We start from the raw sequence: 144179 nt of genomic DNA, 5'->3' as shown, positions 1-144179 counted from the left end.
ATCAAAAAAGATGGGGGGTATATTGATTTTGTCATTCCGTTTGTAACACATCGAAATATTGGTCATAGACCCATAAAAGTATATATATTTCGGCTCCTTATTAAATTCTAAGACGATCTAGCCATGTCCGTCCGTCTGTCTGTTGAAATCACGATAGAGACCACACGAAAGAAGCTAGACGGTTGAAATTTTGCATAAATATTCTTTATTGTTAAGGTTTGTTTGGTATTGAAAATGGGCAATATCGGTCCACTTTTTCGTATTGCCCCCATACAAAAAACAGCTTTAACGGGCATAACTGCTTTAGAAGTACAAGTATAGCGATGAAATTCTACACAAATAAGTTTCATATGAGCCAAAATCTTTCTATCAAATTTTTTGAGGATCGGCCCATAAATGGCCCTACCCCCCATATAAGGTCCCTTTCTGAAAATTACTTTAACACTCATTACTGGTCCCAAAATGCAAGTATAGCGATGAAATTCGGTATAAGTATGTTTCTTACGAACCAAAATCTCTCTACAAATGACCCTACCCCCCATGTAAGGTCCCCTTTAGAAAATGACTTTGACACTCATTACTAGCCCAAAAATTCGAGTATAGCTATGAAATTCAGTATAAGTAAGTTTCTTACGAACCAACACCTTTTAACCAATTTTTTTAGGATCGGCCCATAAATGACCCTACCCCCCATATAAGGTCCACTCCTGAAATTGACTTTAACACTTACTACTGGCCCGAAAATGCAAGTATAGCGATGAAATTTTACATAAATAAGTTTCATGTAAGCCAAAATCTTTCTACCAAATTTTTTGAGGATCGGTCCATAATTGACCCTACCCCCCGTATAAGGTCCCCTTTAGAAAATTACTTTAACACTCATTACTGGTCCAAAAATGTGAGTATAGCGATGAAATTCGGTATAAGTAAGTTTCTTACGAACCAAAATCGCTCTACGAATTTTTTTTAAGATCGGCCCATAAATGACCCTATCCCCCCTATAAGGTCCCCTTCTGAAAATGACTTTAACGCTCATTACTGGCTAAAAAATACGAATATAGCAATACAATTTTATACAATTAAGCAGGGATTCAAAAAACTGCTAATTGCAGTCGCAAATTATTAAATATTTGACTAAATTTAGTACCATGCTTAAAAAATAGTAACTCGTTAAAATTTCCCCTTACAAGCTAACTGAAGTCAGTCAACTGTGTCAACACATTGCTGCAATAACTTGCAAGTGGTTTTGTTTTTCTTCAGCAACCACACACACAAGCAGCGGCCATGTTAAGTTTTTCAACTCAGCCGAACTGAACACAACGACTGAACAGTAAAAACAGTTTTGCGTGTGCTGCTTACGTATTGCTTTGTTCTTGGTTTCGTTTTCTTACTAAGGGACGTAAAAAAACTGATAGTTTGACTGGTTAGTACAAATCAAGCCGACTGAACAATAAAACTTGATGGGTTGTTTGTTCATTAAGACTTTGTTATTGTATGCAATTTGTTTTAGTATATTGTATGTTTTTGTGTTTAAATTTGACAAAAGTAAACAAAATAATTTATAATGATTGCTAATAGAAATTGTTAATTAATTTAAAATTTATAAAATTATAAATTATGTGCTATACTTATAAATTTAGATATTTTCTTTAAATAAAAATTGATTTAAATTTAAGCATTTTGATGATTTTTTAGTGAGATTTTGTTATTGTATGTATGTATATTAGGGTGGGTCGAAAATAGGCTTTTCGCTCGGATCAACATCTAATAGTGAAATTATGTTGTATTTTAACGTCAAATGGAAGACTGTAAAATATTATTCAATTATTTTGAGGGTAAGAGCCCGCGCATCGCCGCCAAAGTTTGTAAATTACGAATTTTTGTTCAAATTGGATAACGCTTACTCGGTTTAGTCTGTGGTCAAAAAAGGGCCATTATTTTAACAGCATCTCCAAAACTCCATTTTCAAACTTTAAAAAATTTTGTTAAATGGATTATGAAAAATTAAAGTTTTCTATGCTGCATATTATAAAGGATATATATAAGAATTAAACACAGAAAGAATGAGCTTAATACCTCTCATAGTTTTACCGTACCTGCGATGTGAATTTGAAGGATTTCGGGAAAAAGGCAATTTTTGCCAATAATTAAGTAAAAATTATATTATTACCAATTGTTGCTTAATTTTGATCAATTAAATTGCGATTATTATTTCCGAGTCCATGAAAAGTTATTTCTGATAAAATTTCCGAAATTAAAAATCATTAACCCTCTAAAAACCGGGGTCAAAATCAAGTTTTTGTATATTTAATATTCTTCATTAAAAATAGCAAAATATTGTGTATTTAATTATGAATTCATTTTGACAAACTACACGAAAATATATCCAGAAATCTAGGAATTAAACTTCTTCAAAAATTAACCCTCTGTCATACTTGGGGTCAATTCAAGACCGATTTTTTAAACACTACAAAAAGCACTTTTAAAAAGGAATTTTCTAAAATTAATTTTCTTAAAGATTTAATGGATATATATCCAGTATTTGGTTTATCGTATTATTTGAATGTAGTAAAGATAACTTCTAAGAAGTTTCATCAATATCCATCAACAAATTAACAACATCATGCTCTTATTTCTTCAAGAACATAAAATTCAAAAATTTGATTTTGACCCCGGTGTTTAGAGGGTTAATGATTTTTAGTTTCGAAAATTTGATTAGAACTAACTTTCCATGGACTCGGAAATAATAATCGCAATTTCCTTGATCAAAATTAAGCAACAATTGGTAATAACCCAGCAAAAATTTATCAAAATTTTGTAATATGTATTAGTTATTTCCTAGGTTACAATGTAATTAGTGTTACTTATTAATCTCATTATTTCAAATATAATAATAATTAGTTCCTAGTAATGATATAAATATGTATTTATATATATCATTACCTGCAAGAATTATGTAATTATTTGCCTGTAATGAAATTAATAACCAAAACATCAAATTTTTATGCTGAGTGTTTTCTTTTGCGTTTCAATATTATAAAAAATTCAAAATGTACAGTTGAACGATAAAACTGACCAAAGATTTTCATTTCATCAGGATCCTGAATGCCAAATTTTATTTTTCTAGGTTCAATATTTCAGAAAATTTAGAAAGGAACAGTTAAAGACGAAAAATACCAGAATGACCCCTTTTATAGATTTTCATTCAATCAGTATGCTTTGTGTTTCTATGTTTATAATATAATAAATTCAGGAAGTTCCAGTTGAAGAACAAAAAGTTCACTCTTATTGATTTTCATTAGATCAGAATCCTATATGTCTGATTGTTGAAAACGAAAAAGTACCAAATGTACAATGATAAGTATCATAGTTTTTTTTTTTTTTTGTTTAGTCTAGGAAATATGATTGGATTTTAGATTATTATTCAAACATATTGTATTCTTGTCAAACTGTTTTTATGGTCTAATTGCAATTAAAAGAAAATTTAAAAAAATACTTAGCAAGCACAAGAATTCTAAAATATGTTTGCCAAGCCTATTTGGCTTTTTAAGCTACCGTAATCAATAATATGTATACATAAATCAAACTTTTGTTTATATTTAAAAATAAGTTTATTTTAAAAATTACTTTACTTTTAGGACAAGCTTTAAGTATTATATAATTTATTAACTGTTTCAGTTTTTGTTTAGTTTTAGCACAAACCAAGAAAATTCAAAAAAAAATTGATTTTTTCAAAATTTGCTTTGATTTTTCCAAACCACAAGGTCTACACATTTTTAAAATATTTTTTTTTCGATATAACTTGAAATTTTTAAAATTCGAACATTACACTATATTGTTATCAGATGTCTACATCCATATACATATTTCAAATTTCAGATATTTGAGCTACAGGAAGTATTTAAAAAAATCAATTAAAATTTGCAACAAAATACTAACATAACTCCGAATTTTTACTATTTAATTTCGATTTTTCGAACATAACATTGCAATGCCATCAGGTGTCTTTATGTGTGCCAAATTTCAACCAAATCGGGCCAATTCCTTGCATAACTTACAAGGAAGATTTACCACAGCTATTGAAGTCAGTCAATAACATCATTACGAAGGCTACATATTGTCCCTGAGCAAATCGGAGCCGAAGATATTATGGGCAAATTGGCATTTGAAGACAAAAAGTCGGTAAAGATACGTAGCTCAACCGATGTGTGGGCCCTTTTTAAACTTGTAAACCACAACTTAATCCCTGTGGCCAGTTGCCATTGTTTCTAAGAAAAAATATTATTTTAGTTAAAAGTAAAATAAATAATTGTTGAATATACATATGTACTTAGCGTGGAGGATTGGCTTGTTTTATATAATTTGCAGCCTTTTAAATCAATTGGATATTTGCTATTAAACATTATATTTATTATAAATATTTATTGTATTAAGTTAAATAGCAAAGTAAATGTTTTTATTTTTGTGTGAAAGCAGCTGATAAAAAAGTGATGCTAAAACAAATAATAAAATAAAATCGCTGTAATTAGAGCACAATAAAATATAAGAATAATATACATTTCTTCAGAAGAAACATCGATGTAAAAAGCAAAAATAACATATGTGATCTACACATATATTTTTTCTATGTATATCATCATAAAAATACATTTATTATATTAAGATCACTATTATTATATTTTTGAAGTTTTCGTAAGATTAAGCGAAGTTGCGCGGCTTAAATAGTACGAAAAGTAAACAACACTAATTTGATATGAATACTTATAAGGTACATTTGTGGTAAATAAATCCGTTTACTGTCAATTTTTTTTATACGGAGTTTGTCAGTAAACTGATACCGCCCTACATCTGATTATTTCTATAAACACTGTTACCGGTGTGCTTGCGTATAGCTTGTTAGTGTTTCTCAAATAAAACTTTGTGCTGTTATTACTACGTACATTTACCGATTACTTTTACAATACACTAGCTTTACCCTGTGTGCTTCGCTACTCTCAACGTAATTATAAAAAATAAACATATATCCTGTAGTCTGTAGGTTCTTTGTATATAGTTAGCTTAGTACGCAAACGTTAACAAATAATCACTAATAACAAATATTCAGTTTTCTTTTTTGATTTGTCGTTTTTCAATACCAGTTATGAACGAATTTTAAGATAGTACCGTTGGAGACTTATGACTTTTTTCTTCATCTACTGTAGAATTTATTGAATAGGACTGAAGCTAACGATATATTCGAATAAACAGTTCTTAGTAGGTTCTATAAATCGACTTTAAAATAATCGAAGAGTCTACTTTTTGTCCTAAAAAGTCGACTACTTTTTTTCCTAAAAAGTCGAAAAGTTGACTATCTTGTAAGAAAAATGTCAAACAATCAATTTTGAAATAAATGTCGAAAAAAATCGGAAAAAGTCGAAAAAAGTGGATAAAGTCGAAAAAATAGTGAAAATGTCGAAAAGTAAAAAAAATCAAAAAATCTAGTTGTAACTAAATGGAAAATCTAGTTGTAACGACATTTATACTTCACAATATACTGCTAAAACGCAAAATGTCGAAAAATCGACTTTTTATAAATCGCAAAAAGTCGAAAAATCTACTTTTTAAAAATACAATAAGTCGAAAATGTACCGAAAATGTTCCCTTTCATAGATTCCCATTTACTCTTAATATTATGTCTCTAGGTTCAATATTATAGGAAGTTTAAAAGTACCATTTAAAGAACGAAATAGGTTCAATATTATAGAAAATTCAAAAAGTATCTTTTGTAGAACGAAAAAGTACCAAAAGTCCCCTTTTATATGTTTTCAATTTATTCCGGCCTCTACATGCTTAATTTCATGTTTCAATATTATACAAAACACAAAAAGTACCACTTAAATAAAGAAAAAGTACCAAAAAGTTTTAAAGGTTTTCATTTACTCCGGGGTCTACATAGTTTCATATATCTAGGTTAAATATTATGGAAAACATAAAAAGTACCACTTAAATACAGAAAAAGTACCAAAAGCCCCCTTTTATAGGTTTTCATTTACTCCGGTCTCTACTTGCTTAATTTCATGTTTCTAGGTTCAATATTATACAAAAATCAGAAAGTTCCTTTTGAAGAACAAAAAAGTACCACAAATTCCCTTTTATAGATTCTCATTAAATCCGGGCTCTTCATGCTTAATTACGTATTTTTAGGATCAATATTATAAAAAATTCAAAAAGTACCAGCTTTTTATTACAAAAGCGCTCTTAATGCGAACTAATTGAAAAAAATCAGAATACTGAATAGTCAATAATCAACATAACCCCTATTGGGTACTCATAAGTATTCATCTCTAGTGACGCTTTAAATAATTAAACGAAATCAAAGAGTGAATTTTGGTGCAATAAAGTGCAAGAATATTAAAATTAAAAAATTAAAATTGTGGTTTTTAAAATAAAGAAGCAAAAGTTATTTGAACATCAAAAATAAAACGTAAGTAAATACATATATAAGTTAAAATGCCTTCTCAGAAAATGAAATATAAACAAAAACTTAAAATAAAAAAACAAAAAATGCATGATTTGTTAAGTGGTGTTATCACAGAAAATGTTTGTAATTTACCTAATCAGCCCCCACATGGATCAAGTTTTTCCGAAACAATCTCTATCCCGGATATGTCTTCCGAGATAGAGAATGTTTCGAGTAGCCTAAAAACAAAGCTTAAAAAATGGTTTATTAAATATGGGCCAAGTATTAAATGTACAAATAGTTTATTAGAGATTTTAAAGTCAGAAAACTTAGACGTTCCGAAATCAGTGGGAGGATTGATTGGAAAAAATATTAAATGCGAAGAACGTACTGTTTCTCCAGGGAAATATGTACATGTTGGATTACAACGACAGTTGGAAAAATGTTCAAAAATTATAAAGAACTCAGATCTAAAAGAAATAGTAATTGATATAGGAATCGACGGACTTCCACTTTATAAAAGTTCGTCTATGTCCTTGTGGCCAATTCTAGGACGTGCAGTCAATATAAAAAATACAGATGTATTTATTATTGGCTGTTACGTAGGAAATAAAAAACCATTAAATATAGATTCTTATTTACATGATTTTGTGAAAGAATTTTCGGATCTTTCACAAACTGGTTTTATTGTTGACAACAACCAAATAGTTGTTAAAATAAGGGCCTTTGTTTGTGATGCACCAGCAAAAGCCTTTGTTTGTGGCATAAAAGGGCACATGGCCTTAAATGGTTGTTCTAAATGTCAACAACAAGGTAAAAAAATTGACAATGTTCTTACGTACTCAATTACTGAGGGGGAAAAAAGAACAGATCTTGACTTTAAGTTAAGAAATTATAAAAATTTTCATCAACCAATTCATGAGGATATGCAAATGGAGTTAGAAAAAGTTGGAATTGGAATGATATCACAATTTCCAATAGATTGCATGCATTTGCTCGATTTAGGAATTACAAAAAAAATTCTTATGTATATTGTTGAAAAGAAAACTATAAATCCTGTTCCTTTTTCTTCTGTCGTTTTAATTTCCGAACAACTTCTTCAATTTATTCCGCACATTCCTCATGAATTTGCTCGAAAGCCGAGAACTTTAACGGATGTAACCAGATGGAAAGCATCTGAGTTTAGGCAGTTTGCCCTTTACACAGGTTTAATTGCTCTAAAAGATTGTGTTCCAGAAGAGCTTTATGACCATTTCGTTCTCCTAAATTGCTTCTACAGAATCATGTTATCTTCTCCTTCAACAGAAGATCTAGAAAAGGCACATGAATTCGTCAAAACTTTTGTTGAAACTTTTCCAGTTCTGTATGGAAGATCAAGTGTGTCCTACAATGTTCACAACCTTCTCCATATTGCGGATTGTATTAAACAATTTGGAAATTTAAATGATTTTTCGGCATATAATTTTGAAAATTTTATGCAAAAACTTAAAAAGAAAATAAAAATGCCAAAACATATAAACCAGCAAATTGTCAACAATTTCTTAGATTTACCAATTTTACTTCCCAATAAGTTTCTGGGTTTAAAGTATAAAAAAGATAATATAAAATCAATTTCTCTTTCTCAAGGTTATTTTACCACAAAATCGCCAAATAATATTTGTTTAATGAAAGACAAATCATACCTGGAAATAACAGAAATTATTGATGAAAATATATTTTTAGGAAAAGTTTTTAAAAACCCTAAAAATTTTTTCACCTATCCTATAAATTCAATGGAAATAAATATAGCTTACTTTGAAGATATTTCTAATGAGAGCAACAGTTATAATTTTGAAAACATTTTTGCCAAAATAGTTAAACTTCCTTTTAAACATGGTTTTGTTCTTATTCCAGAATTACATTCTTCTTTTTAAAATGTCTAACAAAAAGCAAAACCGTCCAGACGTATCAAACCAAATTTTAAAAAAACTTGAAGCCATCGAAAATGAAATTAGCGGTATTAAAGGTAAGTGTATAACTGAAAAATTTATTTCAATTATGACTAAAACATGTTTCTTTTTTTCAGCAAAACTTTGCAATGTCCAGGACGCTACTGAAATTGGAACAAAAGCAGTAATAAGTAAGTAATAAAATTATTATTCCTTAGTGTGTAAAAAATGTTCTTCTGCTTGATAATTCCAAAATTAAAACCCATTAAAAGTGATTAAAATCCAGATACAGATATGTACATAAAAATCCGAATACATAAATAGACTATACTTGTATCCGGATTGTCATTTTAATGCTTGTATGAACATAAATCTCTTTGTCAATTTTATAAAGATGAGACTAATCCTAAGGCCCCTACAGAAGGACTTTAAAAAATACAAGTTAATGATGTCATACAGTAGGACATATCCAATTACATTTCTTACTTTATTTGCTTGCAATTAATTTGTTTTTAAAATATTAATTTTTACAGATGCTCTCGTTGAACAAAACAAAATTGTTTGCAACACGATCCTTCATCAAAATAAAATCATTTGCAATGATATGACGGAACAAAATATGGGCATACAAACGATTTTGGAGTTGTTTTGGAAAAAGCCGAAGTTCATTGAACTTTTTCCAATTTCTTCAAATGATGATTTAATTTCTTGGGAAGAGAACATAACTAAGGATAACAAGGACGAGATGGTAGGTACATAATGAATTTTCTATACATGTGATGAATGTATCAAAATAATAATAATTTTTTAATATTTTTAGGTTAAAACTGTTAAAACAATATTGGGGGAAAAAGGAATTGTCAAAGGCTTAACTTCTATAATAGCAGAAGACCTGTTATGCGAATACAATATGATCGGAATGCATAACAAAAAAAGATTCAGAAATTTCCCAAAAATTCTTGATATACTTTTAAGTAAGTATAATACCATTATTTTTAAAAATATATAAAATTATACTTATTATTTTTATCTAACATTTACATAGCGTACCACATGTCCTTATCTCTGGTTAACAACAGCCCAAAATCATTCGACAAAACTATTAGAACAGCGTTCAAAAACTTAAAAAATCGACATTTCAAAAACATATCCGTTAAAAAACGAAAACTTGAAACGGAAATTGAACAATTGGTTAACATGTAAGATTTTAAATTAATAGTTTATATTGAACTTAAGTACAAAATACCTCAAATAAGTACAAAATATATCAAATATTTATAAGTTATTAGTTTTTATACTTTTTATAGAAGTTTTATATTAAAACTATACAAGCTTTTTTAATATAATGTTTATTCTTTTGTTTGTTATGTATAGCAGGCATGGATAATTCAGTACTTTTTTAGACTATAATCTAGTCTATAGACTATTCTATAGTCTAGTCTATAGTGTAGTCTGTAGTATAATCAATAGTTTAGTCTATAGTCTAGATTATAGACTAGACTATAGTCTAGACTAGACTACAGACAACCCTATAGACTAGCCCATAGACTAGACTATAGACTAAAATATACTATAGACTAGACTACAGACTATACTACAGACTATAGACTAGACTACAGACTATACTACAGACTATAGACTAGACTACAGACTATACTACAGACTATAGACTAGACTACAGACTATACTACAGACTATACTATAGACTATACTATAGACTATACTATGGACTAGACTATAGTATAGTCTATAGACTATACTATATACCAGACAATAGTATAGTGTATAGTCTAGACCATAGGCTATACTAAAGACTATAGTCTATAGACTATACTATAGTATAGTCTAGTCTATAGTATAGTCTAGTCTATAGTATAGTCTGTAGTCTAGTCTATAGTCTGTAGTATAGTCTGTAGTCTAGTCTATAGTATAATCTAGTCTATAGTCTAGTCAATAGTCTAGCCTATAGTCTAGTCTATAGTCTAGTCTATAGTCTAGTTTATAGTCTGGTCTATAGTGTAGTCTGTAGTCTAGTCTATAGTATAGTCTAGTCTATAATAAAGTCTATAGTGTAGTCTGTAGTCTAGTCAGTAGTTTAGTCTATAGTCTAGATTATAGACTAGACTATAGACTAGACTATAATCTAGACTAGACTAGACTATAGACTATCTAGTACAACTGAAAATTAGTTTAGTACTTTATTTTATATTTTCCATGCCTGATACGTACTATACATATATGCGTTTTCTCGATGAAAATTACATATTAAATTAATTGTTATTGTTTTTTATTATATATTTGTATTTTCCTTATGAAAATTACATGTTCTATGAATTATTATTGTTTTTTTAATAAAATAAATGTTATTTTCTTTATTAAAATTAAAAAAAAAACTTTTTTTCTTCATTGGAATTACCTATTTATATACAAGTAAGTAACCACTTATTTTTGTAATTCTGATCAGAATATGGGTAGGTACTTATTTCTTAACAGTTAAAATGTAGGTCGATAACTAGTTATTTATTTTCAATTTTTAACAAAGTAAATAACCTATTATTCGCAAAGATTTTGTAATCAAATTAGTAACCATTTATTAATTTGTTTAAGGTAGGTACATATTATTTGAACCTCGTCGAACAAAAATAATTAGTTATTCACCCCAAAAGTAATTAGTTTCCACGTGATTGCAATATTACTTTCTAGATTACTAGGTAATGAAAATTTTTGCTGGGAATATAATGTTTACTTAATTATTGGCAAAAATTGCCTTTTTCCCGAAATCCTTCAAATTCACATCGCAGGTACGGTAAAACTATGAGAGGTATTAAGCTCATTCTTTCTGTGTTTAATTCTTATATATAGCCTTTATAATATCCAGCATAGAAAACTTTAATTTTTAATAATCCATTTAACAAAATTTTTTAAAGTTTGAAAATGGAGTTTTGGAGATGCTGTTAAAATAATGGCCCTTTTTTGACCACAGACTAAACCGAGTAAGCGTTATCCAATTTGAACAAAAATTCGTACTAGCACATTTATGAACCTTATAAAGATAAACATAATATTTTTTTGTAAAATTTTTCAAAACTAACAAAAATTTTCTTATATTTACTTTTATATGTCTTCAGAATCACAAAATTCTCGGGGGAAATTTTAATAACTCAAAACTTTTTTAACCAATTTTGAGTTTTTCCATCTTTTTGGAAAGACAATTTTGTAGACATTACGATTTTGCCATAAAATGGTGCAATAATTAATACTTAAAGCATCATTTCGTGAAAAAACTCCAAAAAGTGTCATTTTTCCCATATAAACGCATTTACAAACTTTGGCGGCGATGCGCGGACTCTTACCCTCAAAATAATTGAATAATATTTTACAGTCTTCCATTTGACGTTAAAATACAACACAATTTCACTATTAGATGTTGATCCGAGCGAAAAGCCTATTTTCGACCCACCCTAATATACATACATACATACATACATACATACAATAACAAAATCTCACTAAAAAATCATCAAAATGCTTAAATTTAAATCAATCAAAATATAGTAATTTCTAATTTTATAAATTTTAAATTAATTAACAATTTCTATTAGCAATAATTATCAATTACTTCATTTACTTTTGTCAACTTTAAACACAAAAACATACAATATACTAAAACAAATTGCATACAATAACAAAGTCTTACTGAACAAACAACCCATCAAGTTTTATTGTTCAGTCGGCTTGATTTGTACTAACCAGTCAAACTATCAGTTTTTTTTACGTCCCTTAGTAAGAAAACGAAACCAAGAACAAAGCAATACGTAAGCAGCACACGCAAAACTGTTTTTACTGTTCAGTCGTTGTGTTCAGTTCGGCTGAGTTGAAAAACTTAACATGGCCGCTGCTTGTGTGTTTGGTTGCTGAAGAAAAACAAAACCACTTGCAAGTTATTGCAGCAGTGCGTTGACACAGTTGACTGACTTCAGTTAGCTTGTGAGCTAAAAATAAATATTTGAACTTTCTTCAGTTCAGTCGACATTTAAAAAAATAAAACTAAAAACTAAATATTAAACCCTGCAATTAAGTTCCTCGCGAGCCAAAATCTTTTTAATAACTTTTATGTGAATAGGTCCATAATTGGCCCTACTCCCCCTATTGGGTCCACTTCAGGAAATAACTTAAACGCTTACTACTGTCTTAAAAATACGAGTAAACCGATGAAATGCTACACACGTAAGTTTCTTACGAGCCAAAACGTCTGTACCAATTTTTTTGGATCGGCCCATAAATGATCCTTCCCCCATATAAGGTCCCCCTCTACAAATAACTACAATGCTCATTACTGGCTTAAAAATATGAATGTGACGAAAATTGACGCACATAAGTTTAATCTCTCCACCAAATTTAGGGAGGATCGGTATATAATTTACCCTACCGCCCATATAAGGTCCCCTTCAGAAAATTACTTAAACGATCATTACTGGCTTAAAAATATGAGTTATGAAATACGGTTATGAAATACGCTCCGAATTTCATGCGGAATGTGTCGGTAATACACAAAAGGTTCCCTTCAGGAAAGAGTTTTGGCTAATAAACTACGAGTGTTCCTTATTTAAAATACGAGTATAGCCCTGAATGTACAAAATTGTATGAGTATCGGTTCATAATTTTTTGATACCCACCATCAAAAAAGATGGGGGGTATATTAATTTTGTCATTCCGTTTGTAACACATCGAAATATTGGTCATAGACCCACAAAAGTATATATATTGTGGGTCTTCATTAAATTCTAAGACGATCTAGCCATGTCTGTCCGTCCGTCTGTCTGTCTGTTGAAAGCACGAAAGAGTCCCAATGGAAAGAGCTAGAGGGTTGAAATTTCACATAAATATTTCTTATAGGTAAGGTTTGTTTGGTATTGAAAATGGGCAATATCGGTCTACGTTTTCGGATAGCCCCCATACAAGTTGCCCCTCGAAAAAGCTTTAACAGCCATAACTTGTTTAAAAATACGAATATAGCGATGAAATTCGACATAAGTAAGATTCTTATGATCAAAAATCACTATGCAAAATTTTATGAGGATCGGTCCATGATTGACCCTACCCCCCATATAAGGTCCCCTTCAGAAAGTGACTGCAACGCTCATTAATAGCTTAAAAATACGAGTGTAGCGATGAAATTCGACACAAATAAATTTAATACGAACCAAATTCTGTCTACCAAATTTTATGAGGATCGACCCATAATTAACCCTACCCCACTATATAAGGTCCCCTTCAGAAAATTACTTTAACGCTTATAACTGGCCTAAAAAATACGAGTATATAGATGAAATTCGACATAAGTAAGTTTCATTCGAGTCAAACGAGGATTGATGGTGGGTATATAAGATTCGGCATAGCCGAATATAACACTCTTACTTGTTCATTTTGAATTTTTTCTTTTCTCCTAACGATACATAAATCAGTTTCAAAAATATTTAACGGTGTTGGTAATTGATTTCGGGAATCTCTTTTTATTATATTTGCTGTTTAGAAAGTAGGCTGCAAAATTGAGTTTTTAAATTTTATTGTAAATATATTATTTTGGTTTTTTTGAAGAAGTTTTATTTTAGTAAATGGGAGAACCGAGAAATGTAATTGGTAAGATATTTTAGAAAAATTCTTAAAATCTAAAGATTGCATTTCTACAATCTTAAGTTTAATCTTATTTGTTTTAAAATTTTTCAAATAATTAACGAGTGACAAAATACTATGAATTTCTAAACGTTTCAGATATTTGTCTAAAGCGCTGTCAACGCAATCGACTTCTTGGATTTGTGAATGACCAGGCTCAGAAAATTTTTGAATAATACTTTTGACCAGTAAATGGTCTGACAAAAATTGCTTTTATTATCAGAACAGTATTGGCTATAAGGTAGTGCTGTGGTATTTTGCCGTCTAAAAAAGTAATAACCCTAATGTACATACAGCTAGTTAGAGTACTATATTCGGCTGAGCCGAATCTGTACTTCTTTTATATTAATGCTTTTTTAGTTGATCAAATATTTGTAGAAATAAGTTTTCTCATGTCTTAAATAGAAAAACCGCAAGATTTAAACAGCTTCAATCTGTTACAATTCCAAAATTTATTGAACATTACAAACCGCATTTTCTTTTATATTTTTATAGCGCCCTAAGATATGCTTTAACGATATTTAATAATGTGCATATATGCATGTGTGTGTAAGATTTAAGGATTTTCAAAATACATATATATAATTTTGTTCTACACAAATTGATAATGCAACTAGTTAAATACTGTTAAATTGGTTTTAGGGGCAGGACCTAGTATGGGAGATATGACCAATTATAGACCGATCGTAAAAAATTCTTTAAGCAAAATTTCTGTACATAAAAGCTATATTTCAGTCAAATTTTGTATCTATATCGTAATTTACTAATAACCCAGCAAAAACTCGGTAATGGGTTGTACTTCCATAACCACTTACTTTTCAGTGACTACTACTTACCGTCTGCATTACATAGAAGTACTCTAGTAATGACTTTCTTATAATCTGATATAGAAGTACTTTATTTTCGGCTTTGTCATTTTGTTTGCACATTTTATTTAATTGCGTTTTAAGAATTGTGTTTTAAAAAAATAAAACAAAGTTAGTTTTGTTTGAGAAAACCATTATTTGACGCGCAATAAAATAGCTAAGCAGTGGTGCAGTGTGTAGAACATTTGACTAACAAACCGAAGCCCCTGGTTCGTATTCTAGCTGGCTCTTTTTATTATTAAAAAACAAAACAACTTACTCAACAACTGTTTTGTAAGGGAAATTGCAAGTACTTCTTTAAGTCCCTATTTGTAAGCGTGCGTAGAAGTACTTGCCTCCAATGACATCACCGTGTTAAAATAATGACTTAAAATGCTAATGAAGAAGTAGTGAAAAGAGGTTTTATTAGCTATTTAACTCATTACTTTTCAATGTAAGTTTTTCCTGGGAAGTAATGTGTGTACATAAAAAATTTCTGTACATAAAAGCTATATTTCAGTCAAATTTTGTATCTATATCGTAATTTACTAATAAGTAATGTGTGTTCAAGTGATTTTCTGAAGGGACGCTTGCATTGGACCGACCGCACCCATGTTATGGACCGATCGTGAGAAAAATTTGAAATAGAATTTTGTATACCAAACCAATATTTGTGCCAAATTTTGTATCAATAGCTTTATTTGGTAATGAGTAACGTGCGTTTAAGAGATTTTCGTAAAAGGACCTTGTATGACCAATTATGTATATAAAGACAAAATTTCAAAATTCTCTATCTATATCATTATTTGGTAATGAATATTGTGCATTTAAATGATTTTCTGGAGGGGACCTAGTATGAGTGCTATGACCGAATATGGACCGATCGTAAAATAATTTTATAGTGTAATTTATGTATATAAGAGCAATATTTGTGCTAAATGTATGGATATCAATATTTTGTAATGAGTTATGTGCGTTTAAGTGATTTTCGGGAGGAAACCTTGTGTGGGAGCTATGACCAATTATGGACCGATCCGAAAAAGTCTTCCATAATAATATTTCTGTATATGTGAGCAATACTTGTACCAAATTTTATATGGATATCTTAATTTAGTAATGAGTTATGTGCGTTTAAGTGATTTTCGGAAGGGGATCTTGTATGGGAGCTATGACCAATTATGGACCGATCGGAAAAGAACTTTCATAGTAATATTTCTGTGTAAGTGAGCAATACTTGTACCAAACTTTATATGAATATCTTAATTTAGTACTAAGTTATGTGCGTTTAAGTGATTTTCGGGAGTGGACCTTGTATGGGAGCTATGACCAATTATGGACCGATCGGAAAAAAATTTCACAGTAATATTTCTGTGCATATGGCCAATACTTGAACCAAATTTTATATGGATATCTTAATTTAGTAGTGAGTTATGAGTTATCACTTAATTTCGGGAGGGGACCTTGTATAGGAGCTATGTCCAATTATGGACCGATCCAGAAAATTTTTTCTCTCAATGAATTCCATTGACATAAGATTTTAATTTGTAAAATTTTGTGAAGATATCAACATTCTGACAGAAGTTATTAACAAAAAACTCATTTTCCGGGAATATGTACTTTTGTATGGGAGGTATATGAAATTATGGACCGATTCTGGCAATTTTCAGCAGGAATCAAGATCTTGTGTAAAAACGAATGTATGATGACTTTTATGAAACTGCCTTGCATAGTTTTCGAGAAAATTACATCAGAATGTGTAAAAAATGCTAATTTTTTCGGAGTTTTTTTTTTAATTTTAATTCATAACTTTGCCCGATGTGAACCGATTTTGCTCATTTTCAATACCAAACTGTACCGGATAATAATGAATATTTTATGTGAATTCGGTTAAATTACATTGCTTCGTTTTAACGTGAGCGTGTTTTACACAGACAGACAGACAGAGACGGACATAGCTAAATCAACTCAGAATTTCATAAGGACCCAGAATATATATACTTTGTTGGGTCTCAGATGAATATTTCTTGGAGTTACACACGGAATGACCAACGTATATATACCCTCTATCACCACTGATGGTGGTGGAGGGTATAAAAATATTTCTGGAATGCATCTAAATTAAAGTAAATAAGAACATTATTCTTTACTTTAAATTTCAACTTAGATGAGAAACAGATTGAAATTTTAATTTTACTCATTAAAATTCATTAAATATTCAAAGCAATTTTTCTTAAGACGACTTTTTTCGATTATGCTGATTTTGTAGTATATGAGCGATATGTGTTTATTTAGTTTTATTTGTAAAATACAACAGTATTCTATACATAAAGAAGAACTCCAAATAATTACTTATAACAGAAGAATATATTGAAAAATATTAGTATTAAACAATTTTAACTCTATATTAAGCAACATTTTCAGCACAAATCAATTTCAAGATTTTGTATTGAAATTTTGCTCTATATGTCATTAATTGGCGTATAGAGCAAAACGACACAAAAAAGTTCTGTTTTGATGGATATAGAGAAAAACAGACACGATATATCTCAGCAACCAGACGAGATAGCCGAAAGCGGATTGCAGATTTGAAAAATTTGGGGTCGAAAACGTATAGTGGCGTCCTTAACTCAAAATTGTCAAAATGGCGTATAGAGCATTTAAACACCCGGGCGACGATATGAACATGTATGAAAATGTATGAACATATGTATATGGTTTCATATAGGAAAATTTATGGGTTCATATAGAGTCAAAATTTTTAGCGCTCCAAAGTTGGACACCTCGAGCATTTTTGTGAAAATTTAAGAATGTTTGCGACTGAATAAATTTGTGAACCAGTCATCCGATCTTAACAATATCGTTCGATAGGTATCGTTCGATAGGAATTCAATTACACATTATTAACATTTTATAAAAATACAAGGATCTTGAAAATGGGGATAAGATCCTTATCCTTGAATATCATGAGAAGTGGTACTTTAATTTTCTTTTTTTAACAACAAATAGATAAAATACATCAACGCGATGTCAAAATTTGATATTGGGATCTCAATGGGTTCGGAAGTTATGGCAGTTTTTATATAGCTATATTCACAATTGGTTGTGGACATGCATGTAATGTATGTTATGTATGTATTATGTAGTATGTATGTATGTCATTTATGTCTGTTAGTATGTCTCTGTATGTCTGTAGGTATGTATGTATGTATGTTTGTATGTATGTATGTATGTATGTATGTATGTATGTTGTATGTATGTATGATGTATGTATGTATGTATGTATGTATGTATGTATGTATGTATGTATGTATGTATGTAGTATGTATGTATGTATGTATGTATGTATGTATGTAGTATGTATGTATGTAGTATGTATGTAGTATGTAATGTATGTATGTATGTATGATGATTATGTATGTATGTATGTATGTATGTATGTATGTATGTATGTATGTATGTATGTATGTATGTATCTGTATGTATGTATGTATGTATGTAGTATGTAGGTATGTATGTATGTATGTATGTATGTATGTATGTATGTATTGTATGTATGTATGATGTATGTATGTAGGTATGTATGTATGTATGTATGTATGTATGTGTATGTATGTATGTATGTATGTATGTATGTATGATGTATGTATGTATGTCTGTATGTATGTATGTATGTATGTATATGTATGTATGTGTATGTATGTAGTATGTATGTATGTATGTATGTATGTATGTATGTATTAGGTATGTATGTATGTATGTATGTATGTATGTATGTATGTATGTATGGATGTATGATGTATGATGTATGTATGTATGTATGATGTATGTATGTATGTATGTATGTATGATGTATGATGTATGTATGTATGTATGTTGTATTAGTATGTATGTATGTATGTATGTATGTATGTATGTATGTATGTATGTATGTATGTAGTATGTATGTATGTGTATGTAGTATGTATGTATGTATGTATGTATGTATGTATGTATGTATGTAGTATGTATGTATGTATGTATGTATGTATGTATGTAGGTATGTATGTATGTATGTATGTATGATGTAGTTGTATGTATGTATGTAGTATGTATGTATGTAGTATGTATGTATGTATGTATGTATGTAGGTATGTATGTATGTATGTATGTATGTATGTATGTATGTATGTATGTATGTATGTATGTATGTATGTATGTAGTATGTATGTATGTATGTATGTTGTGTGTGTGTATGCATATGTATGTAGAAATATTTTAAAAAGACCCTTATATAAAAACAACTATATTAGAATGAAAAGATTTCTTAAAATGTATAAAAAAAATAAAAATCCCCAAAAATTATAAAAAAAATCCCAAATTTTACGAAAATCCCCAAATCCCTCCCTACGAAAACCTGTCCATAAATAAAAGTTGAAATCCCCAACCAGGGCACTTATGAGCATTTCTACGAAAAGAGAACACTAAAATAACGGAATTGAGATTGTCGTAATCTTGTTTATTTCATTCATGGTTTAGACCGTTGGTGGCCAAACACTACCCCGGGGTAGTTATGTTATTCTCACTAATACATACGCAATACGAATACTGTGAGTAAAAACACAAAGTAAACACAAAACAAAAACAAGTTTATTCAGTTGCTTGTCTGCATTCAACGAAGAAGGTCTATGTCGCTTGATGTTATGATACACGGCGAATATTTTTCAGTAGCCGTTACAAATAAATGTTTATTTCAGGTTTTACTATATTATAAAAAACTAAATATGTGGAATATTGAGTGGGAGAAGGATTTTTTATTCTGTTTAATACATACATATGTATGTATGTATGTATGTATGTATGTATGTATGTATGTATGTATGTATGTATGTATGTATGTATGTTATGTATGTATGTATGTATGTATGTATGTATGTATGTATGGTATGTATGTATGTATGTATGTATGTATGTATGTATGTATGTATGTATGTATGTATGTATGTATGTATGTATGTATGTATGTATGTATGTATGTATGTATGTATGTATGTATGTATGTATGTATGTATGTATGTATGTATGTATGTATGTATGTATGTATGTATGTATGTATGTATGTATGTATGTATGTATGTATGTATGTATGTATGTATGTATGTATGTATGTATGTATGTATGTATGTATGTATGTATGTATGTATGGTGTGGTGTGTGTATGCATATGTATGTAGAAATATTTTTAAAAAGACCCTTATATAAAAACAACTATATTAGAATGAAAAGATTTCTTAAAATGTATAAAAAAAATAAAAATCCCCAAAAATTATAAAAAAAATCCCAAATTTTACGAAAATCCCCAAATCCCTCCCTACGAAAACCTGTCCATAAATAAAGTTGAAATCCCCAACCAGGGTACTTATGAGCATTTCTACGAAAAAGAGAACACTAAAATAACGGAATTGAGATTGTCGTAATCTTGTTTATTTCATTCATGGTTTAGACCGTTGGTGGCCAAACACTACCCCGGGGTAGTTATGTTATTCTCACTAATACATACGCAATACGAATACTGTGAGTAAAAACACAAAGTAAACACAAAACAAAAACAAGTTTATTCAGTTGCTTGTCTGCATTCAACGAAGAAGGTCTATGTCGCTTGATGTTATGATACACGGCGAATATTTTTCAGTAGCCGTTACAAATAAATGTTTATTTCAGGTTTTACTATATTATAAAAAACTAAATATGTGGAATATTGAGTGGGAGAAGGATTTTTTATTCTGTTTAAATATATTTAAGGAAGCTCAATACATACATCGGTACATATTTACATCAACCATACATTAGTACAAACTTACATCAACACATACTTCAATACACACAACTTCATCACAATATCGGGTACATATTAACATCAACACATCAAGACATACGGACAGCAATCCAGACAGCAAGGCAGACATACATCAATACAGACTGACAGCAAGCCAGACAGCAGGCGGACAGACAGAAAGCCAGACAGACAACAGAGAGACCGACAGAGACAGACAGACAGACAGACAGACAGACGACAGACAGAAGACATACAGACAGACAGACAGACAGACAGACAGAAGACAGACAGAGACAGACAGACAGACAGACAGACAGACAGACAGACAGACAGACAGACAGACAGACAGACAGACAGACAGACAGACAGACAGACAGACAGAAGACAGACAGACAGACAGACAGACAGACAGACAGACAGACAGACAGACAGACAGACAGACAGACAGACAGACAGACAGACAGACAGACAGACAGACAGACAGACAGACAGAAGACAGACCACAGACAGACAGACAGACAGACAGACAGACAGACATACAGACAGACGACAGACAGACAGACATACAGAAGACAGACATACATACGACATACATACATACATACATACATACATACATACTACATACATCATACATACTACATACATACATACATACATACTACATACATACATACATACATACATACATACATACGCATGCATCAAGACATTCAATAATACTTAAATCATCGCATAAATACATACCTTCCGTTATTCATTAAAAGACAAATTTGTTATATGAATAACACAAAATAAATACAAACAAATAATTTGTTTCAGTGCAAATCACACGTATTTTCATTTGTGTACTCTTTTATTTTTTCACTACAACATATGCGATTTAAGCACTCTCTCGCTGGCCACCACTGGTTTAGACTATCCCACCATATTTGAAGAAATAAGTTCTCTCATGTCTTAAATAGAAAAACCCCAAGATTTAAACAGCTTAAATCTGTTACAATTGCAAGATTTATTGAACATTACAAACGCCATTTTTCTTTATATTTTTAAAGCGCCCTATGATATGCTTTAGCGATATTTAATAATTTGTGCGAAAGATTTAAGGAAATTCAACTAATATTTGTGCAAAATTTTGTATCAATAGTTTTATTTGGTAATGAATAATGAGCGTTTATGAGATTTTCGTAAGAGGACCTTGTATGGGAGCTATGACCAATTATGTAACATTAATGTATATATAGACAAACTTTTCATTATCAATATTTGGTAATGAATATTGAGCATTAAGTGATTTTCTTGTATGGGAGCTATGGCCAAATATGGACCGATCGTGAAAAAATTTGATTTATGTATATGATTTATGTATATAAGAGCAATATTTGTGCTAAATGTATGTATATCAATATTTGGTAATGAGTTATGTGCGTTTAACTGATTTTCGGGAGGGAACCTTGTATGGCAGCTATGACCAAATATGAACCGGTCGTGAAAAAAATTTTGAAATAATATTTCTGTGTACAAAAATAGTATTTATGATATATGGGATCTATGAAATTCTCTATATGAATTCTATTGACATGGAATTTTAATTTGTAAAATTTTGTTAAGATATCAACATTCTGAGGGAAGTTATTAACAATAAACTCATTTTTCGGGAATATGTACTTTCGTATGGGTGGTATAAGAAATTGTTGACCGATTCGGGCAATTTTCAACAGGAATAAAGCTCTTGTGTAAAAACAAATGTATGATGATTTTGCATAGTTTTAGTGAAAATTACATCAGAATGTGTAAAAAATGCTAATTTTTTTCGAAGTGGTTTTAAATTTTGATTCATAACTTTTCCCGATGTAAACCGATTTTGTTCTTTTTCATTACCAAACTGCCTGGGACAATAGGGAATGTTCTGGCAAATTTCAATAATTTATTTCACTTCGTTTTTACGTGAGCGTATTTTACACAGACAGACAGACAGACGTTCGGACGGTCATAGATAAATCGACTCAAAATTTCATAAGGACCAAGAATATATATGTATACTTTGTTGTCATTCCGTGTGTAACATACGGAATGACAAAGTTATATATACCCTCTCTCACCACTGATGGTGGTGGAGAGTATAAAAAATTAATATTTAAAGTTGTATGCCTACAAAACATATATTACAGCAAACATAATTGCTTTTTATACCCTTCACCTTCGTGAGAAGGGTATAATTTCTACAATATAATTTTTCAACCCTATAAAGTATATGCATATGTATATTCTGGATCCTTATAGATAGCGGATTCGATTAAGCTATGTCTGTTTGGGACCTCAGTCTTTAATAATTCTATCTGACATGCTTTCAAGAAGTTTCCTATTTAAACTCAGCGAAATCGGTTCATAAATATCGGAGATATGAGCAAAAAACTGAGACAACCTCTAAAAATTTCGTCAAAAAAAGTTTTTTATGCATGAAAACATCGTATTTGCTTGTTTAAATAAACCGCTGGAAACAACAACGTTTAGTATTTCTGTTTGTTGTTTTGAATTTATTTCTTTGTCACAGATATCGGAAAGCATTTATGAACGAAATGCGATTTTGTTGGAAAAATTAAAGAAAACAAGTTAGAGTGCTATATTCAGCTGAGCCGAATCTTAAATACCCTCCACCAGCTACTTTTATATTAATACTTTTCTAATTGATCAAATATTTGTAGAAATAAGTTTTCTCATATCTTAAATAGAAAAATCCCTAGATTCAAACAGCTCAAATCTATTACAATTCCAAGATTTATTGAACATTACCAACGCTTGGCGATTTTTATTAATTTGCATGTATGCATGTGTGTGAAAGATTAAAGGATTTTCAAAATAGATATATATATTTTTTTTTTTCTACACAAATTGATAATGCAACTAGTTAAATACGGTTTTAGGGGCAGGACCTAGTATGGGAGATATGACCAATTATAGACCGATCGTAAAAAATTCTTTAAGCAAAACTTCTGGACATGAAAGCTATATTTCAGTAAAATTTTGTATCTATATCGTAATTTAGTAATAAGTAATGTGTGTTATGAACCGATCGTGCAAAAATCTTGAAATAGAATTTTTGTATCAATAGCTTTATTTGGTAATGAGTAATGTGCATTTAAGAGATTTTCGAAAGAGGACCTTGTATGGGAGCTATGACCAATTATGGATCGATCGGAAAAAAATTTCACAGTAATATTTCTGTATGTGAGAGCAATACTTGTACCGAACTATATATGGATATTTTAATTTAGTAATGAGTGACGTGCGTTTGAGTGATTTTCGGGAGGGGACCTTGTATGGAAGCTATGACCAATTATGGACCGATAGGAAAAAAAATTCCACAGTAATATTTCTGTATATGTGAGCAATACCTGTACCAAATTTTATGTGGATATCTTAATTTAGTAATGAGTTATGTGCGTTTAAGTGATTTTCGGGAGGGGACCTTGAGTGGGAATTATGACCAATTATGAACCGATCGGAAAAAAATTTTACAGTAATATTTTTGTGCATATGAACAATACTTGTACCAAATTTTATATAGATATCTTAATTTGTTAATGAGTTATGTGCGTTTAAGTGATTTTCGGGAGGGGACCGTGTATGGGAGCTATGACCAATTATGGACCGATCAGAAAAGAAATTCTCAGTAAAATTTCTGTATGTGAGAGTAATACATGTACCAAATTTTATATGGGTATCTTAATTTTGTAATGAGTTATGCGCGTTTAAGTGATTTGTATGGGAGCTATGACCAATAATGGACCGATCGGAAAAAAATTTCACAATAATATTCCTATGCAGATGAGTAATACTTGTACCAAATTTTATATGGATATCTTATGTAAGTAATGAGTTATGCGCGTTTAATTGATTTTCGGGAGGAGACCTTGTATGGGAGCTATGACCAATTATGGACCGATGGAAAAAAAATTTCACAGTAATACTTCTGTATGTGAGGGCAATACTTATACCAAATTTTATATAGATAACTTGATTTAGAAATGAATTATTTGCGTTTAAGTTATTTTCGGGAGGGGACCTTGTATGGGAGCTATGTCCAATTATGGACCGATCAAGAAAATTTTTTCTCTGAATGAATTCTATTGATATAAGATTTTTATTTGTAAAATTTTGTAAAGATTTCGACATTGTGACGGAAGTTATTAACAAAAAACCCATTTTCCGGGAATATGTACTTTTGTATGGGAGGAGTCAAGCTCTTGTGTAGAAACGAATGTATGCTGATGTTTATGGAATTATCTTTCATAGTTTTCGAGAAAATTACACCAGAATGTGTAAAAAATGCTTATTTTTTTCGAGGTTGTTTCAAATTTTGATTCATAACTTTTCCCGGTGAGAACCGATTTTGCTCATTTTCAATACCAAACTGCCTAGGACAATAATAAATATTTTGGGTGAATTTCGTTAATTTTTGTTGCTTCGTGTTAACGAGAGAATGTTTTATACAGACAGACAGACAGACGGACGGACGGACGGACATAGCTAAATCGACTCAGAATTTCATAAGGTCCAAGAATATATATACTTTGTTGGGTCTCAGATGAATATTTCTTGGTGTTACACACGGAATGACAAAGTTATATATACCCTCTATCACCACTGATGGTGGTGGAGGGTATAAAAATCTTAAATTTAACACCATGGTGAGAGGAATATAAGATTCGGCACAGCCGAATGTAGCAATCTTACTTGTTTTATCTCTTTTTGCCTCTTCAGGGCCATCGAACCTTTTATACAACACACACACACAATGTTTCCATACAAATTCATGTGCAATATTTATTATTACATCATGTTTTGAGAAAAAAAGTTTTAATACATTTTAATGAGGTTTACGATATATCAATTTCAGTTAATAATATATGGGCAATTCCATGAAAAGGTAAACCACGAAAGATAAATCATCAAAATTTCGTGGATGATCTTTTGTTCGGCCAAATGCCATGGCTGTTAAACATTGTTTAAATCGAGAAATTGTAAAATGTTTAATATTCTTGAACTAGTTCAAAATTTTAAAACAAACCATTAAAAAGTGCCTCCCAAGGACCTTTTATATGAAGTAAAAATTTCATAACATCCCTTTGAGTGGAATGTGGAAAAAGAATGGAAAACCCTTAAAAATGGCCTTTTTATCGCAGTATAAAAATTTTACAAAACGGTATTTTTAGAATGATCAATAACTTATACACGGACCACCCTAATATTATTACTTATGTATGTACATATATTCGTACCTGCATTGTGAATGTCTTCCCACAGCCAGTTTGTCCATATGCAAAAATTGTACCATTGTAGCCTTCAAGAACATTATCAACAAGTGAATAACAGGCTTCATTGTATAGTAATTCCGTACGTTCCAATTCACCATACACGCTGTCAAATGTAAAATTTTTGGCTGGAGCTGTGCAATCTGATGGGTTTGTTACCGACACTGAACATTTGTCCACAGATACTATATTCTTAAAAAAAAAAAAAATTAAATAAGGAATATTTGTTATTTATTTATTTATATATATATATATATATATATATATATATATATATATATATATATATATATATATATATATCTATATATATATATATATATATATATATATATATATATATATATATATATATATATATATATATATATTCTGACTGATGCATCATCGCTGCCATGGAATTTTGACAGTAGATGTCTTTTTTTTTTTTTGCAAAATTTTTCGTTTTGGTGTAAAAACGGAAAAACAAGTAAAACTGGTTTTCTTATTTATCTTACACATTTTTTTTGATGCAAGAAAAATTTTTGGGAAATTCGAACTTTTAAGTGGTGAAAATGTGTAACAAAGGTGAATTTGGTACCTTTTTTGCCCTTTATAACTTTTTAACTAATAAACATAATACAATTTTTGTAAATATTTTTAATGTATCATCCAAAATTATGAGAACATATTTCGTACTTTTTTAAATTCAGTCCTTTTTGGTTGTATAAGGGAGAAAACTGTATGGGTACTTCTTTAGCATTTTAAGAATATTTTTCGACTTATTGCAGTATAACTATTAAATTACGTATTAACTCGGGTAAATTGTTTGGTACTTTTTGAAAGCACAATTTTTGGGGAACAAATGAATTTGAATCGTTTGAGCTTTGTAATATACAAATCAAAGCTCTATGTGAAAATTTTGTAAAACTCATAAACACACGAGAAAAAACTCCAATCACAATTAACTTGTAAAAACAAATTGTACTGTATTGGGAGTGGGCTATTTAGTAGAGAGAATACTGCGGGAGCCTTTAAATGTTTAATTACACTAGTTATTATAGACTCCCTATTTTGTGAGTGATAAAAAGGTGTCAGGACCAGGCTAACTAGACTAATGAATACAATCGAATTTTGCCCCAAATCTAGTCATTTTGAAAGTAAGAAAAATGTGCTGATGTTAACCGATAGACTCTTAAATATGTATCTCTAGATGATGGTGTTTGAGATACGGCCTCAAAACCCTCTCCTTCCATAATATCCTAGGCAAATTAAAGAAATTTAAACTTTCAATTATACATTAAACTATTCGTTCCATTTGAAAAAAAACACCCGAAAATTTTAAATTAGAATTCCATTTTACAAAAATTATTTATTCAACCCATTAGGCCTGTTTATAAATTATAAAATAGATTAAATTTAAATAAAATGTTCTATTTGAAACGATTTAAATTAGCTTTCAATAGAATTATAATGCAAATGAACTATTTGTTTCACATTCAGCAAAGACAAAATCTTAACATAGGGTTCACAAAAGTTTAAATCACAAATATCTTTCTTATTTTAAAGAGTAATAATTTTGGCAAAACAAAAGGAAACTAAGAAACAAAATTCAACAATTAAATGTTTGTTATCACTAAGAGATTTAATTCAAGAATCAACATAATTTGCAAAAGAGATCCGTTTAATTAAGCAATAACATTATAGTGTGTGTGTGGTTGTTTTGATTAGACAAAACAAGTCAGAATGCTATATTTGGCTCTGCCGAATCTTGCAAATCCTGCAAACTACATTTTATGAAAACCCAATATAAATATGTTATAAATGGTTAAAGTTATAGGGCCAAATTTATATTTTATACCAAAGAAATCAATTTTACTTAAGTATTAAAATACATACTAAGTACGAAAGTACTTTATTTTCCTTATGGAGAACTGTAAAACCCGGCACATGTTTTGTTTCCGTAATTAAGATACTATTTATCATTTTATAACTTCTTTATGCATGTATATGTGTAACTAATTTTGATTAGGCCCAGAAACATTTGTATTAAGTGATTTTCAGATACCGACCGATTATCTTTCGACCTATTATGTGCCGATCGTGCCGATAATTTATATGGGAACTATGACCAATAATGGACCAATTCGAAAAAATAATCAAAATGATTTATCTATACACAGAACATACTCATGTCGAGTTTAATAATAAATTATGGGGCATTAAGTGGTTTTCAGAAGTGAACCTTATATGGGAGCTAGTTATGGACCGATGCTGAAAAAATTCCTTATATGGAATGTAATCAATTATGGACCGATGTGGAAAATGTTCACGAATGATATATATATATATATATATATATATATATATATATATATATATATATATATATATATATATATATATATATATATATATATATATATATATATATATATATATATATATATATATATATATATATATATATATATATATATATATATATTAGGGTGATCGATTATTCGACATTTAAAAAAAACCGGTTGATATTTTTCAAATTCAGAAAAAACCGGTTTTTCATTATAATTAAAAAAAATATATTTTAATTTGAAAATCTTAATGTCTATGTTTAAATTTGATTAATAAAATAATAACTTTAGATCTAGTCGTCTGATTTACATTATTTCTTTAATATAAAAAAATTAGGAAAAAAGTGGGACACTTCTGTTAAACATAAGGTACTATGTAATCCTAGCTTATTTTAAAAGCCCTGTTTAGGAAATTTGCATAGGCATTCCAACTCTTCCATAAAATTTCAGCCGTAAATTAATTATTGTAATTGGAATATAATCTTAAGATTGCTAAATTTTATCAAACAGTTATCAATTTTACAAATAAATTTTTTAATTAATTAGGAAAATCAAAAAAGTTTAACCAAAAGAGCTGTAGAAAATGTACTCTAGTTCCTCGACTCGAATATTTTTAAAATTTAGACGGGCTGTATTATTATTTACTTAAAAATTTCATTTAAATAATCTTTGAATACAAAGCAAATACAAAGTATTCGAAACCGGGTTTTAAAAAGTGAAAAAACCGGGTTATTCGATATTCGAAAAATCAACATTAAGAAAAAACCGACACTGGTAAAGCAGAAAAAACCGGTTTTAAAACCGGTTGAAAAATCGAGTCGATCACCCTAATATATATATATATATATATATATATATATATAATATATATATATATATATATATATATATATATATTAGGGTATTCAAACGATTAATCGTCGATCGGTTAATCAATGAATTTTTGTCGATTAATCGTTCGAATAAATTAAAAATGCCAAATTGCGAATAATGAATAAACCGAATAATTTCCATCAAATAACCGATTAATAATAACTCACTTTTTAAAAGTAAAACAGATATATATTTCATACAAAATTCAATATCTTTATAATAAATTTTCTTCCTTTAATTTAATTATTTTTCAATAATGAAGAAAATTTATTTTATGATTTTTATATAAATTCTTCAGAAACATTTTTGATTTACCTACTTTTAGCATGGGTTCATGCAGAATCCCTTCAGATTCTTGAACAGCAATCTTAAAAATAATGAATATTGCTGTGTTTCTTAAGTATTTCTAATAAGTTCTTCGTAGTGCAGTAACATTCTACTAGTATTGATTACTCAATACTACTCAATACATATTTAATACTACTCGATACTTTAAACGGCTTTAATTTAAAAACGAGGAATTTATCTGCTATTTCAGTAAAGTAAGACCAGGCAACTCATTTTTGAGTTAAATTCTTAACTATGTAAATTACCAAATTTTTCATACCCTACACCACTATAATGGGAATGGTATTATGCGTTTATGCTGATGTTTGTAACACATTAAAATATTAGTATCACTTTCTGAGTCGATTTGACGATTTAACGAATTTACTTTTGTTTTGAGCCAATGACGAAGGCTATTGAAAATGGTTAAAATTGGTACATTAATTAACCTAGCCCTCATACAACTGAACCATCCGAAATGGCTTTTGAGATCATAAATATAGATGTATCTCGATGAAAGTTCGCACAACTAAGTTTTATACAAGCCTTGATTAATTACCTTGCCGAATTTCGAAATTTCAACTTCATTTGAACCTAGCCCCCATACAAAGCCCCCTTCAGAAAGGTAATATCCAGAGGATTTTAAGGAGAATAAATAATTTCTAATATTTGAAAAATAATAATTCAAAAAATGACATAAAATTGAACTCAAAATAATTGAATATTATCATTTTCTGGATTAAAAGAATAAAATTAATAAAAAACATCAATTTTACTTTTATTCGATTAACCGAATAATTTTGAATTATCGGATTATTAACCGGCTAACATAAAACCTCAAATAATTATTTGTCGAATAAACCGAATAATCCAAACACACGAATAATTAAATACCCTAATATATATATATATACACGTCGAGTTTTACCCTGTTAGCCTTATTTATCAATGAATTATGCGCATTTAAGTGATTTTCTGATGTGGACCTTATATGGGAGCTATGACCAATTATGGACCGATCCAAAAAAAAATCGTAAAGTAATTAATATTTATACACAAAATTAATATTATACACATCATGCAGAATTTTATCCCGATAGCTTTATTTATCAATGAATTAAGCTTTTTAAGTGATTTTAGGATGTGGACCTTATATGGGAGCTAGTTCCAATTGTGGACTGATCCGGAAAAAATTTCACTGAATGATTTATATCTATATACAAAACATATTCACCTCGAGTTTCGGATGTGGATCTTTTATGGGAGCTATGACCGATTATAGACCGATCCGGAACAAATTTCGTAGAGTAATTCATATACACACAAAACATTCATGTCGAATTTTATCCAGATAGCTTTATTTATCTATGAATTATGTTCGTTTAAGTGATTTTCTGATGTAAACCTTATATGGGAGCTATGACCAATTATGGACCGATCCGGAAAAAAATTCCGTAGAATGATTTATGTATATACAAAAAATATTCATGTCGAATTTTATCCCGATAGCTTTATTTATGAATAAAATATGTTCATTTAAGTGATTTTCGAAAGTCGACCTTATATGGAAACTATGACCAATTGTGGACCGATACAGATCTAAGTCCATAGTTTTGATTCCTGTTCATATAATGTCAATATGTACAAAATTTTGTATTGATACCGATATATTTGAGGAAGTTATTAACGATAACTTAATTTCCGGGAATATGTACCTTTGTATGGGGGCTATGGGAAATTTGGGATCGATTGTTACAATTTTAAACATAATTAATCTATAGATGGAAAAAATAATCAGTGACAAAATTTGTCGAATTATCTTCGGTAGTTTCTGAGAAAACTACTCAAGAATTAGGGAAAAAAAACTAATTTTTTTTAAGTAGTCTGAAATTTTTACTCATAACTTTTTACGTTGTGAACCGATTTTGCTGATTTTCAATACCAAACTGCTAAGGAAAACAATAAATATTCTCAGTGAACTTGGTTGCTGTCGTTTGCTTAGTTTTAACGTGAGCGTGTTTTATCCAGACAGACAGACGGACATAGATAAATCGACTCAGAATTTCATAAGGACCCAGAATATATATAATTTGTTGGGTCTTAGATGAATATTGTTACACACGGAATGACAAACTTATATATCCCATCTATCACCGCTGATGGTGGTGGAGGGTATAACAAGTTAGAATGCTATATTTGGCTCTGCCGAATTTTAAATACCCTCCACCTGCAAAATTCTTTTTATTAAAACCCAATATAAATATGTTATAATTGGTTAAAGTTATAGGGCCGAATTTATAAAGGGTGTGAAGTTAAATTCGTCGGCGAGATACGTCCCACACCACATATGTCAAATACGTTCCACATACTATAAATTCCGTTTTCAAATGAATTAAAATTTATTTTTTAATAAAACGAACACCAAATAAAATGTTTTTTAAGAAATAAAGTAAAATTATATTAAAATATATTCAAAAAATTAATATATAAAATAAAAATTAGTTAAAATAATTTTATAGTCGTCAAATATGGTAGTAAAATATAGAATTTTCAAATGCAAAAAACAGACACTTGGAGAAGACGTGAATCGGGGCACCGGCAGAGTGGAAGTAGCCCAGGACTAGTTCTTTCCAAAAACATATAGTTTGTATGCAATTCCAGCTCTGGATAATTTTGACGAATTTTTGAAAAATCATCAAATTTTGCCAAAAATAGTGGAATTTCCAAGTGGCTCCAAAGAGCATTTGGAGAAGACATGAATCGGGGTACCGAAAAACTGGAAGTAGCGCAGGACTAGTTCTTTCCAAAAATGTATAGTTTATATGCAATTCCAGCTCTGGATAATTTTGACGATTTTTTGAAAAATCATCAAATTTTGCCAAAAATAGTGGAATTTTCAAGTGGATCCAACGGGCATTTGGAGAAGACATGAATCGGGGTACCGAAAAACTGGAAGTAGCCCAGGACCAGTTCTTTCCAAAAAAATATAGTTTATATGCAATTCCAGCTCTGGATAATTTTGACGATTTTTTGAAAAATCATCAAATTTTGCTAAAAATAGTGGAATTTTCAAGTGGCTCCAAAGAGCATTTGGAGAAGACATGAATCGGGGTACCGAAAAACTGGAAGTAGCCCAGGACTAGTTCTTTCAAAAAAGGTATAGTTTATATGCAATTCCAGCTCTGGATAATTTTGACGATTTTTTAAAAATCATCAAATTTTGTCAAAAATAGTGGAATTTTCAAGTGGCTCCAAAGAGCATTTGGAGAAGACATGAATCGGGGTACCGAAAAACTGGAAGTAGCCCAGGACTAGTTCTTTCCAAAAATGTATAGTTTATATGCAATTCCAGCTCTGGATAATTTTGACGATTTTTTGAAAAAGCATAAAATTTTGCCAAAAATGTAGGTAGTTTTAGGTGGATACTATTATTCTTATTATGAAAAACATTTCAAAAATCAACTTCTGTTGTTCAATATTTGATATTTGATTTGAATTTTCGTTAACAGTTTTTACGTGTAAATAAAATGCTTTCAATAAAACATAAACATTTCTTGCATATTGTTTTTCATTTTTGTTAATATTAAATACCACTCAATGAACTCAAGAATTATCTTGACGGTAGTTCATAATTTTTTTTGTGAATAAATAATGAGAGTGATGTAGGTAGCAAAATATTGTTGTAAGTTTTCCATGAAAATTATAAATTATATATGATTTCTGTAATTTGTTTATGACAGCACAATTTTTTTCTTGTGTTTTATATTCTCAGGTAATAATAATGTAAAAATAGAGTCCCTTCGACTCTACTTGACCGTTCGTGCGTAGTGAACTACCACGATAACCACTCTCAGGTAATATTTTTCGTATTTGTTGTGAAAATTGAAAAAACTCTACAATAAGTCTTTCTTTGTCTTTCCTTTTGTGAAATCTTTGATTTTTAAGACATATTTCTAATTTTTTCAATGACTTTATCTTGAAAGTCAAATGAATAGTGAAATTCAGTTGAATTTCCAGAAATTAAAAATTTTTAAAGATTTCATAAAAACACTAGTAAAGGAGAAATATTTTGTAATTCTTTGCGAATATTGGGAAATGTCTTAAAAAATTAAAGATTTCACAAAAACTCTAAAACAAGTCGAAAAAAGTTAAGCTCTTTGTTGAGAAAATTCTCAAAATTCCCTACACAGTTGCTATGGTGTCAGAAGTTTTGACCTTATTTAGGGATCGATTCTTTTATTGATCGTTTATAACAACACAAGTGTTGAGGATTGAAAGGTAATTTTTGTACGTACATATGTATGAATGTATTTTATGATTTTGTGTAACATATGCTTTTTATGTTTTTTAAAAAAATCGTCAAAATTATCCTGAGCTGGAATTGCATATAAACTATATATTTTTGGAAAGAACTGGTCCTGGTCTACTTCCAGTTTTTCGGTACCCCGATTCATGTCTTCTCCAAATGCCCATTGGATCCACTTGAAAATTCCACTATTTTTGGAAAAATTTGATGTTTTTTCAAAAAATCGTCAAAATTATCCTGAGCTGGAATTGCATATAAACTATATATTTTTGGAAAGAACTGGTCCTGCTCTACTTCCAGTTTTTCGGTACCCCGATTCATGTCTTCTCCAAATGCTCTTTGGAGCCACTTGAAAATTCCACTATTTTTGGCAAAATTTGATGATTTTTCAAAAAATCGTCAAAATTATCCAGAGCTGGAATTGCATATAAACTATACATTTTTGGAAAGAACTAGTCTAGGGCTACTTCCAGTTTTTCGGTACCCCGATTCATGTCTTCTCCAAATGCTCTTTGGAGCCACTTGAAAATTCCACTATTTTTGGCAAAATTTGATGATTTTTAAAAAAATCGTCAAAATTATCCAGAGCTGGAATTGCATATAAACTATACCTTTTTGGAAAGAACTAGTCCTGGGCTACTTCCAGTTTTTCGGTACCCCGATTCATGTCTTCTCCAATGCCCATTGGATCCACTTGAAAATTCCACTATTTTTGGAAAAATTTGATGTTTTTTCAAAAAATCGTCAGGGCTACTTCCACTCTGCCGGTGCCCCGATTCATGTCTTCTCCAAATGCTCTTTGGAGCCACTTGAAAATTCCACTATTTTTGGCAAAATTTGATGATTTTTAAAAAAATCGTCAAAATTATCCAGAGCTGGAATTGCATATAAACTATACCTTTTTGGAAAGAACTAGTCCTGGGCTACTTCCAGTTTTTCGGTACCCCGATTCATGTCTTCTCCAAATGCTCTTTGGAGCCACTTGAAAATTCCACTATTTTTGGCAAAATTTGATGATTTTTCAAAAAATCGTCAAAATTATCCAGAGCTGGAATTGCATATAAACTATACCTTTTTTGAAAGAACTAGTCCTGGGCTACTTCCAGTTTTTCGGTACCCCGATTCATGTCTTCTCCAAATGCTCTTTGGAGCCACTTGAAAATTCCACTATTTTTAGCAAAATTTGATGATTTTTCAAAAAATCGTCAAAATTATCCAGAGCTGGAATTGCATATAAACTATACATTTTTGGAAAGAACTAGTCCTGGGCTACTTCCAGTTTTTCGGTACCCCGATTCATGTCTTCTCCAAATGCTCTTTGGAGCCACTTGAAAATTCCACTATTTTTAGCAAAATTTGATGATTTTTCAAAAAATCGTCAATATTATCCAGAGCTGGAATTGCATAGAAACTATATTTTTTGGAAAGAACTGGTCCTGGGCTACTTCCAGTTTTTCGGTACCCCGATTCATGTCTTCTCCAAATGCCCGTTGGATCCACTTGAAAATTCCACTATTTTTGGCAAAATTTGATGATTTTTCAAAAAATCGTCAAAATTATCCAGAGCTGGAATTGCATATAAACTATACATTTTTGGAAAGAACTAGTCCTGGGCTACTTCCAGTTTTTCGGTACCCCGATTCATGTCTTCTCCAAATGCTCTTTGGAGCCACTTGGAAATTCCACTATTTTTGGCAAAATTTGATGATTTTTCAAAAATTCGTCAAAATTATCCCGATTCATGTCTTCTCCAAGTGTCTGTTTTTTGCATTTGAAAATTCTATATTTTACTACCATATTTGACGAGTATAAAATTATTTTAACTAATTTTTATTTTATATATTAATTTTTTGAATATATTTTAATATAATTTTACTTTATTTCTTAAAAAACATTTTATTTGCTGCTCGTTTTATTAAAAATAAATTTTAATTCATTTGAAAACGAATTTTATAGCATGTGGAACGTATTTGATATATGTGGAGTGGGACGTATCTGGCCGACGAATTTAACTTCACACCCTTCACTTTTTATTGAAACCCATTTAACTATCTAATATTTAGATAATTTGACAAAATTGTTGTTTCCGTAGTGAGGGTGCTAATATTTATGCATATGTGGAACTAATTTTGATTATTTTCATAAAAGTTTATATTAATAGGCCAGTTGCAAACATTTTAATATAATGATTTATCTATACACAAACATACTCATGTCGAATTTTATCTGGATATAATCATTTAATAATGAATTATGTGGTATTAAGTGATTTTCAGAAGTAAAATTCCGTATAACGATTTATATATACAAAATACACATTTATGTCGAATTTTATCCCGATGACTTTGATTGTCAATGTACGTTTAAGTAATTTTCGGAAATGATCCTTATATGGCAGTTGTGACCAATTATGGATCGATCAAGAAAAAATTTCGTATAATGATTTATATGCAAAAAAAGAAATTCAAGTCGAATATTACTCCAATAGATTTATTAATTTTTAAAATATGTGCGTTTAAGTGATTTTCGGAAGTGGACTTTATATAGGAGCCATGACTAATTAGGGGCTTCTCCAAAAAATTTCGCAGAGTGATTCACATATATGTACACAAAACATATTTGTGTCGAATTTTATCAATATAGCTTTATTTGACTATGAAATATGTGAGTTTAAAAGATTTTCGGAAGAGGTCCTTATATGGGAGCTATGACCAATAATGGACCGATCCAGGGAAAATCCGGCACAAATATTGCTTTTATCTACAGAAATCCTACTGTACATTTATTCACGATCGGCCCACAATTGGTCATAGCTCCCATACAAGGTCCCCTTCTCAAAATCACTTAAACACATATTTCTCATTACTAAATAAAGGTATCCATACAAAATTTAGCACAAATATTGCTTTTATATACAGAAATGATACTGTAAAATTTGTTTACGATCGGTCCGTAATTGGTCGTAGCTCCCATACAAGGTCTCCTTTCGATAATCACTTAAACGCATAAAACTCTTTACGAAATAAAGATATCCATAGAAAATTGGCACAAATATTGCTTTTATCTACAGAAATCTTATTATATTATTTTTTACGGTCGATCCATAATTGGTCATAGCTCCCATTTAAGGCCCCCTTTCCAGAATAACATAAACGCATATTACTAATTACCAAATAATGATATCCATAAAAAATTTGGCACAAATATTTATTTTTGAATTTTGTCATACATATAGTTTGGGAATTCACTGAGTTGAAAATCGAAATCAGTCCACAATTTCTTGTACCACCCATAGGGATTAAAAATTGATTATTTTTCGCAAAAAAATAAATAAAAACTGTCCAAAACGAACAGGATTCGAACTTAAAATCTCCCAGTTGCTAGTTTTACGCCATTCCCACTACACTATTAACTAGCTTCGTAATTGTTTGCAACACATAGAAATTCTTTGTCCTGTTTGTGTAAAAAAATGTTGTTAACCCAAGATTGTGAAGTCAACAAATATATCAATTAGTTGAAAATTTACTTTCTTGTTTTTTATATTTTTTTTATCACTATTTCATTGGAAAAATAATTTTGAAAAGTGAAGGAAATTTTATTTTTTTTTTCCAAATTTCGTTTGAATATTGTACATTCAATATCATTTAATTGTGTTTGAAAATTGTTTTAATAAGATTGCACCACATTCATTGGTAAAATTTAGGGATAAAATATTAATCTATGGATTAGATTTGATAATATATATATTCTCAAAATATTCAATTCAACGAGGACAAAGACCTGTATAAGGAGAAAAGATTGTATAAATCTACAGTTATTCCCTGATTCCACAGGAACATGGAATTGTTTAATTTGTATTGGCGAACAGCAAATTTCTGGATATTATTTTTATTGAAAGAGAAAATAGCTACGGAATCAGTTCCAAATTTAAATTTTATGAGTTTTGGGTTCACACATATGGATAGTGTGATTCCCTAATATTTTTGGCTAAAATTAAATCAATTGATTTCATTCATATGTTCTTCCAAGTTGAATTAAAATCATTGATAATCTAGATTTATCTCAAATGGAAATCTGTCCTGAAAGGCTTGTTTTAATCTTCAACTAATCCTTAAAATAGAGTGAGAAAGAAACCTTAACTTTATAAATTATGATAGCTATTATTAAATTTTAACTTCAACATAATTTTCTTGATTAAATTTTTTCCACCATCAGTGGTGATAGAGGGTATATATAAGTTTGTCATTCCGTGTGTAACACCAAAAAATATTCATCTTAGACCCAACAAAGTATATATATTCTGGATCCTTATGAAATTCTGAGTTTAGCTATGTCCGTCTGTCTGTCTGTCTGGTTAAAACACGCTCACGCTAAAACTAAGCAAATAAAATCAACCAAATTCACTGAGAGTATTCATTGTTTTCCTAAGCAGTTTGGTATTGAAAATCAGCAAAATCGGTTCACAACGTAAAAAGTTATGAGTAAAAATTTCAGACTACCTAAAAAAAATTAAGTTTTTTTCCCCAATTCTTGAGTAGTTTTCTCAGAAACTACCAAAGATAATTCGACAAATTTTGTCACAGATTATTTTGTCCATCTATAGATTACTTATGTTTAAAATTGTAACAATCGATCCCAAATTTCCCATAGCCCCCATACAAAGGTACATATTCCCGGAAATTAATTTATCGTTAATAACTTCCTCAAATATATCGGAATCAACACAAAATTTTGTACATATTGACTTTATATGAACAGGAATTAAAACTACCGACTTAGATCTGTATCGATCCACAATTGGTCATAGCTCCCATATAAGGTCCACTTTCGAAAATCACTTAAATGAACATATTTTATTGAAAAATAAAGCTATCGGGATAAAATTCGACATGAATATGTTTTGTATATACATAAATCATTCTACGGAAGTTTTTTCCGGATCGGTCCATAATTGGTCATAGCTCCCATATAAGGTTCACATCCGAAAATCACTTAAACGAGCATAATTCATAGATAAATAAAGCTATCTGGATAAAATTCGACATGAATGTGTTTTGTGTGTATATGAATTACTCTACGAAATTTGTTCCGGATCGGTCCATAATCGGTCATAGCTCCCATATAAGGTCCACATCCGAAAATCACTCAAATGCGTATAATTCATTGATTAATAAAGCTATCAGGGTAGAACCCGAGGTGAATATGTTCTGTATATAGATATAAATCATTCAGTGAAATTTTTTCCGGATCAGTTCACAATTGGTACTAGCTCCCATATAAGGTCCACATCCTAAAATCGCTTAAACAAGCTTAATTCATTGATAAATAAAGCTATCGGGATAAAATTCGATATGAATATGTTTTGTGTGTAAATATTAATTATTTTACGAATTTTTTTTTTTCGGATCGGTCCATAATTGGTCATAGCTCACATATAAGGTCCACATCCGAAAATCACTTAAATGCGTATAATTCATTGATAAATGAAGCTATCAGGATAAAACTCGACGTGAATTTGTTTTGTATATGTAAATCATTCGTGAAAAATTTCCACATCGGTCCATAATTGGTTACATTCCCATATAAGGAATTTTTTCAGCATCGGTCTATAACTAGCTCCCATATAAGGTTCACTTCTGAAAACCACATAATATCACATAATTTATTATTAAACTCGACATGAGTATGTTCTGTGTATTGATAAATCATTTTGAATTTTTTTTCGAATTGGTACATTATTGGTCATAGTTCCCATATAAGTTATTGGCAGGATCGGAACATAATAGGTCGAAGAATAATCGGTCGATATCTGAAAATCACTTAATACAAATATTTCTTGTCCTAATCAAAATTAGTTACATACATACATGCATAAATAAGTTACAAAATGATAAATAGTATCTTAATTACGGAAACAAAACATGTGCCGGGTTTTACAGTTCTCCATAAGGAAAATAAAGTACTTAAGTACTTAGTAGGGTGATCGACTCGATTTTTCAACCGGTTTTAAAACCGGTTTTTTCTGCTTTACCAGTGTCGGTTTTTTCTTAATGTTGATTTTTCGAATATCGAATAACCCGGTTTTTTCACTATTTAAAAACCGGTTTCGAATACTTTTATTTGCTTTGTATTCAAAGATTATTTAAATGAAATTTTTAAGTAAATAATAATACAGCCCGCCTAAATTTTAAAAATATTCGAGTCGAGGAGCTAGCGTATATTTTTCTAAAGCTCCTTTAGTTAAACTTTTTTGATTTTCCTAATTAATTAAAAAAAATTTATTTGTAAAATTGATAACTATTTGATAAAATTTTATCAATCTTAAGATTATATTCCAATTACAATAATTAATTTACGGCTGAAATTTTATGGAAGTGTTGGAATGCCTATGCAAATTTCCTAAACAGGGCTTTTAAAATAAGCTATGATTACCTTATGTTTAACAGAAGTGTCCCACTTTTTTCCTAACTTTTTTATATTAAAGAAATAATGTAAATCAGACGACTAGATCTAAAGTTATAATCTTTTAAACTGTTAAAAATCATTTCGGGCCATGTTTTATTAATCAAATTTAAACATAAACATTAAGTTTTTCAAATTAAAATATGTTTTTTTATTTATAATGAAAAACCGGTTAACCGGTTTTTTCTGAATTTGAAAAATATCAACCGGTTTTTTTTAAATGTCAACTATTCGAACTATTCGAAAACCGGTTTTTGAAAATGTCGAATAATCGATCACCCTAGTACTTAGTATGTACTTTAATACTTAAGTAGAATTTATTTCTTTAGTATAAACTATAAATTCGGCCCTATAACATATTTATTTTGGGTTTTAATAAAAAGTAGTTTGCAGGTGGAGGGTATTTAAGATTCGGCAGTGCCGAATATAGCAATCTAACTTGTTTTTCAATTTAAATTTTTATTTGTTAAAGTCGTTTTTATACCCACCATCAAAAAAGATGGGGGGTATATTGATTTTGTCATTCCGTTTGTAACACATCGAAATATTGGTTTTATATTAAAGTATATAAATTCTAAGACGATCTAGCCATGTCCGTCCGTCTGTCCGTCCGTCCGTCTGTCTGTTGAAATCACGATAGAGACCACAAGAGTTAAGGTTTGTTTGGTATTGAAAATGGGCAATATCGGTCCACTTTTTCGGATTGCCCCCATACAAGTGGACCTCCAAAAAAACAGCTTTAACGGGCATAACTGCTTTAGAAGTACAAGTATAGCGATGAAATTCGACATAAATAAGTTTCATATGAGCCAAAATCTTTCTATCAAATTTTTTGAGGATCGGCCCATAAATGACTCTACCCCTCATATAAGGTCCCTTTCTGAAAATTACTTTAACACTCATTACTGGTCCCAAAATGCAAGTATAGCGATGAAATTCGGTGTAAGTATGTTTCTTACGAAAAAAAAATGTCTCTACAATTTTTTTTTAGGATCGGCCCATAAATGACCCTACCCCCATGCAAGGTCCCCTTTAGAAAATTTAGTATAGCGATGAAATTCAGTATAAGTAAGTTTCTTACGAACCAAAACCTTTTAACGAATTTTTTTAGGATCGGCCCATAAATGACCATACCAAAATCTTTTTAATAACTTTTATGTGAATAGGTCCATAGGCCCTACTCCCCTATTGGGGCCACTTCAGGAAATAGCTTAAACGCTTACTACTGTCTTAAAATACGAGTAAAGCGATGAAATGCTACACACGTAAGTTTGTTACGAGCCAAAACCTCTGTACCAAATTTTTGGATCGGCCCATAAATGACCCTTCCCCCATATAAGGTCCCCCTCTGCAAATAACTACAATGCTCATTACTGGCTTAAAAATATGAATGTGACGAAAATTGATGACCCTTCCCCCATATAAGGTCCCCCTCTGCAAATAACTACAATGCTCATTACTGGCTTAAAAATATGAATGTGACGAAAATTGACGCACATAAGTTTAATCTCTCCACCAAATTTAGGGAGGATCGGTATATAATTTACCCTACCGCCCATATAAGGTCCCCTTCAGAAAATTACTTAAACGATCATTACTGGCTTAAAAATATGAGTTATGAAATACTCTCCGAATTTCATGCGGAATGTGTCGGTAATACACAAAAGGTTCCCTTCAGGAAAGAGTTTTGGCTAATAAACTACGAGCGTTCCTTATTTAAAATACGAGTATAGCCCTGAATGTACAAAATTTTATGAGTATCGGTTCATAATTGAGGCTCACGGTTTAAGAATTTAAATAAAATATATATTTTTTTTATACCCACCATCAAAAAAGATGGGGGGTATATTAATTTTGTCATTCCGTTTGTAACACACCGAAATATTGGTCATAGACCCACAAAAGTATATATATTCTGGGTCTTCATTAAATTCTAAGACGATCTAGCCATGTCCGTCCGTCTGTCTGTCTGTCTGTTGAAAGCACGATAGAGTCCCAATGGAAAGAGCTAGCTTGGTATTGAAAATGGGCAATATCGGTCCACGTTTTCGGATAGCCCCCATACAAGTGGCTCCTCGAAAAGCAGCTTTAACAGCCATAACTTGTTTAAAAATACGAATATAGCGATGAAATTCGACATAAGTAAGTTTTTTATGATCAAAAATCACTATGCAAAATTTTATGAGGATCGGTCCATGATTGACCCTACCCCCCATATAAGGTCCCCTTCTCATTAATAGCTTACAAATACGAGTGTAGCGATGAAATTCGACACAAATAAATTTAATACGAACCAAATTCTGTGTACCAAATTTTATGAGGATCGACCCATAATTAACCCTACCCCACTATATAAGGTCCCCTTCAGAAAATTACTTTAACGCTTATAACTGGCCTAAAAAATAGGAGTATATAGATGATTCGACATAAGTAAGTTTCATATATATATATATATATATATATATATATATATATATATATATATATATATATATATATATATATATATATATATATATATATATATATATATATATATATATACATAAATAATTTTGTGATACTTTTAACTTACACTATACAAAATATTTTCCTTTTCTTAGTTTTTTTATTTAGTGATAGTATTTTCATTAATTTAAAAAAAAATGTCGATTATTAACGTTAATTTTATAAAATAAATTTTGTTATGTTTTAAAATGAACAAGTAGATCTATGTTTCAATGCCTCGAAAAGTCTAGGATGATCAGTTAGGTTTGAATAGGGCTACTTTTAAATTTTTGCTAAAAAGGTAGTATGGTGGGAGGGATAGATAGCAGAGAGGGCAACAGACATCATAGTCTTCTCTATTGGAAACTTTGCCAACCGGATATTATTTTCATTTCATTTCATTTTTTATACCCACCATCAAAAAAGATGGGGGGTATATTGATTTTGTCATTCCGTTTGTAACACATCGAGATATTGATCATAGACCCACAAAAGTATATATATTCTGGGTCCTCATTAAATTCTAAGACGATCTAGCCATGTCTGTCCGTCTGTCTGTCTGTTGAAAGCACGATAGAGTCCGAATGGAAGGAGCTAGAGGGTTGAAATTTCACATAAATATTTCTTATAGGTAAGGTTTGTTTGGTATTGAAAATGGGCAATATCGGTCCACGTTTTCGGATAGCCCCCATACAAGTGGCCCCTCGAAAAGCAGCTTTAACAGCCATAACTTGTTTAAAAATACGAATATAGCGATGAAATTCGACATAAGTAAGTTTCTTATGATCAAAAATCACTATGCAAAATTTTATGAGGATCGGTTCATGATTGACCCTACGCCCCATATAAGGTCCCCTTCAGAAAGTGACTGCAACGCTCATTAATAGCTTAAAAATACGAGTGTAGCGATGAAATTCGACACAAATAAATTTAATACGAACCAAATTCTGTCTACCAAATTTTATGAGGATCGACCCATAATTAACCCTACCCCACTATATAAGATCCCCTTCAGAAAATTACTTTAACGCTTATAACTGGCCTAAATATACGAGTATATAGATGAAATTTGACATAAGTAAGTTTCGTTCGAGTCAAACGAGGTTTGATGGTGGGTATATAAGATTCGGCATAGCCGAATATAACACTCTTACTTGTTTTTTTTTTTTTTTTTGTTTTTCTTTTTTTGTTTGTATATTTATTTAGGTTTGTCGACAGTTATTAGCTACCTAAACTTTTAAAATTTTATGTAGCGAACCGAGGATAAGAACGAATATCCATGAGCACGGCCGGACTCCTAGGTAACAATGTCTCCAGAATGGCAAGGCCCTTAGTGGTGGTTCGTCACAAGATCAAATAAAATGTGCACATTGAGAAAGTGTAACTGTTAATTTCTTATGCTATTCAGCAACATCAGTGTTGATAAAAGTTATCCAGCAGCAATGTTTTGTACAAACAGAAAATAACATTGGCATTTCTATATTAAAACAAGTCAGAGTGCTATATTCGGCTGAGCCGAATCTTAAGTACCCTCCACCAGCTACTTATACATATATTAATACTTTTCTAATTGATCAAATATTTGTAGAAATAAGTTTTCTCATGTCTTGAATAGAAAAAATACAAAGATTTAAACAGCTTAAATCTATTACAATTCCATGATTTTTTGAACATTACAAACACCATTTTCTTTTTATTTTTATAGCGCTTAGCGATATTTAGTAATTTGCATGTATGCATGTGTGTAAAAGATTTAAGGATTTTCAAAATAAATATATATAATTTTGTTCTACACAAATTGATAATGCAACGAGTTAACTACGGTTAAAGCGCTTTTAGGGGCAGGAGTATGGGAGATATGACCAATTATAGACCGATCGTAAACAATTTTTTAAGCAAAATTTCTGTTCATAAAAGCTATATTTCAGTCAAATTTTGTATCTATATCGTAATTTAGTAATAAGTAATGTGTGTTTAAGTGATTTTCTGAAGGGAACCTTGTATGAGACCGACCGCACCTATGTTATGAACCGATCGTGAAAAAATCTTGAAATAGAATTTTTGTATACAAAATTAATATTTGGGCCAAATTTTTTATCAATAGCTTTATTTGGTAATGAGTAATGTGCGTTTAAGAGATTTTCGTAAAAGGACCTTGTATGGGAGCTATGACCAATTATGTATATAAAGACAAAATTTAAAAATTCTGTATCTATATCATTATTTGGTAATGAATATTGTGCATTTAAGTGATTTTCTGGAGGGGAGCTAGTATAAGAGCTATGACCAAATATGGACCGATCGTAAAACAATTTTATAGTTTAATTTATGTATATAAGAGCAATATTTTTGCTAAATGTATGGATGTCAATATTTTGTAATGAGTTATGTGCATTTAAGTGATTTTCGGGAGGGAACCTTGTATGGGAGCTATGACCAAAGTTGGACCGATCATGAAAAAATGCTCAAATAACATTTCTGTGTACAAAAGTAGTATTTATGCCAAATGTTTTATGGGTATCACTATTTGATAATGAGTTATGTGCCTTTAAGTGTTTTTCTGAAAGGGACTTTGGGAGCTATGATCAATTATGGACCGATAGGAAAACAAATTCACAGTAATATTTGTCTGTATATGAGCAATGCTTGTGCTAAACTTTATATAAATATCTTAATTTAGTAATTAGTTATGTGCGTTTAAGTGATTTTCGGATGGGGACCTTGTATGGGAGCTATAACCAATTATGGACCGATCGGAAAAAACTTTCACAGTAATATTTTCGTTCATATGTGGATATCTTAATTTTGTAATGAGTTATGTGCGTTTAAGTGATTTTCGGGAGGGGACCTTGTATGGGAGCTATGACCAATTATGGACCGCTCGGAGAAAAATTTCACAGTAATATTTTCGTGCATATGAGCAATACTTGTACCAAATTTTATGTGGATATCTTAATTTTGTAATGAGTTATATGCGTTTAAGTGATTTTTGGGAGGGGATCTTATATGGGAGCTATGACCAATTATGGACCGCTCGGAGAAAAATTTCACAGTAATATTTCTGTGCATATGAGTAATACTAGTACCAAATTTTATATGGATATCTTAATTTAGTAGTGAGTTATGCGCGTTTAAGTGATTTTCGGGAGGGGACCTTGTATGGGAGCTATGACCAATTATGGACCGATCAGAAAAATCTTTCACAGTAAAATTTCCTTGCGTATGAGAAATACTTATAACAAATTTTATATGGATATCTTAATTTAGTAATGAGTTATGCGCGTTTAAGTGATTTTCGGGAGGGGACCTTGTATGGGAGCTATGACCAATTATGGATCGATGGAACAAAAATTTTACAGTAATATTTCTGTATGTGAGAGCAATACTTGTACCAAATTTTATATGGATGTCTTAATTTAGTAATGAATTATTTGCGTTCAAGTTATTTTCGGGAGGGGACCTTGTATGGGAGCTATGTCCAATTTTGGACCGATCCAGAAAATTTTTTCTCTGAATGAATTCTATTCACATAAGATTTTAATTTGTAAAATTTTGTAAAGATTTCGAAATTGTGACGGAAGTTATTAACAAAAAATCCATTTTCCGGGAATATGTACTTTTGTATGGGAGGTATATGAAATTATTGACCGATTCTGGCAATTTTCAGCAGTAATCAAGCTCTTGTGTAGAAATGAATGTGTGGTGATTTTCATGGAATTATCTTGCATAGTTTTCGAGAAAATTACATCAGAATGTGTAAAAAATGCTTATTTTTTTCGAGGTTGTTTCAAATTTTGATTCATAACATTTCCGGATGTGAACCGATTTTGCTTATTTTCAATACCAAACTGCCTAGGATAATAATAAATATTTTGGGTGAATTTCGATAATTTTTGTTGCTTCGTGTTAACGTGAGAATGTTTTATACAGACAGACAGACAGACAGACAGACGGACGGACGGACGGACAGACGGACATAGCTAAATCGACTCAGAATTTCATAAGGTCCAAGAATATATATACTTTGTTGGGTCTCAGATGAATATTTCTTGGTGTTACACACGGAATGACAAAGTTATATATACCCTCTATCACCACTGATGGTGGTGGAGGGTATAATAATGTAACAAAAGTATTTTTGTATCATATACACACATTAATATTCCAAAAAATTACAAAATATTGAAAAAAACAACATGGCGAAGAACTGTCAAAACGAATTACGAATTTGTCGTAAAAACGAGTTAATTGTCTATTGTCATTCAGAGGCCGAATTAAGTAATTCAACTACTCGTGTGAACCAAAAACTTAATTTTTGCACATTTAACAACACTTTTTGTCAATATGCCATCTCAAAGTTAAATTTTTATTGAAGAAAACTATCTAAACCCAGTGTGCTTTGCTACCCTAAAATCAATGTATATAAAAAAACACTTTACGATTTTGAAGATTCTAAATGTAATAGTTTTCCAGATATACATTTTTTACATTTTGGGGATGTCACGCAAATTATTGCAAGTTCGCCAATTTTTCCAAACTTTAATTTAGATTTTATTGTAACCTACGAAAAAATTAAATAATATAATAGTTTCCCACATGTACGAAATTTTGTATTTAATTCATATGGGAGATCCCATTGATAATCCGCCCATTTTTCTCTAAATGTTCACATAAATGTCGAAGTTTTTCATGTAAAATTTTCTAGTTCATATATTTTTTCAGATATATGAATTTTTTATTTAATTCATATGGGAGGTTCCAATTTGCAAGTCCGCCAATATATTACCCAAATGTTCACATTGACTTCAAAGGATTTTTGCTCTAATAGTTCCCCAGACATACGATTTTTTCTCTTATTTCATATAGCAGGTTCCAACCCCCCTAATGATAATCTGCACATTTTCCCCAAAATGTTCAAAAAAATGTTAAATTTCATCGTGCAAAATTTTAAGATTTTAGGTCTATTAGACAAACGATAACGCCCATTTATTAACATGGCTGTTAAAGTTGTTCTTGCAAAATTTGAGGATTTTAGCTCTAATAGTTTTTCAAATATACGAAATTTTCTATTTGCTTCATATGGAGGGTTCCAAGTCCCCCTGATAAAAGTCCGCCCTTTTTCCCCAAAATGTTCAGATGACTATTAAAGTTCTTCTTGCAAAATTTTAAAAAGCTAGCTCTATTAGTATCCCAGATAAACGAATCCTATATATATATATATATATATATATATATATATAAAACAGACTGTTTGTTTGTTTGTGTGTTTGTTTGTTACGCTTTCACAGCAAAACTTCTGAACTGATTTACATGAAATTTGGACCGCTAATAGGTCTAGCCCCAAAAGGAACAATAGGCTATATAAGATCTTGATCGGATGCCACGCCCCTTTCACGGACAAACTACTGAACCGATTTAATGAAATTTAGAACACTAATAGTTCTAATCTAAAGTGGAACAATATGCTATATAAAATCATGATTTGACGTCACGATTCTTCTTATTCTCACTTTTTTCCATATAATTGTCATACAAAATTTCCATTCGAGACTTACAGAAACTATTTTCAAGAAATTTGGCAACATACAGTGTATTTTTGGAATCAACTTTTTGATCTGGATTTTATGCTTCATGAAATTTAGCATGAGGAAGAGAATTAGTTTGAGGAAGAGAATATTTAATACATCAAATCCAAAAAAATACACCTATACCACTAAATTCAGGAATGTTCTTATATTATATGAGAATTATTATTTAGTTAAATTTTTAATCAAAAATTTATTTTTATTTGAAACCTCTATAATGTTTAACTAACTTTACGATTACGTAAAATAAAATCTGTAATCAATTTAATTTATTATTAATTATGGACCGCTCGGAGAAAAATTTCAGAGTAATATTTTCGTGCATATGAGCAATACTTGTACCAAATTTTATGTGGATATCTTAATTTTGTAATGAGTTATATGCGTTTAAGTGATTTTTGGGAGGGGACCTTATATGGGAGCTATGACCAATTATGGACCGCTCGGAGAAAAATTTCACAGTAATATTTCTGTGCATATGAGTAATACTAGTACCAAATTTTATATGGATATCTTAATTTAGTAGTGAGTTATGCGCGTTTAAGTGATTTTCGGGAGGGGACCTTGTATGGGAGCTATGACCAATTATGGACCGATCAGAATAATCTTTTACAGTAAAATTTCCTTGCGTATGAGAAATACTTATAACAAATTTTATATGGATATCTTAATTTAGTAATGAGTTATGCGCGTTTAAGTGATTTTCGGGAGGGGACCTTGTATGGGAGCTATGACCAATTATGGATCGATGGAACAAAAATTTTACAGTAATATTTCTGTATGTGAGAGCAATACTTGTACCAAATTTTATATGGATGTCTTAATTTAGTAATGAATTATTTGCGTTTAAGTTATTTTCGGGAGGGGACCTTGTATGGGAGCTATGTCCAATTATGGACCGATCCAGAAAATTTTTTCTCTGAATGAATTCTATTCACATAAGATTTTAATTTGTAAAATTTTGTAAAGATTTCGAAATTGTGACGGAAGTTATTAACAAAAAATCCATCTTGCATAGTTTTCGAGAAAATTACATCAGAATGTGTAAAAAATGCTTATTTTTTTCGAGGTTGTTTCAAATTTTGATTCATAACATTTCCGGATGTGAACCGATTTTGCTTATTTTCAATACCAAACTGCCTAGGATAATAATAAATATTTTGGGTGAATTTCGATAATTTTTGTTGCTTCGTTTTAACGTGAGCATGTTTTATACAGACAGACAGACAGACGGACGGACGGACGGACGGACGGACAGACGGACATAGCTAAATCGACTCAGAATTTCATAAGGTCCAAGAATATATATACTTTGTTGGGTCTCAGATGAATATTTCTTGGTGTTACACACGGAATGACAAAATTATATATACCCTCTATCACCACTGATGGTGGTGGAGGGTATAAATATTAGTTAACGAAGGACAAAATAATGAAGTAGTGCAGTGGATGGAAGGGAGAATTAACAAACTGAGCATTGCAGGTTCGATTCATGGTCGATTTATCTTTTTTTGTTATATAAAATAAATTTTTTTTAATCAAATTAAGTGTCGAAATTCGGTTCAACAATAAAAATTTAAAATCAATTTTTTTTCATAGGATTAACAACGTTGAAAATCTATTGTACCGCCCGTACAAAAAAGTTTTATAACTATAACTATTATCATACATTTCTCTCACACATAAAAATTAATTTAAATACAGAACATAGGTTAAATTCAGTATTCTCTGTAACAGTCTGTTACATATTGTGAGTTGAAAGTAAGTCTAAAATATTAAGGTAAATCTGAATCAATCCATAAAATTTGATAATTTATGAAACCACAACTTGTTTTCATATACAATATATTGCGCAGAAACTCGCTGACATATTTACTATACCTACAGTGAATCAACTAAGTTTTTTGCCTTCCATTTTTTAAGAGATTTTTTTCATAAATACAATTCGAAAAAACAGGCCAAAGAAATAAATTTTACTTAAGTATTAAAATACATACTTGTTTCAGTAATTGAGATATTTATATATATATATATATATATATATATATATATATATATAACCTGAAATTATATATATAACCTGAAAATTATTTGCTGACAGTTAATAAAATATTTATAAAAAATTGTTTACAAATTAATTCGCTGAACATTAAAAATATAATATCAATTTACAAATAACAATGTTGCAATTCAGTATTATGTTTTTATTAATTAATTGCTGATTGTGCTTCTTATTAGGTATAAATATGACACTTAGAATTAAGAAAGGAGAGTTAATTGTAAGACGCGGTGTAATTCATAGTGTTAAGTTAATAATGTGAAAGTGAAAATAAAAATATATTTTTTTTTTAAATATAAACTAAACATTTTAATTGGGGGCTCAACCGGGATCGTTCTTTAAAAAAGGGTCCAACAACAAATAAGTATCCTTTAAAAAGGAGAAAAAATTCAACAAATAAGTATCCTTTAAAAAGGAGAAAAAATCAACAAATAAGTATCCTTTAGAAAGGAGAAAAAATTCAACAAATAAGTATCCTTTAAAAAGGAGAAAAAATTCAACAAATAAGTATCCTTTAAAAAGGAGAAAAAAATCAACAAATAAGTATCCTTATAAAAGGAGGAAAAATTCTACAAACAAGTAATTCTACGTATAAAATATATTCCTAGAAAGAAAAAAAAGGAGGAGAACAAGTTCTACACAACATTTTACAACTGCGAAGAAATCCGGAGTAATCCAGAGAATTTAAATGTAAGATTATTATACCCTCCACCACCATCAGTGGTGATAGAGGGTATATATAACTTTGTCATTCCGTGTGTAACACCAAGACATATTCATCTGAGACCCAACAAAGTATATATATTCTTGGACCTTATGAAATTCTGAGTCGATTTAGCTATGTCCGTCTGTCCGTCCGTCCGTCTGTCTGTCTGTCTGTCGGTATAAAACATCCTCACGTTAACACGAAGCAACAAAAATTAACGAAATTCACCCAAAATATTTATTATTGTCCTAGGCAGTTTGGTATTGAAAATGAGCAAAATCGGTTCTCACCGGGAAAAGTTATGAATCAAAATTTGAAACAACCTCGAAAAAAATAAGCATTTTTTACACATTCTGGTGCAATTTTCTCGAAAACTATGAAAGATAATTCCATAAAAATCAGCATACATTCGTTTCTACACAAGAGCTTGACTCCTGCTTAAAATTGCCAGAATCGGTCCACAATTTCATATACCTCCCATACAAAAGTACATATTCCCGGAAAATGGATTTTTTGTTAATAACTTCCGTCACAATGTCGAAATCTTTACAAAATTTTACAAATAAAAATCTTATATCAATAGAATTCATTCAGAGAAAAAATTTTCTTGATCGGTCCATAATTGGACATAGCTCCCATACAAGGTCCCCTCCCGAAAATAACTTAAACGCAAATAATTCATTTCTAAATCAAGTTATCTATATAAAATTTGGTATAAGTATTGCCCTCACATACAGAAGTATTACTGTGAAATTTTTTTTCCATCGGTCCATAATTGGTCATAGCTCCCATACAAGGTCTCCTCCCGAAAATCAATTAAACGCGCATAACTCATTACTTACATAAGACATCCATATAAAATTTGGTACAAGTATTACTCATCTGCACAGAAATATTATTGTGAAATTTTTTTTCCGATCGGTCCATTATTGGTCATAGCTCCCATACAAGGTCCCATCCCTAAAATCACTTAAACGCGCATAACTCATTACAAAATTAAGATACCCATATAAAATTTGGTACATGTATTACTCTCACATACAGAAATTTTACTGAGAATTTCTTTTCTGATCGGTCCATAATTGGTCATAGCTCCCATACACGGTCCCCTCCCGAAAATCACTTAAACGCACATAACTCATTAACAAATTAAGATATCTATATAAAATTTGGTACAAGTATTGTTCATATGCACAAAAATATTACTGTAAAATTTTTTTTCGATCGGTTCATAATTGGTCATAGCTCCCACTCAAGGTCCCCTCCCGAAAATCACTTAAACGCACATAACTCATTACTAAATTAAGATATCCACATAAAATTTGGTACAGGTATTGCTCACATATACAGAAATATTACTGTGGAATTTTTTTTCCTATTGGTCCATAATTGGTCATAGCTTCCATACAAGGTCCCCTCCCGAAAATCACTTAAACGCACGTCACTCATTACTAAATTAAAATATCCATATATAGTTCGGTACAAGTATTGCTCTCACATACAGAAATATTACTGTGAAATTTTTTTCCGATCGATCCATAATTGGTCATAGCTCCCATACAAGGTCCTCTTTCGAAAATCTCTTAAATGCACATTACTCATTACCAAATAAAGCTATTGATACAAAAATTCTATTTCAAGATTTTTGCACGATCGGTTCATAACACACATTACTTATTACTAAATTACGATATAGATACAAAATTTTACTGAAATATAGCTTTCATGTCCAGAAGTTTTGCTTAAAGAATTTTTTACGATCGGTCTATAATTGGTCATATCTCCCATACTAGGTCCTGCCCCTAAAACCGTATTTAACTAGTTGCATTATCAATTTGTGTAGAAAAAAAATATATATATATGTATTTTGAAAATCCTTAAATCTTTCACACACATGCATACATGCAAATTAATAAAAATCGCCAAGCGTTGGTAATGTTCAATAAATCTTGGAATTGTAATAGATTTGAGCTGTTTGAATCTAGGGATTTTTCTATTTAAGATATGAGAAAACTTATTTCTACAAATATTTGATCAATTAGAAAAGTATTAATATAAAAGTAGCTGGTGGAGGGTATTTAAGATTCGGCTCAGCCGTATATAGCACTCTAACTTGTTTTTATATTTATTTTTTAAGGAATATATTTAACTTCAAAACTAATTAATTATCTTATAAAACAATATCCTTTGAATCATATAATTTTTGTATTTGTTGTATTGATTGTGAGGCTTAAAACTGGCTTATTCAATAGAAAGTGTAGTGGACAACTTAACGGACGAAGAATTGAAATATTTAACTAATTACAGGACACTAGATATAGTTGACGAAGAATTAGAAGAACTAGAAAGAAAATATAGTATAGACGACTCAGTTGACGAAATTACTGGACTATTTAGGAGTATGACAACAAACATGGACACAGAACAGGTTTTACGACTAGTTACACAATCTACGGCACCACTCCTAAGAGAGTTGGAATTGCTGATTCCGACAAAAGGCCAATTCATATTATTGAACAGGAATTAAGTATTATGAGACAGGCTTCCTTGACTATTTTAGATTATTATAACGAAGTGAATAAGAAACTGATCTTATTAATAAATAAGACAATAATGACTCACGGTTCAAATTCTTCTTTGACAAATGAATTGAATAATAAAAATCGTCAATATGCCCTCACGGTTTTTATTACTGGATTAAATCCGCCATTGGCACATATTCTATTTTCAATATCACCTTCTGATTTACCTAATGCCTTAGCCAAGGCTCAGGAACTAGAAGCTAATCATGTTAGAGCTAATTTTGCAATTCAATTTAACAGAAATCAATTCAATAGCCAAATCCAAGAAATAACCAGAATGTTTTACGATTTCCTCCCAGAAATTACAATACCAATTTTCAGTACCAAAATAATCGACACATACGTCAGGCAAAGCCTGAACCGATGGAAATCGGCAGTTCAGCAAATCTTGCTGTCAACACAAATAAAATTCCTCAAAATGGACAAACTCAAAATTACATTCGAGGCCACAATTCGGTCAATGGCAACAACGACCACAAAACCCCCATCAATTTTTTCAAAGGCCTCAATTTAATCATGGCTTAAAAAGACAACAACCAAGTGGACAGTTTAGTTCTCAACCAAATAATAAGGCACAAAGAATAAATAATTTAAATGAAACTGCTTTTTTAGACATGACCCCGGATTGCCCTATATCATCAGAACGGGAAGAACTTACAGAATTTTAATTGACAGTGGGGCAACCAGTTGTTATTGCAGCCCAAATGGGCCCAAACAGGAAAGACTTAGTTCTTAACAAGTAAGAGTGTTATATTCGGCTATGCCGAATCTTATATACCCATCAATCCTCGTTTGACTCGAATGAAACTTACTTATGTCGAATCATCTATATACTAGAATTTTTTAGGCCAGTTATAAGCGTTAAAGTAATTTTCTGAAGGGGACCTTATATAGTGGGGTAGGGTTAATTATGGGTCGATCCTCATAAAATTTGGTAGACAGAATTTGGTTCGTATTAAATTTATTTGTGTCGAATTTCATCGCTACACTCGTATTTTTAAGCTATTAATGAGCGTTGCAGTCACTTTCTGAAGGGGACCTTATATGGGGGGTAGGGTCAATCATGAACCGATCCTCATAAAATTTTGCATAGTGATTTTTGATCATAAGAAACTTACGTATGTTTCATCGCTATATTCGTATTTTTAAACAAGTTATGGCTGTTAAAGCTGCTTTTCGAGGGGCCACTTGTATGGGGGCTATCCGAAAACGTGGACCGATATTGCCCATTTTCAATACCAAACAAACCTTACCTATAAGAAATATTTATGTGAAATTTCAACCCTCTAGCTCTTTCCATTGGGACTCTATCGTGCTTTCAACAGACAGACAGACGGACGGACGGACAGACATGGCTAGATCGTCTTAGAATTTAATGAAAACCCAGAATATATATACTTTTGTGGGTCTATGACCAATATTTCGATGTGTTACAAACGGAATGACAAAATTAATATACCCCCCATCTTTTGATGGTGGGTATCAAAAAAAAATATTTTATTTCAATTCTTAAACCGGGAGCCTCAATTATGAACCGATACTCATAAAATTTTGTACATTCAGGGCTATACTCGTATTTTAAATAAGGAACACTCGTAGTTTATTAGCCAAAACTCTTTCCTGAAGGGAACCTTTTGTGTATTACCGACACATTCCGCATGAAATTCGGAGCAAATTTCATAACCGTATTTCATAACTAATATTTTTAAGCCAGTAATGATCGTTTAAGTAATTTTCTGAAGGGGACCTTATATGGGCGGTAGGGTAAATTATATACCGATCCTCCCTAAATTTGGTGGAGAGATTAAACTTATGTGCGTCAATTTTCGTCACATTCATATTTTTAAGCCAGTAATGAGCATTGTAGTTATTTGTAGAGGGGGACCTTATATGGGGGAAAGGTCATTTATGGGCCGATCCAAAAAAAATTGGTACAGAGGTTTTGGCTCGTAAGAAACTTACGTGTGTAGCATTTCATCGCTTTACTCGTATTTTTAAGACAGTAGTAAGCGTTTAAGCTATTTCCTGAAGTGGCCCCAATAGGGGGAGTAGGGCCAATTATGGACCTATTCACATAAAAGTTATTAAAAAGATTTTGGCTCGGGAGGAACTTAACTGTGTAAAATTTTATTGGAATATTCGAATTTTTTAGCCAGTAATGAGCGTTAAAGTCATTTTCATAAGGGGACCTTATATGGGGCATAGGGTCATTTATTGGCCGATCTTAAAAAAAAATCGTAGAGCGATTTTGGTTCGTAAGAAACTTACTTATACCGAATTGCATCGCTATACTCGCATTTTTGGACCAGTAATGAGTGTTAAAGTAATTTTCTAAAGGGGACCTTATATGGGGGGTAGGGTCAATTATGGACCGATCCTCAAAAAATTTTGTAGAAAGATTTGGGCTTACATGAAACTTATTTATGTCGAATTTCATCGCTATACTTGCATTTTGGGGCCAGTAATGAGTGTTAAAGTCATTTTCAGGAGTGGACCTTATATGGGGGGTAGGGTCATTTATGGGCCGATCCTAAAAAAATTGGTTAAAAGGTTTTGGTTCGTAAGAAACTTACTTATACTGAATTTCATCGCTATACTCGAATTTTTGGGCTAGTAATGAGTGTTAAAGTCATTTTCTAAAGGGGACCTTACATGGGGGGTGGGGTCATTTATGGGCCGATCCTAAAAAAAATTTTTAGAGAGATTTTGGTTCGTAAGAAACATACTTATACCGAATTTCATCGCTATACTTGCATTTTGGGGCCAGTAATTAGTGTTAAAGTCATTTTCAGGAGTGGACCTTATATGGGGGGTAGGGTCATTTATGGGCTGATCCTAAAAAAATTGGTTAAAAGGTTTTGGTTCGTAAGAAACTTACTTATACTGAATTTCATCGCTATACTCGAATTTTTGGGCTAGTAATGAGTGTTAAAGTCATTTTCTAAAGGGGAGCTTACATGGGCGGTAGGGTCATTCATGAGCCGATCCTAAAAAAAATTTGTAGAGAGATTTTGGTTCGTAAGAAACATACTTATACCGAATTTTATCGCTATACTTGCATTTTGGGACCAGTAATGAGTGTTAAAGAAATTTTCAGAAAGGGACCTTATATGGGGGGTAGGGTCATTTATGGGCCGATCCTCAAAAAATTTGATAGAAAGATTTTGGCTCATATGAAACTTATTTATGTCGAATTTCATCGCTATACTTGTACTTCTAAAGCAGTTATGCCCGTTAAAGCTGTTTTTTGGAGGTCCACTTGTATGGGGGCAATCCGAAAAAGTGGACCGATATTGCCCATTTTCAATACCAAACAAACCTTAACAATAGAGAATATTTATGCAAAATTTCAACCGTCTAGCTCCTCTCGTGTGGTCTCTATCATGATTTCAACAGACAGACGGACGGACATGGCTAGATCGTCTTAGAATTTAATAAGGAGCCGAAATATATATACTTTTATGGGTCTATGACCAATATTTCGATGTGTTACAAACGGAATGACAAAATCAATATACCCCCCATCTTTTTTGATGGTGGGTATAAAAACACATTCATCATAAAATGACCTGTAACAGTACTTCACTTTATCCTTTTACGCTCATTCCTTAACGCAATCGTCATAAAAATGACCTGTAGCAGTAGTTCTCTTTCTTACTTTATCCTTTAAAGCAGTTCATCCGATCAAACGGTAAGTTTTTTGATTGTGTTAGTAAAAACAAGTTAGAGTGCTATATTCGGCTGAGCCGAATCTTAAATACCCTCCACCAGCTACTTTTATATTAATACTTTTCTAATTGATCAAATATTTGTAGAAATAAGTTTTCTCATATCTTAAATAGAAAAATCCCTAGATTCAAACAGCTCAAATCTATTACAATTCCAAGATTTATTGAACATTACCAACGCTTGGCGATTTTTATTAATTTGCATGTATGCATGTGTGTGAAAGATTTAAGGATTTTCAAAATACATATATATATTTTTTTTCTACACAAATTGATAATGCAACTAGTTAAATACGGTTTTAGGGGCAGGACCTAGTATGGGAGATATGACCAATTATAGACCGATCGTAAAAAATTCTTTAAGCAAAACTTCTGGACATGAAAGCTATATTTCAGTAAAATTTTGTATCTATATCGTAATTTAGTAATAAGTAATGTGTGTTATGAACCGATCGTGCAAAAATCTTGAAATATAATTTTTGTATCAATAGCTTTATTTGGTAATGAGTAATGTGCATTTAAGAGATTTTCGAAAGAGGACCTTGTATGGGAGCTATGACCAATTATGGATCGATCGGAAAAAAATTTCACAGTAATATTTCTGTATGTGAGAGCAATACTTGTACCGATATTTTAAGTTAGTAATGAGTGACGTGCGTTTAAGTGATTTTCGGGAGGGGATCTTGTATGGAAGCTATGACCAATTATGGACCGATAGGAAAAAAAATTCCACAGTAATATTTCTGTATATGTGAGCAATACCTGTACCAAATTTTATGTGGATATCTTAATTTAGTAATGAGTTATGTGCGTTTAAGTGATTTTCGGGAGGGGACCTTGAGTGGGAGCTATGACCATTTATGAACCGATCGGAAAAAAATTTTACAGTAATATTTTTGTGCATATGAACAATACTTGTACCAAATTTTACATAGATATCTTAATTTGTTAATGAGTTATGTGCGTTTAAGTGATTTTCGGGAGGGGACCGTGTATGGGAGCTATGACCAATTATGGACCGATCAGAAAAGAAATTCTCAGTAAAATTTCTGTATGTGAGAGTAATACATGTACCAAATTTTATATGGGTATCTTAATTTTGTAATGAGTTATGCGCGTTTAAGTGATTTTAGGGATGGGACCTTGTATGGGAGCTATGACCAATAATGGACCGATCGGAAAAAAATTTCACAATAATATTTCTGTGCAGATGAGTAATACTTGTACCAAATTTTATATGGATGTCTTATGTAAGTAATGAGTTATGAGCGTTTAATTGATTTTCGGGAGGAGACCTTGTATGGGAGCTATGACCAATTATGGACCGATGGAAAAAAAATTTCACAGTAATACTTCTGTATGTGAGGGCAATACTTATACCAAATTTTATATAGATAACTTGATGTAGAAATGAATTATTTGCGTTTAAGTTATTTTCGGGAGGGGACCTTGTATGGGAGCTATGTCCAATTATGGACCGATCAAGAAAATTTTTTCTCTGAATGAATTCTATTGATATAAGATTTTTATTTGTAAAATTTTGTAAAGATTTCGACATTGTGACGGAAGTTATTAACAAAAAACCCATTTTCCGGGAATATGTACTTTTGTATGGGAGGTATATGAAATTGTGGACCGATTCTGGCAATTTTAAGCAGGAGTCAAGCTCTTGTGTAGAAACGAATGTATGCTGATGTTTATGGAATTATCTTTCATAGTTTTCGAGAAAATTACACCAGAATGTTTAAAAAATGCTTATTTTTTTGAGGTTGTTTCAAATTTTGATTCATAACTTTTCCCGGTGAGAACCGATTTTGCTCATTTTCAATACCAAACTGCCTAGGACAATAATAAATATTTTGGGTGAATTTCGTTAATTTTTGTTGCTTCGTGTTAACGTGAGAATGTTTTATACAGACAGACAGACGGACGGACGGACGGACAGACGGACATAGCTAAATCGACTCAGAATTTCATAAGGTCCAAGAATATATATACTTTCTTGGGTCTCAGATGAATATTTCTTGGTGTTACACACGGAATGACAAAGTTATATATACCCTCTATCACCACTGATGGTGGTGGAGGGTATAAAAACTCAAATGTATATATGCGGTGTGAGTTTTTTACTAACACAATAAAAAACTTGCTGTTTGAGTCAAAACTTTTAATGTGTCGCCAAGGCGCTTTACGCACATTCCTTAACGCTGGTTTACATAAAATTTACATTATTTATGGAAATAATACGATTTTTTGTTTAAAATGAACATTATTTATGGAAATGTTACAATTTCTATACAAAATTTCTATTATTTACGGAAATACTACAATTTCTGTATAAAATTTCAATTATTTACGGAAATACTATAATTTGTATATAATATTGACATTATTTATGGAAATAATGCGATTTTCTATATAAAATTTCAATTATTTACGGAAATACTACAATTTGTACACATAATTTACATTATTTATGTAAATAATACGATTTTTTATATAAAATGGACATTATTTATGGAAATGCTATAATTTCTATATAAAATTTTTATTATTTACGGAAATACTACAATTTCTCTATAAAATTTCAATTATTTACGGAAATACCATAATTTGTATATAAAATTGACATTATTTATGGAAATAATGCTATTTTCTATATAAAATTTCCATTAGTTATGGAAATAATACAATTTTCTATACATTATTTCCATCATTTATAGAAATAAACAATAAAATAATATAAATTAGAAATATTATAACTATTCCGAAATATTCCGTAGTAAATTCTATTATGATTTCTATGGATATTTAAAAATATTGCAATTTTCTATACAAAAGTTCCATTATTTGTGGAAACATATTAATTATTTCATACAGTGATTAAAATTACTAATATATTAGTAACCAAAATGCATATTTTCTCCTATGCATACGTATGTAATATTCAAATATAAATATATTTTATGAATATAATATATTTAATTGCTCCCATTCGAAATATTTCTAGTATTTTTGCTAAAAATATTTACCCATACAAACTATTGCATATTACAGCTTACAGACAAATATAAAATGTTTTCACATACAATATATTACGCAGCAACTCGCTAACATATTTATAATACCCACATATATTTCATATGGCTTGCCTATAATATTAAAATATTTTCCTACACAAATTATTCGAAGTCAACAATATTGAAGCCATGCAAGCTGTAATATACGAACATGAAATGTACGCAAGCAGAGCATATACATATGTGCCGACGAAAACACGAAACAAAACGATAGTCGCGACTATCAAGTTACAATATTTTTACTATCAAACTTAAATATTATTTACTATAGGAAATGACTTATGGTCTAAAATTTAACATTTCATGTTGAATTTGAATAATTATAAAATGTGAAAAATGTATGCAAGATATAACCAAATTTTATTTAGAAAATAATTGAAAACGTTTATATCTATGTATGTTTTATGTATATTATGGGAAAAATGTATGCATAAAATAACCAAATTTTAATTAGAAAATTTTTGAATTGAATTATTGAATGTAAATATGTATTTATTAAATTTATGTTTAATTTTTATGTGGAGTATTAAAATGTATGTATTTGTATTGATTGTAATATAATTAGAAGAAAATTATATAAATACTTAGAGGATCATATGAATGTAAAAATATATTCAAATATGCAACACCATTTATATCTGGTTTTGTATATACATATGTATGTATGTAAGTATGTGTGAAACAATAACAAAAAACACATTCGTCATAAAAATGACCTGTAACAGCACTTTTCTTTTCTACTTTTCACGCACATTCCATAACGGTGGATTACGATAGGTCATTTTTTGCTTTACCTTTGAATTGGTGGAGGGAAGAAGATATGTACGTGTGATGCAAAAATACATTCGTCATAAAAATGACCTGTAGTAGAACTTCTCTTTCCTACTTTATCATTTTACGCACATTCCTTAACGATGGTTTACGCAAGATCCTTTTTTTTGCTTTACTTGAATTTGTGGTGGAGAGAAGAGGAAAGAAATATCATTATTATTTAGTCTCTCTCATGCAAATTCAAAAGGTTGGCACTGGCATATGCAAATTTATTAACACCTATATATTTTTTTCTTCGCGCCTGTTCATTCATTATTGTAAGATAATTGAGAGTATGTAATAATAATTTATAGAAATGTGACATATGTATATGTACATGCATATGAAAAACATACATGTATATGTATGTAATACACTCATACATTTTTGTTGTTTTAACCTTTCACAATGTAAAATTACAAAAACAACTTTTTATGTTTTTATGTCCCCTCTTAATTTTTTGCCATCCTGTTACAAATTTCTAAAATACCTATAATTTCCTTCATTATTGATCATTTCATAGACACTACTAATGCATTACTACCTGTTTACAAACTTATTGTTAGTGTTTCTTCTTTATATTCATATCATCCTGTTACAAACAATATGTTTAAATATAGCCTGTAAAAACAATTTTTTACATACATACATATATACATATTTGAATATATTTTTACATTCATATGATCCTCTAAGTATTTATATAATTTTTTTCTAATTATATTACAATCAATACAAATACATACATTTTAATACTCCACATAAAAATTAAACATAAATTTAATAAATACATACATTCAATAATTCAATTCAAAAATTTTCTAATTAAAATTTGGTTATTTCATGCATACATTTTTCCCATAATATACATAAAACATACATAGATATAAACGTTTTCAATTATTTTCTAAATAAAATTTGGTTATATCTTGCATACATTTTTCACATTTTATAATTTTTCAAGTTCAACATGAAATGTTAAATTTTAGACCATAAATCATTTCCTATAGTAAATAATATTTAAGTTTGATAGTAAAAATATTGTAACCTGATAGTCGCGACTATCGTTTTGTTTCATGTTTTCGTCGGCACATATGTATATGCTCTGCTTGCGTACATTTCATGTTCGTATATTACTGCTTGCATGGCTTCAATATTGTTGACTTCGAATAATTTGTGTAGGAAAATATTTTAATATTATAGGCAAGCCATATGAAATACATGTGGGTATTATAAATATGTTAGCGAGTTGCTGCGTAATATATTGTATGTGAAAACATTTTATATTTGTCTGTAAGCTGTAATATGCAATAGTTTGTATGGGTAAATATTTTTAGCAAAAATACTAGAAATATTTTGAACAGAACCATTTTTTAAATATGAGGTAAATGCATATTTATTGCAAAGTCAAAAATAAAACTATAAAAGCATCTACTAATATTTAAACTCTGATCTTATTAGTAAATATTTAATTAATATATTTTTCGAATTTAAATATCTTTTATTTGAAAAATTAAGTTTTTTTTTTTAATTTTTATATTTTTTATACCAAAATTTACAACTTCGTTTTTTGAATTTTAATTTCAACACACAAAAATTAATTGTCAAAAAAATTAAAAAAATATTTTTCTCGTTTGTTAAAAATAAAAAGATTTCAGTTTGTTAAATACGGTAAAAGTGTGTAAAAACAAGTTAAAGTGCTATATTCGGCAGAGCCGAATCTTAAATACCCTCCACCAGCTACTTTTATATTAATACTGTTTTAATTGATCAAATATTTGTAGAAATAAGTTTTCTCATGTCTTAAAAAAAAAAAACACCAAGAGTTAGACAGCTAAAACCTGTTACAATTGCAAGATTTATTGAACATTACAAACGCCTTTTCTTTTATATTTTTATAGCGCCCTAAGATATGCTTTAGCGATATTTAATAATTTGCATGTATGCATGTGTGTAAAAGATTTAAGGAAATTCACAAACATTTAAGGAAATTCACAATTTGATAAGTGCCGGTTCACACAGGGAAACTTTTTTTGGGAAACTTTTGATTTTGTGTGTGAGAGAAAGAGATGATTGATATTTCTTTATCTCTCATACACACAAATCAAAAGTTTCCCACACTAATGCAACTGGTTAATACGGTTAAAGTGATTTTCGGGGCAGAACCTAATATGGGAGATATGACCAATTATAGACCGATCGGAAAAAATTTCACATTAACATTTCTGTATACAAGAGCGATACTTGTACCAAATTTTTAATGGATTTAGGATTTTGGAAATAAGTAACATTTCGGTATATAAGAGCAATACTTGTACCAAATTTTATATGAATATCCTGGTTTAGTAATGAGCATTTAAATGATTTTCGGGAGGGGACCTTGTATGGGAGCTATGACCAATTATGGACCGATCGCAAAAAAATTTACAGTAATATTTCTGTATATAAGAGCAATACTTGTACCAAATTTTATATGAATATCTTAATTTAGTAATGAGCGTTTAAATGATTTTCGGGAGGGAACTTTGTATGACCTATTGGAAACAAATTTTTCAGTAATATTTCAGTATATAAGAGCAATACTTGTGCGAAATTTTATAAGGATATCTTAATTTAGTAATGTGTTATGTGCGCTTAAGTGATTTTCGGGAGGAACCCTTGTATGGGAGCTATGACCAATTATGGACCGATCGCAAAAAAATTTACAGTAATATTTCTGTATATAAGAGCAATACTTGTACTAAATTTTATAGGATATCTTAACTTAGTAAAGAGTTATGTATTTTTATGTGTTTTTCGGGAGGGGACCTTGTATGGGAGCTATGACCAATTATGGTCCGATCCTGAAAATTTTATAGTAATATTTCTGTATATAAGAGCAATACTTGTACAAAATTTTATATGGATATCTTAATTTAGTAATGAGTTATGTGCGTTTAAGTGATTTTCGGAAGGGGACCTTGTATGGGAGCTATGACCAACTATGGACCGATCCTGAAAATTTTTTCTCTGAATGAATTCCATTCACATAAGATTTTACTTGTAAAATTTTGTGAAGCTATCAACATTCTGACGGAAGTTATTAACAATAAACTCATTTTCCGGGAATGTGTACTTTTGAATGGGAGGTGGACCGATTCCACCAATTTTCAGCAGTAGCCAAGCTCTTGTGTACAAACGTATGTATGATGATTTTCATGCAATTATATTGTATGGTTTTCGTTAAAATTACGGAGTTGTTTTAAATTTTGATTCATAACTTTTCCCGATGTGAACCGATTTTCAATACCAAACTGCCTAGGACAATAGTAAATATTTTGAGTGAATTTCGTTAGTTTTTGTTGCTTCGTGTTAACGCATTTGAGTGATTTTCGGATGTGGACCTTATATGCGAGCTATGACCGATTATGGACCGATCCGGAAAAAATTTCGTAGAGTAATTCATATACACACAAAACACATTCATGTCGAATTTTATCCAGATAGCTTTATTTATCTATGAATTATGCTCGTTTAAGTGATTTTCTGATGTGAACCTTATATGGGAGCTATGACCAATTATGGACCGATCCGGAAAAAATTTCCGTAGAATCATTTATGTATATACAAAACATATTCATATCGAATTTTATCCCGATAGCTTTATTTATCAATAAAATATATTCATTTAAATGATTTTCGAAAGTGGACCTTATATGGGAACTATGACCAATTGTGGGCCGATACAGATCTAAGTCCGTAGTTTTGATTCCTGTTCATATAGTGTCAATATGTACAAAATTTTGTGTTGATACCGATATATTTGAGGAAGTTATTAACGATAAATTAATTTCCGGGAATAAGTACTTTTGTATGGGGGCTATGGGAAATTTTGGATCGATTTACAATTTTAAACATAATTAATCTATAGATGGAAAAAATAATCTGTGACAAAATTTGTCGAATTATCTTTGGTAGTTTCTGAGAAAACTACTCCAGAATTAGGGAAAAAACTTAATTTTTTTTAGGTAGTCTGAAATTTTTACTCATAACTTTTTAAGTTGTGAACCGCTTTTGCTGATTTTCAATACCAAACTGCTTAAGAAAACAATGAATATTCTCAGTGAATTTGGTTGATGTCATTTGCTTAGTTTTAACGTGAGCGTGTTTTAACCAGACAGACAGACGGACATAGCTAAATCGACTCAGAATTTCATAAGGACCCAGAATATATATACTTTGTTGGGTCTCAGATGAATATTTTTTGGTGTTACACACGGAATGTCAAAAAAGTCCTATTATCCTGATGTTTTCGCGAAAAAAGTTTTGAAGTATTGTGAGAAAGGTACGTTCTCACAAGTGTGTTGAATTTACACAGAACTCGTCTGTGAAGAGAAGGAAATGTTATTGTTGTAAAACAATGTCATAATCCAACTTCTTATTATTCTTTGGTTAAGGACCTAAAAACATTTTAGAGTTTTCATGTAAAAATTAATTTTTGATTAAAAATTTAACTAAATAATAATTTTCATATACTATGAGAATTATATATCATGTTCTTTAGCATTATAAATGTAACAACAAGAAAGAAATTATAGTCGGGCGAGGCCGACCATATATACCCTACACCTTTGACAAAAATATAATGTGATTTAGTTGCCATAATAAAGCATTTAAGTTGAATTGCACCTTGCCTTAGATATATGTACATACTTAAGCCGTTTATTGTTGAATAAAATTGTGGACATTTAAGTGAAATTTTGATTTGGGCTTTTCATATGGGCTAGGGTCATATGAGAACCTATTAATATGGAATTCGTGAGGGTCATCAAGTATACAACTTGGTTTTTGCAGCTTTGTATACAACTTGGTTTTTATACATATACAACTTGGTTTTTGCAGCTTTTTGTCGAGATATGAGTATATTAAACATAATTATGAACTTAAAAGCCCTATTCGGCGGGTTCAGTTGTATGGGGGCTAGGTGAAATAATGGACCGATGTAAACCATTTTCAACAGGCTTCGTCTACGGTACCATAAAAGATCATGTGCCAAATTTCATTGAATTATCTCCAAAATTGCGACCTGTAGTTTGATTACAAGGATTACAAGCCCTATTGGGGGGTTCAGTTGTATGGGTGCTAGGTGAAATAATGTACCGATATAAACCATTTTCAACAGGCTTCGTCTACGGTACCATAAAAGATCATGTGCCAAATTTCATTGAATTATCTCCAAAATTGCGACCTGTAGTTTGATTACAAGGTTTAAAAGCCTTATTCGGGGGTTCAGTTGTATGGGGGCTAGTTTGATTACAAGGTTTACATGGACGGACAGACGGACATAGCTGAATCGACTTAGAAAATGATTCTAAGCCGATTGGTATACTTTAAGGTGGGACCAATATTATTGTGCGACCAATATTATTGTGCGTCAGCACATCAGCACAAACCCAATGTACCCTCCCCACTAAAGTGGTGTAGGGTATAAATATTAGTTAACGAAGGACAAAATAATGAAGTGGTGCAGTGGATGGAAGGGAGAATTAACAAACTGAGCATTGCAGGTTCGATTCCTGGTCGATTTATCTTTTTTTGTCATAAATAATTATTTTTAATCAAATTAAGTGTCGAAATTCGGTTCAACAATAAAAATTTAGAAGCAATTTTTTTATTTTTTTTCATAGGATCAACAACGTTGAAAATCTATTGTACCTCCCGTACAAAATTATATAAGTTTTATAACTATAACTACAACCATACATTTCTCTCACACATAGAAATTATTTTAAATACAGAACATTGGTTAAATTTAGAATTCTCTTTAACAGTCTGTTAAGTGGTAGTTTTGTAATACCCTACACCACTTTAGTGGGGAGGTGGTGTCGAGTTTAGGTTTTGACTTTGGACCTTATAGGCCAACCAGGGGCCCGGCGGGGGGTCCTCAAATTAGGACACCTCGGCTATGTTAAATTTTTAAAACGATCCTATTTCTTCATTTGAGTTCCGATTTAAAAAAAATTTCGTATATAGAATCTCCTCATCGAGCACTAGCAGTAAATTATCTCTTATAGTTTAGGAGATATTCGCATTTGAAAATTAAAATTTTAAAATTTTTACCGTCCTTACTTTAGTTTTTTGATAATAGCGGGTCCAAATATTCCCGATTTTCGCCATTTTTTTTATTCGCTTAACAACAAGTTTATATATCAAGCAGTGAAAGAATTATGTAAAAATCATGACTGAGTCCAATGTTATAGGCATTTTAATTTAAACAAGTTAGAGTGCTATATTCGGCTGAGCCGAATCTTAAATACCCTCCACCAGCTACTTTTATATTAATACTTTTCTAATTGATCAAATATTTGTAGAAATAAGTTTTCTCATATCTTAAATAGAAAAATCCCTAGATTCAAACAGCTCAAATCTATTACAATTCCAAGATTTATTGAACATTACCAACGCTTGGCGATTTTTATTAATTTGCATGTATGCATGTGTGTGAAAGATTTAAGGATTTTCAAAATACATATATATATTTTTTCTCTACACAAATTGATAATGCAACTATGACCAATTATAGACCGATCGTAAAAAATTCTTTAAGCAAAACTTCTGGACATGAAAGCTATATTTCAGTAAAATTTTGTATCTATATCGTAATTTAGTAATAAGTAATGTGTGTTATGAACCGATCGTGCAAAAATCTTGAAATAGAATTTTTGTATCAATAGCTTTATTTGGTAATGAGTAATGTGCATTTAAGAGATTTTCGAAAGAGGACCTTGTATGGGAGCTATGACCAATTATGGATCGATCGGAAAAAAATTTCACAGTAATATTTCTGTATGTGAGAGCAATACCTGTACCAAATTTTATGTGGATATCTTAATTTAGTAATGAGTTATGTGCGTTTAAGTGATTTTCGGGAGGGGACCTTGAGTGGGAGCTATGACCAATTATGAACCGATCGGAAAAAAAATTTACAGTAATATTTTTGTGCATATGAACAATACTTGTACCAAATTTTATATAGATATCTTAATTTGTTAATGAGTTATGTGCGTTTAAGTGATTTTCGGGAGGGGACCGTGTATGGGAGCTATGACCAATTATGGACCGATCAGAAAAGAAATTCTCAGTAAAATTTCTGTATGTGATTTGTAATGAGTTATGCGCGTTTAAGTGATTTGTAATGGACCGATCGGAAAAACATTTCACAATAATATTTCTGTGCAGATGAGTAATACTTGTACCAAATTTTATATGGATGTCTTATGTAAGTAATGAGTTATGCGCGTTTAATTGATTTTCGGGAGGAGACCTTGTATGGGAGCTATGACCAATTATGGACCGATGAAAAAAAAAATTCACAGTAATACTTCTGTATGTGAGGGCAATACTTATACCAAATTTTATATAGATAACTTGATTTAGAAATGAATTATTTGCGTTTAAGTTATTTTCGGGAGGGGACCTTGTATGGGAGCTATGTCCAATTATGGACCGATCAAGAAAATTTTTTCTCTGAATGAATTCTATTGATATAAGATTTTTATTTGTAAAATTTTGTAAAGATTTCGACATTGTGACGGAAGTTATTAACAAAAAACTCATTTTCCGGGAATATGTACTTTTGTATGGGAGGTATATGAAATTGTGGACCGATTCTGGCAATTTTAAGCAGGAGTCAAGCTCTTGTGTAGAAACGAATGTATGCTGATGTTTATGGAATTATCTTTCATAGTTTTCGAGAAAATTACACCAGAATGTGTAAAAAATGCTTATTTTTTTCGAGGTTGTTTCAAATTTTGATTCATAACTTTTCCCAGTGAGAACCGATTATGCTCATTTTCAATACCAAACTGCCTAGGACAATAATAAATATTTTGGGTGAATTTCGTTAATTTTTGTTGCTTCGTGTTAACGTGAGAATGTTTTATACAGACAGACAGACAGACAGACGGACGGAAGGACGGACATAGCTAAATCGACTCAGAATTTCATAAGGTCCAAGAATATATATACTTTCTTGGGTCTCAGATGAATATTTCTTGGTGTTACACACGGAATGACAAAGTTATATATACCCTCTATCACCACTGATGGTGGTGGAGGGTATAAAAATTAAAAAAAGGCGATTTTTTGTAATTTTTTTGGGAAAAAAGTATCTTTTTATTTTTAAGTTATCTAAAAAGTTTCTAAGAAGATGTATATAGAATTTATACTTTTTGGAAAGCTGACTTTACATAAAATACGATACATGAAACAAAACCTAAAAATTTTTGATACCGAGGGGACCAGGTCCATCCAAAAAAACCCTATTTTTTATGGAAAATTAAATTTTGAGCAAAAATTCTCAAATCGCATAGTCGATATCAAATTATAGTGACCTGTTTTATATGACCCAATATGTTCTTAATAATTTTGTAACGGGTTTCGATAACTCCGCCCCTGGTGTGGATATAATAGGCAAAAAACCAAAAAATCCCATTTATGGGATTTTTTAAAACTTTTTTGGGAATTCCGGGATTTCTAATAAGAAAATTCGAAATTTTTATTTAATTTTGGATTTTGAGTAAAAAAATCTACCTAACTGTAAAATTTCATCAAAAAATATTTATAAATAAAATTTTTATTGCAATTTGAAAAATTTGTATCTTCGCAAAAACTGAATAAAAAACATTTTTTAATTTTTTTAAAAAAAAAGTATTCCGCGAATTTTTTAATTTTCAAAAATTATACACAGTTTTGAAAAATAGACAAAATTACCTTTCCATTGATATATAACATGTTTTTTAAGTGACAAATTAATTAAGGAAAACTCAACATCTTTTAGAAAATTTACCTAGCACTATTATTTTCATCCATAAGGTTAACACTTAAATTTGTTACATATATTAAAAATAAATAATAGTGCTAGGTAAATTTTCTAAAAGATGTTGAGTTTTCCCTAATTAATTCGACACTTAAAAAACATTAGGTAGGCATGTTATATATCAATAGAAAGGTAATTTTGTCTATTTTTCAAAACTGTATATAATTTTTGAAAATTAAAAAATTCGCGGAATACTTTTTTTAAAAAAAATTAAAAAATGTTTTTTATTCAGTTTTTGCGAAGATACAAATTTTTCAAATTGCAATAAAAATTTTATTTATGAATATTTTTTGATGAAATTTTACAGTTAGGTAGATTTTTTTACTCAAAATCCAAAATTAAATAAAAATTTCGAATTTTCTTATTAGAAATCCCGGAATTCCCAAAAAAGTTTTAAAAAATCCCAAAAATGGGATTTTTTGGTTTTTTGCCTATTATATCCATACCAGGGGCGGGGTTATCGAAACCCGCTACAAAATGATTAAGAACATATTGGATCATATAAAACAGGTCACTATAATTTGATATCGACTATGCGATTTGAGAATTTTTGCTCAAAATTTAATTTTCCATAAAAAATAGGTTTTTTTTGGATGGACCTGGTCCCCTCGGTATCAAAAATTTTTAGGTTTTGTTTCATTTATCGTATTTTATGTAAAATCAGCTTTCCAAAAAGTATAAATTCTATATACATCTTCTTAGAAACTTTTTAGATAACTTAAAAAGAAAAAGATACTTTTTTCCCAAAAAAATTACAAAAAATCGCCTTTTTTTAATTTTTTAAATTTAAATGCCTATAACTTTGGACTCAGTCATGATGATTCACTGCTTGATATATAAACTTGTTGTTAAGCGAATAGAAAAAAAATGGCGAAAATCGGGAATATTTGGACCCGCTATTATCAAAAAAAACTAAAGTAAGGACGGTAAAAATTTTAAAATTTTAATTTTCAAATGCGAATATATCCTAAACTATAAGAGATAATTTACTGCGACGACATTTTTTATAGTGCTCGATGAGGAGATTCTATATACGAAATTTTTTTTAAATCGGAACTCAAATGAAGAAATAGGATCGTTTTAAAAATTTAACATAGCCGAGGTGTCCTAATTTGAGGACCCCCCGCCGGGCCCCTGGTTGGCCTATAAGGTCCAAATTCAAAAAACCGAAAACACCTCCTCTTTGTGCATACCAAATTTCATTAAAATCGGATTAACCGTTTAGAAGTTACCGAATTATTTCCCTCTTTTTTTTCCTATACCACTGTGATGATGGTGGTGGAGTGTATAATAATAATAAGATTTCTGTAGATAAAAGAAATATTTGTGCCAAATTTTGTATGGATACCTTTCTTTAGTAATGAGAAATATGCGTTTAATTGATTTTGAGAAGGAGACCTTGTATGGGAGCTATGACCAATTGTGGACCGATCGTGAAAAATGTACAGTAAGATTTCTGTAGATAAAAGCAATATTTGTGCCAAAGTTTGTATGAATATCGTTATTATACCCTACACCACTTTAGTGGAGAGGGTATATTGGGTTTGTGCTGATGTTTGTAACTCACAATAATATTGGTCCTATACCCACCTTAAAGTATACCAATCGGCACAGAATCGTTTTCTGAGTTGATTTAGCTATGTCCGTCCGTCTGTCCGTCCGTCCATGTAATCAAACTACAGGTCGCAATTTTGAAGATAATTCAATGAAATTTGGTACATTTTGATAGGCAGGGACGAAGCCTATTGAAAATGGTTAAGATCGGTCCATTATTTCACCTAGCCCCCATACAACTGAACCCCCGAATAGGGCTTTTAAACTTTGTAATCAAACTACAGGTCGCAATTTTGGAGATAATTCAATGAAATTTGGCACATGATCTTCTATGGTATCGTAGACGAATCCTATTAAAAATGGTTAAGATCGGACCATTATTTCACCTAGCCCCCATACAACAGAACCCCCCAATAGGGCTTGTAGTCCTTGTAATCAAACTACAGGTCGCAATTTTGGAGATAATTCAATGAAATTTGGCACATGATCTTTTATGGTATCGTAGACGAAAATGAAAATGGTTAACATCGGTCCATTATTTCACCTAGCCCCCATACAACTAAACCCCTCAATAGGGCTTTTAATCCTTGTAATCAAACTACAGGTCGTAATTTGGAAGATAATTCAATGAAATTTGGCACGTGTTCTTTTATGGTATCGTAGACGAAGCCTATTGAAAATGGTTAACATCGGTCCATTATTTCAAACTACAGGTCGCAATTTTGGAGATAATTCAATGAAATTTGGCACATGATTTTTTATGGTATCGTAGACGAAGCCTATTGAAAATGGTTAACATCGGTCCATTATTTCACCTAGCCCCCATACAACTGAACCCCCGAATATCTCGACAAAAAGCTGCAAAAACCAAGTTGTATACAAGACTTGAAGACCCTCACGAATTCCATAATAATAGGAATATGAATATGAAAATATGACCCTAGCCCATATGAAAAGTCCAAATCAAAATTTCACTTAGGTTAGGTTAGGTTAGGTTGATAGGAGGATGTATACTACATCAAATCCGAAGAAATACACCTAGGCCACTATCGGGCCTGTTGTGCGCTCCAATTCAAGAAAAAAAAAAAAATGTTCACTGAATGTATTATTTTTCCATGTTCAGAAACTCAGTTTCCTGGACCTAATTCCTAAGAATCTTCCAATCGGTGTTGGTTAAGAATGTTATTTCCGGAATAACATCACTTCCAAGATACTTGGATCTAACTTCGACGAATGCCTGACAATGGCAAAGAAAGTGCTCCAGAGTTTCACTGTCCTCCCCACATGCTCTACATTCGTCTGAATTTGCACGTCCAATTTTGTATAGATGTGCTCGTAATCCTGTGTATCCACTGAGAATACGTACCATCATACTAACCTCAGACTTGCTCATTTTGAGAAGATTTCTCGTCTTGCTCTCATCAGGGTCACCCCATAGAATCTTTGTGGTTCTACCCACTGTTTCATTATTCCAAGAGGCCTTATGGGATTCTCTCATCCATATTTTTAATTCAGCGTTTGTCAGGTTAACTACATCGAGCTCCCTTCCCTTTAAAGCTATTACATTCGCCCTTTCGTTGCCGACTACTCCCGAGTGGCCTGGTACCCATATGATGTGAACCTTACCTCTGGGAGAGTATTCAGTTAAAGCTTTCTTACAATCCAATACGGTCTTAGATTTAATTCTATCACCTGATATCGCACAAATTGCCTTCTGGCTGTCGGTAAATATATTAAGCCCTGTGGGCGCCATATTTATTCTAATCCAATTTACACATTCCGTTATTGCTCGTACTTCTGCCTGGAAGCTTGTGTTATCATTTGGTAAACGGTGGTATATTTCTGTTTCTGGGTCTTCAATATAGAACCCCAGGCCCACTTTGTCCCCTAATTTAGAGCCATCCGTGTAGCAACGGATTCCTACTGGTATTTGCTCTAACGTTCCGCTTGACCAAGACATTCTATCTGGGATTAGCGTTTCAAAGTTTCCGACATATTCAGTGTCTGGTATGCGATCAGGCACGTCCGATGAATGTGTATAACCTTCCAATGTGTCCAGTATACATTGATGACGTGTCCTATAACCGTTTTTGGCCAGTTCGCCTAAAGTAAAGAGCCGTTCGGCTGTAAGTGCCGCCTCATATCATATATATGTTTCAATGGGTGGAATATCTAGCAACGTTTCCAGAGCCTTGGTTGAAGTAGTACACATGGCACCACTTATACCCAAGCAGCATGTACGCTGAACTCCCTGTAGTAGTTTGATATTACACTTTTTGTCCAAAGCAGTCCACCAGATTATTGAAGCATAAGCTAGAATTGGTCTAATTACACTTTTATAAAGCCATAGTAGGACTAAGACCCCATTTCATGCCTATGGTTCTCCTACATATCGCCCAGCACCGATATGCCTTGTTGATCCTATCCTCTATGTGGTGTCTCCATTTTAATTTCCGGTCAAGTATTACACCTAAGTACTTAACTTTGTCTGTCACCGGTATCTTCTTGCCCAAGAAGCAAGGTTCAGTATATGTAGAAATTTTTGTCTTTCTTGTGAAAAGACAGATTTCCGTCTTCGCCGGGTTAACATTGAGGCCTCTCGGTTGAGCCCAGCTCAAGGCCGTATTCAGAGCCTCCTCAGCTGTTCTACACAAGTAATTTGGATCCTTTCCCTTTAAAAGTATTACGACATCGTCTGCATAGCAGACAGGTCTAAGTCCTTTCTCGGTTAGGGTCCTTAGGAGGCTATTAATCGTGGTAACCCAGAGTAAAGGTGACAAAATGCCACCCTGTGGTATACCGCGAAATACATTTTTCCTGATAGTTATATCGTAAATCTCGCAGCTTATCCATCTGTTCCTTAGCATGTAGTTGATCCAGTTACGGAGCACCCGGTCAACATAAAACTGGTCTAGGGATTGGATAAGGGTATCAGTGTGCACGTTATTGAAAGCGCCTTCGATGTCAATGCATACTGCCAGTGTATACAGTTTGCTATCGAAAGATTCACCTATGTAGTGGACAACTTCATTTAAAGCGGTTTCCACCGATCGTCCCTTTACATAAGCATGCTGCTTATATTTAAGGTCTTTGTATGGTATGCTGCTTTTAACCATGCTATCGACTATCCGTTCCAAGGTTTTAAGTAGGAAGGACGTAAGACTTATCGGTCGATAGGACTTAGGTGTCGCATAGCTAGGTTTCCCTGGTTTGGGTATAAATATTACCCTTGCATCCTGCCATTTAACTGGGGTATATGCCAATTTTAAGCATGCAGTGAATATCTGTGATAGATGTACGGAAACCAGTCCCGCCTCCATCTGCAAAAGTGCCGGGAATATTCCACCCGGCCCTGCAGCTTTATAGGGAGCAAAGCTCTTGATTGCCCCTTTAACCATGTCAGTTGTAATAACTATTTCCGTGTTACCCTCCCCTTCCTCCAATATCGGTTCATCTATGTTAATCGATATACCGGGTGGGAAATGAGAATCCATAATATAATAAATATGTGTGTCAAATCTTTTATGGATATCATTATTTGGTAATATATAATATGCATTTAAGTTATTCTCGAAAGGGGACCTTAAATGGAAGCCATGACCAATTATGGATCGACCGTAAAAAAATTTATAATAAGATTTCTGTAGATAAAAGCAATATTTGTGCCAATTTTCTATGGATATCTTTATTTCGTAAACAGTTTTATGTGTTTAAGTGACTATCGAAAGGAGACCTTGTATGGGAGCTACGACCAATTACGGACCGATTGTAAACAAATTTTACAGTATCATTTCTGTATATAAATGCAATGTTTGTGCTAAATTTTGTATGGATACCTTTATTTAGTAATGAGAAATATGTGTTTAAGTGATTTCGAGAAGGAGACCTTGTATGGGAGCTATGACCAATTGTGGACCGATCGTGAAAAAATGTACAGTAGGATTTCTGTAGATAAAAGCAATATTTGTGCCAAAGTTTGTATGAATATCCTTATTTGATAATGATTTATGTGCGTTTAAAAGTTTTTCTGAAGGTAACCTTATATGGGAGCTATGACCAATTATGGACCGATTCAGAAAATTGTTTCTTTATATAAATTCTATTGGCATAGAATTTAAATTTGTAAAATTTCGTAAAGATATCAGCATTATTTCGGAAGTTATTACCAATAAATTAATTTCGGGGAATATGTACATTTGTATGGGAGGTATATGAAATTGTGAACCGATTTTTAACGATGTTGATCCTTGCACCAAGAGTTATATCTCTGACAAAATTCATCAATTTATCTGCAGTAGTTTTTGTAAAAAATACAAATAAATATGTGAAAAAGCACAATTTTTTTTTGAGGTTGTCTCAAATTTTTACTCATAACTCTGAACCTATTTCACCGATCTTGCTGATTTTCAATACCAATACCGCTTAGGATACCAATGAATATTTTGGGTGAATTTCATAAAGTACCGTTGCTTCGTTTTAACGTGAGCGTGTTTTATACAGACAGACGGACATATCTAAATCGACTCAGAATTTCATAAGGAACAAGTATATATATACTTTGTTGGGTCTCAAATGTATATTTCTCGGTGTTACAAACGGAATGACAAACTTATATATACCCTCTATCACCACTGATGGTGGTGGAGGGTATAAAAAGGGACTGAGTGGCCAGAATGCTAGCGGCGCTGGTATACCCGCGTATTGCTCGGTTAAAGCTCGCCGGATGCGGTGGTTTTTGCCGGCAATCTGGACCATGAATACACACCCTAACACAAAAATCATACCAGCTAAGGTTTTTTGATATATAGAAAAGGGGCTCAAGGTAGTTCTATATACCTATACACCATTATGGCCGCCAATCTCGAGGATTTGTCCTTGCCATCACGTCATCTTCCTCGACGTCCCAGTTCTTCCCTGCAAACATTTATCCACCCTGCTTACCGCCTTTTAATTCACAAATTTAGCCAATCATATTAATGATAAAACGTGGAAATTTCATTCAAACGTTGTAAACATTTTTGTTTTATTCTTCAACAATATTTCATAGAATTTTTATTAAAGTTTAGCAAAATAATTCAAATTTAATTATTATAAAAAGTTTAGTTTTTAGCAAATTTTACGTCTTAAGATTGGACTAATTTAGTTTTAGGATTGGAGCAAAATTTAGTTTTAAGTTGTTTATCAAATTTAATTTTAAATTTTAGCCAAAATTTATATTCAAGTTTTAACAATTTTTTAAATCACTTTAACAATGTTTTTTTAATTCTTCAAAAAACATATTTTAAACCATATATGTATATCCCGATAAATTTGATCTAGTCGTGTATACAACATGATATATCATAAAATTGTGAATAATCATGTTTTTATACCCTCCACCACCATCAGTGGTGATAAAGGGTATATATAAGTTTGTCGTTCCATGTGTAACACCAAGAAATATTCATCTAAGACCCAACAAAGTATATATATTCTCGGTCCTTATGAAATTCTGAGTCGATTATCTATGTCCGTCTGTCTGTCTGTGTAAAACACGCTCACGTTAAAACTAAGCAAAGGAGATCAACCAAATTCACCCAAAATATTTGTTATTATTAAGCAGTTTGGTATTGAAAAGGAAAAATATTAAGTTTTTTTCCTAATTCTTTTGAAGTTTTCTCAGAAACTACCAAAGATATTTCGGTGAATTTTGTCACACATTATTTTTAATTGATCACTGCAATTATGTTCAAAATCTTTACAGTCGATCCAATATTTCCCATAGCCCCCATACAAAGCTATATATTCCCGAAAATTAGTTTATCGTTAATAACTCCCTCAAATATATCGGTATCAACACACAATTTTGTATATGCAAATATAATATGAACAGAAATCATAATATCAACGTAGATCTCAGTCGGTCCACAATTGGTCATAGCTCCCATATTTCATTGATGAATAAAGCTATTGTGATAACATTCGAGTTGAATATGTTTTGTGTACATACAAATCATTCTACCAAATTTTTTATGGATCGGTCCATTATTGGTCATAGCTCCCATTTAAGGCCCACTTCCAAAAATCATTTAAAAGCTCATATTTCATTGTCGAATAAAGCTATCATGATAAAATTCGACACAGATATGTTTAGTCTAAATATGAATCACTATACGCAATTTTTCCCGATAGGCCCATAATTGGTCATAGCTCCCATATAAATTCCACTTCCGAAAATCACTCAAACGCATATTTCATTGAATTATAAAGCTATCGGGATAAAATTCGACACAAATATGTTTTGTATACATACAAATCATTCTACAAAATTAATTTTTTTTTGTTAAGTTATGTGAAACAAAACAATAAATATCTGGTTTATTATACTTTGTGTAATGAATTAAAATATAAAACAGACCCATTCTCTTGGCGTATTTACCCCATGGATGGGGCGGTATGCCGTTTTTGGTCAGTTCAGAAGGTATACTTATGAAAATCACTTAATACCACTTAATTTGTTATTAGATGATTATATCCGGATAAAATTTAAAATGAGTATGTTCTGTGTATAGATAAATCATTCTATTAAAATGTTTTGGAACTGGCCTATTAATATAAATTTATGTGGACCTAATTAAAATTAGTTAGTTAATTAAAATTTGTGCATAAATGTTGGTACCTTCAATACGGGAACAAAAATTTTGCCAAGTTATCTAAAGATTATACATACATACATACATACATACATACATACATACATACATACATACATACATACATACATACATACATACATACATACATACATACATACATACATACATACATACATACATACATACATACATACATACATACATACATACATACATACATACATACATACATACATACATACATACATACATACATACATACATACATACATCATACATACATACATACATACATACATACATACATACATACATACATACATACATACATACATACATACATACATACATACATACATACATACATACATACATACATACATACATACATACATACATACATACATACATACATACATACATACATCATACATACATACATACATACATACATACATACATACATACATACATACATACATACATACATACATACATACATACATACATACATACATACATACATACATACATACATACATACATACATACATACATACATACATACATACATACATACATACATACATACATACATACATACATACATACATACATACATACATACATACATACATACATACATCCTTCGCGATGTGAAGGCTTAAGCGCGATGAATCTCATGGGCCATGCTGACGGAGACAGCTTTGCTTGAGCTGGCTGCCTCCTAGGGGTCACCCTTATCAGACGGGTCATGAGACGAGCACGAAACTAAGAACTACCCCTCCCACCTAACAGATATCTGTTTCCCACGTTGGGCGGTCTGTTAGTAACGATCTGTTGATTTGCTTCTCCTGTCACTGAGACAGGGCAATCAACAGAAAGTCCGTTTTGAATCATTTGATTCACGCACTTAAGTGTGCAAGTCCTGAAATCCATCAAGCGTCTGTTCCAGATGGACGGCTTTATGGTCTGTTTTCTCCCAGTGGGACGGCAGTTTATAGTCCTGGCAGTAGGCCAAAAATGCAACAAAATGGAAAGGCCGACGATCCCGCTGGTTCTGAGAACCAAGAAGACTCCCAGTCTACCACAGGTATAATGGGTGAGCTTCTTGGCAATCTGAAGTTAGCGGAGGATGGAGACAGTTCGCAGGATTCCGATCCTGAGGACGTCGACGTCACTGTCGTGTACGATCCTGATCTCGGAGATGGTGAAGGTAAACCAGATTAACCTTCACCACTCCAAAGCAGCATCAGCTGCTTTGCTCCTCCGGATGGCTGAGAGAGGGGAGGAGCTCATCTTAGTCCAAGAACCGTGGACCCACCACGGCAAAATCTTTGGACTATCTCTCAGAGGTTACAAACTTCTGTTTTCAAATCCTGCAGGTAATATTAAAAATATTAGAGCCTGTATTCTGGCCAAAAACCATTTAGATATCTTCATCTTATCTGATTACAGCGATGAGGATACGGTAGCGGCGGCACTTGAGACCGGAAACTCCACCATCTGGCTCCTTAGCTGCTATATGGCGCATGACCATGGTGAACAACCGCCAAACGACCTGGTCAGAGATTTAATGCGCGAAGCAAATAGGCGTCACGTTCCTGTGATAATTGGCGCTGATGCAAATGCTCATCACAGTGTCTGGGGCAGTTCAGACACCAACAACAGAGGTGAGTGTTTACTTGACTTTTTATTAGAATTTAATATGAAAGTCGTTAATAGAGGTTCAGAACCTACTTTTGTTGTGACAAACAAAAAGGAAGTTCTGGATATTACAGCTATTAGTACAAACTACATAGAATTGATCAAAGAGTGGAATGTCTCCAATGACTGCTTCTTCTCTGATCACCGCTACCTGGACTTTGACATAGTGGTCCAGGTCAAAGTTTCAAAACCCTTTCTAAATAGAAGGAAAACAAATTGGGAGAGGCTATATACAGAAAATAGATGGGAGCTGGACTTCAGGTAGTCAGGAGACTTTAAAGCTTCTCCTTAATACTCACTTTCCTGGTTGTATTCCAATTAGTGATTTGCCTAATTTCTCTCCAACTTCAATGCGGACTGTAACACACGTGCCTATTGAAGATGACATTATCCGTTGGGCAATTAAAAGCTTTGATCCTTACAAAGCGCCCGGCCCTGATGGTATTATTCCTGCAGATCTTCAACACAATATAGATCTTGTAGTTCCTTGGCTGCGGAACTTATACACAGCCTGTCTCTCTTGGTCATACATTCCTACTCAATGGTCCAAGTGTAATGTGATTTTTATTCCCAAGGGGGGTAAAACTTCACACACTAAGGCAAAAGATTACAGACCAATATGTCTGGCATCATTTATGCTGAAAACATTGGAAAGGATAATCGATATCCACATTAGGACCTCGATAGATAAATCCTTTCTCTCTGCCTCTCAACATGCATACACGAAGGGCAAATCTGTTGAGACGGCTCTTCATACTCTCGTTGGTCATATTGAAAAATCCATGGGATATGGAAATTATTTACTGGTTGCCTTTCTTGATATAGAAGGCGCTTTTAATAACGTCAATCCTGCATCTATCTGCCAATCTCTATCTCGGGCTGGGTTTGGTAGGTCCGTTGTGGGATTTGTCGAGAATCTTCTCTCAAATAGGATCATTGAATCCTCCTTAGGAGATACAGTAATCTCTAGAAAAGCTTTAAGAGGTACTCCACAAGGGGGAGTACTATCACCACTCTTATGGAACATGGCCATAAATGATATTCTGGTAAAACTAGACTCTCTTGGCTATAAAACAGTCGCCTATGCTGATGATGTCGCGGTTGCGGTATCAGGCGATCACCTTGAAACCATATCCCAAAGGCTAGAACAAGCACTAAAGATCATTAGCTCGTGGAGTGTCGAATGTGGTCTTAGTGTAAATCCTAGTAAAACGGAACTTGTGCTATTCTCTAGCAAATACAAGATTCCTTTATTTCCTCTTGCTTGCCTTAACGGCGAAGTATTAAAACTCTCGGACAGCGCTAAATATCTTGGCGTTATCCTAGATAAGAAACTATCTTGGAGTACAAACGTACTCTCTAGGGCATCTAAAGCCATTACGGCACTATATGTTTGTAGGAAGGCTATAGGAACATGCTGGGGCATAAATCCAAAGAATTTTCACTGGCTCTTTGAGGCAGTTATTAAACCTATTATGCTATATGGGGTTGTTGTATGGTGGCAGGCGCCGCTTGAAAAGGCTTCACTCAGACAACAACTGGAAAAAGTAATGAGATCAACTGCGCTTCTTATCACAGGCGCTCTCAGAACAACTCCTTCGAAGGCGCTGTTCACTATGCTCAACTGGTTCTCGGTCGATCTCCTTGCAAGGAAATTGGCTATGTCAACTGCGGCCAGACTGAGTGTAACTGGCAAATGGAAACAATGCTCCATAGGCCATGCTAGGATCATAGATCTTATACCGGATAATCAGTACATTGTTGATTATTGTATTCCAGTACCGTCTCTAGTGAGAAAGTTCCAATATCATATCTCTTCGGAGTATGAGGAATCTCTCCTTCCGCCGAATAATTGCTTCCGAGTGTATACAGACGGATCCAAGACGACGAAAGGAGTTGGTGGTGGCATTTTCATTGAGGAATTTGGAACGAAAATCTCCTTCCGACTTAATGATGAATGTAGTATCCTTCAGGCTGAAATATCGGCGATAAGGAGGGCGGTAAATTGGCTAAGGTACTATCGGATATCTAATAGGGATATCAGAATTTATACTGATAGTCAAGCTGCTATTAAATCCCTAACTGGTGTGTTCTCCACATCCAAAATTGTCCATGAATGCCGGACGTCTCTCAATGAGATGGCGAGACATTCGAACATCACCCTAATTTGGGTAAAGGGACATGGGAATTCGTATGGCAACGGTATTGCTGACACATTGGCAAGAGCTGGCACTATGCTTAGCAGAATGGATATAGATCAGTTCTGCGGTATACCACTACTTGCAGTTAAGAGGCAAATCAGTGAAAAATGCCTCTGCATCGCTCGCGACAAATGGTCGCGTGAACACACGTGCTCAACATGTAGAGCACTGTGGCCACAAATGGATCCTCAAAGGTCTAAATATCTTCTTGGTCTCCAAAGACCGCAGTTAAGTAGGCTGATATCGACAATCACTGGCCACTGTAAATTTGGGAACCATGCTAGACGCATTGGACTCCCGTTCAACGACTACTGTAGGAGTTGTCAAAACGAGGATGAAGAAGAGACTATTACTCATCTTCTCTGTGATTGTCCTGCTTTGGCGGAGGCCCGTTTTCAGACGCTTGGATCGACCTATTTTGGTGATCTAACCGAATTGTCAAACATTCAATTAGAACGTCTTCTAGAGTTCATTAATTTGTCAAAATGGGTGTGAATCCTATTACTCACACTACTCATCCACGGCAGCTGCCCTGGCTTTCTCATTTCTCATCATCTCCTTCTCTTTGCAACTGTCTCTGTTCTTTCACTCTCCTCTATCTCTCCCTCTCTTCTCTTTTCTTCTTCTTACAGGTATTTTTACAAAGGGATCAACATGGACCCAAGTAAAGCCGAAATTGGCTACCTGTGTAAACCTAACCTAACCTAACCTAACCTACATACATACATACATACATACTACATACATACATACATACTACTACATACATACATCCATACATACATTACATACATACATACATACTACATACATACATACATACATACATACATACATACATACATACATACTACATACATACATACATACATCATCATACATACATACCTACATACATACATACATACATACATCATACATACATACATACATACCATACATACATACATACATACTACATACATCTACATACATCATACATACATACATCATCATACATACATACATACATACATACATACATACATACATACATACTACATACATCATACATACACTACATACATACATACATACATACATACATACATACATACATACCTACATACATACTACATCCTACATACATACATACATACATACATACATCATACATACATACATACATACATACATACATACTACATACATACATACATACTACATACATACATACATACATACATCCATACATAATACATACATACATACATACATCTACATACATACATACATACATACATTACATACATACATACCATACATACATACACATACATACATACATACATACATACATACTACACATACATACATACATACATCATACTACATACATACATACATACATACATCATACATACATACATACATACATACATACATACATACACTACATACATACATACTACATACATACATACATACATACATACATACATACATACATACATACATACATACATACATACATACATACATCATACATACATACTACATACATACATACATACATACATACATACATACATACATACATACATACATACATACATAAGTACATTGGTATGGGGGCTATGTGAAATCGTTGACCGATTTTGCCCATTTTCAATACCAAACATTTCTGATCAATAAACAAGTTACAGTGCTATATTCGACTTTGCCGAATCTTAAATACCCTCCACAAGCAAGCTACTTCTTATTTAAATCCATTTAACTATCTAATATTTAGATAACTTGACAAAATTGTTGTTTCCGTAGTGAGGGTACTAATATTTATGCATATGTGGAACTAATTTTGATTAGGTTCATAAAAGTTTATATTAATAGGACAGTTGCAAACATTTTAATATAATGATTTATCTATACACAAACATACTCATGTCGAATTTTATCATTATATAATGAATTATGGGGTATTAAGTGATTTTCAGAAGTAAAATTCCGTATAACGATTTATATATACAAACAAGTAAGAAATTATAGTCGGGCGAGGCCGACCATATAATACCCTACACCTTTGACAAAAATATAATGTGATTTAGTTGCCGTAATAAAGCTTTTAAGTTGATTTGTTCCTTGCCTAAGATTACATACTTAAGCCGTTTATTGTTGAATAAAACTGTGGACATTTAAGTGAAATTTTGATGGAGGCTTTTCATAGTGGAACCTATTATTATGGAATTCGTGAGGGTCATCAAGTCTTGTATACAACTTGGTTTTTGTAGCTTTTTGTCGAGATATGAGTATATTAAACATAATTATTAACTTAAAAGCCCTATTCGGCGGGTTCAGTTGTATGGGGGCTAGGTGAAATAATGGACCGATGAAAACCATTTTCAATAGGCTTCGTCCCTGGGACAATAGAAGATCATGTACCAAATTTCATTGAATTATCTCCAAAATTGTGTGGGGGCTAGGTGCAATAACGGACCGATGTTAACCATTTTCAATAGGCTTCGTCTACGATACCATAAAAAATCATGTGCCAAATTTCATTGAATTATCTCCAAAATTGCGACCTGTAGTTTGATTACAAGGATTACAAGCCCTATTGGGGGGTTCAGTTGTATGGGGGCTAGGTGAAATAATGGACCGATCTTAACCATTTTCAATAGGCTTCGTCCCTGGGACAATAGAAGATCATGTACCAAATTTCATTGAATTAGCTTTGAAATTGCGACCTGTAGTTTGATTACAAGGTTTACATGGACGGACGGACGGACATAGCTAAATCGACTCAGAAAATGAGTCGTGAGAAAGTGAGAGTATACCGATTGGTATACTTTAAGGTGGGTATAGGACCAATATTATTGTGCGTTACAAACATCAGCAGAAACCCAATATACCCTCCCCACTAAAGTGGTGTAGGGTATAAATAGACATTTATGTCGAATTTTATTCCGATGACTTTAATTGTCAATGTGCGTTTAAATAATTTTCGGAAATGATCCTTATATGGGAGTTGTGACCAATTATGGACCGATCAAGAAAAAATTTCGTTTACTGATTTATATGAAAAAGAGATTTATTAATTAATAAAAAATGTTCGTTTAAATGATTTTCGGAAGTGGACTTTATATAGGAGCTATGACCAATTAGGGGCTTCTCCAGAAAATTTCGTAGAGTGATTCATATATATGTACACACAACATATTTGTGTCGAATTTTATCAATATAGCTTTATTTGACAATGAAATATGTGAGTTTAAATGATTTTCGGAAGAGGTCCTTATATGGGAGCTATGACCAATAATGGACCGATCCGGGGAAAAGTTGGTATTATGATTTCTATGTACACAAAACTTTATACCGATAGCTTTATTTATCAATGAAACATATGCGTTTAAGTGATTTTCGGAAGTGGACCTCATATGGGAGCTATGAATAATAATGGAGCGATCCGAAAAGAAATATGGTAGAATGATTTGAATGTTCACAAAACATATTCATCTCGAATTTTATCAAGATACCTTTATTTGACAATGAAATATGTGCGTTTAAGTGATTTTCGGAAGTGGGCCTTATATGGGAGCTATGACCAATTGTGGACCGACTGAGATCTATGTTGGTAGTATGATTTCTCTTCATATTATATTTGTATGTACATAATTTTGTGTTGATACCGATATATTTGAGGGAGTTATTAACGGTAAACTAATTTCCGGGAATATACACCTTTGTATGGGGCCTATGGGAAATATTGGATCAATTATTATGAGTTGGAACATACTTCATCCCTGGAAAAAAAATAATGTGTGACAAAATTCATCGAAATATCTTTCGTAGTTTCTGAGAAAACTACTTAAGAATTTGTAAAAAAACGTTATTTGCTTCGAGATAGTCTGAAATTTTTACTCATAACTTTTTACGTCGAGAACCGATTTTACTGAATTTCAATACCAAACTGTACCGGAGAATTGAGAATGTTTTGGGTGAATTTTGTGAATTTCTATTGCTTCGTTTTAACGTGAGCGTGTTTTACACAGACGGACGGACAGACGGACACAGCTAAACCGAATTTCTTATGGATCATTAATATATATATACTTTGTTAGGTGTCAGATGAATATTTCTTGGTGTTACACACGGAATGACAAAGTTATATATACCCTCTATTACCACTGATGGTGGTGGAGGGTATAATTAATAAATTTAAAGTAATTTCGGTTCGGGTTTTGGGAAAAGTGGTATCAGCAAAAATATTTCTTTTGGAAATTACAGTGCGTGTAAAAAATAAACGGACGAACAAAAAAAAATACTTGAAAAAAACTTTAAAATCGCTTCGTGTCGGATTAATTAAAAGTGAAAATGTTAAATAAATATTTAATCGAAATTTACAGTGAGTAGAGTTTAAATATTAGTAACGGCTTTTATATTTGTATTTTTCAATTTGCAATAAATATGTATTTTCCTCATAAAATATGCATATTTAAAATATGGCACTGTTAAAAATATTTGTAGCATTTTTGCAAGAAATATTTACCCATACAAGATGTTGCATATTGCAGCTTACAGACAAATATAAATTTTTATACCCTCCACCACCATCAGTGGTGATAGAGGGTATATATAACTTTGTCATTCCGTGTGTAACACCAAGAAATATTCATCTGAGACCTTATGAAATTCTGAGTCGATTTAGCTATGTCCGTCTGTCCGTCCGTCCGTCGTCTGTCTGTCTGTCTGTCTGTCTGTCTGTCTGTCTGTCTGTCTGTCTGTCTGTCTGTCTGTATAAAACATTCTCACGTTAACACGAAGCAACAAAAATTAACGAAATTCACCCAAAATATTTATTATTGTCCTAGGCAGTTTGGTATTGAAAATGAGCAAAATCGGTTCTCACTGGGAAAAGTTATGAATCAAAATTTGAAACAACCTCGAAAAAAATAAGCATTTTTTACACATTCTGGTGTAATTTTCTCGAAAACTATGAAAGATAATTCCATAAACATCAGCATACATTCGTTTCTACACAAGAGCTTGACTCCTGCTTAAAATTGCCAGAATCGGTCCACAATTTCATATACCTCCCATACAAAAGTACATATTCCCGGAAAATGAGTTTTTTGTTAATAACTTCCGTCACAATGTCGACATCTTTACAAAATTTTACAAATAAAAATCTTATATCAATAGAATTCATTCAGAGAAAAAATTTTCTTGATCGGTCCATAATTGGACATAGCTCCCATACAAGGTCCCCTCCCGAAAATAACTTAAACGCAAATAATTCATTTCTAAATCAAGTTATCTATATAAAATTTGGTATAAGTATTGCCCTCACATACAGAAGTATTACTGTGAAATTTTTTTTCCATCGGTCCATAATTGGTCATAGCTCCCATACAAGGTCTCCTCCCGAAAATCAATTAAACGCGCATAACTCATTACTTACATAAGACATCCATATAAAATTTGGTACAAGTATTACTCATCTGCACAGAAATATTATTGTGAAATTTTTTTCCGATCGGTCCATTATTGGTCATAGCTCCCATACAAGGTCCGATCCCTAAAATCACTTAAACGCGCATAACTCATTACAAAATTAAGATACCCATATAAAATTTGGTACATGTATTACTCTCACATACAGAAATTTTACTGAGAATTTCTTTTCTGATCGGTCCATAATTGGTCATAGCTCCCATACACGGTCCCCTCCCGAAAATCACTTAAACGCACATAACTCATTAACAAATTAAGATATCTATATAAAATTTGGTACAAGTATTGTTCATATGCACAAAAATATTACTGTAAAATTTTTTTCCGATCGGTTCATAATTGGTCATAGCTCCCACTCAAGGTCCCCTCCCGAAAATCACTTAAACGCACATAACTCATTACTAAATTAAGATATCCACATAAAATTTGGTACAGGTATTGCTCACATATATAGAAATATTACTGTGGAATTTTTTTTCCTATCGGTCCATAATTGGTCATAGCTTCCATACAAGGTCCCCTCCCGAAAATCACTTAAACGCACGTCACTCATTACTAAATTAAAATATCCATATATAGTTCGGTACAAGTATTGCTCTCACATACAGAAATATTACTGTGAAATTTTTTTCCGATCGATCCATAATTGGTCATAGCTCCCATACAAGGTCCTCTTTCGAAAATCTCTTAAATGCACATTACTCATTACCAAATAAAGCTATTGATACAAAAATTCTATTTCAAGATTTTTGCACGATCGGTTCATAACACACATTACTTATTACTAAATTACGATATAGATACAAAATTTTACTGAAATATAGCTTTCATGTCCAGAAGTTTTGCTTAAAGAATTTTTTACGATCGGTCTATAATTGGTCATATCTCCCATACTAGGTCCTGCCCCTAAAACCGTATTTAACTAGTTGCATTATCAATTTGTGTAGAAAAAAAATATATATATGTATTTTGAAAATCCTTAAATCTTTCACACACATGCATACATGCAAATTAATAAAAATCGCCAAGCGTTGGTAATGTTCAATAAATCTTGGAATTGTAATAGATTTGAGCTGTTTGAATCTAGGGATTTTTCTATTTAAGATATGAGAAAACTTATTTCTACAAATATTTGATCAATTAGAAAAGTATTAATATAAAAGTAGCTGGTGGAGGGTATTTAAGATTCGGCTCAGCCGAATATAGCACTTTAACTTGTTTTTCATCAGAATTTGCAGGTCAATAAAGTATTTTGCATTTTTACAATTCCAGTTAATTTCGTTGTGTTTTTCAAATTATTTTTTAATTACTTTTTGGATTTTATAGTTTTATTGTTAAAACGACCCGTGTTAAGTATTTTTCAATTGCAATTTGCAAAAAACATATCCTCATTGTGTGAAACTGTGAAGTTATTTGCGTTAAAAAAGTTTAAAGGGAAATAATGAGGCAATTCCAATATAAAAAATTTGTTTAGATTTTAAGAACAAGTGTAAAATAATGAAATACAATTATGTGATGTTTAATTAATATAATTAAAGAATATAAAATAGAGTAGTTGATGAAATGACCCAAAGAATTATTAGAATAAACGCACTAAGTGGTCTCTCAAAATCTTTAACTACCAAAGGGGAGCGGCTTGTATCCGAGGACAACCATTAAACTCCTCATTTATCTTATCCAAAGTCCATATACGAGGTAAGAAGAACACTATGTTTAAATTTAGACCTCTAAACAGACTTTAGGTTGTTTAGGGGGTAAAAAAGGGTAAAAACGGGTAAATTCGGTAACCTCATATCTCCTAAACTAGAAAAGATACAAAAATAGTTTAAAGCTTATCGTCGTTCATTTAAAAAATAAGCGGACAAGTGTCTGGTACTTTTTTCAATTTCGGCCCCTTTAGGGAATAAACGGGTAAAAACTGTATTTTGGTACTTTTTTCACCCCATGTATCTTTTAAACCAGTGAACATTCAAACAATATTTTTGACTCCTTCATAACTTGACGAAAAAATAAAAATATGAATTTAGTACTTTTTGGTTATTCGGATGTTTAAGGGGTGAAAATTATACCTATTTTTGGTACTTTTTTCATAAAACATTGATTTTGGTTTATTAACTTATACATATAAATACATAATAACGGGCTCCCACTACGATGTTGCAACATTTTGGAATAGAATTTTTATTTCGTTAATGGGTAGAAAAAAAGTACCAAAAGGGGTAAAAACGGGAAATTTGATTTTATTCAAACACAATGATCCAATTTAGATAAAATTTTTAGATTTAGAAACACTGAATATGCTAATGAGGTGTTATATGGAACCCCGGTACCAAGTGATATTTTTTGGTACTTTTTCATTCTTCATCTGGTACTTTTTGAGTTTTCTTTGATATTGAAATCGAAACATGAAATTAATAATAAAGGGACTTTTCGGTACTTTTTCGTTCTAAACAGGTATTTTTTTTGAGTTTTCTTTAAAATTAAACATAGAAGCATGAAATTAAGCATGTAGAGCCCGGAGTAAATGAGAATCAAGGTACTTTTTGAGTTTTCTATAAAATTTAACCTAGAACCAGTTAGAGTGCTATATTCGGCTGAGCCGAATCTTAAATACCTCCACCAGCTACTTTTATATTAATACTTTTCTAATTGATCAAATATTTGTAGAAATAAGTTTTCTCATATCTTAAATAGAAAAATCCCTAGATTCAAACAGCTCACATCTATTACAATTCCAAGATTTATTGAACATTACCAACGCTTGGCGATTTTTATTAATTTGCATGTATGCATGTGTGTGAAAGATTTAAGGATTTTCAAAATACATATATATATTTTTTTCTACACAAATTGATAATGCAACTAGTTAAATACGGTTTTAGGGGCAGGACCTAGTATGGGAGATATGACCAATTATAGACCGATCGTAAAAAATTCTTTAAGCAAAACTTCTGGACATGAAAGCTATATTTCAGTAAAATTTTGTATCTATATCGTAATTTAGTAATAAGTAATGTGTGTTATGAACCGATCGTGCAAAAATCTTGAAATAGAATTTTTGTATCAATAGCTTTATTTGGTAATGAGTAATGTGCATTTAAGAGATTTTCGAAAGAGGACCTTGTATGGGAGCTATGACCAATTATGGATCGATCGGAAAAAAATTTCACAGTAATATTTCTGTATGTGAGAGCAATACTTGTACCGAACTATATATGGATATTTTAATTTAGTAATGAGTGACGTGTGTTTAAGTGATTTTCGGGAGGGGACCTTGTATGGAAGCTATGACCAATTATAGACCGATAGGAAAAAAAATTCCACAGTAATATTTCTATATATGTGAGCAATACCTGTACCAAATTTTATGTGGATATCTTAATTTAGTAATGAGTTATGTGCGTTTAAGTGATTTTCGGGAGGGGACCTTGAGTGGGAGCTATGACCAATTATGAACCGATCGGAAAAAAATTTTACAGTAATATTTTTGTGCATATGAACAATACTTGTACCAAATTTTATATAGATATCTTAATTTGTTAATGAGTTATGTGCGTTTAAGTGATTTTCGGGAGGGGACCGTGTATGGGAGCTATGACCAATTATGGACCGATCAGAAAAGAAATTCTCAGTAAAATTTCTGTATGTGAGAGTAATACATGTACCAAATTTTATATGGGTATCTTAATTTTGTAATGAGTTATGCGCGTTTAAGTGATTTTAGGGATCGGACCTTGTATGGGAGCTATGACCAATAATGGACCGATCGGAAAAAAATTTCACAATAATATTTCTGTGCAGATGAGTAATACTTGTACCAAATTTTATATGGATGTCTTATGTAAGTAATGAGTTATGCGCGTTTAATTGATTTTCGGGAGGAGACCTTGTATGGGAGCTATGACCAATTATGGACCGATGGAAAAAAAATTTCACAGTAATACTTCTGTATGTGAGGGCAATACTTATACCAAATTTTATATAGATAACTTGATTTAGAAATGAATTATTTGCGTTTAAGTTATTTTCGGGAGGGGACCTTGTATGGGAGCTATGTCCAATTATGGACCGATCAAGAAAATTTTTTCTCTGAATGAATTCTATTGATATAAGATTTTTATTTGTAAAATTGTGTAAAGATTTCGACATTGTGACGGAAGTTATTAACAAAAAACCCATTTTCCGGGAATATGTACTTTTGTATGGGAGGTATATGAAATTGTGGACCGATTCTGGTAATTTTAAGCAGGAGTCAAGCTCTTGTGTAGAAACGAATGTATGCTGATGTTTATGGAATTATCTTTCATAGTTTTCGAGAAAATTACACCAGAATGTGTAAAAAATGCTTATTTTTTCGAGGTTGTTTCAAATTTTGATTCATAACTTTTCCCGGTGAGAACCGATTTTGCTCATTTTCAATACCAAACTGCCTAGGACAATAATAAATATTTTGGGTGAATTTCGTTAATTTTTGTTGCTTCGTGTTAACGTGAGAATGTTTTATACAGACAGACAGACAGACAGACAGACAGACAGACGGACGGACGGACAGACAGACGGACATAGCTAAATCGACTCAGAATTTCATAAGGTCCAAGAATATATATACTTTGTTGGATCTCAGATGAATATTTCTTGGTGTTACACACGGAATGACAAAGTTATATATACCCTCTATCACCACTGATGGTGGTGGAGGGTATAAAAATGAAATTAAGCATGTAGGTCCCGGAGTAAATGAGAATCTATACAAGTTAAAGTGCTATATTCGGCTATGCTGAATCTTAAATACCCTCCACCAGCAAGCTACTTTTTATTGAAACCCATTTAACTATCTAATTTTTAGATAACTTGGCAAAATTTTTCTTTCCTTATTGAGGGTACTAACATTTAAGCATATGTCAAACTAATTTTAATTATATTTTAATATAATGACTAACTGTACACAGAACATACTCATTTTGAATTTTATCCGGATATAATCATTTAATTACGAATTAAGTGGTATTAAGTGATTTTCAGAAGTATACCTTATATGGGAACTTAGATAACCTATGGACCGATCCGGAAGATAAAATCCGTAGAATGATTTATATATACAAAATACACATTTATGTCGAATTTTATCCCGATAACTTTGATTGTTAATGTTCATTTGAGTAATTTTCGGAAATGGTCCTTATATGGGAGTTGTGACCAATTATCAACCGATAAGGAAGAAATTTCGTATAATGATTTATATGCCAAAAAAAAAATTCAAGTCGAATTTTACTACAATAGATTTATTAATTAATGAAATATGTGCGTTTTGGTGATTTTCGGAAGTAAACTTTATATGTATAGGAGCTACGACCTTACACAAAACATATTTGTGTCGAATTTTATCAAGATATCTTTATTTGTTAATGAAATATGTGCGCTTAAGTGATTTTTTTGAAGGAGCTATTACCATATATGAAACAATCCGGAAAAAAATTGGTAGAATGATTTATATGCTCACAAAACATATTCAAGTCGTACTTTATCCAAATAGCTTTATTATTCAAAGAAATATGTGCGTTTAAGTGATTTTCGTAGGTGGACCCTCTATGGGAGCCTATACAGAAAAAAATTCGTAGAGTGATTCATATAAAGACAAAACATATTTGTGTCGAATTTTATCAAGATAACTTTATTTGACAATGAAATATGTATTTTTAAGTGATTTTCGGAAATGGGGTTATATGGGAGCTATGACCAATAATGGACCGATCCATAACAAAATTAATAAAATGATTTGTATGTATACAAAACATATTTGTGTCGAATTTTATCCCGATATCTTTATAATTCAATGAAATATATGCGTTTAAGTGATTTTGGGAAGTGGACTTTATATGGGAGCTATGACCAATTATGGACCTATCCGGAAAAAATTTCGTAGAGTGATTTATATTTAGACAAAACATATTTGTGTTGAATTTCATCAAGATAGCTTTATATGACAATGAAATATGAGCTTTAAATGATTTTCGGAAGTGGGCCTTATATGGGAGCTATGACTAATAATGGACCGATCCGTAAAAAATTTCGTTAAATGATTTGTATGTACACAAAACATGTTTCACTCGAATTTTATCACAATAGCTTTATTCATCAATGAAATATGTGCGTTTAGGTGATTTTCCGAAGTGGACCTTGTATGGGAGCTATGGCCAATTGTGGTCCGACTGAGAACTGCGTTGACAGTATGATTTCTGTTAATATTATATTTGCATGTGCAAAATTTTGTGTTGATACCGATATATTTGAGGGAGTTATTAGCGATAAACTAATTTCCGGGAATATATACCTTTGTATGGGGGCTTTGGGAAATATTGGATCGATTGTAAAGATTTTCAACATAAATGATCACTGCCATGAAAAAAAATGTGTGACAAAATTCATCGAAATATCTTTGGTAGTTTATGAGAAAACTTCAAAAGAATGATGAAAAAAACGTAATTTTTTTCGAGGTAGTCTGAAATTTTTACTCATAGCTTTTTACGTTGTGAACCGATTTTGCTGATTTTCAATACCAAACTGCTTAGGATAACAATAAATATTTTGGGTGAATTTAGTTGATTTCCTTTGCTTAGTTTTAACGTGAGCGTGTTTTACACAGACAGACAGACAGACAGACGGACAGACGGACAGAAGGACATAGCTAAATCGACTCAGAATTTCATAAGGACCCAGAATATATATACTTTGTTGGGTCTTAGATGAATATTTCTTGGTGTTACACACGGAACGACAAACTTATATATACCCTCTATCACCACTGATGGTGGTGGAGGGTATAAAAAGGGGCATTTTTGGTACTTTTTCGTTCTTCAAAAGGTACTTTTTGAATTTCCTATAATATTGAACCTAGAAACATGAAATTAAGTATGTAGAGGATGGATTAAGTGAGAACCTATAAAAGGGGACTTTTGGTACTTTTTCGTTCTTCAAAAGGTACTTTTTGGATTTTTGTATAATATTGAACCTAGAAACGTGAAATTAAGCATGTAGAGCCCGGAGTAAATGAGAATCTATAAAAGGGGGCTTTTTGGTACTGTTTCGTTCTACAAAAGGTACTTTTTGAGTTTTTTATAAAATTTAACCTAGAAACATGAAATTAAGCATGTAGAGCGCGGAGTAAATGAGAATCTATAAAAGGGGACTTTTTGGTACTTTTTCGTTCTTCAAAGGGACTTTTTGAATTTCCTATAATATTGAACCTAGAAACATGAAATTAAGTATGTAGAGCCTGGATTAAGTGAGAACCTATAAAAGGGGACTTTTTGGTACTTTTTCGTTCTTCAAAAGGTACTTTTTGGATTTTTGTATAATATGGAACCTAGAAACGTGAAATTAAGCATGAAGAGCCCGGAGTAAATGAGAATCTATAAAAGGGGACTTTTAGATACTTTTTCGTCCTTCGACTGATACTTTTTGAGTTTTCTATAAAATTTAACCTAGAATCATGAAATTAAGCATGTAGAGCCCGGAGTAAATGAGAATCTATAAAGGGGACTTTTTGGTACTTTTTCGTTCATCAAAAGTAATTTTGATATATTTGAGGGAGTTATTAGCGATAAACTAATTTCCGGGAATATATACCTTTGTATGGGGGCTTTGGGAAATATTGGATCGATTGTAAAGATTTTCAACATAAATGATCACTGCCATGAAAAAATAATGTGTGACAAAATTCATCGAAATATCTTTGGTAGTTCATGAGAAAACTTCAAAAGAATGATGAAAAAAACATAATTTTTTTCGAGGTAGTCTGAAATTTTTACTCATAGCTTTTTACGTTGTGAACCGATTTTGCTGATTTTCAATACCAAACTGCTTAGGATAACAATAAATATTTTGGGTGAATTTAGTTGATTTCCTTTGCTTAGTTTTAACGTGAGCGTGTTTTACACAGACAGACAGACGGACAGAAGGACATAGCTAAATCGACTCAGAATTTCATAAGGACCCAGAATATATATACTTTGTTGGGTCTTAGATGAATATTTCTTGGTGTTACACACGGAACGACAAACTTATATATACCCTCTATGACCACTGATGGTGGTGGAGGGTATAAAAAGGGGCATTTTTGGTACTTTTTCGTTCTTCAAAAGGTACTTTTTGAATTTCCTATAATATTGAACCTAGAAACATGAAATTAAGTATGTAGAGGATGGATTAAGTGAGAACCTATAAAAGGGGACTTTTGGTACTTTTTCGTTCTTCAAAAGGTACTTTTTGGATTTTTGTATAATATTGAACCTAGAAACGTGAAATTAAGCATGTAGAGCCCGGAGTAAATGAGAATCTATAAAAGGGGGCTTTTTGGTACTGTTTCGTTCTACAAAAGGTACTTTTTGAGTTTTTTATAAAATTTAACCTAGAAACATGAAATTAAGCATGTAGAGCCCGGAGTAAATGAGAATCTATAAAAGGGGACTTTTTGGTACTTTTTCGTTCTTCAAAGGGACTTTTTGAATTTCCTATAATATTGAACCTAGAAACATGAAATTAAGTATGTAGAGCCTGGATTAAGTGAGAACCTATAAAAGGGGACTTTTTGGTACTTTTTCGTTCTTCAAAAGGTACTTTTTGGATTTTTGTATAATATGGAACCTAGAAACGTGAAATTAAGCATGAAGAGCCCGGAGTAAATGAGAATCTATAAAAGGGGACTTTTAGATACTTTTTCGTCCTTCGACTGATACTTTTTGAGTTTTCTATAAAATTTAACCTAGAAACATGAAATTAAGCATGTAGAGCCCGGAGTAAATGAGAATCTATAAAAGGGGACTTTTTGGTACTTTTTCGTTCATCAAAAGTAATTTTCTATAATATTGAACCTAGAAACATGAAACTAAGTATGTAGAGCCTGGATTAAGTGAGAACATATAAAAGGGGACTTTTTTGATTTTTGTATAATATTGAACCTAGAAACGTGAAATTGAGCCCGGATTAAGTGAGGACCTATAAAAGGGGACTTTTTGGTACTCTTTCGTTCTTTAAAAGGTACATTTTGAATTTTCTATAATATTGAACCTAGAAACATGAAATTAAGCATTTAGAGCCTGGATTAAGTGAGATCCTATAAAAGGGCACTTTTTGGTACTTTTTCGTTCTTCAAAAGGTATTTTTTGTGTTTTTATAATATTGATCCTAGAAACATGAAATTAAGCATGTGGAGTTAATTAGAATCTATAAAAGTGGGCCCTTTGGTAGACATAAAACTAAGCAATCAGGGACTTGAATGAAAATTTAAACTGGAATATTTTCTGGCACTTTTTCGTTATTTAATTGGTACTTTTTGAATTTTCTATAATATTGAACTTAGTAACATGAAATTAAATAAAATAGGTCTTTTGGTACTTTTTCGCACTTCACTGGTACTTGTACTTTTAGATCTTTCTAAAATATTGAATATATAAATATAAAATTAAACACGCAGTATCCTAATTGAACGAAAATTGAAAAAGGATACTTTGGTACTTTTTTGTTCTTTTACTAATACTTTTCTATAATATTGAACCTAAAAACATAAAATTGGACATGCAGCTTCCTGATTGTATAAAAATCTGTATGCGATTTTTTTGGTTTCTGGTTGAAAATTAAACATGCGTCATCCTGATTTAATGAAAATATATAAAAAGGCACTGTCTGGTACTTTTTCGTTCTTCAACTGTTTTTTTTTTTAATTTTCTGTAATATTGAGACTAGAATCATAAAATCAAACTTAAGGAGTTCTCTAAAAGGGGAATTTTTGATATTGCATATATATATACATTTACAATAATGATATTTATTTTATTCCATTACGATGAGTGTGGCGAAGCACACTGGGTATAGCTAGTAATATATAATTTTATACCCCACTAAACATCTTTATACCCTCCACCACCATCAGTGGTGATTGGTTTGTCATTCCGTGTGTAACACCACAAAATATTCATCTGAGACCCAACAAAGGATATATATTCTGGGTCCTTATGAAATTCTGAGTCGATTTAGCTATGTCCGTCTGTCTGGTTAAAACACGCTCATGTTAAAACTAAGCAAATGACATCAACCAGATTCACTGAGAATATTCACTGTCTTCCTAAGCAGTTAGGTATTGAAAATCGGTTTACAACGTAAAAAGTTATGAGTAAAAATTTCAGACTACCTAAAAAAATTAAGTTTTTTTTTCCCTAATTCTTAAGTAGTTTTCTCAGAAACTACCAAAGATAATTCGACAAATTTTGTCACAGATTGTTTTTTCCATCTATAGATTAATTATGATTAAAATTGTAACAATCGACCCAAAATTTCCCATAGCCCCCATACAAAGGTACATATTCCCGGAAATTAATTTATCGGTAATAACTTCCTCAAATATATAGGTATCAATACAAAATTTTGTACATATTGACATTATATGAACAGGAATCAAAACTATGGACTTAGATCTGTATCGGTCCACAATTGGTTATAGTTCCCATATAAGGTCCACTTTCGAAAATCATTTAAATGAACATATTTTTTTGATAAATAAAGCTATCGGGATAAAATTCGACATGAATTTGTTTTGTATATACATAAATCATTCTACGAAATTTTCCGGATCGGTCCATAATTGGTCGTAGGTCCCATATAAGGTCCACATCCGAAAATCACTTAAACGAGCATAATTCATAGATAAATAAAGCTATCTGAGTAAAATTCGACATGAATGTGTTTTGTGTGTATATGAATTACTCTACGAAATTTGTTCCGGATCGGTCATAGCTGCCATATAAGGTCCACATCCGAAAATCACTCAAATGCGCATAATTCATTGATTAATAAAGCTATCAGGGTAGAATTCGAGGTGAATATGTTTTGTATATATATGGACATTATATGGGAGCCTATCAGGAAAAATATCGTAGAGTGATCCATATAAAGACAAAATATATTTGTGTCGAATTTTATCGAGATAACTTTATTTGATGAAATATGAGCGTTTAAGAGATTTTCGGAAGTGGGCCTTATATGGGAGCTAAGAACAATAATGGGCCGATCCGGAAAAAAAGTGGTAGAATGATTTTTATGTACACAAAACATATTAAAGTCGAATTTTATCTCTATAGCTTTAGAATTCAATGAAATATATGCGTTTAAGTGATTTTCGGAAGTGGGCTTTATATGGGAGCTATTACCAATAATGGACCGATCCGTAAAGAATTTTGTAGGATGATTTATATGTACACAAAACATATTCAAGTCGAATTTTATCCCTATAGTGTAAAAAATTTTGTAGAGTGATTCATATAAAAACAAAACATATTTGTGTCGAATTTTATCAAGATAACTTTATTTGACAATGAAATATGAGCATTTAAGCGATTTTCGGAAGTGGGCCTTATATGAAAGCTAAGACCAATAATTGACCGATCCGAAAAAAGTGGTAGAATGATTTATATGCGCACAAAATATATTCAAGTCGAATTTTATCTCTATAGCTTTAGAATTCAATGAAATATATGCGTTTAAGTGATTTTAGGATGTGGGCCTTATATGGGAGCTATGACCAATTATGGGCCTATCCGGAAAAAATTTCGAAGAGTGATTTATATTTAGGCAAAACATATTTGCCTTATATGGGAGCTATGACCAATAATGGACCGTAAAAAAATTGGTAGAATGATTTGTATGTACACAAAACATATTCAACTCGAATTTTGTCTCAATAGCTTTATTTATCAATAAAATATGTATGTGCGTTTAGGTAATTTTCGAAAGTGAACGTTATATGGAGCTATGACCAATTGTGGACCTACTGAGATCTACGTTGATAGCATGATTTCTGTTCATATTATATTTGCATGTACAAAATTTTGTGTTGATATCGATATATTTGAGGGAGTTATTTAAACTAATTTTCGGGAATATATACCTTTGAATCGATTTTGAATCGATTATCTTGATTTCCAACATAATTTATCCCTGGATAAAAAATAATGTGGGGCAAAATTCATAGAATTATCTTTTGTAGTTTCTGAGAAAACGACTTAAGCATTACGGAAACACCTGTAACTTTTTCGAGATAGTCTGAAATTTTCACTCATAACTTTTAAAGTTGTGAACATATTTTGCTGATTTTCAATACGAAACTGCTTAGGACAACAGTGAATATTTTTGGTGAATTTGGTTTATTTCTTTTGCTTAGTTTTAAAGTGAGCATGTTTTAGACAGACAGACAGACACACAGACATAGCTAAATCGAATATATATAAATAGAATATATATACTTTGTTAGGTCTCAGATTAATATTTCTTGCTGTTACACACGGAATTTAATTATTCTAGTCTTTTAGTAAATGAGTGATATGATAATAAAATTTACCATAATTCTAAAAATTAGTGAACATTGGAAATAAGTGACGAAAAGATCGATCCATAAAGTCCTAAAAATGTACAACATTTCTAAGGCGTATAGGGCCGCATATCGATATTGCAGATAAACTACCCACAAAAGGAGTTTATAATAATAATCTTGGGTGCCCCGGTAGGCTAGTTGGTAGTGTGCTAGCCTGTCAGTCTGGGGGTTGTGGTGCTCGGTAAATTTGGTTAGAATATAATTTGTAATTGTATTGTAATGGAAAAATAAATAATACTCTTATGCCGAAAATAAAGGATCGATCCATAAAGGCCAGCATTTCGAAATTCAATTTATCTTTACAACATTTCTAAAGCAATCTGTATAGGGTCGCATATCGAAATTAACCTCAATTTGACATTTTTCCTAACCCAAAGTGAAAATATTTAACATAAAAAAAGATTCTCTTATGTGTTTGTTATAAGATGTGTTTGTATCACTATCCCATTCCTACGTATGTATATAGATTTTAGCGATAAATCGCTGATTTTTTAGAATAATATAAAAAATCTGAAAAATTACCTAGTTTTTTTAGCTATTTCTTTTCAGAATCATATAATAAATATTATTTTGACGATTTATCGCTAAATTTTTCAAAATGTCTTGAATTTAGCTATTTTCTAGCTATTTTTCAGTCGTCTTTAGCGATATTTTTGGGAAAAAAGTTGGCAACAGTGTATATACCCTCTATCACCACTGATGGTGGTGAAAGGTATAATTATGTGGTATTAAGTGGTTTTCAGATGTGAGCCTTATATGAGAGCTAGTTATGGACCGATACTGAAAAAATTCCTTATATGGATGCTGTAACCAATTATGGACCGATGTGGAAAATTTTCAAGAATGATTTTTATATACATACTATATACAAAACAAATTCACATCGAGTTTTACCCTGATAGCTTCATTTATCAATGAATTATGCGCATTTAAGTGATTATCAGTGGACCTTATATGGGAGCTATGACCGATTATGGACCGAACCGGAATAAATTTGGTAGAGTAATTCATTTATACACAAAACACATTCATGTCGAATTTAATCCCGATAGCTATATTTATCAATGAATTAAGCTTGTTTAAATGGTTTTAGGATGTGGACCTTATATGGGAGGTAGTACTAATTGTGGACTGATCCGGAAAAACAATTCACTGAATGATCTATATCTATATACAAAACATATTCACCTCGAGTTCCACCCTGATAGCTGTATTTATCAATGAATTATGAGCATTTAAGTGCTTTTATATGGGAGCTATGACCGATTATGGACCGATCCGGAATAAATTTCGTAGAGTAATCCATATATACACAAAACACATTTATATCGAATTTTATCCAGATAGCTTTATTTATCTATGAATTAAGCTTTCCGAGAATATGTACCTTTGTATGGGGGGTATGAGAAAATTTGGATCGATTGTTGCAATTTTAAACATAATTAATCTATAGTTGGAAAAAATAATCTGTGACAAAATTTGTCGAATTATCTTTGGTAGTTTCTAAGGTAGTCTGAAATTTTTACTCAAAACTTTTTAAGCTATGAACCGATTTTGTTGATTTTCAATACCAAACTGCATAGGAAAACAATGAATATTCTCAGTTAATTTGGATGATTTCATTTGCTTAGTTTTAACGTGAGCGTGTTTTAACCAGACAGACAGACGAACATAGCTAAATCGACTTAGAATTTCATAAGGACCCAGAATATATATACTTTGTCTGGAATAGGTAATAGGCTACTTTTTAGTTTGAAATTCAAAGTGGGCGAGTAGCCACACCTATATTAAGAAAATATTAAATCCGTATATTTTAGATAATATAATAGAGTCCTCAAATTTTGTCGGTGCAACTTTAGTGTCAGTATAATTATTTAGGACAAAAAGTAGGCGGACTATCATTAGGGGCGTGGCACCTCCCATATAAATTAAATACAAAAATACGTTTATCTTGGAAACTATTACAGTTAAAATCTTCAAATTTTCCACGAAAGACTTTAACATCCATCTAAACATTTTGTGTAATAAATTGGCGGACTACCCATGAGGGGAGCGGCACCTCCCATATTAATTAAAGACAAAAATTTGTTTATCAGGAAAACTAATGGAACTAAATTCTTCAAATTTCGCACGAAGAACTTAAATATTCATCTGAACATTTTGGAGGAAAAAAAAAAGCGGACTTTCATCTGGGGGGTCTTGAAGCCCCCACATGAATCAAATAGAAAAATTCGTATATCTGAGAAACTATTAGAGCTAGATTCTTCAAATTTTACATGGAGAACTTTGAAATTCATGTGAACATTTAGAGCATAACGGGCGGACTTTCAATGGGTGGCTTGGCACAACATATATGAATTGAATACAAAATTTCGTGCATCTTGGAAACTTTTATATTATTCAAATTTTTTATAGATTATAGAAATTGGCGATAGATAGAAACTGGCGAACTTGCAATAATTTGCTTGACATCTTTCATATGTAACATATAATAAATCTGGTATTTATTCATATATATTCCTTTTAGGGTAGCAAAGCACACTGGGTATAGCTAGTATATATATATATAAACCAAATTCACGTCGAGTTATTCCCTGTTAGCTTTAATTATCAATGAATTATGCGCATTTCAGTGATTTTCGGATGTGGACCTTATATGGGAGCTATGAGCAATTATGGACCGATCCGACAAAAAAAAATCCATAAAGCAATTAATATTCATACACAAAATTAATATTATACACATGCCGAATTTTATCCCGATAGCTTTAGTTATCAATGAATTAAGCTTGTTTAAGTGATTTTAGGATGTGGACCTTATATGGGAGCTAGTACCAATTGTGGACTGATCCGGAAAAAATTTAACTGAATGATTTATATCTATATACAAAACATATTCACCTCGAGTTCTACCCTGATAGCTTTATTAATCAATGAATTATGCGCATTTGAGTGATTTTCGGGTGTGGACCTTCTATGTCAGCTATGACCGATTATGGACCGATCCGGAACAAATTTCGTAGAGTAATTCATATACACACAAAACACATTCATGTCGAATTTTATCCAGATATCTTTATTTATCTATGAATTATGCTCGTTTAAGTGATTTTCTGATGTGAACCTTATATGGGAGCTATGACCAATTATGGACCGATCCGGAAAAACATTCCGTAGAATGATTTATGTATATACAAAACATATTCATGTCGAATTTTATCCCGATAGCTTTATTTATCAATAAAATATGTTCATTTAAGTGATTTTCGAAAGTGGACCTTATATGGAAACTATGACCAATTATGGACCGATACAGATTTAAGTCCGTAGTTTTGATTCCTGTTCATATAATGTCAATATATACAAAATTTTGTGTTGATACCGATATATTTGAGGAAGATATTAACGATAAATTAATTTCCGGGAATATGTACCTTTGTAAAGGGGCCTATGGGAAATTTTGGATCGATTGTTACAATTTTAAACATAATTAATCTATAGATCGAAAAAAAAAATCTGTGACAAAATTTGTCGAATTATCTTCGGTAGTTTCTGAGAAAACTACTCAAGAATTAGGGAAAAAAACTTAATTTTTTTTAGGTAGTCTGAAATTTTTACTCATAACTTTTTACGTTGTGAACCGATTTTGTGAATTTGGTTGATGTCATTTGCTTAGTTGTAACCAGACAGACAGACGGGCATAGCTAAATCGACTCAGAATTTCATAAGGACCCAGAATATATATACTTTGTCTCAGATGAAATTTTTTTTTTGTTAGAGAAACTTAGAACGACAATAGTTTAATTGATAATTTATACTGATCATACTCTATAAAATTAAATACCCTAAAAGAGTAATCGAATTGGATGATTAAGTTGTCAAACCCAAGAAAGCCAATAATCAAAACACAACCCAATTATTTCATTAACCCCACCAATTCTTATACTGAATTATTTACCCACCCATTATTAACCCTAACATTCACACTAACCCACTCATACACAGAAAATGAAAAAAAATAGAAAAATCCCTAGATTCAAACAGCTCAAATCTATTACAATTCCAAGATTTATTGAACATTACCAACGCTTGGCGATTTTTATTAATTTGCATGTATGCATGTGTGTGAAAGATTTAAGGATTTTCAAAATACATATATATATTTTTTTTCTACACAAATTGATAATGCAACTAGTTAAATACGGTTTTAGGGGCAGGACCTAGTATGGGAGATATGACCAATTATAGACCGATCGTAAAAAATTCTTTAACCCTTAAATGCGCGATTTTTTCTTTTTCGAAAATTTTTTTTATATGATAGCTAAATGTATGTACATTATAAAAAAAATACTAACAAAATTTTATTTTTAAAAAAATTTAGTTTTATTAAAAAAAAGGGTTTGTTGCCAAATGGCTACATTGCGTTACTTCTAATTGATATGAAAATTCTTAAAACAATTATTGCTTTTATTAAGGCACAAAGCTACGCCACATTTGTCACACTTAAGTCTTGTAAAACCTTTGCAATTTGGAAATTTACATCTCATTTTAGACTCCAAAGTGACGGGCCAGTGGCCATACTTATCTTGTCGTACTTCTTGAGGTGGAAGTGTTTGAGCTGGTCCTTTTTTCTTCTTAGCCTTAATTTGCTGTTCTACAGTGCTTGGTCTTCCACGTTTAGGGGCACTTGTTTCTATTTTACACAGACACTCCGCCACCTCAGCTCGGAAATCTGCTTGTTTCAGAATATCGGAATCCTGAGTACCATTTTGTTTAAGTACTCTTTTGTAAGCCAACCATGCATTTACCATTGTTAAATCTAGCAAATGGTAAAATATTCTTATGTACCATTTTCTACTTTTTACTTTAATTTTATAACGTCCAATTAGGCTGCCTAACAGATCTACGCCACCCATATGACGATTGTATTCTTTGATTACATTTGGACATTTACTTCAATTGTTTTCTTCAGTTTTCGGTCATACCTTTTCAAAGAAGTTTCTGGCTGCGTCCCAGAAAACGATGATATTAGAGTAACATATTTATTATCCTTCCAAATGGGAGAAGATATATCCACTTTATCCACAGTTGTAACATAATGCTTTTACCACGTTCTTCTTTTTTCATAGATGCCTCTGAAGGTAGCTTACAGTTAGGCAGCCGGTTTCTTCGCACAGTGCCTAAGGAGAAAATGCCCTCCTTTGCCAAATGAACCATCAGCGGTATGGCAGTATAATAGTTGTCATGGTATAACTTGTAATTTTGGCTTCTAGGAACAATATGTGATAAGCGCAGTACAATATTTGATGTGGCACCCAGATCAGGTTCACCATTAGGCCGATCTACGTCGTTTTCTTGTCCGGAATATATTTCAAAGTTGTAGGCAAATCCAGAAACACCGGCTAATACAAAAAGTTTAAATCCCCATTTATGGGGCTTCATTGGCATATGTATATTGCTTCATGTAGTGTCTAACTTTTGTAGAACACATTTGTTCATCAATAGAAAGATGTCCCTCTAAGGATACATTATTAAACTTTGCTTTCAAATGTTCAATTATTGGTCTTATTTTATGGAGTCTGTCTCTTCCAAGTTCTTCAAAGTTGTCATTGTTGTTAAAATGTATGTTTTGACGAATTTTTTCAAAAGTTTTTGAAGACATTGTACTGCTAATAGGTGAGAATCCAAGCTTCTCACTCCAATAAGACCTAATGTTGGGCATGTGAACTAGTGACATATACAAAACAATTCCAATATATTGTTTTATGTCTGATTCAGTAAACGTTATTGATCGCTCTGGATTCTTTTTTGTATGGTAAAAATTTGTTTCTTCGACTATTTTTACTATCAAATGGTGAGAAAAAAAATAACAAAAGAACTGATATGGAGTTAATAAAGTTGACAATTCTCCATGTATTTCAGAATCTCCGTGGAAATGTAATTGTCCTGCGTCGATATTCAAATACTTCTTTTTCCATTTTATGTTTTTAAACTTTGTTGATGAAGAAGGCGCAGATGGTGGTATCTGGTTTATGAAATGTTCTTCATCTTGCTCATCGTAGACTATTTCATCAATGTTAGGCTGAAAAGTAAAATCATCCACGCTATCATCATCAGAAAAATCAGTATCGCTTTCAGTTCCAATGAAGTTATTTAATAAAATTTCAATTTCATTATCAGCTAATTTTTTAGACTTCATCTAGAAAATTTTAATAATACGCAAAAAATAATAAGAAACACAAAACATATAACGGAAAATTGTACAACACACAGTGGGGCAGAATGGAAATTTTTTGGAAATAAATCTGGCATTTCTAAACGGCTGATCCGATCGGGATAAAATTTGGCGTGAGCGTAGCCAAGGAGTATTCGAGTTTAAGTTTTGAAGATGAACCCTGCAGATGCCCCAGGGACGGCGCTGTGGCGGCTCAAAGTGGGGTACCTACGACATGTAAAATTTTTAAACTCGTGCCATTTTTTTGTTTTTCACCCAAATACAAAGATTTTTATATTTTGTGAAAGCGCTCGACGAGATCTTGAAAAAACATGCTTGGACATACTACTTATCTCTTATAATATCCGAGTTATAGGCATTTAAAAATTTAGTGATACAAAATTTACCATACCTTGGTCCGCCTTTTTTTGAATACCGGGCGTAATTTTGGACCAAATGGACTCAATTTTTTCTTGTTAGTTAGACAACAAAATTTCCAATAATATACAAAAAATTTCAGATCAATATCATTTACAGATCCAAAAATATACGTTTTTTAATTTAAAAATTCAAAAAATTTTAGATTTTTGGCGTTTTTTTGCCAAAAATGTGTCTTAACTCTTTTATTAATAAAATAAAATTTTCTTTAAGAACATATAACAATTTTATAGTTTTCTAAAAGGTATCTTTACGCAGAACGCTTTGGCGTAAAAAACTTGTCCTATGTTTTGAAAATGTTGCCACTGCGTCTTTCCGAATATGACCTATTTTTCATCAAAACTTCAACTTTGGGCGACATGTTCTAAAATCCCAAAGCTGGGATCAGAAAACTGAAAGCAGTTTTGGAAACCTCAATATGTTTTCTATTTACTCCAAAAGTATTTTCCCAGCCCTGAAAGAAATGTGGACCCTATGGGCAAAAAAGTAAAAAATCCCATTTTTGGGATTTTCATTCCTATTTTTGGGAATTGCGGGATGCCCTTTGACCTTTTCAATTTTTTTTTCTTATTTGAAATGACAAATTTTACAAGCGTTGAAAATTTCATTGAGTTTTGTTCATAAATAAAGATTTTGTCATATATTACATATTTGTTTAATTTCTAAAACTATGATTTATATCAAAATTTTAATAGGATCGCAGATAGCTACAACAATTTAGTCCATATTTATCCCTTAATATCATTTTTTAGTTAGATATGGAAATTCTCGACCATTTACAAAAAATTTCAAGCCAATATCTCAATTACATTCAAAAATATGTTCATTTAAACCTGTGTCCTTTAATTTCATCTTTTTCATATTTTAGTATTAAGTATGACAGAACATATTTAAATCTTATATTTACCTATTTTCTATTTGTTTGCTTATCCTTATAATTGAAAGGTCCTATTATGCTTAAATTTTCAAAAATTTATAACTATTTTTTACCTAAATTTTTTCGACAGATCATTTCGATCTGTTTCGTTTATGATCATGTAGGTAAAAATATACAGGTAATGATAATTTCGATTCATTCACTAATAAGAAATATCAAGGACTGAATTACAGGTTATAGTAATATAGTCCTAAATGTTAATAGGTCGACAATTCGTAATTTTTTACTTTGGAATACCTGTATCGGAAATGACAAGAATTGGTATATAAGTAAACTTCTCAGATTTTAAGTACCATATTTAATAAATCTACAATGAAGATTACATTAAAGTACGAAGAGTTGTGTTCCGTTTTATGGAGTATATCTTCAAAAGGGCCAGAAAGAATTGAAGACATTTCAAATTATATAAAAACTACATATAGTAGAAAAGTAGACAAAACAGGCATATCAAAAATTGAAAACTTTTTGATGTAAAAAGTAAGTCTGTGGATGGAAATCAAAAGAAATTTCGATTAAAATTTTGTAGTTGGATGGAAACTACTACGGAAATCTCAACTTACAACACATCAACAGGAGCGCCTTGAAAGTCATACGAAGACTTATGTTCCAGGTCAAAAAAAAGAGGGTCACACAAAAACTTTTTTCAATCTCAAATGAGGAAATTGCTGATACATTTAACGAAATGCTGAAAAAGGAAAACCAACCTATGGATGTCGTACATATTGCAACTATTCTTCCTAATGCATCACCAAGACGACTTAAGCGAATTGTGGAAAGTATACCAACTCCAACATCATAATCAAATTTTACTGAAGAGGAAGCAATAGCGCTTATGTTGGAACTGGGTCTCAGTCGAAATAAGTACCAAATATTAAGGAAAGCTCTGCATGAAAAAGGACACAATATATTACCATCATACAAGGCGATCCAGGAAAAAAAAACTATCCTACTAAATCAACAAAAAATAATGAAGAATTGAAAGAACTGAGAGCTGCGGAAAAAAGCAGAATCCAAGAAGAATTTAAAGTTCAGATGGGATTAAACATCGACAAACCACTTTCAAGTTGCGGTAGTACAAATGACGGTAATACGGCGAGAAGGTTTTTTCGTGATTTTGAAATTACTTCAAAAATAACTGGAATCGACAAGGAGTTGCTTCGAAGAGTTAACACTATTTTAATGGCACTGAATAGTAAACATAAAATTAATGGAAATCGATTTGGGGAATACACATCTGAAATTTCTAAATTACTTGTATCTCTGTATCCATGGAGGGAACTAACACCAACAGTACACAAAGTATTGTGTCATGGTCAAATAATAATTGAATCGAATATTCTTCCACTTGGAGAGTTAACATAAGAAGCCCAGGAAGCGAGGAATCGAGATTTTAAGCATGTTCAACTATTCAGCTCAAGAAAATGCTCCAGGCAATCACAGAATGAATATATTTTTAATAGTTTACTTTTATCTTCTGATCCTGTTCTTTCAACTATGCGAAAAAGATGGATTTGTTATGAAACTCTATCATCTCAAAACAAGGAAGATTTAAAGGACTTATATTACCTTCTGGATATGTATACCGATATGACAGATTATTTTATAGAAAATAAGTAGTGTTAGGAATTAACTATATAAGTAGGTTGTAAGAATTAATTGTATTATGTTTAAGATAAACAGTTCAAATAAAAAAAGCTATTATACTAACTGATGAATTGTATTAAATTGTGTTTATATTTCGGTGGGCGGGAAAGGTAATTTGTGTGGGGTGATTTAGGTGTTGTTGTGCGTGGCTCATAATAAAATTATAATTTTTTTATTGTATATACAATATTATAATAAAATATTTAACTAAATAATTTTTAAAAATTGTCCAAATATTTTATTCAACACCAAATGTATGTTCTGTCATAAAAATATGGAAAAGATGAAATTAAAGGACACAGGTTTAAATGAACATATTTTTGAATGTAATTGAGATATTGGCTTGAAATTTTTTGTAAAGGGTCGAGAATTTCCATATCTAACTAAAAAATGATATTAAGGGATAAATATGGACTAAATTGTTGTAGCTATCTGCGATCCTATTAAAATTTTGATATAAATCATAGTTTTAGAAATTAAACAAATATGTAATATATGACAAAATCTTTATTTATGAACAAAACTCAATGAAATTTTCAACGCTTGTTAAATTTGTCATTTCAAATAAGAAAAAAAAATTGAAAAGGTCAAAGGGCATCCCGCAATTCCCAAAAATAGGAATGAAAATCCCAAAAATGGGATTTTTTACTTTTTTGCCCATAGGGTCCACATTTCTTTCAGGGCTGGGAAAATACTTTTGGAGTAAATAGAAAACATATTGAGGTTTCCAAAACTGCTTTCAGTTTTCTGATCCCAGCTTTGGGATTTTAGAACATGTCGCCCAAAGTTGAAGTTTTGATGAAAAATAGGTCATATTCGGAAAGACGCAGTGGCAACATTTTCAAAAAATAGGACAAGTTTTTTACGCCAAAGCGTTCTGCGTAAAGATACCTTTTAGAAAACTATAAAATTGTTATATGTTCTTAAAGAAAATTTTATTTTATTAATAAAAGAGTTAAGACACATTTTTGGCAAAAAAACGCCAAAAATCTAAAATTTTTTGAATTTTTAAATTAAAAAACGTATATTTTTGGATCTGTAAATGATATTGATCTGAAATTTTTTGTATATTATTGGAAATTTTGTTGTCTAACTAACAAGAAAAAATTACGCCCGGTATTCAAAAAAAGGCGGACCAAGGTATGGTAAATTTTGTATCACTAAATTTTTAAATGCCTATAACTCGGATATTATAAGAGATAAGTAGTATGTCCAAGCATGTTTTTTCAAGATCTCGTCGAGCGCTTTCACAAAATATAAAAATCTTTGTATTTGGGTGAAAAACAAAAAAATGGCACGAGTTTAAATATTTTACATGTCGTAGGTACCCTACTTTGAGCCGCCACAGCGCCGTCCCTGGGGCATCTGCAGGGTTCATCTTCAAAACTTAAACTCGAATACTCCTTGGCTACGCTCACGCCAAATTTTATCCCGATCGGATCAGCCGTTTAGAAATGCCAGATTTATTTCCAAAAAATTTCCATTCTGCCCCACTGTGCAACACTTTGTCACTAAACACGCGGTGTAGCCAATTGGCAACATACACTAATTGTATTTTTTTACACATTTAACTATTTTCTTTAATTTTTTTATTATTGAAATTAATAATACTTACATTAGTTTAATCAAAAATTAATTTTAGTTGTTGAAATATCACTTAGAAAGTTTTAAAAATACAAACCAAAATCGGACTTTTTGGAAAAACAGGTGTTCAACTTTACCAACGACAAAAATGTGCAAAATAACGATTTCTATTTAATTTTTTCAAGTTCAGATAACCAGATGTTGTAACACAGTGTTAAACCAATAAAAAGTATTTTTTTTTTATTAAAAAAACGGTTTGTTGCCAAATGGCAACAGTACGCATTTAAGGGTTAAGCAAAACTTCTGGACATGAAAGCTATATTTCAGTAAAATTTTGTATCTATATCGTAATTTAGTAATAAGTAATGTGTGTTATGAACCGATCGTGCAAAAATCTTGAAATAGAATTTTTGTATCAATAGCTTTATTTGGTAATAAGTAATGTGCATTTAAGAGATTTTCGAAAGAGGACCTTGTATGGGAGATATGACCAATTATGGATCGATCGGAAAAAAATTTCACAGTAATATTTCTGTATGTGAGAGCAATACTTGTACCGAACTATATATGGATATTTTAATTTAGTAATGAGTGACGTGCGTTTAAGTGATTTTCGGGAGGGGACCTTGTATGGAAGCTATGACCAATTATGGACCGATAGGAAAAAAAATTCCACAGTAATATTTCTGTATATGTGAGCAATACCTGTACCAAATTTTATGTGGATATCTTAATTTAGTAATGAGTTATGTGCGTTTAAGTGATTTGTATGGGAGCTAAGACCAATAATGGACCGATCGGAAAAAAATTTCACAATAATATTTCTGTGCAGATGAGTAATACTTGTACCAAATTTTATATGGATGTCTTATGTAAGTAATGAGTTATGCGCGTTTAATTGATTTTCGGGAGGAGACCTTGTATGGGAGCTATGACCAATTATGGACCGATGGAAAAAAGAAATTCACAGTAATACTTCTGTATGTGAGGGCAATACTTATACCAAATTTTATATAGATAACTTGATTTAGAAATGAATTATTTGCGTTTAAGTTATTTTCGGGAGGGGACCTTGTATGGGAGCTATGTCCAATTATGGACCGATCAAGAAAATTTTTTCTCTGAATAAATTCTATTGATATAAGATTTTTATTTGTAAAATTTTGTAAAGATTTCGACATTGTGACGGAAGTTATTAACAAAAAACCCATTTTCCGGGAATATGTACTTTTGTGTGGGAGGTATATGAAATTGTGGACCGATTCTGGCAATTTTAAGCAGGAGTCAAGCTCTTGTGTAGAAACGAATGTATGCTGATGTTTATGGAATTATCTTTCATAGTTTTCGAGAAAATTACACCAGAATGTGTAAAAAATGCTTATTTTTTTCGAGGTTGTTTCAAATTTTGATTCATAACTTTTCCCGGTGAGAACCGATTTTGCTCATTTTCAATACCAAACTGCCTAGGACAGTAATAAATATTTTGGGTGAATTTTGTTAATTTTTGTTGCTTCGTGTTAACGTGAGAATGTTTTATACCGACAGACAGACAGACGGACGGACGGACGGACATAGCTAAATCGACTCAGAATTTCATAAGGTCCAAGAATATATATACTTTGTTGGGTCTCAGATGAATATTTCTTGGTGTTACACACGGAATGACAAAGTTATATATACCCTCTATCACCACTGATGGTGGTGGAGGGTATAAAAAATATATATATGTATTTTGAAAATCCATGCATACATGCAAATTAATAAAAATCGCCAAGCGTTGGTAATGTTCAATAAATCTTGGAATTGTAATAGATTTGAGCTGTTTGAATCTAGGGATTTTTCTATTTAGGATATGAGAAAACTTATTTCTACAAATATTTGATCAATTAGAAAAGTATTAATATAAAAGTAGCTGGTGGAGGGTATTTAAGATTCGGCTCAGCCGAATATAGCACTCTAACTTGTTAATATTTACCAGGGATGGCAAATTTGGTACGATGGTACCTTTTTTGATACTATTTGATGTTCAAAAGTACCGTGATACTCCCGAGTCTTATTTGATACTCTCAGGGCCAATATCTCAACCTCCGGTTATCGTTTAACAGGTGGATATACTGCCGGTTAAAATAATTTTTGTATGTAAAATGTCAATTTATCATTATGATAAAACATAATCAGACAATGAGAAAATGGGGGTCAAAGTATCTTTAAAAGTTCAAATTTGAAATTCTAAGAATGTTTTGAAATCTAGTTTTAAAAGCCACTTTTTAGAAGTATGTTTTGCAAATAACCAATGCAGCTCATTTCGAATTATTATCTTGATTGACATTATATGAATATTAATCTAATTAAATTCCATTGTTAATATTATATGAGAAAATTACCAAAAAATGTAATTTTGAAAAAATATTTGACATACACAAATTTGTATACAACACCAAAATGATTACAAATGTCGTAATTTTTCGGAAAAATTTTAAGTTTTTCGTATTTTTACAAAGAAATATATATTGTAATTAATTGAAATTATTATATTATAAACCTCACCTCACCTAAATTTCACCGAAATGGTTTTTTCTGTTTTTCGAAATTCTTTATGTTTTGTATTTTATCTTAATATTTTAAACTCTATTTTGTCCCAGGTATTCTGTTAGCTATATTTATCTAACATACGCATAATTTCATTAGCTTTACAATGGTATATAACACTTTATGGTTTCATTCTATTATCAATCAAATTTTTCAGTTTAACTAACATAGTAACACAATTTATCCTAAATATCTACTTGTTTGTTACGCTTGCTTTGTAAATATAAATATAAATAAATAAGTGGAATTTCTAAATTCATCCTTGAGTAGGGCCAAATGTGGCCTGAATTTCTTTAAGACAGGATTTATTAAAATATAACAAATTGTATCATAACTGATTTTAATATACATATTTACGAAGTTCAATATCGGGGTAATATTTTTTTGGTAGCTATATGATACCATGGACATTGAAGTTCATCAAATTATATCTAAAAGGTTAACATTGAGAGATGGACAAAGATTCATTATATCAATATATGTATATTAGGGTGATCGATTCAGTTTTTCAATCGGTCTTAAAACCGGTTTTTTCTGATTTACCAGTGTCGGTTTTTTCTAAATGTTGATTTTTTTAAAAGCCGGCTTCGAATACTTTTATTTGCTTTGTATTCAAAGAGTCGAGTCAAGAAACTAGAGTATATTTTTCTAAAGCACCTTTGGTTAAACTTTTTTGATTTTCCTAATTAATTAAAAACATTTATTTGTAAAATTGATAACTGTTGGATAAAATTTTATCAATCTTAAGATTATATTCCAATTACAATAATTAATTTGTCGCTGAAATATTATAGCAGTGTTGGAATACCTATGAAAATTTACTAAACAGGGACTTTAGAATAAACTCAGATTATGATTCTTCCCAATTTTTTACATTAAAGAAATAATGTTTATTTTAAAAAATCAGTTCGGGTCATATTTTTTTTTCAAATTAAACTAGATGTTTTTATTTATAATAAAAAACAGTTTTCTCTGAATTTGAAAAATATCAACCAGTTTTTTTCAAATGTCAACTATTCGAACTACTCGAAAACCGGTTTTTGGAAAATGTCGAATAATCGATCACCCTACGGTATATATAATACCTTTTCTACTTCTGTTGTTGATTATTTAAAAATGTCTAAATATGTGAAGGTGTATTTAAAAAATTAACAACTTTCAGCAAAAAAAAAGAAATATTTTAGTACTCTGAGATGCAAAAAAGTACCCTCTGAAATATTTTTTGATACTGAAACAAAATCTCATTTTCCATCCCTGATATTTACTAACTATAAAAACACTAACAACAAGTACTTGTCGATCATCTCATAGCGGGAAGATCAGCGCAAAGAGGAATCGACAAGGAAACATTTTTTACACACACTCGTTCATAAGTACAATAGTTAGTACCCTACACCCTAGCAGAGTCGGTAAGTTCAAGTATTTGTAACTTACATTTCCTAATATATAATTTTTAATAAATATATATTTTACACTATTTTCAACACATTTGCTATCATAAACACCCACCCACCCACTTCATGAAATTTTACCCATTTTATTTTTCTAAAGTGTTGAAAAATAGATATTGACGTCTTTTTAATAGTGCAATATCTTTTACAATTTATAAAGAACCCAACCTAATTTATCTTGCTTGTATACACTACCCGACCCATAACCTAAGCTCAAAAATGTCAGATCTAAGATCTTTGACTGCCGACTTAATGCGTTATATTCAAATGGATATGAATGCCTTTGATGAGGATTATCGCACTGATGGTGGTGGAGGGTATAAAAATATTTTGGGAAAATTTCATCTCAATATCACTTTTTTGTGGACGCTATCTTGCCAACAACATACAGATGGACAGACGGACATTGCTAGATCGTCTTAGAATCTTACGAGGTCCCAGAATATATATACTTTATGGGGTCTGTGAACAATGTTTTACACACGGAATGACAAAATCAGTATACCCCCCATCTTTTTTGATGGTGTTTATAAAAATAATACATTCAGTGAACAATTTTTTTCTCATGAAAAAGAGCGCACCATAGGCTCCATAGTGGCCTAGGTGTATTTCTTCGTATCTGATGTAGTATACATATATCCTCCTATCAACCTAACCCTAACCTCCGTCTGTCCTGCTGGCTGTCCATGTAAACCTTGTTCGAAAGCTACAGGCCATAATTTTCAAGATATTTGGATAAAATTTGGAACGTACGAGTTTTTCGTCACAAGGACGATGGCTATTGAAAATAGTTGAAATCGGTCCATTATTTCAAATAGCCCCCACCCCTTCCGATTTGGGGGTTTAAACTCATAACTACGTCAAACATACTATCTCACCAAAAATTTTATATAGGTATAAATAACCATGCCAATTTTTAAAATGATCGGCCGTCGTTTGAACCTAGCCCCCATACAAATCCCCCTTTAAAAAATATCTTTAACGTCCAAAAATTGATTTATAAGCATTAGTTTCGTGATGAAATTCAGCATAACTAACATCCCTCTTCCCAATTTGTTGAGGATCGGCCCATATTTGACCCTAACTATCATATGAAGCCTCTTTTAGAAATTTTGGTTTTCATCAATAAATTACTTTCAAGCATCGGAATTAAGTTAAAATTCAACATAAAAATATGAAAAATAAATAATTTTTAAAATATACCCATGGTGTACGGTGTCATATAGTCGGACATGGCCGACTTTCATGCTTGTTAGTTATTGAAATTATACACTACCGATAACGCTAAAATATCAGTACCGAAATGAGCCCAAATACCGATACCGCTACCTTATCACCGTTTCAAAACGGTTGCCAACCTTGATCAAAATTTTGTGTAGAAGGATACGGATGGTATCGTCTAAACACAAAAAGTATAAATTATACGACTTTTATTCTCTTTTTATACCCACCATCAAAAGAGATGGGGGTATATTGATTTTGTCATTCCGTTTGTAACACATCGAAATATTGGTCATTGACCCACAAAAGTATATATATTCTGGGTCCTCATTAAATTCTAAGACGATCTAGCCATATCCGTCCGTCTGTCTGTCTGTCTGTTGAAAGCACGATAGAGTCCGAATGGAAAGAGCTAGAGGGTTGTAATTTCACAAAAATATTTTTAAAAGGTAAGGTTTGTTTGGTATTGAAAATGGGCAATATCAGTCCACGTTTTCGGATAGCCCCCATACAAGTGGCCCTCGAAAAGTAGCTTTAACAGCCATAACTTGATTAAAAATACGAATATAGCGATGAAATTCGACATAAGTAAGTTTCTTGTGATCCAAAATCACTATACAAAATTTTATGAGGATCGGTCCATAATTGACCCTACCCCCCATATAAGGCCCCTTTAGAAAATGACTTTAACGCTCATTACTGGCTTAAAAATACTATTATATAGATGAAATTCGACATAAGTAAGTTTCATACGAGTCAAAATCTATCTAAACATTTTTTTGTTGATCGGTCCATGATTGACCCTACCCCCCATATAAGGTCCCCTTCAGAAAATGACTGCAACGCTCATTAATGACTTAAAAATACGAGTGTAGCGATGAAATTCGACACAAATAAATTTAATACGAACCAAATTCTGTCTACCAAATTTTATGGGGATCGACCCATAATTGACCCTACCCTCCTATATAAGGTTCCCTTCAGAAAATTACTTTAACGTTTATAACTGGCCTAAAAATACGAATATATAGATGAAATTTGACATAAGTAAGTTTCATTCGAGTCAAACGAGGTTTGATGGTGGGTATATAAGATTCGGCATAGCCGAATGTAATACTCTTACTTGTTTGAAATACGGATGGAATTTCATCTTACTTTTTCATTAGACTTTATGTACGCAAAGTGTGATCGTGTGAAGGCCCCTTAAGGAAATATATTTTGGTTTTAGCTTTCTCAATTTTTAGTAAAGTACCTTTTCAAAGGCTTTGAAGAGTTTAAATCATGCTTTATAGGAGAAAATGATTAGAAATCCGAAATTTTAAGTGTAAATATTTTTCTAGGTTTACGAAATTAAAAATTTTAAAGGTAATTTTTTACCATTCCTAAGCCTAAAGAATTTTGAAAAGGGGAAAAATGTGTGTTTTTGGTAAACTTTGTGAAAGTTGTTCTCAATTATATATTTTGAATATATATTTTAATTTCGACATATTAATTTCAGGGGTAAAAAGCAAAGTCAATGTTAATTTGCAATAAATTTAATATTATAAATCACTTAAAATCCCGGGTACAAAAAGCTATTATATATATATATATATATATATATATATATATATATATATATATATATATATATATATATATACAAGATTTTTGTATCCGGCGTTGCACGGGGTTTTAAGTGGTTTCATAACATTATACTTAAGTATTCTCCCGTCAGAGTAAACTAAAAAATCTGCTAATTTTTCCCTAACTTCTTCATGTTTCAAAAAATGCTGAAGGTCTCCTTATGAAGAAACTCCTTATAATTTCTTTGTGATCTTTTAAAGCTATAAAAGAAATCTCATTGAATTTGTACCAAAAATACTACCCATACCCTCTTTCTCCATTGAATTATTAAAATTTAATATGAATTATTAAAGTTTAATATATATAATGAATTATTAAAGTTTAATATATTTTTTATCATTTCAGAAATCGATGTTGTAGAACATTTATTAAGAAAACCACGTCAAAGAGGAACCTTTCCTCTTTAATGATGTTTTGCAAAAACATTTTTGAAAAACACATTTTTTGACCGATTACGGAAAAATATTAATAAAAAAATATATATTTCTCAAATTTCATAAAAGCACAAAAAATGTAGCAAAGGAACACATAATTAGCCGATTTTTACCGTTTAGTTTGAATTTTTTCCTGTTTTCCCTTTCGAATACACATACCTCTGAAACTACCCTGCCAGCAATTTTGTAGTCGACTACGAGAAAAATTCACTTCTAGTTTACTTTTACAGACTGACTATAAGATAACTACAATGTAATGCAGAGCTGTCCCGAAATTTTGTATTTGGCAACGTAAAGAACCGACTTTTAAATACTAACTGCAAGCTAACTATAATGTAATGCAGAAGTGCCTCAAAATTATCTGGAGAGAATTAATTGTATTTCAACATGTTTTCTCTTGTTTCTCTATTATTATGATTTTATTTGTTAACTTTAGTAGACTGACTATAAACGAACAACAATGTAATGCAGAAATGTTCCAAAATTTTGGTATTTATTAACGTAAACAACAGACTTTTAAAGACTAGCTACAAGCTAACTATCATATAATGCGGGAGTACCCCAAAATTATCTGGAGAGCATTTTGTTTCGACATGTTTTCTCATGTTTCTTTATTATTTGGAATTTTGTTTTACATTTTTGTCATTTTCTTCTATACGTTGTGAAATTAGAGTCAGTAAATCGGAAAAATTAATTATAAAAGGTTAAATATTTCAAAACTCGGTCCCTAAATTCTAAATTCTGCTGATTAATACTGTAAATACATTACCAGTTAACATTACACATAACATTTTAAAATTTATTTTAGATTTGGATCAATGGGAATCATGGAAATAATGAACAAATCATTCATAATTTTATGGATACCGGTGTTATTTATTATTAGTTCCCCTGCAGAAAACTGATGTCTATTAATTTTAACGAACTAATATCATAACTTGTATTAAAGCGAAATGTAATTTAGATAACTAGTAGTTAAATTTTAAATATATTTAATTAAAATATAATTAATTAATACAGTAGGGAATTCAAAAGAAAACAATTGCTTGACTTTTCTGCAACTAACTTTAAGTTAGTTAATAAAGAGTTACCTTTAAGCTAATTTTTTAGTAACTAACTTTAAGCTAGTTGAAAACTCATGCAGAGTCGGACAATTGACTACTGCGTAGGACATCGCCATGTTAAAATAGTCAGTTGGCTCCATTAAAAATAATCCAAGAATCAACCATAACTAGTTGATGAAAAAGTCGGCTTTTAATGCATTGAAAGTTAGTTGAGTTGCTGGCAGGGTAAATACTCATCGTCTAAAATATTTTTACTTTAGAGCAGAATCAGGCAACGCCTGCTATTGGTCAGTTTTTGCAAGAGCGAAAAATAAGAAAAGAGAACGATTTGTACTCTCATATTGAATTCAACACAGGCATGGAAAATGATAATTTTGAAATGGTGGTATTTTAAATAAAAATATTAGTTTTTTAGATTAAAATTTGTAAATGTCATTAGACTTCTTTGCTTGTATCTATTTAAGAAAGCATTTTAGATTAAAATTAGTTTATTTTGGAAAATGTACCTATTAAATTTTTAAATTTTAAAACAAAACCTTCTGAATAAAAATAAACAAAACGACTTAGTCTCGCTTGTGCTTTCATGCAGTGAGGTTGGATGTACGCTTGATGCTAGAGAAACAAATAAAGAAATGTTTAATTTAGAATGGGAAAATGATTTTTTGTTTGCCGAAAATTTTTTTGGCAAACCTGAATGTTTGATTTGTAATCGGACGATGTCACGAACCAAGAAATTTAATACAATTTTTCGAAAATTTCCCTTTTTATAGAATATTTTTAAACAATTATCTTTTTTTATACAGTATAGTTCTTATGAATACATTGTTTTTGTTTTACTTAATTAATTTTTTCTTAAATAAGATTTATTTGCTTTAATAGGTTTGTTTCTATAATAATTTTGATAATTTTTTTAAGTAAAATTTCTCCAATAAAATATGAATACAAATCAAACACTGTTTTTTAGATTCGGGTAAAATTTTGAAAAATAAACTATTTTCAAACCCATTCGGGCATATCTGCAAAAAAATAAATTTTGAAATATTAAAAACAGCTAAAGAGATTAAAAAAAAATCATTAAAAATACATTTATTTTGCAAAAGTTCATAATTCTAAAAACATACATAGTTGTCCATCCCTGCATTAGCAGATTTTCATGTACAAAAGAATGAAACAAGCGACAACTCAACTACCTTCAATGAACGCTCAAACGAGACTGAATGTGTTTTTAATATATGTGAGTATGTTGTTGTAAATTTAGTAACGATCGAAAAGCACGCGTGCATAGAAAATGCTTTGCTCTGATATAAACACACAAAACACAAAATACACAAGGCAATAAAACCAACAGACATCCAAACATACGAAACGAAATACAGAAAAAAACCAAAAACAAGGCAATGAAACCAACAGACATCCAAACATACGAAATTCAATACACCAAGAAAACAAAAACAATATACACAAGGCAATGAAACACACAGCCATCCAAACATACGAAATTGAATGCACCAAGAAACAAAAACAATATACACAAGGCAATGAAACACACAGCCATCCAAACATACGAAACGACCCTTCAAATATTTAGAAGACGAAACTATTGCGCATCACCCCAGACGCCACGTCAGAAACATTTCTGGACGATTGTCAGACGAGAACACACATTTTACAAAAACAAAATACATTGATTTCGAATTTTCGACTTCTAGAAATATATTTTTAAGTGACTGCCGGATGATAGTTAGAAGAGAGCATCCATTTTGCTTAAACAAAAAACCATGACTGTTGAATTTTTTTCATCTGGAAGTATACGTTTTAGTGACTTCTGTATGAGAGTTGGGTGAGAACACACATTTTACAATAACAAAATACATTGTTTCCTAATTTGTATCTTCTTGATTTGTATATTTATGGAAGACAGTTTGAAGAGTGTTCACATTAATGTTGTATTTTATTCATCTGAAAGTGTGGATTGTAGTCACTTCTGGACGTTTGTCAGACGAGAGCACACATTTTACAAAAACAAAATACATTGATTTCTAGTTTTCGCCGTCTGGAAGTATACTTTTAGGTTACTTCCGGATGATAGTAAAAAGAGTACAAAAAAAATATAAATACTCCATTTTTTAGCGTGAACGTGAAAAAAATAAAAATAAATAATGCAGAAATTTTGCTAAGTTCAGTGATGTTTTGTGTTTTGTCCAGTCATGTTCAGTTTTAATTATTCATTGTAAAACTTAAATGAGTTATTGAATTTAATTTTCATAGAAAAATAGTGTAGTTAATATATTGTGAATCTTAAGTAATAACAAGTTAGAGTGCTATATTCGGCTGAGCCGAATCTTAAATACCCTCCACCAGCTACTTTTATATTAATACTTTTCTAATTGATCAAATATTTGTAGAAATAAGTTTTCTCATATCTTAAATAGAAAAATCCCTAGATTCAAACAGCTCAAATCTATTACAATTCCAAGATTTATTGAACATTACCAACGCTTGGCGATTTTTATTAATTTGCATGTATGCATGTGTGTGAAAGATTTAAGGATTTTCAAAATACATATATATATTTTTTTTCTACACAAATTGATAATGCAACTAGTATGGGAGATATGACCAATTATAGACCGATCGTAAAAAATTCTTTAAGCAAAACTTCTGGACATGAAAGCTATATTTCAGTAAAATTTTGTATCTATATCGTAATTTAGTAATAAGTAATGTGTGTTATGAACCGATCGTGCAAAAATCTTGAAATAGAATTTTTGTATCAATAGCTTTATTTGGTAATGAGTAATGTGCATTTAAGAGATTTTCGAAAGAGGACCTTGTATGGGAGCTATGACCAATTATGGATCGATCGGAAAAAAATTTCACAGTAATATTTCTGTATGTGAGAGCAATACTTGTACCGAACTATATATGGATATTTTAATTTAGTAATGAGTGACGTGCGTTTAAGTGATTTTCGGGAGGGGACCTTGTATGGAAGCTATGACCAATTATGGACCGATAGGAAAAAAAATTCCACAGTAATATTTCTGTATATGTGAGCAATACCTGTACCAAGTTTTATGTGGATATCTTAATTTAGTAATGAGTTATGTGAGTTTAAGTGATTTTCGGGAGGGGACCTTGAGTGGGAGCTATGACCAATTATGAACCGATCGGAAAAAAAATTTACAGTAATATTTTTGTGCATATGAACAATACTTGTACCAAATTTTATATAGATATCTTAATTTGTTAATGAGTTATGTGCGTTTAAGTGATTTTCGGGAGGGGACCGTGTATGGGAGCTATGACCAATTATGGACCGATCAGAAAAGAAATTCTCAGTAAAATTTCTGTATGTGAGAGTAATACATGTACCAAATTTTATATGGGTATCTTAATTTTGTAATGAGTTATGCGCGTTTAATTGATTTTCGGGAGGAGACCTTGTATGGGAGCTATGACCAATTATGAACCGATGGAAAAAAAAAAAATTCACAGTAATACTTCTGTATGTGAGGGCAATACTTATACCAAATTTTATATAGATAACTTGATTTAGAAATGAATTATTTGCGTTTAAGTTATTTTCGGGAGGGGACCTTGTATGGGAGCTATGTCCAATTATGGACCGATCAAGAAAATTTTTTCTCTGAATGAATTCTATTGATATAAGATTTTTATTTGTAAAATTTTGTAAAGATTTCGACATTGTGACGGAAGTTATTAACAAAAAACCCATTTTCCGGGAATATGTACTTTTGTATGGGAGGTATATGAAATTGTGGACCGATTCTGGCAATTTTAAGCAGGAGTCAAGCTCTTGTGTAGAAACGAATGTATGCTGATGTTTATGGAATTATCTTTCAGAGTTTTCGAGAAAATTACACCAGAATGTGTAAAATATGCTTATTTTTTTCGAGGTTGTTTCAAATTTTGATTCATAACTTTTCCCGGTGAGAACCGATTTTGCTCATTTTCAATACCAAACTGCCTAGGACAATAATAAATATTTTGGGTGAATTTCGTTAATTTTTGTTGCTTCGTGTTAACGTGAGAATGTTTTATACAGACAGACAGACAGACGGACATAGCTAAATCGACTCAGAATTTCATAAGGTCCAAGAATATATATACTTTGTTGGGTCTCAGATGAATATTTCTTGGTGTTACACACGGAATGACAAAGTTATATATACCCTCTATCACCACTGATGGTGGTGGAGGGTATAAAAAGCAATATGACAGTGTTGTGTTAAAAGTCAACTGTTAATAAACATTTAAAAAGTAATTATCTTCAAGGATTATATAAATAAAATTAAAAAGTAAGTTGTCATATTTTACATTAAAATACTATTTTAGGAATAAGTTAACAACTCTAAACGGCTTCCATTTCCATTATTTTTAAACGAAGTCTAATATGTTTAATTAAAAATGTTGTTATATTAAATTTCGTCTCTCTCTTAATTGGTTTAGGAGTTATAAGCATTTAAAGACTTTTTCAAGTTGTACGTTTCGGCTTTCATTTGATGAACATTGCATTTTTAACCTATTTAGATTTATTTTAGATAAATCTTAACTTTCAATATTTTTTAAACTATTTGCGCGTTTAGGTCCTGTTTCTAGATTACTTATGATCACTTTGAGCTAAAATTTTATTTGTATTTCATTATCGTAACAAAAACAAAATACATTAAAATGTTTACTTAAAGTATTCAAACGCTATCTGGAATCATTATATTGAAATTAATACTACGGTTTTATACATAAATTATTTTTTGACTTGGGTCACTCGACACGAAATTGCCCATATAAGATATTTAATATTGAAATCAGATATTTTTAAACCCACCTTCTTTAAATAAATACAATTTTATTAATTTTCATATAGCTTTGGATTTAATTATTCTAATTATAGGTACTTTTTTAGTTATTAACACCAGGTATTTCTATGATCTATCATATGATACTAATATTCTTAATATTGAGCATGCCGTTCCCAAGATATTAAACCTAAGTAGATAGTTTTTGAACGTGTATAACTCCTTAATTAGAAGAGAGCAAAAAAAAATAGTATTGCAGTATTAGTGTCAAAAGCAATATCCCGTTTAGGGTCGTTAAGGTGTTTCTATCGTTAGTGACTGTAAATAATTTTAAAAATAATCCATGGCTTAGTAATTTCAGATCTTTATAGATGGTTTAATTCCAAGTTATTTAAAAAATGTTCATGAAAGGTAATGTTTTTATTGATTCAAAACAATAAATAAATAAATTAAATAATTTTTAATTATTTTATTTTTTTAGAAAGCAGTAGCTAATATTGTACCCCCTATTAAAATACTTCTAACCGAATTAAAATATAAAAAAGGGATCTGGTAAGTTATATATGTCTTATTTCATCACGAGGTTTCATTAAAAATGTCGATTATTCGCAGAAAATGTAAAAAATGGATCTGTCCGTTTAAACTTTGGTGGTAAATGTATTGGACATAAGAGAATCCTATTTTTATTGCTTCCTAAAGTATAACAGGTAATTTCAATAAATACAAGAGTATGTATATTCAATATTAATTATAACATTATTTTGGTTTATTTTGTTGAAGGATTAATGCGTTCCAAAATATAACTCTTACAATTTGATGGATTGATCATAAAATTTATGAAGAACTACAAAAATATTTTAGAGTCCAACGTTTTACAATTTTTGGAAGTATACCAGTCAACACTTGGAATATTAATACAAATTTCGTGAAAATTATCTTATTATAAGGTAATAATTCTAAATTTTTGATACATATGAACCACATACTGTATATATTGCTTAAGAACTGCTGTATAATTTAAAACAAAATAACTAAAAAGGGACTTTTTTGTACTAGGTAGTCACTTCAAGAAGTGACTTCCTAGTCACATCTAGAAGAGTCTTTGGCAACTTTCCAAGAGTCACTTCAAGAAGTGACTTCCTTCATTTTTTATGAAATTTTCAGAGGTTGTCTCGGATTTTTGCTTATATCTCCGTTGTTTATGAACGGATTTTGCTGATTTTAAATAGGAAACTTCTCGAAAGCATATCTGATAGAATTATTGAAGATTTGGATCCCGAAGATATCTGGGGTCTTCAGAAAACTGATTTCAACAGACAGACGGACAGACAGACAGACAGACGGACATGGCTTAATCGACTCCGCTATCTATAAGGATTTAGAATATATATACTTTATGGGGTCGGAAAATTATATTTTGGAAATTACAAACGGAATGACAAACTTATATATACCCTTCTCACGAAGGTGAAGGGTATAAAAATATGCACATTTAAAATATGGTACTGTTCAAAATATTTGTAGTATTTTTGCAAAAAATATTTACACAATATTGCATATTGCAGCTTACAGACAAATATAATTTTTTTCATATACAATATATTTCGCAGCAACTCGCTAACATATTTGAAATGCCCACATATATTTTATATTGCTTGCCTATAATATCAAAATATTTTCCTACATAAATTATTCGTACACTGAAAATAATCCATGCTCAACTTTACGAAAAAAAATTTCGTAACTTCTTTTTTCGTAATATTTACAAAAAATTTCGTGTATAATACGAAATATTATTTAATAAAACCCTTTTGTATTTTTACGAAAGTACGAAAGCCTTTCGTAATATTTTTTTCTTAAATTTTAGCGAAATTAAACATAATGATATTAATTATATTATCATTAAATAAAACTACATCATTTTTATAAAATTTAAGAAAAAGTAAATTATAATTCACGAACTATTTTGATAAACAAATAAAAAATTAGTTTGGAGAATAATCTTTAACTAAAATAAAAAAAGTTATTTTAAAATGAACAAAAATGTTTGCATAAATTAATATTTCGTAAATTTTATATTTATTCAAAATTCACTTTTTCAATTTATGTAAATTAAATTTTTCAAGATTATTTTGCATTATACTAAAATATTTCGTACAATTTCGTATATATTACGAAAGAATTTCGTGGTGCGAAACAACGAAGGATTCGTACAATGTACGACATTTTTCGTATATATTAGGCATGGATTTTTTTCAGTGTAGGAAAAAATATTCAAGACATCAAGGCAAAAAATATACGACCTTGAAATGTGCGCAAGCAGTGCATATATGTGACGACGAAAATACTAAATAAAACGATAGTCGCGACTATGAGGTTGTAATATTTTTACTACAAAATTTAAATATTTTTTAATATAGGACATCATTTATGGTCTAAAATTTTACATTTTATGTTGGAATTGAAAGATTATAAAATGTGAGGAATGTATGCAAAAATAACCAAATATTAATTAGAAAACAAGTAAGAAATTATAGTCGGGCGAGGCCGACCACATAATACCCTACACCTGTTACAAAAAAAAAATGTGATTTAGGTTTCATAATAAAGCATTTAAGTTGAATTGTACAGGTTGAATTCAACAGGTTTCGTCTCCGGTACCATGGAAGATCGTGCACCAAATTTCATTGAATTATCTTCAAAATTGCGACCTGTAGTTTGATTACAAGGCCCTATTCGGGGGTTCAGTTGTATAGGGGCTAGGTGAGATAATAGACCGATGTTAACCATTTTCAATAGGCTTCGTCTCTGGTACCATAGAAGATCGTGTGCCAAATTTCATTGGATTATCTTCAAAATTGCGATCTGTAGTTTGATTACAAGATTTACATGGACGGACGGACATAGCTAAATCGACTCAGAAAATGATTCTAAGCCAATTGGTATACTTTAAGGTGGGTATAGGACCAATATTATTGTGCGTTACAAACATCAGCACAAACCCAATATACCCTCCCCACTAAAGTGGCGTAGGGTATAATAATTGAAAACATCTGTAGCTATATTTGTATAAATGTTCAATGTACATATATTAAATTAAATTAATTTGTATGTGGAGTATTAAAATGTATTTATTTGTATTGATTGTAAAAGTTAATATAATTAGAAAAATTTATATAACTAGAAAATATATGTGAAGATGCAAAAAATACAATTAAGTTTTTACATAAAATGACAATTATATATACAATTAGCATACCCTGGGTGCTTCGCTACCCTAACTTTAATTAAATACATACACAATTTTGTTTTCTTTTACTCCCGAGGGAGAGTATTCAGTTAAAGCTTTCTTACAATCCAATACGGTCTTAGATTTAGTTCTATCACCTGACATCGCCCTAATTGCCTTCTGGCTGTCGGTAAATATATTAAGCGCTGTGGGCGCCATATTTATTCTAATCCAATTTACGCATTCCGTTATTGCTCGTACTTCTGCCTGGAAGCTTGTGTTATCATTTGGTAAACGGTGGTATATTTCTGTTTCTGGGTCTTCAATATAGAAACCCAGCCCCACTTTGTCCCCCAATTTAGAGCCATCCGTGTAACAACGGATTCCTACTGGAATTTGCTCCCATGTTCCGCTTGACCAAGACATTCTATCTGGGATCAGCGTTTCAAATTTTCCGACATATTCTGTGTCTGGTATATGATCAGGCACGTCCGATGATTGTGTATAACCTTCCAATGTGTCCAGTATACATTGATGACGTGTCCTATAACCGCTTTTGGTCAGTTCGCCTAAAGTAAAGAGCCGTTCGGCTGTAAGCGCCGCCTCATATCTTAAATATGTTTCAATGGGTGGAATATCTAGCAACGTTTCCAGAGCCTTGGTTGAAGTAGTACACATGGCACCACTTATACCCAAGCAGCATGTACGCTGAACTCCCTGTAGTAGTTTGATACATAGACATTTTTGTCTTTCTTGTGAAAAGACAGATATCCGTTTTTGCCGGGTTAACATTGAGGCCTCTCGGTTGAGTCCAGCTCAAGGCCGTATTCAGAGCCACCTCAGCACACAAGTAATTTGGATCCCTTCCCATTAAAAGTATTACGACATCGTCTGCATAACAGACAGGTCTAAGTCCTTTCTCAGTTAGGGTCCTTAGGAGGCTATTAATCGTGGTAAAGGTGACAAAATGCCACCCTGTGGTATACCGCGAAATACCTTTTTCCTGATAGTTATATCGTACATCTCGCAGCTTATCCATCTGTTCCTTAGCATGTGGTTGATCCAGTTACGGAGCACCCGGTCAACATAAAACTGGTCTAGGGATTGGATAAGGGTATCAGTGTGCACGTTATTGAAGGCGCCTTCGATGTCAATGCATACCGCCAGTGTATACAGTTTCCTATCAAAGGATGCACCTATGTAGTGGACAACTTCGTTTAAAGCGGTTTCCACCGATCGTCCCTTTACATAAGCATGCTGCTTAAATTTTAGGTCTTTATCGGGTATACTGCTATGTGAATTTCAAGCATGCAGTGAATATTTGAGACAGATGTACGGAAACCAGTCCCGCCTCCATCTGTAAGAGTGCCGGGAAAATGCCATCCGGCCCTGCAGCTTTATAGGGAGCGAAGATCTTGATTACCCCTTTAACCATATCAGATGTAACTACAATTTCCATGTTAGCCTCCCCTTCCTCCAATATCGGTTCATCTATGTTATTCGATATACCGGGTGGAAAATGAGAGTCCATTAGGAGTTTCATTGTCTCCTCCATATCCTCCAGCCTCCTGCTCGTATCATCGACCATAGATTCCGGTTGGACATGAGTTTTGGATAGGAATTTTTTTATCTTCAATACGTCATTTACGCTGTCTACCTGTTCACAGAAAAGTTTCCAGGAGTCTCGCTTGGCTTTACGAACAATTTTCTTATATTCACCAAGTTTACTACGATACTCATCCCAGTATACTGTGGTCTTTTTACGCCGTGCCCGGTTAAATAGTTTGCGAAGAGTCTTACCAAGGTTCCGGATCTACCCGGTTACCCACGGTTTCTCCTGGGCAGATCTCCGCTCTCGCAGAGGTCAGCTGTCCTCGAACGATTCAACCAAGGCACTTGTGAGCATTTCTACTTTGGCGTCTATGTCCTCTTTATTTCGACATTGAAAAGTGTTCTGACATAAACGGTTCTTTAGTAAGGAACCGAACATTGTCCAATTAGTTTTAGACTTATTCCGAAACTTTATCGGCTTTGGTGGCTGCCGTAGTATTCTGAATCTTATGTACCGATGGTCAGAAAAGGAGTGCTCGTCCGAAACTCTCCAATCCTGAATTTCGTTTATAAGCTCTTCTGAACATATAGTTATATCTAATACTTCTTCTCTGATTCTATTGACGAAGGTAGCTTTATTACCTAAGTTCGATGTGATCAAGTCTTTAGTATTAAGGAAATCCATAAGGGCTTGTCCCCTGCGATTGGTGTTTGTACTACCCCAAGCTACATGGTGGGAGTTGGCATCACAACCTATTACAATTTTCTTATTTTGCCTTTGTACCTCTTCTACCAGTTTCATCAGCTCCGACGTTGATGGTAGTGTCGGAGAATCGAAAGGCAGGTAAACAGATGCAAGGTATATGTTGCCACGACCTTGCTTCAGTACCGTTGCATCCGATGTGGATAATCCTGTTTAGAGGAGAAAACATAAATTCTTGTGACATAAGATACATGTTCTCGGTCGAGACCCTGTATCAGCGTAGAAAAGTTGGAAATTTACGTGATTTAATCCAGAAACCTTGTTGCGAATCGTCCAAGGTTCCTGGATTAAAGCTATATGTATCTTACCTGTGTTAATTTTAGCCATCAGAGCGTTGGTAGCTGTCTCGCTCCGATGGAGGTTTATTTGGATAACCTCAATCATTGTCATCCATTTAAACTGTCTTCCAGCGAGCTAGTGATCACATCTCCGCTCGTTGGATTTGACTCCTCCGGGTAACCTGAAGTGGCTATTAATGCAGTGGGTACCATTGATGGCACTGCGGTGTCCTTATCATAGGAAGGCATAGGAAGAGCAGTCTTTTTAATCGACACTTTCCCAATTTTGGACAGCACTGCTGTTCTGTCTTCTGGCGAGAGAGGGATTTCCTCCTCGCTTTTAGGATTTGACTCCTCAAAATTACCAGTACTTGCTAATGATGCTTTGAGTACCGTCTTAGGTGTTTTGGTGTCCTTATCGGGGCCGGTTTTGACATCCCTTTCAATCGGCACCTCCCCAATTTTCGAAAGGGCAGCTGCACCTTCTTTTGGCGAGTTAGTGGTATCTTCCTCGCTTTTAGGATTTGACACCTTAACGTTATCAGTAGTTGCTACTGATGATGACACTGATGGTCTTAGGTATTTTAGTGTCCTTTTCGAGGCTTGTTGTAACAGCCCTTCCAATCGGCACCTTCCCAATTTTTAATATGACAGCTTTAGAGGCGAAGTAAGCCCTACCTTTATTCTTGGCAAGACTAGCCATAGATTTCTGGTCGATACCTATTACAAATAAAGTTCCCTCAGGTTCTTCTTTCCTGTAAAAGACGACATTTTGACCACCAAGATTTTATAGTATACGTTCATTGGACGGTTTACTGCCCCATCCTTTTATGTAGACAGTGGACTTTAAGAGCACCGGAAGCTCGCTCTTCTTTGCCAGTCCCAACTTAGCGCCGTCCCAGTGACGAGGGATACTTTCCACCAAGTTCTTTAGGGTGCTCACACATTGGTGAGATGCCAACCTCATCAACATCACGCCCATTCTGAACTCGCAGCTCACGCTCTCTATTGGCTGCTGGCCCTTTGAAGCGATTGCGTGGTCCACTATCTTATTGTTCACCAGATCTTCTACCTTACTCTGTTGGTCTATTGGAATTTTGCCTGTCGGATTACCGGTATCGTAAACTGTATAACAGAGATCGTCCCGGTGTCTCCTTTTGGCAACTTTGGAGTAAGATGGCGGCTCTTTTCCTTTTCCACTGTCAAGTGCTTTCAAAAAGTACCAAACAATTTACTCGAATTTGGTCCTATATAGGACTTAGTACTCGAATTCCAAAATAATATACCAACAGCTTATTTTGTGTGGGTAAATAAACTACTTTTTCAAATTTTATAAAAATTGGCTCAATGAGTTTGAATAAAATTAAATTTCCCGTTTTTCCCCTTTTTGGTACTTTTTCCCCAAAAAATAGCAAAAATTTTATTACAATAAATATTACAGAGTTAGTCCATAATTTAATATCAATAATTCAATAAACCCAAAAAGTTTTCATAATGTGCTAAAAAAAAGTACCATAAATACAGTTTTCTCCCTTTTACGCACAAAAAGGACTGAATTTTAAAAAAGTACGAAACAGGTGTCTAATAATTTTGGGAGATGTATCCAAAATATTTATGAAAATTTTATTATGTTAATTAGTTCAAAAGTTATAAGGGGCCAAAAATGGTACCAAAATCACCTTCGTTACACATTTTTACCCCTTAAAAGTACGAATTTCAAAAAAGTACCAGACACCCATCTGCTCATTTTAAGAGTAGATACAGGTGCATTTAAAATGTTTTTTGTATCGCTAATATTGTGTAAGATAATTAAGAAAACCTGTTTTACTCGTTTTTTTCCCCTTTTTACCCGTAAATGTACAAATTTCCAAAAATCCCTCCTTAGTGGATCTACATAACCAAAAACACATCTACTGTCAAAATTTCATGATTCTAGGTTCAGCCGTTCTGGCTGTGCGATGATGAATCAGTCAGTCAGTAACGCTACTCTTTTATATAGCAAGTACTTCTACGCACGCTTACAAATAGGGAGTTAAAGAAGTACTTGCAATTTCTCTTACAAAACAGTTGTTGAGTAAGTTGTTTTGTTTTTATACCCTTCACCTTCGTGAGAAGGGTATATATAAGTTTGTCATTCCGTTTGTAATTTCCAAAATATAATTTTCCGAACCCATAAAGTATATATATTCTGAATCCTTAAAGATAGCGGAGTCTATTAAGCCATGTCCGTCTGTCTGTCTGTCTGTCAGTCTGTCTGTTGAAATCAGTTTTCTGAAGACCCCAGATATCTTCGGGATCCAAATCTTCAATAATTCTATCAGACATGCTTTCGAGAAGTTTCCTATTTAAAATCAGCAAAATACGTCCATAAACAACGGAGATATAAGCAAAAAACCGAGACAACATCTGAAAATTTCATAAAAAATAAACAACAACAACACTGCTTATTCAGTGCCTTTGTATTTAGTTTTTGTGTTTTTGAGTACTTCGTTTCGTATGTTTGGATGGCTGTGTGTTTCATTGCCTTGTGTATATTGTTTTTGTTTCTTGGTACATTCAATTTCGTATGTTTGGATGGCTGTGTGTTTCATTGCCTTGTGTATATTGTTTTTGTTTTCTTGGTGTATTGAATTTCGTATGTTTGGATGTCTATTGGTTTCATTGCGTTGTGTATTTTGTTTTTTTCTGTATTTCGTTTCGTATGTTTGGATGTCTGTTGGTTTTACTGCCTTGTGTATTTTTATACCCTTCAGCTTCGTGAGAAGGGTATGAAGTCGAAGTGCTTTACGTGAGTACCTGGCGTGTAGCCCTATCTCACGGTGGTACTTTTTCAACCACTGGGTGAGTATCAAGTAAACAACTCACCACTGCCCCTTTGTGTTTGTTACACGCAGGTCGCAATTTTTGTACATGGATATGTCCATGCACTTGCTCAAGTACTCGAGCTATCTAATCTCTTGCCAAAGTAGTCACGTTGGGGAAAGACAGGTGTCATGAGCAAGCTCAATCTACCCCGACATAATGCCGCCCAACCACACTACTAAGGCTCTGTTGATTCGGCAACAGCACCTAGGGGACGTAATTGGTAGTCCGAAAAACACAGATTATATTAATTGACAAGACTTTATTTCAGTGGTCACAGACACCCACTGTGATAGGTTGAGCATAGACTCAACCATGTTGGAAAATCGCTTCAAAATTAAAGAAAGGGCAGTGACGACTTCGCACTCCATTGGCTAGATAGACCGTAGTCTAACTCTCATTCATCATTCATCTTACATCGGTTCCCCATTATCACACATCCGTCAAATCCATCAATCACTCCATTCTCTTTATAGAATCAAAGTAGACATCAGAAACATCGTTCATCATCGTTTACCAATTCTTCGCATTATCAGCTCAATTCCAACATTTTATTATTCCACAGTCATACTCTGTAATTTGTACCGCTCCTTGCATCTAGGGACGATAACAGAAATGTATCTTGAAAATTTATATTTCACCGTGTATCAGTCTTTTAACCAAGCACCCCCTTCCTGCGATTTAGGTTTCAACCACAGCCACTACGTGGATCCCGAAGGAACCTCAACCAACTGACCAGCCAGGACAAGTCCTGTGGGCAACTGGCCACCCGTAGTACCAGATTATTTGGTGCTCTGGTTAGACCTCTTTCCAATTTATGCAAGGACTAGGCCAGGCAGTAAATTGTCAACACCAATTTTTAGTCCCGGAAGACTACAGGTATTGGTAGCACCTATCTACCCAAGGATTGCAATACACCAAGATGCGGTGTGAACACCAAGGAAACATGCCCGGGGGGGGGGGGCGTGAGAAAGGTATATATAAGTTTGTCATTCCGTTTGTAATTTCCAAAATATAATTTTCAGACCCCATAAAGTATATATATTCTGAATCCTTATAGATAGCGGAGTCGATTAAGCCATGTCCGTCTGTCTGTATGTCTGTCCGTTTGTCTTACCCCAGATATCTTCGGGATCCAAATCTTCAATAATTCTATCAGACATAGTTTCGAGAAGTTTCCTATTTAAAATCAGCAAAATCCGTTCATAAACAACGGAGATATAAGCAAAAATCCGAGACAACCTCTGAAAATTTCATAAAAAATAAACAACAACAACACTGCTTATTCATTGCCTTTGTATTTTGTTTTTGTTTTTTTGAGTATTTCGCTTCGTATGTTTGGATGGCTATGTTTTTCATTGCCTTGTGTATATTGTTTTTGTTTTCTTGGTGTATTGAATTTCGTATGTTTGGATGTCTGTTGGTTTCATTGTGTTGTGTATTTTGTTTTTTTCTGTATATCGTTTCGTATGTTTGGATATCTGTTGGTTTTACTGCCTTGTGTATTTATACCCTACACCACTTTAGTGGGGAGGGTATATTGGATTTGTGCTGATGTTTGTAACATACAAAAATATTCGTCCTAGACCCACCTTAAAGTATACCAATCGGCTTAGAATCGTTTTCTGAGTCGATTAAGCTATGTCCGTCCGTCCGTCCGTCTGGCAGGCTGGCTGGCTGGCTGTCCATGTAAACCTTGTGCGCAAGGTACAGGTCGCAATTTTCAAGATAATTGGATGAAATTTGGCACGCACGTTTTATTTGACCTAAGGACGAAGCCTATTGGTTAAAATCGGTCCATTATTTCACCTAGCCCCCATACAACAGAACCCCCCGAAAAGGGCTTCTGAGCTCATAATTATGTTAAATATACAGATATATCGATAAAATACGGCACAACTAAGTTTTATAGAAGTCTTGATGACCCTGCCAAATTTCATAAAGATCGGGCCACATTTGACCCTAGCTCCCATACAAAGTCCCCTTCAGAAAATTACTTGAATGTCCCAAATTAGCTTATAAACACAAATATCGCGATGAAATTCAGCACAATAAAATATTATGTCAATATAAATATATTCACAAAATTTTATCGGGCTTGGTCCATATTTGCCCCTAGCCCCCATATAAAGCCTCTTTCAGAAAATTAGTTTTTCATCCATAAATTGCTTAAATGTATCGGAACAAGGGAATATTGAAGATAAATGCTTTATTATGAAAAATAAATCACATTTAATATTCATAACTGGTGTAGGGTATCATATGGTCGGCCACGCCCGATTATAATTTCTTACTTGTTTTCTTTGTGTGTTTATTTCGTTTAGCGTTGTTGTTGTTCATTATGTTTTGCTATTGCTATAATAAAGATATAGTCGGGAAAATGAAGTTTTCAATACACTATGGCGAAGGGTATATAAGATTCGGCACAGCCTAATATAGCACTCTTACTTGTTTAATAATAAAGAGAGCCAGCTAGAATACGAACCAGGGACTTCGGTTTGTTAGTCAAATGTTCTACACACTGCACCACTGCTTAGCTTTTCTATTGCGCGTCAAATAATGGGTTTCACAAACAAAACTAATTTTGTTTTATTTTTTGTAAAACACAATTCTTAAAAAACAATTAAATAAAATGTGCAAACAAAATGACAAAGCCGAAAATAAAGTACTTCTATATCAGATTATAAGAAAGTCATTACTAGAGTACTTCTAAGTAATACAGGCGGTAAATAGTAGTCATTGAAAAGTAAGTGGTTATGGAAGTACAACGCATTACCGAGTTTTTGCTGGTATACTTGTGTGTGGAAAAGTAGCTATTCCTACATTCTTACCGATATACCTAGTAAGTAAAATTGTTTCTACAGCACCTTACTAGCTGGAACGCAAGTGTATCAAAAAGTATCTACAACAACTTTCTAGTATAAATACATGTGTATTAAGAAGTATCTAAATATGTATATTTTTAAAAAATGCTACCCAAATACATGTATTTACAAATTCATTCATAAGTATAAGGCAATTCCAAAGTATAAATTACAGCACACTTGATTTTCTTTATATTTTAATTTTCTGTTCTCATATACAATGTAATCACAAGTATATTAAGATGTAATGCAAAAAAATTTTATTAAAAATTTAAACTTCATATCCAGAATTTATATATAAGTAAATCAAATTATAAGTAACACAAAGTAAAGCACACAACATTGGATACAATTCCGAGTACTGTGAAAATTTTTTTGATCATAGCTAAGAACAGATTCACGATATCTTTTAAGCACAAAAACTTATATTCGCGTAAATATAGATTTATTTTATGTAAAAAAATAGATTTATTAGAATATTTTCCAAAATAAGTTAAATTTTTCCTCCATTTCCAAATCAAGTGACCTGGCCTGGGGAATTTTTAATAACATTAATTTTTCTGTTTTAAGTCTTTTTGAAATACTAAATCTATGTACATTATGATTCTGTAACAATAATATGTATAAAATATGTATAAAAATCTGTTGTAACTCTGTTTGACTTAAAGTAACAAGAATTATGTATATTATATAAATTATGAGGTGCAATATTAGCTTTGTTTAGAGGTATTAACCGTGTTTCTATTATTCAATACAAATAAATACATTTTAATACTCCACATAAAAATTAAACATTAATTTAATATATGCACATTAAACATTTATACAAACATAGCTACAGACATTTTCAATAATTCTCTAATTAATATTTGGTTATTTTTGCATACATTCCTCACATTTTATAATCTTTCAATTCCAACATAAAATGTAAAATTTTAGACCATAAATGATTTCCTATATTAAATAATATTTAAATTTTGTAGTCAAAATATTACAATTTCATAGTCGCGACTATCGTTTTATTTAGTATTTTCGTCGTCACATATATGCTCTGCTTGCGCACATTTCAAGTTCGTACATTGTAGGTAAACATGTCTTGAATATATTTTACTACGAATAATTTGTGTAGGAAAATATTTTGATATTATAGGCAAGCAATACAAAATATATGTGGGTATTTTAAATATGTTAGCAAGTTGCAGCAAAATATATTGCTTATGAAAAAACTGTATATTTGTCTGTAAGCTGCAATATGTTGTATGGGTAAATATTTTTCGCAAAAATACTACAAATATTTTAAATGGAAGCAATTAAATATATTATTTGGATAAAATAAGTTTAAATTTTAATATTGCATACGTATGAGTATGAGATAATGTGCATTTTGGTTAATAATATATTAGTAATTTTAATCTATGAATATAACACTCTCACTTGTTAAATTTAATTTCTTTTTTTTTGTCCAAGTGAGTCAAACAAATAATATTTCTTTTTTTGTCCAAGTGAGTCAAACAAATAATATAGATAGAATGTATAGATTCCCAGCTTTCGTTTCATACCAATATTAGCATCATACAACACATATAAATATTTAAAATATTCGTTTGAAATTGTCCTTTAAACTTTGAAGTCCTTTTATAAGGACATAAGAGCTGGTTATGAAAATTGGAGTACGCAGAATTGCTATAAATGGAATCTAGTTTCAAATGCATATCAACTTTTCAATGTGTGAAAGCTTTTTTTTCCAAATTGTTACAGAGTGTAACATTTATTTCTTTTTTTAGAACCCCTTCACATACATGTCCATTAGGAAACTCACTCTACAATTGGAATCATGTTCTTTTTTATTCATAGGCCGGCATCTAATAACAACTCGCACATTTTCCGCCATTTTTAATTTTTGCTAAAAAATTAACACTATTATAGCGCAAACGTATTTTACGAGTTCAACAATTGAAACACACACACGCGTTTATACACAAACCCTTGTGTATATATTTATATATGTATGTATGTTCTATGTAGAACAGTATATAGAATTTATAGAAACACAATATTTTCGTAGAGTAAATTAATAACTGTTTTTCAAATAGCCACGTGATGACCAGAAGTGTTCACAGGATACTAACGAAATATAAAAAAATAAAAGGAAAACAAATAATATGTGCTTGTTGTGTCCCCATGAAACAAATTTTCATTAGGTGCATGCACCCCAATTCAATACTACGTAGTAATTATAAAAGCTTTATTGATAAATTAACGTCTATGCATTGTGATGGTATGTTAGTATCCCTGCCAGCAACTCAACTAACTTTAAATTCATTAAAAGCCGATTTTTTAATGGAGCCAACTGACTATTTTAACATGGCGATGTCCTACACAGTAGTCAATTGTCCGACTCTGCATGACTTTTCAACTAGCTTAAAGTTAGTTACTAAAAAATTAGCTTAAAGATACTTTATTAACTAACTTAAAGTTAGTTGCAGAAAAGTCAAGTAATAACTTTCTTTTGTATTCCCTACTGTATTAATTAATTACATTTTAATTAAATATATTTAAAATTTAACTACTAGTTATCAAAATTACATTTCGCTTTAATACAAGTTATGATATTAGTTCGTTAAAATTAATAGACATCAGTTTTCTGCAGGGGAACTAATAATAACACCGGTATCCATAAAATTATGAATGATTTATTCATTATTTCCATGATTCCCATTGATCCAAATCTAAAATAAATTTTAAAATGTTATGTGTAATGTTAACTGTTAATGTATTATATTTACAGTATTAATCAAATTATTAAGCAAAATTTAGAATTTAGGGACCGAGCTTTGAAATATTTAACCTTTTATAATTAATTTTTCCGATTTACTGACTCTAATTTCATAACGTATACAAGAAAATTACAAAAATGTAAAACAAAATTCCAAATAATAAAGAAACATGAGAAAACATGTCGAAACAAAATGCTCTCCAGATAATTTTGGGATACTCCCGCATTATATGATAGTTAGCTTGTAGCTAGTCTTTAAAAGTCGGTTGTTTACGTTAATAAATACCAAAATTTTGGAACATTTCTGCATTACATTGTTGTTCGTTTATAGTCAGTCTACTAAAGTTAACAAATAAAATCATAATAATAGAGAAACAAGAGAAAACATGTTGAAATACAATTAATTCTCTCCAGATAATTTTGAGGCAATTCTGCATTACATTATAGTTAGCTTGTAGTTAGTATTTCAAAGTCGGTTCTTTACGTTGCCAAATACAAAATTTCGGGACAGCTCTGCATTACATTGTAGTTAGCTTATAGTCAGTTTGTAAAAGTAAACTAGAAGTGAATTTTTCTCGTAGTCGACTACAAAATTGCTGGCAGGGTATGTAACTTACCATTTTTAAATAGAAATTCGACATTCAAATTAATCAATAAAACAAATACATATTGAGAAAATTTTGTTGGAGTGCTAACTTGGGCTATAACGAATCTTCAATACCCTCCAATTAATTTATTATTTTGTATACTTAATATAACATTTTTATACCCTTTACCACCATCAATGGTGATAGAGGGTATATATAACTTTGTCATTCCGTGTGTAACACCAAGAAATATTCATCTGAGACTCAACAAAGTATATATATTCTTGATCCTTATGAAATTCGATTTAGCTATGTCCGTCCGCCCGTCTTTCTGTATGTCTGTGTAAAACACGCTCACGTTAAAACGAAGCAATAGAAAGTCACGAAATTCACCCAAAACATTCTTTATTTTATTATCCAGTAAAGTTTGGTATTAAAAATCAATAAAATAGGTTCACGACGTAAAAAGTTATAAGTAAAAATTTCAGACTACCTCGAAAAAATAACGTTTTTTCCCAATTCTTAAGTAGTTTTCTCAGAAACTAGGTAAGATATTTCGATGAATTTTGTCACACATTATTTTTTTTGTGCCATAACAATTGATCCAATATTTCCCCTACAAATGTGTATATTCCCGGAAATTTGTTTATCGTTAATAACTCCCTCAAATATATCGGTATCAAATTTTGTACATACAAATATAATATGAATAGAAATCATACTACCAACGTAGATCTAAGTCGGTTCGCAACTGGTCATAGCTCCCATATAAGATCCACTTCCAAAAATCACCTATACCCACATATTTAATTGATAAATAAAGCTGAGTATGTTTTGTGTACATACAAATCATCCCACCAAATTTCTTTTCGGATCGGTCCATTATTAGTCGTAGCTCCCATATAAGGCCCTCTTCCGAAAATAATTTAAACTCACATATTTCATTGTCAAATAAAGCTATCTTTATAAAATTCGACACAAATATGTTTTGTGTACATACATATGAATCTACGAAATTTTTCTGGAGAGGCCCGTAATTGTTCATAGCTCCCATATAAGGCCCACTTTCGAAAACCACTTAAACGCACATATTTTATTAATTAATAAATTTATTAGAGTAATATTCGACTTGATTTTTTTTGCATATAAATCATTATACGAAAATTTTCCTCAATTGGCCACAACTTCCATATAAGGATCATTTCCGAAAATTACTTAAACGTACATTGACAATCAAAGTCATCGGGATAAAATTCGACATAAATGTGTATTTTGTATATATAAATCGTTATACGGAATGTAATATACAAGGGTTTACGTGTATTTAATTATTAAAAGAACAAAGTATCAAAAGCAAACAAGATGATTAATTTTATGTGTATTTTCTTATACAAAGTAAACTGTTTGTTGGGAAATACTAAGAAAGGACTAATGGGAGCCACTAGCAGAGCGATCAATTATTATTTTCCCCCACGATTTTAAATTTAAGTATGTATGTAATTAAAATGCATTGAATAATATATATATATAAAAGAGTAGCGTTACTGACTGACTGATTCATCATCGCACAGCCCGAACGGCTGAACCTAGAATCATGAAATTTTGACAGTAGATGTGTTTTTGGTTATGTAGATCCACTAAGGAGGGATTTTTGGAAATTTGTACATTTACGGGTAAAAAGGAGAAAAAAACGAGTAAAACAGGTTTTCTTAATTATCTTACACAATTTTTGGCCCTTTATAATTTTTGAACTAATTAACATAATAAAATTTTCATAAATATTTTGGTTACATCTCCCAAAATTATGAGACACATGTTTCGTACTTTTTTAAAATTCAGTCCTTTTTGTGCGTAAAAGGGAGAAAACTGTATTTATGGTACTTTTTTTAGAACATTATGAAAACTTTTTCGGTTTATTGAATTATTGCTATTAAATTATGGACTAACTCTTTAATATTTATTGTAATAAAATTTTTGCTATTTTTTGGGGAAAAAGTACCAAAAAGGGGAAAAACGGGAAATTTAATTTTATTCAAACTTATTGAGCCAATTTTTATAGAATTTGAAAAAGTAGTTTATTTACCCACACAAAATAAGCTGTTGGTATATTATTTTGGAATTCGAGTACTAAGTCCTATATAGGACCAAATTCGAGTAAATTGTTTGGTACTTTTTGAAAGCACTATTTTTCTGGAACAAATGAATGCAGATTTGAATCGTTTGAGTTTTATCTGTGATATATAGATTTAAATACGGAACATTTTGTAAACTTAATTCTCGAAAAAGTATATTTCTAAGCGAAAAGGGGAAAATTTGTATAAAGAATACTGTAGTAGTGCTTTCCACCTAGGTAAATTTTATTCCACTTTTGGTACTCTTTCTTTCTTCAAATTATACTCTTTGTATTTTCTTTAATATGAATTCAAAACACATGATTATTAAACATACACGGTCCTCATTGAATAAGATTCTTTAAGAGAGAACTCTTTAGTACTTTTTATATCATAAATGGTACTTTTTTAATTTTCTAAAATATTCAACCTAGGAACATTAATTTTAACATACATGGTCTTGACTGAATAATATTCTGTAAGTGGGAACTATTTGGTACTTTTCTATTCTTCAAATGGTACCTTTTAGATTCTTTATAATGGTTAACCGGAACACACGGTCCTTATTAAATGAGAATTTATTATTATTATCTCTATAAATATAATTTATAGAGAGATTTTTGTAATTTTTCGTTTTTCCGATGGTACTTTTAAAATGTAGGGACCTTAGTGAATGAGAATCTACTGAAAGGGACTTTTGGTACTTTTTCATTCATTAAAATTATATTTTTTGAATTGAATATAATATTGAACACAGAAACATAAAATTTTTGTTTTTTTATTTTTATTTATTTTATAGTACTTTTTTTGAAATAGTACTTTCGAAATTTTCTATAATGTGGAAGCTAAATGAATGAAACTAAAAATACAAGCTTCTTACTGAATGCGAATTTAATTACGTGATATTGAACGTATAAAACTGAAACGTTAAAAAATGTTTAATCAAGTTTAATTTTCTATAAAAGAAAACAAAATTGTGTATGTATTTAATTAAAGTTAGGGTAGCGAAGCATTCAGGGTATGCTAGTAGCAATAAAAAGATAGATATACATATCTATATTTCTTGTTACAATTTTAACATTCACTGTACATTGTTACTTTTTATAATATTCGCTAATTATTCTTTATGTTTTTATTCAAACTAATATGTAAATAAACATAAAACAATTGATCAAAACAATATCAAGCTTTTACAAAAATATAACAAAAGAAAAAATAAACTGTTCACTCACCACTTACATTCTGCAGCAGCACGATGAGGCCTCTCGAACTTACTCCAGTATGTGATGTTTTGCTAGATATAGGGTTTTTTGTAAATTATTTGCTTGTTTGCTTATTAAATAGTGCGAATTATTGGGAATTTTTCAAACGATCGCAATGCACACAGTATTCTAATTGTTTTTGTAAATTCAATATATGGTATATAAAAGTTTACATGTATAGGTTAATTTTTTTACGGAAATAAACTAACTTGTTATAATTTAGATGTTTAGAATTTAGTTCATTGTTATATTCGTTGCTATATGTATATGTTAAGGTTTAGAACTTTGATAATTTCAATTGTAAGTTTAAGTAGTTGAAATATAGTACTATTAAATATTTAGCACAATTGATATGAAAATATTCATTTTCAAACTAAATTCAGGGATTTGTGCAATATTTAATTGGATTATATAAATTACAATTTTAGTGAAATATACATTTTAAGAATTTAGTTCAAATTAATTTTAATTTAGGTGAATTTTTTTAGGTAAAATTTTTAGGAAAATTTTTAAAATTTGAATACAAATATAATCGCGTGATTATTTAATGTTTCAATAGACACCAACGATTGGCTAAATTTTACGGGAATATGGTGGTCTGATATATTTATTTGAAATTAGTTACAATTAAGGTACCGTAAACGTTCCCGTAAACGTGTTTTACAAGAGGTTAAGGTTTACGAAGTGTAAGTTTTTGGACGATATATTAATGCATTCAAGCGTTTTAGTATTTAATTTAGATTTTAACGAAACTTTGTTATGACGACTGTGATGAAAATTCCACTATATACATAAGTGATACTTATACGAGCATCAGCTATTCGAACGCCCAGGAATAGTGACGTAATTTGACTGGTTTGAGGTTAGAGATGATTTTGTGAAGTATTTTATTTTCAATCGGTACAAAATTGAATGTCAGGTTGAATGCGCAGCAGCGATTGCGGAGCGTAAGGGTTAGATTTGCTTTCCAAAGGCTGGTGTCTGGGAGAATTGGTTTGTCCTGTCCTGTATGACGATTTCTGTGCACCCTTATATATGCTCTTAATACGCTTTCGCTGCTTAAAATCTTGCAGATAATGTAGTTTGAAAAGCCCTAATGAAATTATTATGCAATGAGTTATTTACCGATGGATGATTCGTCGAAAAGACTTACTTACCAATTTGGGTAAAATTTCGGGCAATTATATTAATCTTTATTTGGATTTATTTCCTCGAAATTTGTATGTAATTATATTCTTGGCTTAAAAATCGTTTCAAAATGTATCAAATTTTACCAATTTAATTAAGTATAGTTGATTATATTGTATGATGTAATTCATTTAGTCACGTTGACAATAATTAGGTTAATTTTACCACTTTTCAGAAATTTGTTTCAAAATGTACTTTACCGTTCAAAGTTCAAAAAGAAAAAGAAAGAATTTAGGCTTCAGTACAAAGATCATGTGATAAAAAGATGGTAAAACTTGAAAAGCTTTAATAATGATTATCAGTTATCGAATGTTCGATGGGTGGTGTTCATGACATATTGGTTATAGTACAGAGAGCTTAAACATATTTCTCAAAAAGTTGGTACATATGATAATAACATGTTAAAATGTTTTATTGTCATTGCAATAAGAATATAAGAATCAACGAAAAAGTAAGAAAATAATGTTAACTCAA

The 144179-nt window shown here is 31.5% G+C and overlaps 2 protein-coding genes and 1 long non-coding RNA gene across 4 annotated transcripts; 1 reads left to right on the top strand and 2 right to left on the bottom strand.

Moving 5' to 3' along the window:
• Positions 1 to 3534: 3534 nt before the first annotated feature.
• Positions 3535 to 4680, bottom strand: LOC119604293. Its single transcript, XR_005231504.1, has 3 exons — positions 4558 to 4680; positions 4331 to 4493; positions 3535 to 4268 (listed from the first exon to the last, which is right to left on the bottom strand). It is a non-coding gene; the product is annotated as an uncharacterized LOC119604293 (long non-coding RNA).
• Positions 4681 to 6304: 1624 nt separating this feature from the next.
• On the top strand, positions 6305 to 9893 carry LOC119604291. 2 transcript variants are annotated; one of them, XM_037956825.1, is made up of 6 exons: positions 6306 to 6463; positions 8333 to 8444; positions 8505 to 8558; positions 8901 to 9115; positions 9188 to 9341; positions 9413 to 9893. In XM_037956825.1, the coding sequence occupies exons 2-6, from the start codon at positions 8354 to 8356 to the stop codon at positions 9568 to 9570; spliced, it is 672 nt and encodes a 223-aa protein (XP_037812753.1). In that variant the 5' UTR covers positions 6306 to 6463; positions 8333 to 8353; the 3' UTR covers positions 9571 to 9893. The 2 variants fall into 2 exon arrangements, with proteins under 2 accessions (XP_037812754.1, XP_037812753.1); XM_037956826.1 differs by lacking the exon at positions 9413 to 9893 and having other exon boundaries at positions 6305 to 6463; positions 8901 to 9119; positions 9188 to 9329.
• A 16062-nt stretch (positions 9894 to 25955) lies between these two features.
• Positions 25956 to 137888, bottom strand: LOC119604294 (kinesin-II 85 kDa subunit-like). The gene is made up of 2 exons (XM_037956829.1): positions 137601 to 137888; positions 25956 to 26204 (listed from the first exon to the last, which is right to left on the bottom strand). Exons 1-2 carry the CDS (start codon positions 137670 to 137672, stop codon positions 25956 to 25958), a joined length of 321 nt encoding a protein of 106 aa, XP_037812757.1. The 5' UTR covers positions 137673 to 137888.
• Positions 137889 to 144179: the final 6291 nt, after the last annotated feature.

The sequence above is a fragment of the Lucilia sericata genome, unplaced genomic scaffold, assembly GCF_015586225.1.
Source record: "Lucilia sericata isolate MDLA Ls3-8-SP2 unplaced genomic scaffold, ASM1558622v1 Contig000379F_arrow, whole genome shotgun sequence".
Taxonomy (NCBI): Eukaryota; Metazoa; Arthropoda; class Insecta; order Diptera; family Calliphoridae; genus Lucilia; species Lucilia sericata.
Note: the sequence above shows the minus strand (reverse complement) of the source record. Positions and strands in the feature narration are given on the sequence as shown.

Bases quoted from the DNA above. Each gene is read 5' to 3' on its own strand.
- LOC119604291 (XM_037956825.1), top strand. From the start codon at position 8,354: ATGTCTAACAAAAAGCAAAACCGTCCAGACGTATCAAACCAAATTTTA. The intron at 8,559-8,900 runs GTAAGTAATAAA...TAATTTTTACAG, and splicing joins TGGAACAAAAGCAGTAATAA to ATGCTCTCGTTGAACAAAAC. The intron at 9,116-9,187 runs GTAGGTACATAA...TAATATTTTTAG, and splicing joins AGGATAACAAGGACGAGATG to GTTAAAACTGTTAAAACAAT.
- LOC119604294 (XM_037956829.1), bottom strand. From the start codon at position 137,672: ATGGCGGAAAATGTGCGAGTTGTTATTAGATGCCGGCCTATGAATAAA. The intron at 26,205-137,600 runs GTGAGTTTCCTA...TTTTTTTTTAAG, and splicing joins AACATGATTCCAATTGTAGA to AATATAGTATCTGTGGACAA.